General features: G+C 40.7%; 1 pseudogene; it reads left to right on the forward strand.

The window, feature by feature from the left end:
• The first annotated feature begins 5,120 nt into the window (after positions 1–5,120).
• Positions 5,121–114,959, forward strand: LOC127673218 (zinc finger protein 208-like; annotated as a pseudogene).
• The last annotated feature ends 29,220 nt before the right edge of the window (positions 114,960–144,179 follow it).

Consider the following 144,179-nt stretch of genomic DNA (forward strand, 5'->3'; position numbering starts at 1 on the left):
TGAAATATTGAAAGCTGCTGATAATGGAATAGAAGGAGCTGTGTTCCAGCCCCAGTGAGCACCAGAACTCCGAGACTTTTATCATGAAGTGGTGTTGAATATTGTCAAAGAATTTTACATTACCTCATGAGATGATCAATTCTTGGTTTTTCTTACACTTTAATCCCATTTTGTTGAACCATCACTGTTTCTAGATTGAAGCCTTCCTCACTGTTAATGGTGGATGATCTTTTGAAGTGTATCATATTTTATTTTATTTGTTTTATCTTTTAAGTATTTTAGAATCTGTGGTTTTAGGGATAATTGGTCTGTAATTCTCTTTAATTGTTCAGTCTTTCCTGACTGGATATATGAGTAATCAGGGGTTCAGAAAATAAATTGACTAATATTTATTTTGTTTCTATATTGTTGAATACACTGAATTCTTGTTAAATCCTCTTTGAAAGTCTGGTAGGACGCTACCTTAAAACTCATAGACGTGGGCTCACATTGGGGACATATTTTTAATGAAGTCTGTTTTCCTTCATGTTTATGTCAGCTTAAGTTGTTTTTCTCTAGTTTAATTTCGGGATGTGGATCTATTGAGGAAGTTAGCTATTTCTTTTAGAATTTCCAAGTTGGTGGAATGCACCCTTTTTAAACTATGTCTTTACTACTCTCTGGATTTCTTCATTACCTGTTAATTAATCCCCCATTTCATTGTAGATTTCATTAATTTGTATATTCTTTATCTTTTAATAGGGGTTTGTTTATCTTGTCTAATAAAAGGATCAAAAGACCAACTCCATGTTTCATTAATTCTTTGAATTGTTCTCTTTCTATTTTATCAATTTCATCCCCCAACTTGAAAATTTCTTGATGTCTCCTCCTCGTTTTCTTTGCTCCCTCACTTCTTTCTGTTGTAGCCTTTAAAGCATGCTGTTAAATTCCCAGCATGGGAGTTCTCCAATTTTTTTTGTAGGCGTTTTGTGCTGTGAACTTTCTCTTAGCTCCACTTTCATTTTCTTTGTGTTCCATGAGATTGTGCATGTTGCACATTCATTTCCATTGAACTCTAGAAAGTCTCTGATTTCTTCCTTTATTTCTGTGTAGACCCATTTTCTCTCAAACATTAGTTTGTAGTCAGTTAGCTGTCCTCCCTCATCTCTTTCAACACTGAGACATCAACGGGTTTTTGGCCCAGATCATACATTTTTTCTCATCAGAGAGTGTGTGGTCTCCTGGGTCTGTTGCAATCAAGGACATGAGGAACCCAATTTCTGGGGGCCACCCCCTGGGATATCTTGTTGCTCTCTGGGATGGAGTTTAGTCCTTGCTCATCAGAAGGTTCCTCTCCTTATAAATGGTCCCATGGAAATGAGAGGTAGCAATGGCACACCAGCCCTCTGTGTCTTGACCATGGGGAAAAGATAACCTTATCCAGTGAGGAAGGCACACCTAAGGCTATGAAACCACAGGAAGTGGACACATCAGAACCGGAAGTGACCATTTGAAGAACAGGAAGTGTCCATGCCACACCAAGAAGTGGTTGTGATGTCACAGGGAGGGACTGGCCCTAACCGAAAGTGAGTATATATTACAGGAATTGTTTCAAGTTTTAGAGAAAGTGCCCATTCTATGACCGGAAGTGAACGTCACTGTCACAGGAAGTGGCAGTGACTTGATATAAAGCGACTGTAACATAACAGGAAGTGTTGTTACACCACAGGGAGTGGCGCTAATGACTTTAATGTGCTTTCTTAGCTCAAATGACATTTTCAGAGCTGCCAATTCAACTTCCTGGGCTGACATTCCTGCCAGGTGTGGTCCTCTACATGTGATCTTGGTATTTGACACCACCGCTGCCCCAGCACACCTCTGTCCATCATGAATGAGGCAGCTGCCATTGGTGAACCCCATTACCCCTACATCTATTTGAGCAGTCATACAGAGGCCCATCCAGTGAGGTCAGGGTCCGACAGCAAGGCATCTGAGTAATTACACTGGTGGGGATTCAAGAAGAGAGGCTGGCAATGAGTCATTCTCCCATCATCTTTAACCAGGAGGTTGATTGGTCATCCATAATCGATCAGTAATTGGAAATGAACACAAGTCAATTGGGAACCAATCATCCATCGATCTGTATTCAGTTAGCGACTGATTAATCCTCCCCCATGAGCCTCAATTTCCAGCAGTGGTTCAGTTACTTGATTGGTGATCGATAAGAGATTGCCAGTCATGATATGCCAATCAATCATTTGATGATCAATAAATAGTAACCAATTGATTTATAATTAGTTAATGATCAATTTTTAACACATGATTAATTGGTCAATAATTAATCAACAATAAATATTATTAAACAACTAACAATTGCTCAACCCGCAGTTCCTGACTGACTATATGTTAATCGATCCCTTGATTGATTGGTGATACATTGGCCATTGTCTAATGCAAGGACCCCTGGTCTAAGTATGCATTCCCCAGGTGTACAATGGTCACCTGAATTTGGCAGAGTAAGGCTTTGTCTTTTAACAAAAGTCGTAAATAGTCTGAATTTTTCAAGGCATCTAAGAGGTCCTGCATTTTGATTTTGTTTCTCTTTCCACTGGGAATTCAAGACAGAATGTTGAACTTTACCAACAAAAACTGGTGGGTTTCCATTTTACTTTTAGGGTAACCCTGGTCTTGTGGTGGGGCAGTTTTGATTCTCAGGGCCCCCTTATCTCCTTTTTAGGCATCACTTAATATTCGTCGGATATGGCCTTGGCTGACAACAGGATCTTTCCCAGGCCTCCAGTCTGTTGCTTCTGTCCTCCCATCTGCGTCTCCTCTGCAGTCTGTCCTCCATTAAACACTCTCTTTGCCACTGTCCTTAAATCTCTTAGACAACTCTGTCCTAACTACTCCACCCTCTGGAGCTTTGTCTTCATAGCTGGTGTTCCCTGATTGACAAAAGATCAAGCCACTGCTGCCTTTGCTTCTGGTGATTCAGAGTCCATGGGTGTGTATTGTCAAAAATGTCTCCATGACACTGTCTAAAAAAGCTGTAGGGCTTTTATTTTCTCTCTGCCTAGTATTATTCACTCTGGCAAAATTTGTGAGCCATCTTGTGGCCACCTCGAGACCTGCCAGCAGAGATGGAAGGTGGACAAAAGGCCTCCTCTTACCTTCTGTGTTGTTGCAATAACAGTTTGGGTGAGTTAGGGTAAAGCAAGCATATTGGGGCCAGTAACCAGCTCATATACCAATCCCAGACACTATTGTGGATGCCAACAAGTGTTTGCTGACAGGAGCCTGATATAGTTGTCTCCTGAGAGTCTCTGCCAGTGCCTGACAAACACAGAGGGGGACGCTCTCAGCTAGGCATTGAACTGAGCACAGGGTCAACAATGGAGGAGCTAGAGAAAGGACCCAAAGAACTGAAGGTGTTTGCAGTCCCATAGAAGAATCAATAATATTAACCAATTAGTAACCCCAGAGTTCCCAGGGACGAAACCACCAACCAAAGAGTGCACATGGAGGGACCCATGTCTGCAGCCACATGGGTAGCAGAGGATGTCCTGGTTGGACATCCATGAGAGGAGAGGCCCTTGGACCCGTGAAGGCTCATTGCCCCAGGGTAGGGAAATACCAGGTCAGGGAAGCAGGAGTGGGTGGGTTAGTGAGCATGGGGAGGGGGCATGGGATAGAGGGTTTTCAGAGGGGAAATGGGGAAATGGGACAACATTTGAAATGTAAATAAAAATATAAATATAAACATATGAATACATAATATAAAATATATAAAAATATAAATAAATATAAAAATTTTAAAAAAGCACTTGGGAAGCAGAGGCAGGTGGATCTCTGAGTTCGAGGCCAGCCTGATCTACAGAGTGAGTTCCAGGACAGCCAGGGCTACACAGAGAAACCCTGTCTCAAAACAACAAAAACAAAAAAAAACAAATTTAAATAACAAAATATCTAATAAAAAATTCTTTAAACAAAACACAACATTACTTCTCATTGTGACCACCTTGAATGGGTAAAAGTCAATTCACCAGTATCTTAATCACTGCTGCTGCTTTGATAAAATACTCTGTCAGGAGAACAGGTTTATTCCGGCTCAAGTTTCACAGTAAAGTCCCTCATGGTGGACAATGCCACTCTGAAGTGTGAAGCAGCTGCACACTCACATCAGGTGTGTAAATAATCAGGATACCAAGAGCAATGAACGCCTGCTGCTGCTCAGCCCCTTTCCACACACTGTCCAGGATCCTAGCCAGGGAATGGTGCCGCCCACAGTGGGTGGGGCTTCCCACACCAGTTAAGATAACCAAGGCCGTCCCTTACAGCCACGCCCCGAGGCACCTCCCCCTTGTTAGGATTCTGTCTAAGCTCCAACCCACAGTTACCTGGCAACAGCCAGCTATGCCCCTCCGCACCGTTACCTGGCAACAGCTAGTTATGCTTTTAACTCAGCTGTTGGGAGTCTGAGGCAGGTGGATCTCTGTGAGCTTCAGGCCAGCCTGGTCTACATAGTGAGTTCTAGGACAGCTGGTGTTCCATAGTGAGACCGAGTCTTAAAAAATGAAAATAAATACGTGAATAAAAATCAAATTGGTCAAACCATAGCAATAAAATGAACATCACCTAACCCATGGCCTTTCCCAGGGCTTTGGAACCTGTGAATCCAAAGTGCACCTTGAAGCCCATGCTTCCAGCCTCTAGGAATGTGATGGAGACACAGAGCAAACTGATGTTACACAACAGCAGCTTAAATACTGTGGTGGTTTAAGTGAATACCAAGACTTGCTTCACATATTTGAAATAAGTCTCTGTATACCAGTTTAATAAATAAAGCAAAAGAGAGTAATGGATATTTTCATTTCAGTTCTTTTTATTTTATTTTATTTTATTATTTTATTTTGTTTCATTTCATTTCATTTCATTTCATTTCATTTTATTTTATTTTATATTGTTTTGTTTTTTGAAACAGTGTTTCTCTGTATGGCCCTGGATGCCCTGCCCTGGAACTCACTCTGTAAACCAGGCTGGTCTCAAACTCAGAAATCTGCCTGCCTCTGCCTCCCAAGTGCTGGAATTAAAGGCATTCACTACAACTGCCCAGAGTCACAGTAGCTGGCAAAACAGCAACCATGCTGCAAACCACACTTCCCAGAAGCCCTCGGGCTCAGAGGAACATGCCTGCGTCTCTCCCGTCCCCACCACCCGCCCAGCCATTAGGGGTTCAAAGACTAAAATTTCTAGCATGGATCAATATAAGGACCACAACACCCATCATGCCCACCGCAGTGACAGGTAAGTAAGGCCTTCCTCTTGTCCCGCCTCTCCCCGCCACTCACAGCCAATGGGAAGGCTCTGTACTATGGGGTGAGGCACTGTGGGCAAGTCGAGAGTCTAGGGAAGCAGATAGCCTTATGTGCAGTATCTGCTGAGGCTGATAGGTTGGCTGCAGTGCACAAGGTTTTTTTTTTAGGCTATGCCCAGTGCAGATAGCCTTATGTAAAACTGTGCCACAGTCTTTGAGTGGTGTGTGTGTGTGTGTGTGTGTGTGTGTGTGTGTGTGTGTGTGTGTGTTTTGCGACAGGTTTTCTCTATATACCTCTGGCTTTCCTGGAACTCACTTTGTAGACCAGGCTGGCCTATAACTCAGTTTATCACTCTCTCTGCCACCCAAGTGCTAGGATTACAGGCATGCACCACCGCTGCCTGGCTAAAACTCTTTTTAGTAAAAATACATCCTTAATGTTAATAGCCTGGGTCATCCACTGGATCATCCATTCCTGGGTCACACTGATACCTCCAATGCACCTTGAGCAGTGGTCTTTGCAAGCTATTCACCATGATTATGGGAAGAAGACAAGTTCTTTGAGGAAAGCTCAGGCAAGGTATGAAATAAGGTCCTGGTAAGTGCAGTGTCCTGGCTCACAGAGAGGAGGAACAGGCAGCTGACCAGCCTGTCTTGGAATGTTGAGTCCTCCACCCCAGGACTGGGTGAGGTGAGATTCATCTTGGAATCTTATTTCAAATGCTAATGGAGTGGAAACCACACCTGAGATCTTGGAAAGGTCTGGCCCTAGACCTGAAGCACACTTTATCCTGAGGATAGCTAAGACTCACTGGCCAATTCAGGGTGCCAGGCAGACCTGCCAGCCAGACAAAGAGATGAGATCTCCCAGATGTGTTTCTGTGTGTTCACTGTAGCATTGCAGCTTGAATTGTTCTCTGTGTCCTGCTCTGAGCTCTGCTGTTGTGTGCTGTGAGGGGACCTCAGGGAATCTCTGAAATCCAGACATGGTGAGCACAGGATCACTGCCCACAATGGTCAGGTTTGCACTCCCATCGCATTTGTGCCTGTCCTCCAATAACCTCTCCATTTGTACTCACACCCAGCACTGGAGAAGGACACACCATTGCAACTGAATCTGTTCAGCTGCTTTCTCCTCCCCTTTGTGGGCAGTGATCCTGCACTCATCATGACCTGACTCCATAGCTTGCTTGAGAATTCCTCACAGAACTTCCCCTTCATCTTCTGAAATCAAGGTGTATAACCTGTTACTTGAATTGCAGTGCAGGTATAAAGCTGACCAATCAGTGGAAGGAGCCCAGGGTCTTAACATTAAAGAGGGATTTTAGGAAGCACATGTTTTGCTTTATGGTGTCATACAATTCCCTTCCACCAGCTGATAGGTATGAAAGAACCCCGGAAGAAAACCAGGAAACAGATGAGAAACACTGTGGAGCACTATAGTTTGTGAGCACTTCTTTCACAATGGCAATGTGGCAGAAAAACCCCACAGTTGTGGTAGCACAGGTTCTCTTGATAAACATATCTCATAGAGAGAGTGAATTTTTCTGTGTATGTAGGAAGATTTATTATAATGTCTCAGAGACTTTTGTCCCCTTCTTCCAATAATGGCTGTCAGCCAAGGGAAACTTCAAAATCGAGGACTTATCTTCTGATGAAAGGAAGCTGCAATTTCTCTCAACCCAGCATGAAGCCAGAAAACAAAACTCCTGTTTCTGAAATTCACTCTTTAAAGTTACTTGCCTGGGCACCCTTCCACTTGTGGGTCAGATTGATACCTCCACTGCACCTGAGGAATGGGCTATGCAAGCCATTTACCTTGATTACAGGAAGAGGAAGGCAAGTGCTGTGAGGAAAGCTCAAGGAAGGTCTGAATTTAGATCCTGTCAAGTGCAGGGTCATTGCTAACAAGGAGAGTAGCAGGCAGCTGAATAGCCTGAGGTGGAATAGTGGGGTCCTTCCATAGGACTGCTTGGTGTGAAAGTCCTCTTGCAAGGCAGGGCACAAATGCTAAGGGAGTGCGAGCCACTCTTAAGGTTTGGGAAAAACTTTGGCCCTGGACTACAAGCACACTTTAACCTTGGGGAGTGGTCAGGCTTACTGGACAATCCAGACCTCCAGACAGACCTGCCATTCACAGAAAAAGGCGTGATCTTCCGGGTACCTTTCTGAAAGTTCCCTGTGGCTGTCCAGGACAGGATAGTTCACTGTTTCCTGCTCTGAGCTCTGCTGTTCCATGCTGTGCTGTGAGGGGACCTCAAGGAAGCTCTGAAATTGAGACATGGTAAGCACAGGATATCTGCCCACAATGGGGAGTATCAGGTGGCTGAGCAGTGGGTGCTGGGGTGGAGGGTCCTATCAGGGGTTGGATGGGAAACATAAGCTAGATGTGACTCTGTGTGAGGTTTCTAGTGGTACTTCTTACTTTCTCAATAAGGCAGTGTCCTCTGAATATATTCACTATCATGGCTAAATCTTCCCAAATCAGTTGGACCATTGGTTTGTTTGTAGAAACATCAAGGCTGCTTTTTTTGATTCTGCAACACATGTCCAAAACATTTTGTGTTTTACACGGCACATTGAGAGGGCAGGTATGAATCTAATAGTCCCATTTTAACGTGACTTTTTTTTTGCAGTTTTTACAATTCTTTACATGTATAGTGTTTTGAATATTGTGTGGCAAGGGGATTTTTTCTTCAATCTATTTGATATTTTGGATGCTTCATATACCTTAATAGGAATCTTTGTCTTTAGTTTAGAAATTGTTCATTTATGACTTCATTACAACTATTTTCTTGACCTTTGAGCTGATATTCTTCTTCTATTACAGTCAATTGTAGTATTTGCTTTTGGTTTGTTGCAGTGTTCCTGGTTATTTATTGCCTGGAATCTTTTAGATTCCAAATATTTTTTGACCAATAAGTACAGTTACACTATTTATCTTCCTTTCCCTGTTGGGTGTGTGAAACATGCCTCTGCAGTATTCCATGTGCTAGCAATTTCAATGGTCTGCACTCAGGAACTTAGCACCTGCTTAAATCATTACCTGCCTCCATTAACTGCTGCAGTTTTGAGGTGTGCTTTATATACATGGAGCACTAACTTCAGCTGCTCTCTATGTTTGTTCCCTGTTTCTGTTCTCTACACACGCCCCTCTATAGTCTTTCTCTACTCTCATCATGTTCTCTCTGCTCCCTATCTGTGTTCCTGTCTGCAGGCCCTCTTGTGTACCTCTATCCCTTCCCCAGGTTCTCACTCCTGTCCTTTCCATAAAACAACGTCTTTTGTACCAGATCTCTTGCATGTTTTAATTTTTGAGGATCTGCCAAGACAGGACAAATTGGATTACTTGGTGGCATATTTCCCTGGCTTATCTTTATTATGTTCCAATGATGATATATAAGTACCTGGTTTTGGGGCAATAATAGGTCTAGAAACTGGTCTCTGGGTTTGTCTGGTTAGGCTGGTAATTTTATTCCTGAGTACATTTTGTTGTCTGTATTTTTACTGGATGTTGGCTGAGTGTAGCCCCTTTTACTGACCTGTTTTGTGGGTATGTTCAAGAGGGAATGCTTGCAAATGTTGAAAGTTGGGAGAAGTGTCAGGCAGGAAGATATGATCTTAGCAATCCACCAGGAGACATAGTCAGGAGAGAGGGTAAGCTATCACTGGCATTTGTTAGGGACAACTGTGTAAGTTGCATGTGGGATAAAAATAGTGTTGTAAATTTTATAGAAACATACTTTGTTTCCTTGCAGGCATGTTATATGTTTGAACAAGAAGTGTATATTCCTGGCTAATGTAAGGCGAAGGTGTATTCTGAACCATTGTACTTAAGAAAGACATGACTTGCTTTTTGATTTTATAAGATTTGACTTTTGAGATATTGCCTTGAGTGTCAGTTGACACTTTAGACATTTGAACTGTGTAGGAGTTCCTGCAAACTATTAGGATCACTGTAGACTCAATGCATTTTCATCAAGGGATGAACATAAGTGTATAGCATCCCAGATCAGAATGGAATTGATTGGGTCCCCTGGGTATCCCCACACCGTGGGGTTTCAAGTTTCTGCCTGGTTAAGTGCATCCTCTCCCACTGAGACCAGATTTTGGAGTACAGTTAAAGGATACACATTGGAGTCCAGTTACCAGATTCCAAAGATATGCAGCAGCTTTAGGGGCAGCCCATGTTCCAGTTGTTGGAGGACCCTCATGAAGACTAACCTGAACTTCTGCAACTTATGTGCTAGGAGCTCTTCATCCAGCTTTTGGGTGCTATTTAGTTGATGTCTCTGTCTCTCTGTGTCCCCAATAATCCAGGTTAGTTGAGATTTTTGGTCTTCTTGTGGAGTTCCTATCTTCTTCAGCGCCTTCATTCCTTCCTCCGACTCCTTCATACGAGTCCCTCCAGTACATTCAATATTTGACTCTGGATCTCGGCATCTGTTTTAGGCCATTGCTGAGTGGATTCTCTCAATGGATAATTATCAAGGCTCATTTGTGTGAGCATAGCAGAGTATCCATAATAATGTCATGGATTGGAGCTTGCTCTTAAGATGGTTTTTCTGTTAGGCAAGTTTCCCTTGGGCATTCCCTCAGTCTCTGCTCCATGTGTCCCCCTGCATTTCTTTTGGACAAGATAATTATTTTCTTTGTGTCTACTGTGTTGTGATAGAAACAGATCCTTCTGCTTTTATTCTCATCCTCCCATGCAGTCACCATTTGGACTCTGTCCCTAAAATACAGTATAAACATTTGCTATTTCAGTCTAAGCTATTTTGCAAGCCTAGTGGCTTAATATTTTTAATTTTATTCCTTTTGTTTTTGTTTTTCAAATTTTTTTCTCTGTGAAGCCCTTCCTGTCCTGATAGTTGGTATAGAAAGTACAAAAGCCAACTAAAATGCTTTTGCACAATAAGCATATGCTTTTGTGCAACTCTTCATCCACACCTTTAATTTTGAAATTTTGTCAATTACATTGTTTATATTATCTTTCTCAAGATAGCATATCTTCATGATACCAGTACTAGCTGAGGCTTCAGAATCATTGTTTCCAGGTGTATACTACTCTGCCTCACTCTTGTTTTTTTTTTTTTTTCTGGAATTTTTTAATAAATTGTAGTATTTACTCTGTGTGCATGGATATGAATATCATGTATGCCTCATCTTTACTTTTGTCAGAAGATAGTCTCAGAACCCTTGATATTAAAGTAATGGGTAGTTAGTTGTTTATTCCTATGTGTGTGGAAGAAATTGAAAACCATTATGTGGAAGACCAGCAAGAACAATCCACTGCTGAGCTCTCTCCCCTGCCCGCTGTTGCTTATTTATGATCAACATTTTCATTATTAGTATTTTCATCCGTCCATTTGGAACTGTTTAAACATGCATTCAATTTTGGTAAAATTGTATTAATGGTGCAGTTTAAACTAGTGCAGTTCACAGTTCTGCAAATACAGAATTCCAGTGAATGTATAATTGTTTGTAGGAACATAAGTAAAGAACAGTAAGTTCTATATCCTTTTTGTTTCCTTGGTTGATTTTATGCAGGGGCTTGAAGGTCTGCATATATAACTTTCTCTGTCCTGTAACACATTACATAGATCATTCTCATATCTAGCTCAATGACATAAACCTCCCTGTACCTCTGTGATTAAAGACATGAGCAAATATATCCAGCTTGCCCATCATGTTTATAGTTAGTAATTGTTCATACAATTTTTCAGATGTGTGCACAGTATTGTGGATCTGTTTCCTCTGCATCTCCCTCTTAGTTGGCATTTCTCTTGTGTGGCTATATGCTATTTAGAGTGTTCAGAAGCAACACAGGTGAATCGTATAACTCAAGTTGCTTCTAAAATGACAGGGTGACTATATTATAAGTTCTGAGTCATCAAATAAGTGAAGGAAGCACTAGAACTAAGTTAATATATTTTCAACGAAGTATACATTTACTTCACAGTAATATCCATATAATTCTTTCTGTTATACACATATATGGGATAATTTAGGATGCAGTAACTTTGGATGATGTGCTTGTGACCTTCACTGTGGAAGAGTGGGATATGCTGGATTCTTCCCAGAAGAGTCTCTACAAAGATGTGATGTTGGAGACGTACCTGAATCTCACTGCTATAGGTAAGACTGTGAGTTCATTTTCCAAATAAGGAAACAAATGTTTCTTGGTTATTGATGATCTTCTGTTATTTCAATTGCTAACAATAAAGATTGAGCTGAATAAATTGGATTTGCTGAGTTTTCACGATAGCTTTCATAGCGCTGTGAAAATTGACAGAACTTTAATTTTACCTTATTTCTAATAATATATCATTCATTTTCTGCTATGGTCTTTTAGGCTACAATTGGGAAGACCATCATATTGAAGAGCATTGTGAAAATTCTAGAAGGCATGAAAGGTAATTTTCATGTGCAAGCTGATACACTTATGCCTCTGCATAAAAGTTAATATGTTCTGGAAGCCTTGAAAAAAGCAAAAATTAAAAAAAAATCAATTGTTTAGGTATAGCTATAAATATACTCTTTTTGCCAAACTATGTAAAAAAGAATAGTGTAGTGGTGAGACATTAAACTAGATACTGCATTTTATGAGAAACAAAAAATCAAATTTGTGAATGCATTGCAGAAACCTTTCATTTGTTATTCTTCTTTTATTAGATATAGCATGTGTCACAATGAATAAATTTCATGTAACCACAGGGATATTGAAAGAAACGAACTCCATTTTTATTCGAAAAGATTACGAAGATATGTAGCCTTCTGCCTTTGATAGATTTTCTGAATTTCTTAGACATTTGCAATTAATTGGCTTTTGAATTTTACTGGGAAACTCCCCATAATCATATCGTAGAAAACCTTTATGAGGACTACGGACTTGGAAATTTTTTCTGTTTGGCCTGGTTCAGAGTCAAACGTGGTGTAATTTACACCAAAGGAAAAAATTATGAATGCAACCAGTGTTATAAAGCTCTGGGTTTTTCCAGTCTTCTTTAGATAGGTGAAATACATCATAGAGAAATTCCATGTAAAAAAGTATGTTATAATAGGAGCCATGTAATAACCATCACACATATCTTGTGCAACCCCAAAAGAGAGAGATCACCATGAACATATGAATAATAAAACCTTAAGATCTAATGCATCTTCACCATTAGACAAAACTATAATCTTAAATAATATTGATAAAATGATTGATCATGTTAATGAATATTGTAAAGATTCAATAGTGTCAAATATCATTGCAGGCATGTAAGAAGTCATATTGGAGAGAAACCATGTGAATGTAATCAATGTGGTAAAGTCTTAGCAAATCTCAGGAATCTACAAAGACATAAAATGTTACATACTGGAGAGAAACCTTATGAATGTCATCAATGCAGTAAAACCTTTGCAAGACTGAGTTATCTCCAATATCATAAAAGAACACATACTGGAGAGAAACCTTATGCATGTAATCAATGTGGTAAAGCCTTTGCAAAACTGAGTAATCTCCAATGTCATAAAAGAACTCATACTGGGGAGAAACCTTATAAATGTAGTCAATGTGGTAAAGCCTTTGCACAGCAGAGTGCTTTCCAATATCATAAAAGGAAACATACTGGAGATAAACTTTACGAATGCAATCAATGTGGTAAAGCCTTTGCAATACGCAGTCATCTCCAAAGACATAAAAGAACACATACTGGAGAGAAACCTTATGAATGTAATCAATGTGATAGAACCTTTGCAACAACCAGTCATCTCCAATATCATAAAAGAACACATACTGGAGAGAAACCTTATGCATGTAATCAATGTGGTAAAGCCTTTTCAGGTCACAGTAGTCTCCAAACACATAAAAGAACACATACTGGGGAGAAACCTTATGAGTGTAATCAATGTGGTAAAACCTTTGCACAGCACAGTACTTTCCAATATCATAAAAGGAAACATACTGGAGAGAAACCTTACGAATGCAATCAATGTGGAAAAGCCTTTGCAAGACCCAGTGATCTCCAAATACATAAAAGAACACATACTGGAGAGAAACCTTATGCATGTAATCAATGTGGTAAAGCCTTTGCACAGATCAGTACTTTCCAATATCATAAAAGAACACATACTGGAGAGAAACCTTATGCATGTAATCAATGTGATCGAACCTTTGCAACAACCAGTCATCTCCAATATCATAAAAGAACACATACTGGAGAGAAACCTTATGCATGTAATCAATGTGGTAAAGCTTTTTCAGGTCACAGTACTCTCCAAACACATAAAAGAACACATACTGGAGAGAAACCTTATGAATGTAATCAATGTGGTAAAGCCTTTTCACATCAGAGTAGTCTCCAAAGACATAAAAGAACACATACTGGAGAGAAACCTTATAAATGTAGTCAATGTGGTAAACCCTTTGCAACATGCAGTCATCTCCAAAGACATGAAAGAACGCAGGCTGGAGAAGAATCTAATGAATGTAATCATGAATTAAGTGGGAGTTAAGAGGCCATTGGATTAGGATTAAGGTAGAGATTGGTGGTTAGGATTATTTCAACTCTAGAGATGGTTTTTATGATGATTTGGCAAAGAATGTTGCCTATTTCCCTTGTTTGAATAGTCTCCTAGAATTTAAGGTAAAGAGGTTTACATTAATTGCATTGACAAAGGAAGTATCAAAAAACAACCCACATAGAATTTGGCCTGACAATTTTGGTCAAACATAGCAAACTTTTAAAGGAAAAATAGATAAAGGTGGTTTCAAACAGCAAAGCATCACCAGGAAGTTAAATTAGTCTAAATCCTGTTATTAAGGATATTCTATGGTATTAAATATATGGTTACATTAGGACAAGTTTCCATGTAGCTAAGCTTATGGATGTGTAATTGTATAAAACACAAGTGTATCATGTTAGGAATTATTATTACCTGGTAATTGTTTTCCTGCGGACATACGAAGATATATGTTTGTGTCAAAGTCAGAAGGGATAGATTATGTTTGCGATTCTGGGTTTTTAATTTCAGATCTAAAAAGATCCAGGCATGGTGTTTCATGATTTTTACCACAGCATTCAGGAAATGGAGTCGTGGACATCTCTCAGTTCAATGTTAATCTACTGAACAAGTTCTAGGACAGCCAAGCTTAGGCAGTGAATTGTTTGAAAAGTAGAAACTGGTAATAATGTAATAGAAGGGGCCATGTTTCAGCACCAGCAAGCAGCAGAACTCAGCAGCTTTGTCTACGTTGCTCTGGATTTAACGGCAAGATATAAGGGACTAGTGAGACAATTATTGATGAATAGCTGTAGATAAAGAATTAGAGGCTATGGAGAATAAATAAATATCACTGGAGTAAAATCTTCTGGGTAGTGTTTTTGGAGTGACAAAGAAGGTGTGTCAGAGGTCAACAAGTTTGGACCTAGTGGATCAGCTAGACTCAGTCATGTGTAAGAGTCACACAGGTGGTACTGGTTTCAAATGCATGATGTTGTCATGCAGAGCAGGTGAGGCTTGGCATCATTGAGTGAGCATAAGGGAGGCTATTGGTCAAGCTTAGTTGCAGCAGAAGAACCCAGCATAGTGAAGATGCATGTACACTGGGATGAGCAGCAAGAACAAAAGGAAAAGGAGAGTGGAGTCAAACAGAGCTTAGAGTGATACAGAGGGCAAAGCTGGAGAAATGACCCAATCTCTTCGAAGGAGTAGAGATGAGCATGTGTGGATCCTGGATATTGAATCAAGCAGACCCCAAAATTATGTGATGTTAGAATTGTGTGTTACCTGCTCAGGAAAACTGCTCTCCAGGAATAAATACTACACAAAAAATTCTGCTGCATTTAACAAAGCAGAAAGGAGTTGAAGATATGAAGAACACTTTGACAACACATATGGAGATGAAGAGTTTGGAGACTGTTGAGATGGCTTGGGTCTTATTTAATTCCACTATTTCTTCATGCTCCCTTTAGGAATGGTGAAGTGTATACTGTGAATGTGGAGGCATATGATGTGCTTTTATGTTTTTAAACATGATTACATGACAGGATTCATATCTGGAGATTCTTTGTCCTTTGGTCTCTTAACATTTTTGAGACTGCTCTAGATAATGGGGACTTTTGAAGCTGTCACTCATGTATTCTCCATGTTTAAGTATGATCCCCAAAGACTCATTCGTTTGAACAATAATATGAGGACAGGCAGTGGAATGGGGTAATTTAAATATGAAACCTATGTGAGTGGCATTATGCTGTCATGTGGCCTTGTTGGAGGTAGTGCATTGCTGTGTGGTTGGGCTTTGGAATTCCTACAGGTGCTGAAGAACTGAAGGTCCCTGGAAGACAGTCTCTTCCTATTTGCCATTGGATCAAGATGCAGAACTCCCAGCTTCCTCTCCAGCATCAATGTCTGCCTTCAATCCTAGCATTCTTCCTGCTATGATGAAATGGACTAAACCTCTGAAACTGTAAACCAGCCCCAATTAGATGATCGCTTTTATAGGAGTTGTCTTGTTCATTGTGACTTTACATAGCAATGGAAATGATAAGACAGGCGCACTGTGAGTGAATTTAATGCGGTCAAGAATTTGCACAGTTCTGTAGTCTTAATTTCCTTGAAAGAATGTGTTAGAGAGAGACCTCATGAATGTGTTTAGTATAATGAAGCCTTTGTACATCTCTATAGTCTTCATCATTATGAAATTATTCATTCTGTACAGAAATACTTTGCATGTTAGCAATGTGGTAAAACCTTTATGTTATGGGATCCCCTGAGTTCCAACATAATTCAAACACAAGGACATGGCAAATAATAAAAATATTTTGTAGTCAAGTAGTTATTGATTAATTTGGACTAGAAAATATATTTAGAAGCTAATCTGAATCACCCGATCCTGTCCCTGCCCTGAGCCAGAAACTGATATAGATTTCAAAATTAAAAACTATGAACATACATGCTGTTACAGGTATATTTCCCACCAATCGTGATTTTCTACTGTTGTTATTCGATGTCAAATGATACCGAATGTAGGATTATGGTTTATCCTATCGCACCGAGTTGTTCTTTTGTAGTTAGTAACAGGCATTTTATTTTTAGGAATAAACCATGAATAACAGAAATTATGGTTAGGAACAGTCATTATGTTTCAAGGAACAAAAGTAAATGATGAAAGCTTGCTGAATATTGTTAAATTATGCAGGTCCCCTATGACCTGGGACTTGAAATTTGTTTCAATTCATGATTAAATGGAGGTTGGCAACAAAATTGCAGTACTTAGAGCAAGTTTCTTTTGCTTGTTTCCAACATTTGTATATCATAGTAATCTTTAAATATATTATAGAACACATATTGAAGAGAAATTTTATAAATATAATCAGTGTGATACAACATTTTAATAACAGCAATCTCTGAATTCATAAAAGAACATATCCTGGAGAGAAATGGTATGAATGTGCAATTTGGTAAAGAAAGCCTTTGTATGTAGCAGTAATCTTAGAAACCATAAGAAAATGTCATAATGCAGAGAAACATCATAAATGTAGTTAATGGGTTAAAGTTTTGTATTTTCTACGATCTTTATACAAGAGTAAACTCTTTAGCATGTAATTAAACTATTAAAGCCTTTGCTTATCACAGTAGGTTTTGAGAACCTTCACAAATCTGTGATTAAAATTATTTTGGTATGTACTTAGCCAACACACCTATATTGAGTTACTCAAGGTTATTTATTATGTAAAAAAATTGAGAAGTGTCAGCAATAAACTCAAATTTTATGATATCTCTCCAATTTATTTGCACTTGCATGCTCATTTTTACATACAAAGGCCACTAATTTGTATTTTCTTTTTTAGTTATTCATGTATCCAACAACTTTGCTGACAGTGTTCATCAGCTCTAGCAATTGCCTTTGTGAAGTTTTGATTCACTTATGGAAACTAACATATCAGCTGCAAAGAAAGATAATTTTACTTCCTCCTTTCTAATTTATATTATCTTCCTCTCCTTCAGTTTTATTACTCTACCTAACTTTTACATAATATATTGAATAGATAGTTATAGAGAGAATGGAACATCATGTCTAGTTTAGGCATTAGTGGAATTAATTTGAATTTCTCTCCAGTTAATTTAAGGTTGGCTCTAGACTTGCTGTAAAGTGACATTTGTATGTTCAGGCATGCCACTTTTATCCTTATTCTCTGCATGAATTTTATCATAAAGTGGTGTTGAATATTGTCAGAGAATTTTACATCATCTCATGAGATGATCAGTTCTTCTTTGTTCTTACATTTTAATTCCGTTATGTTGAATCATCACTGTGTTTCTTGAATGAAGCCTTCCTCATTGATCACAGTGGATGATCTTCTGATGTGATTTGTATTTTATTGTATTTTATTTGTTTTTTCTCTTAAGTATTTTTGCTTCTATTGTTTTATGGAAAATTGGTCTGTAATTCTGTTTTATTGCTCAATCTTTACTGACAGGATATAGGAGTCATCATGGGTTCAGAAAATAAATTGCCTAACATTTCTTTTGCTTTTATTTTGTTAAATACACTGACATGTGTTCTTGTTAAAACCTCTTTGAAAGCCTTGTTGAATTCCACCCTAAAACTCATGTCCTTTGATTGTATTTGTGGCATATTTGTGATGAATTCTATTTTCCTAGTTTATGTCTGTTGAAGTTGGTTCTCTTAGTTTCATTTATTTTTGGTATATGGAATCTATAGAGGAAATTATCCATTTCTTTTAGAATTTCCAATTTGGTGGAGTGCACCCTTTTTAAAACTATGTCATTACCATTCTCTGGATTTCTTAATTTTCTGTTATTTTATCTCCAATTTCATTTTAGATTTCATAAAATCGTATATTCTTTATCTTTTAATAAAGGTTTGCTTATCTTCTCAAATAAAAGACTCAAAAGACTAACTCCATGTTTCATTAATTCTTTGAATTGTTCCTCTTCTATTTTATTGATTTCAGCCCCCAAATTTATAATCTCTTGATGTCTCCTCCTTGTTTTCATTACTGCCTCATTTTCTTCTGTTGTAGTCTTTAAAGTATGCAGTTAATTTATTAGCATGAAAGCTCTGAAATTTTTTTCATGTAGGCATTTTGTTCTGTGAACTTTCTTCTTAGCTCCACTTTCATGTTCTTTATATTCCATGAGACTGTGCATGTTGCATATTCATTTCCATTGAACTCTAGAAAGTCTCTAATTTCTTCCTCTATTTCTGTGTAGACCCATTTTCTCTTACACAATTAGTTATTAGTCAGTTAGCTGTCCTTCCTCACCTCCTACAGCACTGAAACATCAAGGGGTTTTTGGCACAGGTGACGTCTTTTGTCTGATCATATAGTGTGGGGACTCCTGGGTCTGGTGCAGTCAAGGACATGAGGAGCCCAATTTCTAGGAGCCACTCTCGGGGCTGTCTTGTTGCTCTCTGGGATGGAGTTTGTCCTTGCTCATCAGAAGGCTCCTTTCCTCCCCGTGGATATGAGAGGTAGCAATGGCACACCAGCCATCTGTGTCTTGACTGTGGCGAAAAGATAACCTGACCACGATGTGGAGGGCTTGCCTAAGTCTATGAACCCACAGGAAGCAGACGCATCAGAACTGGAAGTGACCATTTGAAGTACGTGACTGTACTACACCTAGAAGTGGCAGTGATGTGACAGGCAGTGCCTGGCCATAATCGGACGTGAGTGTACATCACAGGAAGTGGCTCGCTTTAAGAGGAAGTGCCCATTCAATGGCTGTAAGTGACCACCACTGTCATAGGAAGTGGCTGTGTCTTGACAGAATGTGACTGTGATATAACTGGATGTCATCGTACACCACAGGAAGTGGCTTTAATGTCGTTAATATCCTTTTTGAGCACTAATGTCTTTTTCAGAGCTGCCAGTTCAGCTTTCTGGGCTGACATTCCTGCTGGGTGTGGTTCTGCCCATGTGATCTCGGTATTTGACACCACCATTGTCCCAGCTTACCACTGTCCATTCTGAATGAGGCTGCTGCCTTTCGTGAATCTCGTTACCCCTGCATCTATCTGAGCAGCCATACAGAGGCTCATCCAGTGAGGTCTGGGTGTGGCAGCAGGTCAGTTGGGAAGTTATCCTGGGGGCATTCAAGGAGAGAGGCTGGCAATGAGACGTTCTGCCATGATCTTTAACCAGGAGGTCAATTGGTCATCAGTAATTGGAAATGAACACAAATCATCCATCGATCAGTATTCAGTCAGGGGCCAATCAAATGTCCACCTGCCAATCAGTCACTTGATTGGTGATCAATAACAGACAGGCAGTCGATGACCAGCCAGTAATGAGTTGCCAATCTGTCAAGGAATCAATGATCAATAAATAGTAACCAATTGATTGAATATTAATCAATGATCAATATTTAACATATGATGAATCAATCGATAATTTATCAACAATCAATATAATTTAACAACTGACAATTACCCAATTACTTTGGTCTTCACTGAATCAAAAACTGACTCAATTGATTGCTGATTGATTGTGAACTGCAGGTTCGTGACTGACTCTAGGTTGATTGATTGATTAATTGGTGTCACATTGACCATTGGCTTATGACAGGAGCCCTGGTCTGAGTATGCATTCCCCAGGTCTACAACGATCAGCTAAAGTTGGTAGAGTAAGGCCCTTTTCAGCAGTGTCTTAAATAATCTGAATTTTTCAAGTTCAATAAGAAGTCCTGCATTTTTATTTTGATTCTGTTGCCACTGATAATTCGTTTATAAACTGATGAAGAGACTCTATCTGTAAGTTTTAGTAAGACATAATGTTGAACTTTATCAACAAAAGCTGGTGGGTTTCCATTTTACTTTTAGGGTAACCCTGGTCTTGTGGTGTGGGCACTTTTGATTCTCAGGGCCCCCTTATCTCCTTTTTAGGCATCACTCATGGTCTTCTGATTTGGCCTTGGCTGACAACAGGATCTTTCCCAGGTCTCCAGTTTGTTGCTTCTGTCCTCCCTTCTGTGTCTCCTCTGCAGTCTGTCCTCCATTAAATACTCTCTTTGTCACTCTCCTTAAAACTCTTAGACAACTCTTTCTTAACTACTCCACCCTCTGGGGCTTTGTCTTCATAGCTGGTGTTCCCTGACTGACAAAATCTCAACCGGTCGCTGCCTTTGCTTCTGGTGATTCAGGGTTCATGGGTGTGTATTGTCAAAAATGTCTCCATGACCCTCTCTAAAAAATCTGTAGGGATTTTATTTTCTCTCTTCCTAATATTATTCACTCTGGACAAATTTGTGAGCCATTTTGTGGCCACCTTGAGACCTGCCAGCAGAGATGGATGGTGGACAAAAGGCCTCCTCTTACCATCAATGGTGTTGCAATCCCAGTCTGGGTGAGTTAGGGTAATGCAAGCATATTGGGGGAAGTCTCTGGGGGGCCAGGAACCATCTCTTGGCCTTTTCTGTGCTCAAGGGACCCTGGGAAATATGGTAGACGTAGACTGCCTTACATTAATACGTCCATCAAGTCAAAATCACTCATTCAAGTCATCTCTTCAAAATCTCTAGGAGAGGTTACTCCTTAAATTCACATTTTCAAAGTCATCTTGTTCTGAGAAATGCAAACACAGCAAATAAAACACAAATTAACTTTCCCTGTCTATCACACATACAGGAAACAACCAGAAAGTGGCACTCACTAGAAAGGCCACAGGGTCCCCCATGGAGGAACTAGAAAAAGGACACAAGAAGCTGACGGGTTTTGTAGCCCCATAGGAGAAGCAACAATATGAACCAAGCAGTAACCCCAAAGCTCCCAGGGACAAAACCACCAACCAAAGAATACACATGGAGGGATCCATGGCTCCAGCCACATGGCACCAGTCTCATTGTCACAGGGTAGGGGAATACCAGGTCAGGGAAGCAGGAGTGGGTGGGTTAGTGAGCATGGGGAGGGGGGAGGGATTAGAGGGATTTCAGAGGGAAAATGAGTAAAGGGGAGAACATTTGAAATGTAAATAAAATATACATATAAACATATGAATATATAATATAAAATATATAAAAATATAAATAAATTTAAAAATAAAAAAAAATTAAAAAAAGCACTGGGAAGCAGAGGTAGGTGGATATCTGAGTTTGAGGCCAGCCTGATATACAGAGTGAGTTCCAGGACAGCCAGGACTAAACAGAGAAACCCTGTCTCAAAAAAAAAAAAGAAAGCAAAAAAATAAATGTAAATAAGAAAATATCTAATAAAAAATTCTTTAAACAAAACACACATTACCTCTCATTGTGACCACCTTGAATGGATCAAGGTCAATTCACAAGAATCTTAATCATTGCTGTTGTTTGATAAAACACTGTCAGGAGAACAGGTTTATTCCAGCTCACGGTTCACAGTAAAGTCCCTCATGGTGGGCAATGCCACTCTGAAGTGTGAAGCAGCTGCTCACTCACATCAGGTGTGTAAATAATCAGGACACCAAGAGCAATGAACGCCTGCTGCTGCTCAGCCCCTTTCCACACACTGCCCCGGATTCTAGCCAGGGAATGGTGCCGCCCACAGTGGGTGGGGCTTCCCACACCAGTTAAGATAACAAGGCAGTCCCTTACAGCCACGCCCCGAGGCACCTCCCCCTTGTTAGGATTCTGTCTAAGCTCCACCCCACAGTTACCTGGCAACACGAATCCCCTAAATCAAAATGTATGGAAAAACATAATTCCTGTCTACCAGTAGGGCTTTCTTAAAAGTTAATTAAATGTGAATATTAGATCAACATTTTAGCTCCTGGTTCACAGTCAATGCTGAAAAATATTTGTTAGAGGTATAGAGGTTCCTTTTTTAAATTTAATTTAATTTAAATTTATTATTTTATTTTATTTTTATTTTATTATATTATATTATATTTTATTTTATTTTACTTTATTTTATTTTTGGAGACAGTGTCTATGTGGCTCTGGCTGTCCTGGAACTCATGTAGACCACAGATCTATCTGCCTCTGTCTCCAGAATGCTGAGATTAAAGGCAAGCGCCACCAGGCCTGGCCATAGAGGTTTATTATTCTCTCAGGCATTTCCATGCAGAGCTCAGTTCTTAATTTCAAAAGCTCAGCAGGCCCGATCCCTGGCCTGTCTATTCCTGTTCCAGAACAACCCATCCATTCCTAGACTGTGTGAAGGTCTCCTATGTCGCAGGCGTTGCATCGGAACTGGTGGTGTTTCAGACATGGCTGTCACCATGGCGGCAGCTTGGACTGGTCTCCCACCACTCTCTGCCCTGCTAGGACTTCTGAACACATGTGTGTGTGTATGTGTGTGTGTGTGTGTGTGTATGTGTGTGTGTGTGTGTGTGTGTGTGTGTGTGTGTGTGTGTGTGGTGTTGGAGGTGTTGGCGACGGCCTTGGAACACAGCCTCAGCAGAGCAGCACTTGACTGAGAGACGTCCGACTGATCATGCCGGAGCCGTGAGTTCTGGGATGCACTCTATTCCCACCTTGGAACAGACCAGGCAGTGTTGCTGACTGAACTGTGTTTAAGGTCGGCCAATGGTCAAACCTGTGTGCCAGCAGGGACCTTTCTTCTGCAGGAGGGGAACCTGGTCACAGTGTAACGAGTAAGTCCCATTCCGAGTGTGTATGTGTGTACATTGTGTGTGCAGAATGACTGCCACTCAATGCCACTGTGGGACTTCACACTCAGGAGATTTGTGAATCTTGAGGCTTCTCTGCTGACAAATATTCATCAAGGACACACCTTGTGCCTGTGTTTCCATCGGGGTGTGTACAGAAAGCAGATGCTGTGAGATTTGTTGAGGAGGGCCCCCCTTCCCGCCCCCGAGTGAGGCTGTTTAGAAAGGTGTGAGATCGGGGCCACACAAGATGAAACAATAATTTGTGGTTCAGGGGCAGCCACTGTGTTACCAGATCCGGCCCTCACAACACAATCATCATGGCAAGCTTTCAGTGCATACTTGTGGGAAGTCCACCTGAAAGGACCTTTAGCTAAGGGACTTTCCTGCTCGTGTGTGTGTGTGTGTGTGTGTGTGTGTCTGTGTATGTCTGTGTGTGAGTGTGTTGATTTGTGTGTGTGTTAGTGTGTGTTTGTATGTGTTTGTGTGTGTGGTTTTGTGTGTGTTTGTATGTGTTTGTGTGTGTGGTTTTGTATGTGGTTTTGTGTGTGTTTGTGTGTGTGTGTTTTTATGTGTGTTTGTATGTGTGTACTTGCATTTGTGTCTGCATTTGTGTGTGTGCTTGTGTGTGTGTTTGTGTGTGAGTTTGTGTTTGTGTGTGTACATGTGAGCACGTATGCGTTTGCTGGGAAGAAATCAGAAGAAACACTACCTTCTTTAGCTGACTTTCCTTTTTTCTCTCATTCTCAGGGTTCCCATGGATCACACTCAGCAGAAGTCTGGAAGCAGTGGGTGTGCAGTGAGGTTTTGTGGGTCTGTTATATGGGGCAGATGGCAAAAAGGAAAGAAACTGGAGCAGATGTGGGTACTTGGGACAGTGAATTCAAGATATAAAGATTCATGTTAAGCAACACACTGGGCAACAACTCAGATTGTGTGAGGACAAAGATCCTAAGCAATATAGACCTTCTACAAATAAGTTTGTGGAACACTATATGGAACAAAAAAGGAAATGATAGAAAAGAGAAAGCACTGTGTACCATTATTTTGTGAGAAAACGATGTAGGGAAAGAAGAAAAATTTACCCAAAATAATCTAGGCATCAAAGAGTGTGTTAATGGGTGTGTCAGCACACCTAATCCTCATGAGAACACCGAATGTTGAATTAGACAAAGGGGCACCTGTTCTTAAGTCAAGATTTGAAACAATGAATAGCTATAATCCAATAATCCATCAGTAATAAATACCAGTCAATCTTGCAGGTCATTTCTCTCACTGGGCATCAGGTGAGTGGGCAGACCCTCTGATTTCTTTCCTACTTCTTGATAATAATAGTTGGAGGGAGGAGGTTAGGGGACTACCGCAGCCTCTGTAGGTAGAGGAACACAAGTCCACTGGCAGAGTTAGACGGCATAAGAATGCACAGACAAGGCTGAGGACCAAAAAAGGAGAGAATGCCTTCAATCCACTGAGACATCAAAGATTTTGGCAAATGCTTGAAATTTCTGCTCCCTGGATCTCAGCTCTCCCATTATCTTGTAGAGATTTGGGCATGTAAGCAGCTAGATATTTTGTCTGCCTACCTATACAGGCTTATGGTAACATCAAAGATGGCCTGGCCAGGCTTGTTAACAACTGCACAGGGTACAACGTGGCTTAGGAGCCCCCAATCATGCAGCTACAGAAAACAGGAAAAATGGCACAGTCCCCAAGCACCCATATGCAGTGTTCATAATCAGATGCCCTGTCATGAATTCTAGGCTCATGACTATGGATTACATAGTTGTCTATTGCAAACCATCATCAAAAGATTGAACAATTCATCCAACTGAAAGACTAAAACAATCCTGAGTTGGAAAAAGTACACAGTCCATAATCCTGACAGTTCTTTGGCTGAATTGGAGATATGTCTGACACCCAATCTGCTGATTCAGGAAGCTTACAGTGTGTCATTCTCAGAGACATGGTTCTCAGAGGAGATCTGAGAATGTAAGATGTCAAAATAATATTTTGCTCTGAGTTGCTATAGTCTGATAGCCACTGTACCTAGAACAACAAACTGGCATTGACAGTTGTATATCTTTACAGTTTTGCCTTGAGGATATATTATGCTTGAAGTCCTGTGTCATAACTAAGATAGAAGGGACCTTGATCATATGTGTCTTCCAATAAATAACATATTAATAATCTAAAGTGCACAGTATGTAGAAATTTCCTAGAGAGCAGAAGGTGTCAATCAATTTCAACTCACTGGTAACCAACCCATAAGGGCAGCAGAGGACTGAAAATAAATCCTACTAAAATTTAGTATTCTTCTAATTCAGTACAATTCTTAGGAATCTAGTGGTGTAGGGAACACAGAAACATTATTTACAAGGTGGAAGATAAGACATTGTACTTGGCCAATCCCACTACAAAGAAAGAAGCACAAAAGTTAGTGTGCCTATTAGAACTCTGGAGACACCACAATCCTCACTTGGATTTGTTACCCAGCCAGGATTCCAAGTTGCCAAGAAAGCTGACACTCTGACTGAGAGATGAAAACAAAGGTTATAGTGTATTCTCTGTATTCCATGCTCTGTCAGTCAGGCTGTGAGAGACCCATCACACCAGACACTCCCCAACAATTGTGTGTCCAAATTTGTCAACAGATGTCCAAATTATCCATTTCCTAAACAGCTCTCATCTGTCCCTCAGTCACTTCCAACCAATTCTATAACTGAATTAATCACAGTGTACCACACCCGACTGCCTCTAAGTGTATTCAAATCTAACAACACCCCATTACGCCATGCAGATCCTATTTTCCAGGAGATGAGTGTTTTCTGGAGAGAGATAATGACCACCAAGCCTGAGCATGGATAGTGATCTCTAGCCTGGTCTCTAGAGTCCTTCCTTGCATGGGAAGGATATAGCTGGGAAGCCCTATGTGGCCATATAGTTACAAATTTCATATTCTCATGGAAAAGATAATTTTTTGGCCAGAATGTTAAGAATCCTAATTGCAACCTCAAAATCAATCTAGAATTAGCTCACCAGTGATCCTCATCTGGAGGCTCAGAGATACAAGTTTCTCACCTGGATCTTGGAGAGGAGATTTTGAAGCATGGAGTCTGTGAATTCCAGAAGATTAAGACAAGGAGATCTCTGAGTTCAGGATCATCTGGAATTAAAGTCACAGTAGCACATTGCTTTAGTAGTCTCTGCTGGAGACTGACAGCCTTTAATCTGGGCCAAGTCCCCATCTGGAGACTGACAGCCTTTAATCTGGGCCACACCCCCTTCTGGAGACTGACAGCCTTAAATCTGGGCCACACCCTCTCCTGGAGACCTACATGAGGACATTGGAAGAAGGCAGACACTCTTCTCTGCCTGCTAGCCTCATGGGACTGAGCGACTGCTAGATCCTTGGACGTCCATCCATGGTTGCTGACCATGGTTGGGGAGTTGGACTGCAGACTGTGAGTCCTTGAGAAACTCCCTAAATATATAGAGACCACCCATGTGTTCTGTGACTCAGAAGAACCCTGACTAATAAAAGCATTGTGATGAGAAAGTGGGGAATTGTGATGGGACAGTGGGGCACTGTGATGGGACAGTGGGGCATTGTGATGGACAATGGGGCACTATGATGGACAGTGGGGCACTGTGATGGGGCAGTGGGGTACTGTGATGGACAGTGGGGCACTGTGATGGACAGTGGGGCACTGTGATGGACAGTGGGGCACTGTGATGGACAGTGGGGCACTGTGATGGACAGGGGGGCAGTGTGATGGGACAGTGGGGCACTGTGATGGGACAGTGGGGCACTGTGATGGACAGTGGGGCACTGTGATGGGACAGTGGGGCACTGTGATGGACAATGGGGCACTGTGATGGACAGTGGGGAACTGTGATGGACAGTGGGGCAGTGTGATGGGACAGTGGGGCACTGTGATGGATAGTGGGGCACTGTGATGGACAGTGGGGCACTGTGATGGACAGTGGGGCACTGTGATGGACAGTGGGGCACTGTGATGGACAGTGGGGCAGTGTGATGGGACAGTGGGGCACTGTGATGGATAGTGGGGCACTGTGATGGACAGTGGGGCACTGTGATGGACAGTGGGGCACTGTGATGGACAGTGGGGCACTGTGATGGACAGTGGGGCAGTGTGATGGGACAGTGGGGCACTGTGATGGGACAGTGGGGCACTGTGATGGACAGTGGGGCACTGTGATGGACAGTGGGGCACTGTGATGGACAGTGGGACACTGTGATGGGACAGTGGGACACTGTGATGGACAGTGGGGCACTGTGATGAACAGTGGGGCACTGTGATGGACAGTGGGGCAGTGTGATGGTCAGTGGGACACTGTGATGGACAGTGGGGCACTGTGATGGACAGTGGGGCACTGTGATGGGCAGTGGGGCACTGTGATGGACAGTGGGGCACTGTGATGGACAGTGGGGCACTGTGATGGGACAGTGGGGCAGTGTGATGGACAGTGGGGCATTGTGATGGACAGTGGGGCAGTGTGATGGGACAATAGAGCACTGTGATGGACAGTGGAGCACTGTGATGGACAGTGGGGCACTGTGATGGACAGTGGGGCACTGTGATGGGACAGTGGGGCACTGTGATGGGAGAGTGGGGCACTGTGATGGACAGTGGGGCACTGTGATGTACAGCGGGGCACTGTGATGGGACAGTGGGGCAGTGTGATGGACAGTGGAGCACTGTGATGGACAGTGGGGCACTGTGATAGGACAGTGGGGCACTGTGAGATACAGTGGGGAACTGTGATGGACAGCGGGGCACTGTGATGGACAGCAGGGCATTGTGATGGACAGTGGGGTATTGTGATGGGACAGTGGGGCACTGTAATGGACAATAGAGCACTGTGATGGACAGTTGAGCACTGGGATGGGACAGTGGGGCACTGTGATGGACAGTGGGGCACTGTCATGGACAGTGGGGCACTGTAATGGGACAGTGGGGCACTGTGATGGGATAGTGGGGCACTGTGATGGACAGCGGGGCACTGTGATGGACAGTGGGGCACTGTGATGGACAGCGGGGCACTGTGATGGGACAGTGGGGCAGTGTGATGGAGAGTCGGTCACTGTGATGGGACAGTGGGGCAGTGTGATGGACAGTGGGGCACTATGATGGGAGAGTGGGGCACTGTGATATACAGTGGGGAACTGTGATGGACAGCGGGGCACTGTGATGGACAGTGGGGCATTGTGATGGACAGTGGGGCACTGTGATGGGATAGTGGGGCATTGTGATGGGACAGTGGGGCACTGTGATGGACAGTGGGGCAGTGTGATGGACAGTGGGGCACTGTGATGGGACAGTGGTGCACTGTGATGGGACAGTGGGACACTGTGATGGACAGTGGGGCACTGTGATGGACAGTGGGGCACTATGATGGACAGTTGGGCACTGTGATGGACAGTGGGGCACTGTGATGGGACAGTGGGGCAGTGTGATGGGCAGTGGGGCCCTGTGATGGACAGTAGGGTACTGTGATGGACAGTGGGGCACTGTGATGGACAGTGGGGCACTGTGATGGGACAGTGGGACAGTGTGATGGACAGTGGGGCACTGTGATGGACCGTGGGACACTGTGATGGACAGTGGGGCAGTGTGATGGACAGTGGGGCACTGTGATGGACAGTGGGGCACTGTGATGGACAATGGGGCAGTGTGATGGGACAGTGGGGCACTGTGATGGGACAGTGGGGCAGTGTGATGGACAATGGGGCACTGTGATGGACAGTGGGGCACTGTGATGGACAGTGGGGCAGTGTGATGGACAGTGGGGCAGTGTGATGGACAGTGGGGCATTGTGATGAAGCCATCAGTCACAGGGTGGGGTCGGGTGCTGCTACAGCCATTTTGCCAGGCAGGACCTGCAGCTGCCAGCATGGACAGCGACTGTGCTCAACATGTCTCAAAAATGGAGCTTACTTGAGATTCCCTTACAGCACCTCAAATTTATTAGGATTATTTTCCCTGTAAATCTCCAATTTTATCAAAATTTTCTAATTCTCTCTTTATTTAATTTAGAAATATTTTTATTTCTATCCTTTTAGAAGCATCCCTTTCCTTGTAAATCTTCAACTTTCACACTTTTTTCTATGTATTTCTTCAATTGTATCAGGAATATATTACAGGAAAATCTTCCCTTTCATCCAATTTTTTTTACTATATCCTTGGTCATTTAGTAAATAGAAAATTGTCTAAGTTGTTTTAACATTATTTTCCATAAAATTGAATAAATTCTTCAGTTTTAACACATTTTTCTATATAGTTCTTTAATTTATCAGAAATGTTTTACATGTAAACTCTCAATTTTATCAGAAAATGTTCTACTTCATTTTTCACGCATTTTAGGAATTTTTATGTCTACCATTTATCTGTATTATTTTTCAATTAAAACCTTAAATATTTCAAGTTCTACTTCATTTTTTTCACAAATATTTTCCGTGAATGTTTCTACTACCTTTTTCAATTAGTTTAGAAATATTTTATATGTCTAACATTTATCTGTATTTTTCTGATATCTTTCATTTTAATTCATTTCCTGCATATTAATTCTATTGTATTAGAAATATTTACGACCAAAATCTTCAGTTTTCTCAAAAATTTTCTAGGTTCTTGGACAATGTTCTAGGTATATTTTCTATGTTTACTATTTTACTATTATTATTTTCCAACTAATTCTTCAATTTTAACACATATCTATATAAATTTCTTCAATATTACTTGAATATTAGTTAAGAGAAACTTTATTATTATCAGAAAATATTTCTATTTAATTTTCAATTATTTAGAGATGTTTTTATGTACACAATATTATCTGAATAATTTCCCATGAAAAATCTTCAATTTAACACTACTTTTCTATGCACTGCTTCAATTTTATCAGAAATATTTTCCATGAAAATCATCAATTTAATAAGAAAATGGTTCTAGGTGCTTGATTTAGTAAAGATAATTTATCTTTTTACCATTATTATTTTCCAACAGGTTCTTCAATTTTAACACTTTATTTTTCAATTTTTCCTAAAATTCAGTTTGCCTACACATTTAGTTTTCTTTGTCAACTTTTTATGTGTATTTATTTTCAATGCCAAATCTTAATTTTAAATAAATTTTCTGTATATTTCTTCAATTTTATAAGAAGTATTTTCCATGAAAGCCATCAATTTGATTAGAATTATTTTACATGGTTTGTCAGTCAGTTTTGATGTATTATCTATGTGTACACGTTCATGTGTATTATTTTACATCAAATTCTTCAATTTTAACACACATATTAATATATTTCTTCAAATTCAGTGAAAATGTCACATTGGCATCACTGTCAGTCGCTCAGAGACTGCTGGTCCTGCCCCCGACATCATGCCAACCCCGCCCCTCGCCCATGTAATTCAGCCCCTGGCGGGCGCCATGTTGGCGTCCCTGTCCATCACCTGGCAACCGCTGGCACCACCCCCAACGTCACTGTGGCGCACTACATCCAGCCTCCTGGAATGATGTCATTTCCTGTCTTTAATTTTTATGAATCAAAGTGGGCTGGGAGTTTGAATGTGCGTGTTGGTCAGAGGTCTGGCAGAGTCGGGAAGGAGGTGAGCGCGCGCATTTAGCGACTGCTGCGATTGCTGAGCTTCCTGGGCTCTGAGCAGGCTGGCCTGGAATTGTGGAAAGGGATAGCATTTGCGTGCGCACTCAGATCAAGATAGTGCTCCATGCTGCGGGTGTCTGTGAGCTCTGGAGTAACTCTGGGCTAACCTGCTGTCGTCTCCGCAGACGCAGTCTGTGAGTTTGGAGAAGCCTGGCAAGATGCGGGCTTCCCGCCGTGGAAGGTTTGCAGGGGGACGGAGTGCAAACCCTCTCTGTGCTCCAGGCAGGGACAGTGGACAGGCAAGGCACGGGCTTCCCCCTCTGCTCTGGAAAGTTTGCAGAGGGGCAGAGTGCAAACTCTCTCTGTGCTCCAGGTGTGGACAGTGTAGGGCAAGGCGCAGGCTTCCCGCTCTGGAAAGTTTGCAGCTGGGCGGAGTGAAAACCCTCTCTGTGCTCCTCTGGGCAGGGACAATGGCCTGGCAAGGCGCAGGCTTCCCGCTCTGGAAAGTTTGCAGCAGGGCAGAGTGTAAACCCTCTCTGTGCTTCCAGGATGGGACAGTGACCAGGCAAAGCACAGGCTTCCTGCTCTGGAAAGTTTGCAGTAAGGAGGAGTGCAAACCAGCTCTGTGCTCCTCCAGGCAGGCACAGTGGCCTCCTAGCACGACCCTCCTGTGGGAACAGAAGCCGAGCCTGGCTGCCACGGATCGCTGGGCTGTGCCCGGCCCTGGCTTCTGCCTGTGAGCTGGTGAGACAGGTAGGGAATTCACAGGCCAATAAACTGAATCCTGTTCCTTAATGACACAGGCCGGGCTGTGAAATGACAAAGACCTGGTAGAGTTTACAGAGGTCTGGGCTGGCGCTTTCCCAAGGAACATAAATAATCAGGTTGGAGATGGCTGGGGTCAAGGGCTGTAGGATTGGCAGGGCTAGGTCCCAGGGTAACTTGTTTTGGTTTTTTTTATTCCTTTAGTTTTATTAATTATTTCTGTAGTAGGTTTTTTTTTTTTTTATTTCTTTATATTGCTTTACTTTCGATGTTTAGTGTTTTCCCCAATCTGTTTGGTATTTTGGATGCTTTTACATTAACTCAGGCTATATATTTATAATAGCTCTGGCTATTCTTACACAGGAACCTTCTTTAGATTAGGAAATTTTCATTTAGGATTTTATTGGAAATGTTTTCTAGACAATTATGCTGATTGATCTTCACTCTCACCCTCACCTTCTCCTTCTGAGGTGTTCCCTGTGGGTGTGCAGCTTGAGTGCTTCTCTGTGTCCTGCTCTGAGCTCTGCTCTTGTGTGCTGTGAGGGGACCTCAGGTAAGTGCTGAACTCAAGACATGGTGAGTACAGGATATCTGCCCATGATGGGGAGAAACATGCATGTAGCTGACCTGTATGCACTGGGGTGGTGGGTCCTCTGTGGGGTTGGATCAGAAGCATCAGCCAGATGTGACTTTCTGTGAGGTTTCTAGTGGTGCTACTTACTTCATAGTTCAGGCCATGATCTCTGAATAATTTCAGTATCATGGATGATTGTAATTCTGTCCAAAACATCTGGACCAGTTGCTTTTTTGTAGAAGCATGGGTGGTTTCTATGACTATGCATCACCTGGGTCCAAACCGTTTTGTCTTTTATAATATACATTAAGAAGGCAAGGTTAGGGCTGGAGAGATGGCTCAAAGGTTGACAGCTCTGGTTGTTCTTACACAGGCCATTAGTTTAATTCTTAGCAACCACATGGTGGCTCATAACTATATGGAATGGGGTCTGGTGCCCTCTTCTGGCCTGCAGGAATACATGCAGGGAGAACATTGTATAAGTAATGAATTAATGCCTTAAGAAATAGAAGACAGATATGAATCTAATAGTTCTGATTTCATACATTACTCATTCTATTGTCTACTTTGATTTTTTTGGCTGTAGCTTTTTTTATATTTATTTAATATGTTTAGTGTTGTGATTATTCGTAGCAAAGGGACTTTTTTCCCATTCTTTGGTATTTTTGATGTTTCTTGTACATTAACGGGCACCTTTTTTGCTTTAGAAAAATTTTTCCATTCATTATTTCATTTGAAATATTTTTGAGACCTTTATGCTGATTGATCTTTTTCATCTTCCTCCTCCTTCTCCATCTCCTTCTCCTCTTCCCTGTCTTCTCCTTCTCCTCTTCCTCCTCCTCCTCTTCTTCTTCTTCTTCTTCTTCTTCTTCTTCTTCTTCTTCTTCTTCTTCTTCTTCTTCTTCTTCTTCTTCTTCTTCTTCATCTTCTTCTTCTTTCTCCCTCTCTATCTTGTCCTGAGAAACTAAGCTCAACTGAAACCTGTAAGAGTCAGATGTGAAAAAAGGTTGTTTGAGGGAAAGGAGAGAAGTGAGACCCGGAGGATAGTGACTTATACTCCTGCCTGGTATTGCTTATCTTTCCATGCTCTTGTCTGGGCAGCATCATTTGTAGTCATTATTGGTCTAGGTAAGGTTTCTCAGTTTGTCTTGTTTGTGAGGGTGTTTATTCCTGTGTTACAGTTTTCTGTCTAGATTTTCATTGTGTTGGCTGAGTGTGGCTTCTTTTACTGACATTTTTGTTATGTTCAAGAGAGATTGCTGGTTAATGTTGAAAGCTAGGAGAGGAGGTGGGCAGTAAGAGATGCTCTTCTCAATCCACAAAGAGACATACTCAAGAGACAGGTAAATCTGCCAGCATTTCATTATTTCAGAGCTACAGTCATCTTAAGGAGCCTCAGTGGAGGGTGTGCCCTCATCAGAATGGCTGGTTGCAATGTCTGTGTGAGATAGTGTGGATGATTGAAGTGGGAAGGGTCTTCCACTGAGGGTGACAATATTCATAAGCCAGTGGGCCTGGGCTGGATGAGAGAGCTACCTGAGCATGGGACACTGACCAATGGGGAGGAACATGCAGCTGAGCAATGTGTGCTGGAGTGGTAGGTCCACTGTGGGGTTGGATTGGAAGCATCAACCAGATGTGACTTCGTGTGAGATTTCTACTGGTGCTTCTTACTTGGAAGTTGAGGCCATGACCTATGAATAACTTCAGTATCATGGCTGATTGTAATTCTGTTCAAAACATCTGGACTAGTTGCTTTCTTGTAGAAGCATGGGTGGTGTCTATACACCTGTGTCCAAACTATATTTTCCTTTTATAATATACATTAAGAAGGCAGGGTCAGGCCTGGGGAGATGTCTCAGAGGATAAGCGCTCTGGCTATTCTTACTCAGTCCATGAGTTCAATTCTAGGCAACCACATGGTGGCTCATAATTATATGTAATTGGATCTGGGATCTGGTACACTATTCTGGACTGCAGGAATACATGTAGGGAGAACATTGTATTAGTAATGAATTAATTCCTTATGAAAAGACTAACCCTAACCCTGGCATATTTTCTTTGTATAATAGGAATACTATTGATTCAGTGGGACCATCAAAAATAATGGTGGTCAGCTTAACCTTAAACCTGAGTTTAATCCTGGGACTTATCCTACATTTCTAATGCTATTTTAACCCCTCAATTTCCTAACCCTTACAACCCCTATCCTGATCCTAACCATTACCCTCTAATCCCCTAACTGAAACCCTCATTTCTGTGTGGGATGCTTCGTTTGTTGTATGTAAACTGGCACTGTGATGGACAGTGGGGCACTGTGATGGACAGTGGGGCATTGTGTTGGGACATTGGGGCATTGTGATGGACAGTGAGGCACTGTGATGTACAGTGGGGCATTGTGTTGGGACAGTGGGGCACTGTGATGGACAGTGGGGCACTGTGATGGACAGCGGGGCACTGTGATGGGACAGTGAGGCACTGTGATGGACAGTGGGGCAGTGTGATGGACAGTGGGGCACTGTGATGGGACAGTGGGTCATTGTGATGGGACAGTGGAGCATTGTGATGTGACAATGTTTCATGGTGATGGGAAAATGGGGCATTGTGATGGGATAATGGGGCATTGTGATGGAACAGTGGGTCACTGTGATGGATCAATGGGGCACTGTGATGGGACAATGGGGTATTGTGATGGGACAATGGGGAACTGTTATGAGACAGTGGGTCATTGTGATGGGAGAGTGGGGCATTTTGATGGGATAGTGTGGCACTGTGATGGGACAGTGTGACACAGTGATGGGACAGTGGCGAATTGTGATGGGACAGTGGGGCACTATGATCAGAGAGTGGGACATTTGATGAGACAGTGGGGCATTGTGATGGGACAGTGGGGGCACTGTGATGGGACAGTGGGACATTGTGATAGGACAAAATACCAGTATGCCAACACAGAACACAACAAATGCATTCACAAAGGTGTGATGTTTCCAAGCTATGAAGACCACTTCGGTATGGCTCTTGCCTTAATAGCCTTCTGTTTCTCTGCATTCACAGCTGTGGTACTCTGTGTCTTTGTGAAGCACCATGACACTCCTATTGTGAAGGCCAATAACAGAATCCTCAGCTACCTATTACTCGTGTCGCTTATGTTCTCTTTTCTGTTCTCGTTTTTCTTCATTGGCCATCCTAACAGAGCGAACTGTATCTTGCAGCAAATCACATTTGGAATTGTGTTCACTGTGGTTGTTTCCACAGTTCTGGCCAAAATAATCACTGTGATTCTGACTTTCAAAGTCACAGACACCCTGAAGAAGATTGAGACACATCCTTGTATCTGGGACACCCAACTACATTATCCCCATATGTTTCCTATTCCAATGTAAACTATGTGCAATATGGCTAGCAGTTTCTCCTTCCCTTTGTTGATATTGATGAACATTCTGAGTATGGCCACATCATCATTGTGTGCAACAAGTGCTCAGCTATGCATTCTACTGTGTCCTGGGATACTTGGCCTGCCTGGCCCTTGGAAGCTTCACTGTTGCTTTCTTTGCAAGGAATCTTCCTGACACATTCAACGAAGCCAAGTACTTGACCTTCAGCCTGCTAGTGTTCTGCAGTGTCTGGGTCACCTTCCTCCATGTCTACCATAGCACCAAGCGCAAGGTCATGGTTGCTGTGGAGACCTTCTCAATCTTGGCATCCAGTGCAGGGATGCTTGGATGCATCTTTGTACCCAAGATCTACATCATTTTAATAAGACCTGACAGAAATTCTATCCAAAAGATCAGGGAGAAATCATATTTTTGAATAAATGATTCAGGAACTCTATCAAATGTTGACACAAACCGATCAATTACTGGATCACAGTGCATGTATCTAGTTTTGAAATCACTCTTACTGGCTCCTCTATTGATGACTAGAAGTATCATATCTGACAATCTTCTGTACATTCTTCATAAAATCTTTACCCCTTTACTTGCGTTGTTTCCTCTGGAAGAAATAAAATTCTCAAATCCTTATTACAAATTTATTCGTCATATTGCTTTTGTGGATATTTCTCCCCTGGTATCTTCCAAGAAAATTTGATAAGAGAGTTGTATCTATGACCTTGTATAGAAAGTGAGTAACAGAACAGATATAGCTACAAATAGAAACCACGTATCAAATCAAAAAAACAACCAAACTAATCTACAAAGATGAAATCAGATCACAATTTCTTATTTCCAGTAGGACCACATATATGACAGTGCACTGCCTGTTTTTCACCTATTGTTCAATATATTGGCCATAGTCTGAGGCAGAAAATTTCTTTTTCTGCTCTAAAGTACAAAAATATTATATCCAACGATGTGCAGAAGCTGTGGACCCCAGTGGTTGAATTATGGAATAGCTGGAATAGGCTGATGAATAGGGTGACCCATAGGAAGACCAACAATCTCAACTACCACAGACAACCAAGATCACACTGTGCCACTAACCAGGCAACATAAACCAGCTGACATGAGGCCCTCACATATCTGGTATAGGACGGCCTGGTTTGACCTAAGTGGGAGAAGAAACATTGACCCCCTGAGAATTGGTAGGACCCAGGAATTGGGAAGGTCTGAGAGTTGTGAGGTGTGGATATCCTCTTGGAGATGGGAGAGGAGGTATGTGAAGAAGAAGAGTCATGGGGCAAATGAGGAGGGCGATAACTACATAAGTTTAATTAATAAAGATTAAATAATTAAAAGAACAGAATAAAATAAACATGTAGATATGTGAACATGCTATTATAATGAATGTATGGAAGGGATTGGTAAAACTACTGATATAGGCTTGTAGTTAATTTTTCTCAGAGTCTGCCATTGGTGTGTAGTTCTGAATGAGGTCCTTGACTCAAAAATTCTGGGAGATATAATGGGCGCCAGGTGCTTTGATAATGCTGCTTCCTAGAAAATGATATTTCCAAAAAGACAATTGAGTGTATGTAGATGTGCTAAATTCTTCACATCTGTCAATGCTACTCACAAAATGGGATGCAGAATGGATTTAAAATGCATCAACATTAACAAAACCCCTCAAGTCAAGACTGTGCTTCCATTCCTTGCCAGACCTTTCACATATCTCAGGTCAGTTTTGCACTCCCATAGCATTTGTGCCTGTCCTCCAAGAACCTCATCCATCTGCACTCCCACCCAGCACTGGATGAGGACACACCATTGCAACTGAGGCTGTTCAGCTGCTTTCTCCTCCCCTTTGTGGGCAGTGATCCTGCACTCATCATGACCTGACTTCATAACTTGCTTAAGAATTCCTCACAGCACTTCCCCTTCTTCTTCCTAAAATCAAGGTGAATAACCTGTTACTTGACTTGTATGGTTGACATAAAGCTGACCCATCAGTGGAAGGATTCCCAGGCTTTTAACATTAATGAAGGATTTTAGGAAACACACTTGTTGCTTTGCGACTTCATACAATCCCCTTCCACGAGAAGATAGGCATGAAACAACTCTAGGAGAAAACCAGGAAACAGACGACAAACACTGTGGAGTACTATTATTATTCAGCAAATCTTTCTCAATGGCAAGGTGGGGAAAAAACACAATTGTGTTTGCAAAGGTTCTCTAGATCAACATATCTCATAGAGAGAGTGAATTTTTCTGTGTATGAAGAAAGAAGGTTTAGTATAATGTCCCAGAGACAGTTGTCCTCTTCTTCAAATAATGGCTGTCTGCCAAGGGAAACTTCAAAACCAAGAACTTATCTTCTGGGGAAAAGGAGCAGCAATTTCCCTGAGACCAGCATGAAGCCAGAATACAAAACACTTGTTTCCGAAAGTCATCCATTAAAGTTAATAGCCTGGGAACCCATCCCCTTGTAGTTCAGATTGACTCCCCCACTGCACCTGAGGAATGGGCTATGCAAGCAATTCACCTTGATTACAGGAAGAGGAAGGCAAGTGCTGTGAGGGAAGCTCAGGCAAGGTTTGAATTTAGGTCCTGGTAAGTGCAGGGTCATTGCTTACAAGGAGAGAAGCAGGCAGCTGAGTAGTTCTGGGTAACTCTCTGCAAGTTCACTGTGGCTGCACAGGCCAGAATAGTTCACTATTTCCTGCTCTGAAATCTGCTATTCCATACTTGCTGTGAGGGGACCTCAGGGAAGCTCTGAATTTGAGACATGGTAAGCACAGGATATCTGCCCACAATGGGAAGGAACAGGTGGTTCAGCAGTGAGTGCTGGTGTGGAGGCACCAATCAGGAGTTAGATCAGGGAAACATCAGCTAGATGTGACTATGTGTGAGGTTTCTAGTGGTGTTTCTTACTTGCTAAATCAGGCACTGACCTCTGAATATCTTCCCTATCATGGCTGAATCTTTCTAAATCATTTGGACCACTGAGTTGATTTTAGAAATAGCATGTCTGCTTTTTGTTTTTAATTCTGCAGCATGTTTTCAAAAATATATTTTTGTTTTACACTATTTATTGAGAGGGCTGATATGAATCTAATAGCTTTATATTACATGTGACTGGTTTCTGTTTTCTTTACTTTATTATTTTCTTCTTTTTTGCACTATTCATATTTCTTTAGATGTACAGTGTTTTGAATATTGTGTGGCAAGGGGACTTTTTTTTATTCCAATCTATTTCGTATTTTGGATGCTTCTTATACCTTAATAGGAATCATAGTTTTAGTTTAGAAATTATTCATTTAGGATTTCATTAAAACTACTTCCTTGTCTTTGAGATAATATCCATCTTCTATTACAGTCATTTCTAGTATTTGCTTTTGATATGTTGCAGTGGTCCTGTTTATTTAGTGTCAGGAAAAATTTATACTACAAATATCTTTTGATCAATAAGTCCATTTATTCATTTAATCCTCCTTTCCTGTTTGGTATGTGAACCTTGCCTCTGTAGTAGTCAACGTGCAGGCAATTTCAATGGCCTACTCTCAGGGACTTAGCTCCTGCTTAAATCATTACCTTCCTCCATCAACTGCTGCTGTTGTCAGGTGTGCTTTAGGTACATGGAGCACTAGCTTCAGCTGCTCTCCTTATTTCTTCCCTGTTTCTCTTCTCTACACACGCCCCTTCTATAGTCTTTCTCTACTCTCATCATGTTCTCTTTGCTCCATATAGGAATTCCAGTTTGTAGGTTCTCACTCCTGTCCTTTCCACAAAACAACCTCTTTTGTATCATATCTCTTGCATGTTTTAATTTTTGAGGACCTGCTGTGACAGGACACTTTGAATTTCTTGGTGACATATTTCCCTGGCTGATCATTATAATCCTATTCTGTTGTCTACACATCTGGGTTTGTGGTGATAATAGGTCGAGATTCTGGTCTCTGGGTTCGCCTTATTTGGGTGGTAATTTTATTCCTGCATTACTGTTTGCTGTTTGTATTTTCAGAGAATGTTGGCTGCGTTTTGCCTCTTTTACTGACCTTTTTGGCGGGTATGTTCAAGAGGGAATGCTTGAGAATGTTGAAAGCTGGGAGAAGTTGCAGGCAGTCAGATATAATCTTAGCAGTCCACCCAAAGAATTAGACAGGAGAGAGGGTAAGCTATCTCTGGTGTTTGAACAGTGTTAGGGACAGCTGTGTAAATTGCATGTGGGATAATGAATAGTGTGGTAGATCCACGGAATGCCTACTTTATCTCCTGGCAGGAATGGCATGTGATTGAAAAGGGAGTATATATTCCTTTCTACTGGAAAAGGAAGGAGTATTCTGTATCATTGTATGTCAGAAAGATATGACTTACTTTGAGATTTTAAAAGATTTGAAGTTCAAGATATTGCATTGAGTGTAAGAAGACACATAAGACATTTGAACCATGTAGGAGCTCCAGCAGACTATTAGGATCACTGTATATTGAGTGCAATTTCATCACAGGATAAACATGAGCCTATAGCATCCAGGGTCAGAATGGAGTTGATTGGGTCCCCTGGGTGGGGCTTCAAGTTTCTGTTGGGATAAGTGCCTCCTCTCCCACTGAGTCCAGACTTTGGAGTAGAGTTAAAGGAACAGATACCAAAGAAAGGCAGCAGCTTTAGGGATAGCCCCTGTTCAGGTTGTTGGATGACCCTCATGAACACTAACCTGAACTTCTGCTACTTATGTGCCAGGGGCCTTAGTCCAGCCTGTGTATGCTATTTGGTTGATGGCTCAGTCTCTCAGTATCCCCAAGGTTAAAGGTTCATTGAGTCTGCTAGACTACCTGTGGAGTTCCTACCATCTTCAGGGCATTCAATATTTCCCCAAATCTCCCTTAAGAATCTCCAAGGTCTATCCCCTGTTTCACTGTGGTTCTCTGCATCTGTTTCAGTCAGCTTCTGCGTGAAGCCTCTCATTGGACACTTATGAAAGTCTCCTGTCTGTGAGCATAACATTGTATCCATAATGTTAAGGATTGGAGATTGCCCATAAGGTGTGTCTACAGTTGGGCGAGTTTTCATTGGGCATTCAATCATTCTGTGCTCCAGGTGTGCCCCTGGTTTTATTTTAGATAGGACACATTTTATTCTGTGTGTGTACTGTGCTGTAGTTGAAACTGATCCTTCAGGTTTCCTCTCATGCTCCCATACAGTCAACATTTGTACTCTGTCCATAAATCACATAAAATGCTTTAAACTCATTTGCATTTAATGCTAAGCTATTTTGCAAGCCCAATGGTTTAATATTTTTTAAATATTATTTCTTTGTTTTTGTTTTTCAAGACAAAATCATTCTGTGAAATTCTTACTGTCCTGATAGTCGATATAGGAACCACATAAGCCACCTGACATGGTTTTGCACAATGAGAATATGCTTTTGTGCAACTTTTAATCCTCATGCTTCACTTTGAAATTTGGCCAAATAGATAGGTTATATTCTATTTCTCAAGTTGATATATGTTCATTACGTCAATACTACCTGGGCCTTCAGGGTCCTTGGATTCCAGGTGTGTGATGTTCTTCTGCACACTTGTGACTGTTCTGAAATGTTTGAATAAATAATATTTTGCCTATGTATAGGAATATGTATATCATATGTTTCTTCTTTACACTTGTCATAAGATGGTCTCAGAATTCTTGATGTTGAAGTAATTAGTAGTTGCTAGTCCCCATGTGTATCTGAGAAATTGACAAACACAATGTGGAAGGCCAGCTAGAGCTTTCCACTGCTGAGCTCTTTCTCCTGCCTTAGATTGCTTATTTATGATCAACATTTATATTATTATAGTTTCATCTGTTCATTTGTAACTGTTTAAGCATGAATTGCCTTTTAATAAAATTTTATTAATGCTATAGTTTAAACTGTTGAACTTCATGATTGTACAAGATGAGTACGGATCTGAAGTGAATGTATAGTTCTTGGTGGGAACTTTTAGTAAAGAACTCTGAGTTCTCTATCATTTTTGTTTCCTTGGTTGATTTTTGTAGGGATTAAGGGTCTTAATATATAACTTTTGGTCTCATAGAACATATTACATAGGCCATGCCAGCATCCATCTGTATGACATACACCTGCCTGTACCTCTATGACTAAGGACATGTGCAAATACACACAGTTTACCCATCAGACTTGTAGTTAGTAATTGTTCATACAATTTTTCAGATGTCTGATCAGTATTGTGGATGTTTCCTGTGCATTTCTCTCTCAATTGGCATTCCCCTGTCAGGGCTGTATGTTATTCAAATTGTTCAAAAGCAAGATACATGAATTTTATAATTCAAACTCCTTCTAAAATGATATAGTGATGGTAAATTCTGAGTCAAAATATAAGTGGATTGCCAAAATTATATGAATATGTTTTTGAGGAAACATGTGTTTTCTTTACATTGATGTTAGTATCATGCTTTGTGTTTTACACATGTATGGGACATTTAGGATGCAGTGACTTTGGATGATGTGCATGTGAACTTCACTGAGGAAGAGTGGAATTTACTGGATCCTTCCCAGAAGAATCTCTACAAAGATGTGATGTTGGAAACCTACCTGTACCTCAACGCTATAGGTAAGAGTGTTATTTTTTCTAAAGGAAACAAATGTTTATTGGTTATTGATGATCTAAAATTTTAACTATGAATAGTGAAGATTGATCTGAATAATTCAGTTTCACTAAATTTTCACTGTAACTTTCATGGTGCAGTGAAAATTCACAGTACCTTGATTATTTCCTAATTTCCACTAGTATATCATTAATTTCTGGTACTGTATTTTAGGCTACAATTGGGAAGACCAACATCTTGAAGAACATTTTCAAAGTATTAGAAGACATGAAAGGTAATTTTCATGTGCAAGCTGATACCAATTTGTCTCTGAGGAAATTTTAATATCTTATGGAATCTCCAGCAAAAAACAAGAGTGTAAAATAACAGTCCTTTAACTGTAGCTATGATTATAATATTCTTACAAAACCATGTACCTCAAGGTCTGATACCTGATTTGGGTATCCATTTGATGAGTAGCTTCTTTAGAGCTATGCTGTGGACCTGCCAATCGGTAGTGTCTCATAGTATTTAGAAACTGCATATTGAATAGTGATAAATTTATATCCAAAACATTTTAATAAGAAAATCATCCACAGAAAATTTGGTGATACTCGTATTCTTGTATTAATATGGTTCAGCTTGGTGAGAGGGAATTTTATGAGAATCAAGAATATTGTTGTGGAGAAACATTAGTCCATATTGCACATGTTATGAGAAACAAAAATTCAAACAGTGTGAATGTAATGCGTAAACCTTTCATTTATCATTCTTTTGTTAGGTATATCATATGTCACAATGGATAATAATCATGTGAGCATAGGGATATGTAAAGAAGAAACATAAAATTTTTGTTCTAAAACAAGAAGATATGTAGTATTCTGCCTTTGAAAGAAATTAGGAATATGAAAGACATTTGCAATTAGTTGGTATTTTAGCTTTATGGGGAATATCCCAAAACTCATAGTGTAAAAAATCTTTATGGGTACTAGGAATTTGGAAGTTCTTCTGTGTGTCCTGGTTCCCAGTCGCATGTGTTGTAATTCACACTAGAGGAAAAATATGAATACAATCAGTGTTATACAGATCAGAGTCTAACTTTATTCAGATAGCTAAAATACATCATATAAAAAGAGGGTGTTATAAATAAATATGAGCCATGTAATAACCATCACAGGTGTCTTGAACAACTCATAATGAGAGAGAACAACATGAACATATAAAGAGCTGAAACCTTAAGATCTGATGCTTCTTTACCATTAGACAAATTGTAAACATAATTCATATTGATTGCATGATTGATCAGAGTAATGAATGTGGTAATGATTTCACATGTGCTAATTATCATTGCAGGCATGTAAGAAGTCATAGTGGAGAGAAACCCTATGAGTGTAAAGCCTTTACAAGATGCAGTAATCTCCACTATCATAAAACAACACATACTGGAGAGAAACCTTATGAATGTAATCAATGTGGTAAAGCCTTTACAAGATCCAGTCATCTCCAAAGACATAAAATGACACATACAGGAGAGAAACATTATGAATTCGATCAATTTGGTAAAGCCTTTGCACAGCGCAGTGATTTTCAATATCATAAAAGAACACATACTGGAGAGAAACCTTATGTATGCAATCAATGTGGGAAAGCCTTTGCATGTCACAGTACTTTCCGATATCATAAAGTAACACACACTGGAGAGAAACCTTATGAATGTAATCAATGTGGTAAAGACTTTGCATATCACAGTCATCTCCAAAATCATAAAAGAACACATACTGGAGAGAAACCTTATGAATGTAATCAATGTGGTAAAGCCTTTGCACAGCGCAGTCATCTCCAGTATCATAAAAGAACACACACTGGAGAGAAACCTTATGAATGTAATCAATGTGGTAAAGCCTTTGCACAGCACAGTACTCTCCAATATCATAAAAGAACACATACTGGAGAGAAACCTTATGAATGTAATCAATGTGGTAAAGCCTTTACCAGACCCAGTCATCTCCAGTATCATAAAAGAACACACACCGGACAGAAAACTTATTAATGTAATCAATGTGGTAAAGTGTTTTCACTAGAGACAAGTCTCCAAATTCTGTGTGCTGGAGAGAAACATAATGAATATGATCGTGAATTGAATGGGAATTAGGAGGGTATCATAGTAGGATATGATAGACATGGGTGCTTGGGATTATTTCCACTCTGGAGATTATTTTTTTATTCTTTTGCAAAGAAGTTTGCTCCCCTCGTCTGAAGAGTTTCCTTGAGGTTAAGGTAAAGATGTTTACATTAATTGTATTGACAAAGTAAGTCATGAAAATCCCCGCATAGAATTTGGCCTGAAAGTTTTTAACAAGCACAGAAACTAAGAAAGGAAAATTAAAAAATGAAAGGTTCAAAATATAAGGCATCATCAGGAAGTTGAATGAAGTTTAATGTTGTGATCAAGGATATTCAATGGTATTAAAGGAATGGTTACATTAGGACAAGATTACATTCAGCTAAACATATGGATTTGCAGTTGTATGAAAGTGAACTGTATCATGTTAGAAATTATCATTACCTGGTTATTGTTTTGATGTAGACATATGAACATACAAGTATGTGTCAAATTGCCAAGGGATAGATTTGGATTCTGCGTTCTGAATGTAAAATATAAGCAGAAAGGCTTAGTTCATGTCATGGTGCTACATGCTTTCAACCCACCATTCACAAGACAGAGTCATGCAGATCTTTGAGATCAAGGTAGATCTCTAAGCAAGTTCCAGGAAAGCCAAGATTAGGCAGTGATATATTTGAAATATTGAAAGCTGCTGATAATGGAATAGAAGGAGCCATGTTCCAGCCCCAGTAAGCACCAGAACTCTGAGAATTTTATCATAAAGTGGTGTTGAATATTGTCAGAGAAGTTTATACTACCTCATGAGATGATCAATTCTTGGTTTTTCTTACACTTTAATCCCATTTTGTTGAACCATCACTGTTTCTAGAATGAAGCCTTCCTCATTGTTAATGGTGGATGATCTTTTGATGTGTTTTATATTTTATTTTATTTGTTTTATCTTTAAGTATTTTTGAATCTGTGGTTTTAGGGATAATTGGTCTGTAATTCTCTTTAATTGCTCAGTCTTTCCTGACTGGATATATGAGTAATCAGGGGTAAAGAAAATAAATTGACTAACATTTATTTTGTTTCTATATTGTTGAATAAACTGAATTCTTGTTAAATCCTCTTTGAAATTCTGGTAGGACTCTACCCTAAAACTCATAGACGTGGGCTCATATTGGTGACATAATTTTAATGTATTTGGTTTTCTTTCATGTTTATGTCAGTTTAAGTTGTTTTTCTCTAGTTTAATTTTGGGATGTGGAATCTATTGAGGAAGTTAGCTATTTCTTTTAGAATTTCCAAGTTGGTGGAATGCACCCTTTTTAAACGATGTCTTTACTACTCTCTGGATTTCTTCATTACCTGTTATTTAATCCCCCATTTCATTTTAGATTCATTAATTTGTATATTCTTTATCTTTTAATAGGGGTTTGTTTATCTTGTCTAATAAAAGGATCAAAAGACCAACTCCATGTTTCATTAATTCTTTGAATTGTTCTCTTTCTATTTCATCAATTTCATCCCCCAACTTGAAAATTTCTTGATGTCTCCTCCTCGTTTTCTTTGCTCCCTCACTTCTTTTTGTTGTAGCTTTTAAAACATGCTGTTAAATTGCCAGCATGGGAGTTCTCCAATTTTTTCACGTATGCATTTTGTGCTGTCAGCTTCTTTTAGCTCCACTTTCATTTTCTTTGTGTTCCATGAGATTGTGCATGTTGCATATTCATTTCCAATGGACTCTAGAAAGTCTCTGATATCTTCCTTTTTTCTGTGTAGACCCATTTTCTCTCAAACATTAGTTTGTAGTCAGTTAGCTGTCCTCCCTCATCTCTTACAACACTGAGACATCAACAGGTTTTTGGCCGAGATCACATATTGTGTCTCATCAGAGAGTGTGGCTTCTCCTGGGTCTGGTTCAGTCAAGGACATGAGGAGCCCAATTTCAAGGGGCCACCCACTGGACTTCCTTGTTGCTCTCTAGGATGGAGTTAGTCCTTGCTCATCAGATCGGTCCTCTCCTTATAAATGGCCCCATGAATATGATAGGTAGCAATTGCACACCTGCCATCTGTGTCTTGACCCTGGGGAAAAGATAACCTTACCACAGTGAGAAAGGCACACCTAAGTCTATGAAACCACAGGAAGTGGACACATCAGCATTGGAAGTGACCATTTGAAGAACAGGAAGTGTCCATACCACACCCAGAAGTGGTTGTGATGTCACAGGAAGGGACTGGCCCTAACCGAAAGTGAGTGTATATCACAGGATTTGTCTCAGGTTTTAGAGAAAGTGCCCATTCTATGACCGGAAGTGAACGTCACTGTCACAGGAAGTGGCTGTGGCTTGATACGAAGTGACTGTAACATAAAAGGAAGTGTTCTTACACCACAGGAAGTGGCTTTAATGACTTTAATGTCCTTTCTTATATCTAATGACATTTTCAGAGCTGCCAGTTCGGCTTTCTGGGCTGACATTCCGGCCAGGTGTGGTGCTCCACATGTGATCTCGGTATTTGACACCACCGCTGCCCCAGCGTACCGCTGTCCATCCTGAATGAGGCAGTTGCCATTGATGAACCCCGTTACCCCTACATCTATTTGAGTAGTCATACAGAGGCCCATCCAGCAAGGTCAGGGTCCAGCAGCTGGGCAGCTGAGTAGATACTCTGGGGAGATTCAAGAAGGGTGGCTGGCAATGAGTCCTTCTGGTATCATTTTTACCCAGAAGCCATTGTGACTGAGGTGTAAATAGAGTGGTTGTTAGCTTGTGCCAATTGGTGACACATTGCTCATTGGCTAACGCCAGGACCCCTAGTCTGAGTATGCAGTCCACAGGTCTACAAAGGTCACCTGAAGTTGACAGAGTAAGGCTTTTTTTTTAGCAGAGTCTTAAATACTCTGAATTTTTAAGACATCTAAGAAGTCCTCCATGCTTGTTTTGTTTCTGTAGCCACTGGTAAGTCATTTGTAAACTGGTGAAGAGACTCTGTCTGTATGTTTTAGCAAAATGGACTGTTGAACTGTATCAACAAAAGATGATGGGTTTCCATTTCACTTTTAGGGTAACCCTGGTCTTGTGGTGGGGGCACTTTTGATTCTCAGAGCCCCCTTATCTCCTTTTTAGGCATCACTCATGGTCTTCTGATTTGGCCTTGGCTGACAACAGGGTCTTTCCCAGGTCTCTAGTCTGTTGCTTCTTTCCTCCCATCTGCGTCTCCTCTGCAGTCTGTCCTCCATTAAACACTCTCTTTGCCACTGTCCTTAAATCTCTTAGACAACTCTGTCCTAACTACTCCACCCTCTGGGGCTTTGTCTTCATAGCTGCTGTTCCCTGACTGACAAAAGCTCAAGCCACTGCTGCCTTTGCTTCTGGTGAATCAGGGTCCATGGGTGTGTATTGTCAAAAATGTCTCCATGACTTTGTCTAAAAAAGCTGTAGGGCTTTTATTTTCTCTGTTTTACTTTTTCATACACTCTGGCCAAATTTGTGAGCCGTATTGTGGCCACCTTGAGACCTGCCAGCAGAGATGGACGGTGGACAAAAGGCCTCCTCTTACCTTCAATGTTGTTACAATAACAGTTTGGGTGAGTTAGGGTAATGCAAGCATATTGGGGCCAGTAACCAGCTCATGTACCAAACCCAGACACTATTGTGTATGCCAACAAGTGCTTGCTGACAGGAGCCTGATATAGTTGTCTCCTGAGAGGCTCTGCCAGTGCCTGACACACACAGAGGGGGACACTCTCAGCCAGCCATTGAACTGAGCACAGGGTCAACAATGGAGGAGCTAGAGAAAGACCCAAGGAGCTGAAGGGGTCTGCAGCCCCATAGGAGAATCAATAATATTAACCAATTAGTAACCCCAGAGCTCCCAGGGACCTAACCACCAACCGAAGAGTACACATGGAGGGACCCATGGCTCCAGCCACATGGGTAGCAGAGGATGGCCTTGTCGGACATCCATGAGAGTAGAAGCCCTTGGACCCATGAAGGCTCATTGCCCCAGGGTAGGGGAATACCAGGTCAGGGAAGCAGGAGTGGGTGTGTTAGTGAGCATGGGGAGGGGGAATGGGATAGAGGGATTTCAGAGGGGAAATGGGGAAAGGGGACAACATTTGAAATGTAAATAAAATATAAATATAAGCATATGTATATATAATATAAAAATATATAAATAAATATAATAATAAAAAAATAAAAAAAATAAAAAAAACACTTGGGAAGCAGAGGCAGGTGGATTTCTGAGTTTGAGGTCAGCATGATCTACAGAGTGAGTTCCAGGACAGCCAGGACTACACAGAGAAACCCTGTCTCAAGAAAGAAAAACAAACAAACAAAATAAATGTAAATAAGAAATTATCTAATAAAAAATTCTTTAAACAAAACACAACATTACCTCTCATTGTGACCACCTTGAACGGGTAAAGGTCAATTTACAAGTATCTTAATCACTGCTGTTGCTTTGATAAAACACTCTGTCAGGAGAACAGGTTTATTCCAGCTCACGGTTCACAGTAAAGTCCCTCATGGAGGGCAATGCCACTCTGAAGTGTGAAGCAGCTGCTCACTCACATCAGGTGTGTAAATAATCAGGACGCCAAGAGCAATGAACGCCTGCTGGGCAAATTTTTTTCACTTCTTCTTTTGGGTGAATGTTTTCATTTCTTCTTCTCGTCGAAAGCCCTTTGAAGCCATGCCCAGCATCCTAGGTTCCTGGAAATGTCAGAAGCAGGATCCTGGTCAGTGCAGCCTCCACCATCACAGGTCTCAAATTCCAGGCCTTTCTCCCTGAGCAAACTTGGCGAGTGTTGGTCAGGCTCCTCTATACCTTTGTTTTTGTCGTTGTCCACATCTCTTGAGGACACTTATGGCTCCCTCTGACTCTCAGTCTGGAAGATTTCTGTGCCCTTCATGACACAATTCGATCTGCTGCTCTGTCTCAGGTTGTCCAAGCTCTCAAATATATAATAAAAGGGGTATAGATCCCAATCAACAATCCGGCCATCATCAAAGCTGTGGTTTGTCTCTCCACAGAAAGAAAGATGCTGAGATGTGGAAGATCCTTAAATCATGGCTGGCAAGTCACGTGCACTTGGTAGTCCATGCTATCTGTAATCTGCCGTATTTTTGACAAAACTAAGACAGTACTCCCTCAGAACCTTCAGGTTATCCATGGAATGCTGAGGGTAAGTTCTTGTCCTTCTGATATAGAGAAATCTCCAGTTAGTGAATTATACCCTCCCCAGCATTGCACTCTGGTAAATTGGGTGTTAAATCCACAATACTAACATTAATTTGCATTGCCTAAGGAGACAAGATTCTGCCCAGTCTGGTGGTGTAAAACTTTAATCTCAGCACCTATAGGAATGAAGCAGATTGGGGATAGAAGCAGAGGCAAGTGGATCTCTGATCTCAAGGCCAGCCTGGTAGTCTGACCTACTTTAGGACAGCCAGGGCTATACAGGTTAACCTAGGCTCAAAGAATAAAACATGTAAACACAAAATGAGTGAAGCATCTCAACATAAAATGCTATCACTCTGGATGCTGTAATGGTATTTGATTTAAAAATGAGCCAACACATTCCTCACCCACAATAACTGCAGGAGAAACAGCCAGTCTGCTCAGTGAGGTCCTTGGCAGAGGCAGCAATCTAGCTCTTTGTTAAGGTCAAGCCTGGCTATCAAGAATCTGGTCCATGCCACGGACTCTCTAGAGCAGTCTGGGCCACTTTGGGCCCAGACTTTTTGGCCACTCTTGCATCATATGACACTTACTGTGTCTCCACAGTGTCTCCTTCAGAGGTGCTCTCATTTTTGCCTCTGAGGCAATCTCTTCCAACTACCTTTCTCAGCATCTCAGCTGAGTTCTCTCTCTGCCATATGCAGGGGACCCACATTTCACACATGTCACACTACCTGTGGGACACCAGCTCTGCTATTCCCCAATCAAGGAGCCTCAAATTACCCAGGAGAACAGACTCTCAACACTTAATTAATTAATTTGCCAATTATATTTAAATATATTTTTAAAAAGTTAAAGATGTCAATAAGGTAAAAACAAAGCCATCTATTATAGTAAAAGTTCTATCCCAATAGTCTAACTTTTAGATATGTTTTCCTCTGATTGCATCTTGGCATGCTGTATCTCTACCCTCTCCCACTCATGGCTCCTGCATGCATCTCCCTGTGTCTCTCTCCCTAGCTCCTCCTCCTCACTCCCTTCTAATCACTAGCCTCTCACCACCTCAATGTGAATGGATAGAAAAAAATCTTTCAACATCACACAATTGTCTAGAGTTAAACATTATAGGCAACTGATTAGACCGGCAATGGGGAAAGTGCTCATGGGCCAGGGTGTCTATTTGGGGTGCCTGTTTTCGAGAGCAAAAGATCACATAAAATGATCTGTCACTCACTCCCTCTTTCCTGATAGGGCGATATATTAGATTGACCTCCAGGATGCAGTCTGTCTTATTCCACAAGAACTGGATAGGATGCAAAGTCCAAGAATCCAGAATATCTCAGTCCCCGAAGCTGGATGTCTCAGCTGGTCCTCAGTAGAAGATGGAATCACAGAGAAGCAAGCTCTAATGCCAGCTAAATAATGAGACTTGCTAGCTAGGAGAGAGCAAGCAGACAATGAGAAAACTTGCTTTCTCTGTATCCTTATATAGGCCTCAGGATGAAAGTGTGGTCCAAATTAAAGGTGTGTGTTCCAGATTCAATCTCTGGATTAAAGGTGAGTGTCTTCTGCTGGGTGTGGTGACTCATGCCTTTAATCCAAGCACTAAGGGAGTGAATCAGGTAGCTGGATCTCTGTGCATAGCCTGGTCTACAACGTGCATTCATTTACAACCAGTGGTATTGAAGACAAACCATGGCTCATAGAATCAATACAAATCACAATGACACAGTTATGTGGCTTTCTTGCTCCATATCCAGATTAAAGGCCTGTGTCTTTCAAGGTCACAGAGACATGCATTTAATGATAGTGTTCCTACTTCAAAGACCCTGATTACCTTCTACAAATGAAACAACAAATCCATTGAAGGTGTGTCATTATATTTTGGATTTTGCATAATTCAGATGTAATCAAGTTGACAACACAGAATAGAGACCACAGAGTGTATCTCTCTGTGTAACCATGGCTGTTCTGAAAATCGGTTTGTAGACCAAAGTGACCACCAATCAAAGATCTTCCTGCCTCTGCCTCCCTGGTTCTGAGATTAAAGGCACATGTCAACATGATCTGCCTGGAAGTCCTGTTAAGACTATTTTCTTTTGCTGGCATCATGAGCAGTTGCTAATCCTGTATTCCCAGCAGAGAGGTAGTTGGGGGAACCAGCTAAGTGTAGAGATGAAGCTTCAGGACACAGACTCTCCTCTCCACACCCCACTACCCAGCCTCTCTGTCTGTCTCACATTTTATGTCCTGCCTTTGAAATGAATAAACATAACTTTTACATCCCGGAGTCTCTGTCTGCACAGAAGGCAGGCAGGGATCTCCTGGGATAGCTGAGCTCCAGGCTTCCCTGAACTACAGTGGGTACATGGATGTCTGCTTTCTGTGTTCAGGGGGAACTCTCCCTGCGGGGGTGAGTGACCCCAAGTACATGGAAAAATAAACCTCATGCTCTTGCATCAATCTTTCATCAAGCTGTGTGCTGAGGGGTTGTGCATCTGAGCTCAATCCCTGGGGGGGTCTGTTGAGTTACAACAATCTTTGCACCCTGTTGTGTCTAAATGGTGAAAATTTGTCCACTTTTCTTCCATTGTTGAATACATGGTAAAGCTCTCTTTGACAAAGGCACCCTTTAGGCTCTGCACTTGTACAGAGTCAGCTGCTTCACGGCCTCACTGCCCACCTCTGGAGGTCGACAAAACTGCTCTCTGCCAGAATCTCAACTGGAGCTGCATTTCTTTCCTTGTGAAGAGGATTTTCCAGGACAGCACTGTCCAGGACATCAAAGCTCTGCTCTCTGAGCTGACTTTCTCGAGCTTGGCTTCGCTTCTGCAGTCACTCCATGGCTATCTTCCTGGTGAACACTTGTCCAGTGTGTAACATGACAGAAGATGCTAACTGATGGCTTCTCACTCACACATGGAGGGTTTGGGGCCAGCTTTGTGATCCTTGTTAAGTCCATAATTAATCTTTGCACTCCTTTGTCTGCAGTGCCAGGGAAGGTGTTAGTGATCTCCAAAACACAGACAGGAGCTAATTGATGCGCTTGCATTCAATGCCACTCACAGCAGGGTATTTACTCTAGCTAGCTTACGTTCATCCCTGCCTCACACCACATTCACTCAGGACAGTTTGTGTGTGTATTGGGCGGCTAACCCCATATGTCCATCAGGGCAAGGCTTTATAGAAAGCTGTAAGCAGGGAGTCCATGTGTAAACATCTAATTGGAAAGCTTTTGTGGCCTTTAATAAGTTGCCTGGTGCTGGGAGTCATAAACTTAATTTCTGTTCTCCTCTGAATTGGTGAAGGTTAGGCAAGGGGTTGGCTTGTAACCTGGTGGTGTGTGTTTGTTGGGGGAATGACCTGGAGATGGAGGTCTTTTCGAAGGTGTAACCCAGAAATGCCGGTCTTGTTGGGAATTTGACCCACAGCAAAATTCTGTCTCGAGGCTATGTGGAAACTCATGTTAGGTACCAGCCGGTTACTTTACCTGTGTTCAAACATAGGTCAGATTCTCTAAAATGGAGCTGAACTTAAAAGATTTGGCATCTCAAGGCCACACCTGCAGTAGCTAGAAAAGGAGCCTGGGCAATGAATAAGTCTGGCCAGAAGTATGAATGTTTCTTGGCTCCCAGCTGCAAGCCTGTGATTGCTTCCAGTGGAGGGCGCTCAGGAGCTAACAATGCACTTTGACAGTTCTCCCTGATCAGCCCTATCCCTGAGTGCTTGAGAATTTCTGCTTATGCAATTTCCATTAGGCTGTCAACAACCTCTGTGCTGAAATCTGATAGTGATTTCAGACCTCATACATGATTTTGTGCTTTTATTTTTCCGACGGGATCAGACACTGCCAGACAGGCTACAGTGGGATTGTGTGTGAAGCCAAGATCTAGACACCATGTGCCTAGACACCAACCAAAATGCTTGACATTAGAGTGTGAGTATGCAGGAGATATGATGCTGTGCTGTCAGCAGTCTGATCCTAAATCACACCTTGATTGCAAACAGCATAGTTGATTTTGTTTCTAGGTGCTTTAGTTTTCCAAAGGAACCAGACTTTTCCAGGCTGTACTAGGATCTTTTGCAAAAACCTAGAGTCCAGAAAGAGTGGAGGAAATACTGGACAAAATCCCTGGCACCTATGTGCGATTATATGAGAAATATGATACCGACCCAGTTTCATTTTGTTTTTAGGTCCTCTCAGCTGCCATTGTTACTCAGTATCTCTGGGCCGTGTTGGATCTCTATACTCTAAAAACAGTTGTCATCCACGTTGATTCAGCACAGGAGTTTCTCAAAGTTCTCACGTTTACTCCCGGTGTGCTGGTTATCTTATGGCCCAGGACACATGAGAACCAGGTTTACTAAGATTGCCTGAAAACTTCTTAAAAAACAAAAAACAAACAAACAAAAAAACAAAAACAAAAACAAAACACCATTTATTCCTCTGACCTAGGCTCAAAATAAAAAAAAGCAAGCAGGAAAAAATGGGATGTGACACTTCTCAAAATAAAATCCCCTCACTCTGAATGCAATTGTCTAGAGCTAAGCATAATAGGTGACTCAATAGACAGGCAAATGGAAAGGGATAATGGGCCAACAAATCTATTTGGGGTGCCTGGTTTAGAGAACAGTGTATCCTGATCTGTATCCACTCTACACTTCACCTTTTCCCTAAGTCCATTTCAAGAAGGACACAAATTTCCAGCATTTCAACACTTTTATTAAGAAAGCTGTAAAAAACCAAACATGAAGTAGATGGCTGCAGAAACCTGGCTGCCTTTGTATGTTCTTTTTTGTGATACAGGAGCTGACAGAAGATTTCCTAATTGCAAATCTTAGCAGGCATCAGGGTTCCTGGGCCTCAAACAGAATCCTGGGTGAATTTTTTTTCACTTCTTCTTCTTCTTCTTCTGGTTGAAAGTCCTTTGAAGCCACATGCAGCATCCTAGGTTCCTGGGACTGTAAAAAGCATGATCTTAGTCAGGGCAGTCTCCACAACCACAGGTCTCAAGTTCCAGGCCTTTCTCCCTGAGCAAACTTGGCGAGGGTTGGTCGGGCTCATCTATACTTTTGTTTTTGTCGTTGTCCACATCTCTTGAGGACACTTGTGGCTCCCTCTGACTCTCAGTCTGAAAGACCTCTGAGCCCTTCATGGCACAATTCGATCTGCTGCTGTATCTCAGGTTGTCCAAGCTCTCAAATACATAGTAAAAGGGGTATAGATCCCAATCAACAATCCAGCAATCATCAAAGCTGTGGTTTGTTTCTCCACAGAAAGAAAGATGCTGAGACATGGAAGATCTTGAACTCACAGCTGACAAATCACGTGCACTCAACAGTCTATGTTCTTCGGAATCTGCTGTGTTTTTGACAAAACTGAGAAGGTACTCCCTCGGAACCTTCAGGTTATCCATGGAACACTGAGGGCAAGTCCTTGACCTTTTGATATGGAGAAATCTCCAGTTAGTTAATTATACCCTCCTCTCAAGCATTGCACTCTGGAAAATTGGGTGTTAAACCCACAATACTAGCATTTATTTGCATTGCTTAAAGAGGGAAGGTTCTGCCCAGTCTGGTGGTGCAAGACTTTAATCTCAGTACCTATATGAAAGAAGCAGATTGGGCATAGAAGCAGAAGCAGTTGGATCTCTGATCTCAAGGCCAACCTGGTAGTCAGACCTAGTTTCAAGACAGCTAGGGCTACAGATTAAAACCTAGGCTAAAATATCCAAACAAGCAAACAAGAAAGGAATGAAGCTTCTCAAGCTAAGATCCTATCACTCTGGATGCAATAGTCTTAAGTTAAAATTATAGTGGTCTGATGAAACAGGCAATGGGGGAAGTGCTCATGGGTCTGTAAATCTTCTCGGGGTGCTTGTTTTAAAGAGTAAAAGATCACAGAGAATGATCTCTCACTCTATCTTTCCTGAAAGGAGATTATATTAGAATGACTTACATGATGCTGTCTGCCTTATTCCACAACAGCTGGATGGGAAGCAAAGTCCAAGAATCCAGAAGTTCTCAGTCTCTGAGGCTGGATGTCTCAGCAGGTCTTCAGTAGAAGATGGAATCACAGACAAGTAAGCAATAATGCCAGGGAAGTCCTAAGTCTTGCTATCTAGGAGAGACCAAGCTGAGTTGTTTTTCGAAGGTGATTTTATACCTCATATGTGTTTTTGTTCCTCTGAGCATTCACTGTGCTGACAGGATTGGATTGTGACAGGCAGGCAGAGGTGGAATTACGCAGAGAGCTCTGGTTCTGGAACTTGTGCTCCTAAAGGCTGGCCAAAACGCATGGTGCCCAGGTTCGGAGATGGAGATTCATTGCAGGTGCAGAGATTTTTTTTTCCTGACAGCTCAGCCTCCTGACATTTCAAAAAGCAGACTTTATTCTGTCTACCATAGGTAAATGACCCATTCGGCCCTACAAGTGTGTCAATACTTCTGACACTGTCCCCTTCTCATGCAATGTAATAAACTCCATGCAAACACAAATCTCCTTGCAGCTGCTTTCCTTTCTGTTTGCCTAAGATTTTCCAAATGGCACAGACAAGTGCTCAACTGGTGTTCTGTCTCAGCTGGTCATTTCATCTAGCTGTAGTTTCCCTGTTGCCTTGGGGCCATGGTCAAAGAGTACACTTGACAGACAGGGAAAACACAGGACGACCCCAGTGGACTCACTCATACACCCCGAGTTTTAAGGAGAGTCTTGGAATCCTGGCAGGGCAGGTCCATAGTTAGTCCCCCTGCTGGCTTGTCTACACTTGTAGAGGCCACTGCTGGAGTAGGAACCAAGAAGCCAGTAGCTACAATGATCCTTAGATCCACAGCTCTATCTCTGAGCTCCAGGTACTTCCACTTCTTCACAGCAAGGGTCGCTGTGGGGCTGCTCTTCCTCCAGAGAGGAATGGCAATGGTCTGTGCACATCTTTGGAAGCTCAGGGCTCTATTAACTGTGAATTTCCTACACAAACAAGTTCTTCTTGGCTGTTGGCTTACGTGAGCTGAAATCATTTCCAACAGCATCCGTGATTTAGTCTTTTGGTGCTTTTATTTTGTCAACCAAGTCAGATTATGCCCAGCAAGCTGCAATGGGACTTGATTTGAACCCAAGGTACTCTCCTAAATGCTGACAGAACAGCCTGGTCCCAGGGATGACTCATTCTCTCAATGAATCCAAGATGTATTACCTGAGTCTTCCCACTTCTGTTGAAAGTTCTAGGTAATGTGAATTACAGAAAATATTGAATATTCAAAGGATAACATGCTGGTCATATTTCTGTGCCGTGTTTATTTTACTTACTACATAAAATTCCTGAGAAATGATGTTCAGAGAGTCAACTGTAAGAAATGATAGTTAATTGTCCTCTTGACACTGAGAGCTGTGCAATCATTCTTTAGCCTGGTACACGGCTTAGCCTACTGAGGGATTAAACTGTAAGGAAGACCAACAATAGAAGTAAGGCTTGTAAAACAAGAAGCTCTTCCAAGAGAGGAAGCACATAAAAGACACACTCTCAAGGCCAGAGAGCTGTCTTTTCTGTGTCAGGGTTAGCACTGCCCTGAACTTCCAACTTAGCCAGTCCTGTTTCTGCAGGTGAGTTCCCTTGTGAAACAGAAATTTCCAAAGGAAAATGCTGAAAATAGAAATAATCTTCAATGCAGAAGTGGTGGCCCAGGCCTCTAATCCCCGTACTAGAGAGACAACGCAAAGTAAATCTGAGTTCAGGGCTCGTCTAGTCTACACAGAAGGAAGAAGGGGTAAAATGGAAGTTGCAGGTGGCCCCTAGATTAATTTGTAAAGGAAGCACTGGGTAGATCACTCCTCAACCATGTTGATTAAGCAGAGTGGTTTCCCAAAGTGCTCAACGTTACTCCCTGTGTGCTGGTTCTTTTGTGTCCCTGCAAACATGAAAACCAGGATGTCAAAGTCTCCTAAGGACTTTTTTCAAACAAACCACCAGTTACTCCTGTAACCAAAGGTAGGAAAGAATAAAATATCCTCATCTGGATCTATTCTAGCCCCCATATTTTCCCTTGGGCAATTACAATAAGAACACAGATTTCCAGCTGTTTAACACCTTTATTAAGAAAGATTTAAAGAAACAAGCAAACAAACAGCACATGGCTGCAAAGACACAACTACCTTGTGTGTGCCTTTGCTTTAAAACAGGAGCTGACAGAGAATCCTCTAATTTCAGGTCTTAGCAGGCATCAGGGCTCCTGGACTCCAAACAGAGTTCTGCGTGAGTTATTCACTTCTTTTTCTTCTTTTGTCCAAAAGCCCTTTGAAGCTATGCCCAGCATCCTAGGTTCCTGGGACTGTCAGAAGCAGGGTGCTGGTCAGGGCAGTCTCCACCATCATAGATCTCAAGTTCCAGCCCTTTCTCCCTCAGCAAGCTTGGTGAGGGTTGGTCTACCTCCTTTGCCTTGGTTGTTATTGTTTACAACTACTGAAGCCACATGTGGCTCTCTCTGACTCTCAATATGGGAGACCTCTGTGCTCTTCTTCATGGCACAATTCTGTCTTTGGTCGTATCTCAGGTAGTCCAAACTCACAAATACACAAAAGGAGTATAGATCCCAGTCTGCAAACCAGCCATCCTCAGAGCAGGGGCTTGACTCTCCAGAGAAACAACATGGATCAGACATGGAACACCTTTTACTCAGGCAAGACAGGAGCACTTGTCAGTGCATGTTCTTCAGAATCTGATGTATCTTTGACAAAACTGGGAGAGGACTGCATCATCTCCTTTGTTTTATCTATGGAACTCAGTGGGCAAGTCCTTGACCTTCTGATTCAGAGAAGACTCTAGTTACTGGATTTTACTTTATACTCCACAGCTTCTCCCAACCATTACACGGTCTGAAACTGGGGATTAAACCCACAATCATAGCATCTGTTTGCATTCCCTAAGTAAGCAAGATTCTGCTTAGTCTGAGGGCAAAATCTTGTCATCCCAGAACCTAAGGGAAAGAAGCACATCTGGAACAACAGAATCAGAGGCATATGGATATCTGATCTCAAGGCCAGCCTGGTAGTCAGACCTACTTTCATGACAGCCAGGGCTATATAGGAATGCCTATGCTCAAAGAATAAAACAAAACAAAAAACAAAAAACAAAGGAGTGAAGCTGATCAATATAAGATGATATCTCTCTGGATGTTGTAATGATATTTAATAAAAAAAAATGAGCCAATACATTTCTCACCCACCATAACTAACTACAGGAGAGACAACCAGCCCACTCAGTGAAGGCCTTGGAAGGGGTAGCAATCTAACCCTTTGTTAGGGTCAAGTCAGGCTATCAAGAATCTGGTCACTGCCTCAGACATTCTAGAGCAGTCCGGGCCACTTCTTAACTCACCTGACACTTACCAGGTCTCCACAGCTGCTCCACCTTCAGAGGTGATCTCACTTTTGCCTCTGAGGCAATCCCTTCCAACTAGCTTTCTTAGCATCTCTGCTGAGTTCTCTCTCTGCCATATGCAGGGGACCCATGTTTCACACATGTCACACTGCGTGTGGGACACCAGTTCTGTTGGCTCCCCAGCCAAGGTGTCTCAAATTACCCAGAAGAACTGACTCTCAACACTTAATAAGTTAATTTGCCAATTAGATTTAAATATATTTTTAAAAAGTTCAAGATGCCAATAAGGTAATAACAAAGACATCTCTTATAGTAAAAGTTCTAATCCCAATACTCTATTCTTTAGATATATTTACCTCTGATTCCACCTTGGCACCCTGTATCTCTACCCTCTCGCACTCATGGCTCCTGCATGCATCTCCCTGTGCTTCTCTCCCTAGCTTCTCCTCCTCACTCCCTACTAATCACTAGCCTCTCACCACCTCAAAGTGAATGGATAGGAAATATCTTTCAACATCACACCATTGTCTAGAGTTAAACATTATAGGCAACGGTTTAGACAGGCAATGGGGAAAGTGCTCATGGGCCAGCGAGTCTATTTGGGGTGCCTGTTTTCGAGAGCAAAAGATCACATAAAATGATCTCTCACTCACTCTCTCTTTCCTGATAGGGGGATATATTAAATTGACCTCCAGGATGCAGTCTGTCTTATTCCACAAGAACTGGATAGGATGGAAAGTCCAAGAATCCAGAATATCTCAGTCACCGAAGCTAATACTCTCACAATATATCAATGATGATGAGATATCACTCGTGAAGGAACATACCAGGCACATCATACCCCCATTGTCCAAAAAGGCTTACGATATGGAATAGTCTTATTTATTGTATCTGAAGTATTTTTCTTCGCCAGGTTCTTCTGAGCATTTTACCACTCAAGCTTAGTACCTACACACGACCTGGGAGGATGCTGACCACCAACAGGAATTACCCCTCTTAATCCACTAGAAGTACCACTACTAAACACATCAGTTCTTCTAGCATCAGGAGTTTCAATTACATGAGCCCATCACAGCTTGATAGAAGGAAAACGCAATCACATAAATCAAGCTCTTCTAATTACTATTATACTAGGACTTTACTTCACTATTCTTCAAGCTTTCGAATATTTCGAAACCTCATTCTCCATCTCAGATGGAATTTACGGATCTACATTCTTCACAGCAACAGGATTTCATGGACTTCATGTAATTATTGGATCTACATTCCTAATCGTCTGCCTTCTTCAACAACTAAAATTTCACTTTACATCTAAACACCATTTCGGGTTTGAAGCAGCAGCATGATACTGACACTTCGTAGACGTAGTATGATTATTCCTTTACGTGTCTATTTATTGATGAGGATCTTACTCTTTTAGTATAAATAATACAATTGACTTCCAATTAGTAAATTCTGAAAACCCTCTGAAAAGAGTAATCAATTTATTAATTATTATTTCTATTAACACTATTCTATCTTTTATTCTTATTATAATTGCATTTTGACTTCCTCAAATGAACTTATATACAGAAAAAGCAAACCCATACGAATGCGGATTTGACCCAACTAGCTCTACCCGCCTACCATTTTCAATAAAATTTTTCCTTGTATCTATTACGTTTCTACTTTTCAATCTTGAAATTGCCTTACTCCTTCCCCTTCCATGAGCAATTCAAACAACAAAAACGTTAACAATAATAATCTCAGCTTTAATTTTACTAACCATTCTATCATTAGGATTAGCTTACGAATGAACTCAAAAAGGACTAGAATGAACTGAGTAACTGGTAATTAGTTTAAACAAAATTAATGATTTCGACTCATTAGATTATGAATATACTCATAATTACCAAAATGACATCTGCCTTCCTTAACCTCACACTAGCCTTTACTTTATCACTCTTAGGCACCCTCACATTCCGCTCTCACCTTATATCTACACTTCTATGCTTAGAAGGCCTAATATTATCCCTATTTATCATAACCTCTATAGCTACCTTAAATTCCAACTCAATAGCATCAATGCCAATCCCAATAACAATTCTAGTATTTGCTGCATGCGAAGAAGCAGTAGGATTAGCTCTTCTAGTAAAAGTATCAAACACATATGGAACTGATTACATACAAAACCTCAACTTACTACAATGCTAAAAATTATCATCCCATCATTAATACTTCTCCCATTAACCTAACTCTCTAATCCAAAAAAGTATGAACATATGTAACCTCCTACAGCTTTTTAGTTAGTCTAATTAGCCTATCAATTTTATGACAAACAGATGAAAATTATTTAAATTTCTCACTTACATTTTCCTCAGATCCATTATCCACTCCATTAATTATTTTAACAACCTGATTATTACCACTAATACTTATAGCCAGCCAAAATCACCTAAAAAAAGAAAAAAATATTATATCAAAAACTCTACATTTCTTTACTTACTAGCCTACAAATTTTATTAGTCATAACTTTTTCAGCAACCAAACTAATCATAGTCTAACTTCTATTTGAAGCCACCCTCATCCCCACATTAATCATTATTACACGACGAGGAAACCAAACAGAACGCTTAAATGCAGGACTTTACTTCTTATTTTATACATTAATTGTCTCAATTCCCCTCCTAATTGCTCTAATTCATATTCAAAATTTCACAGGAACACTCAACATTATAATTTTATCATTAACTACTAACTCCCTTAACCCCTCATGATCAAATAATATTATATGACTAGCATGCATAATAGCATTTCTCATTAAAATACCATTATATGGAGTTCACCTATGACTCCCAAAAGCTCACACTGAGGCTCCAATCGCAGGATCTATAATTCTAGCAGCTGTCCTACTTAAATTAGGAAGCTATGGAATAATACAAATTTCCATTATCCTAGACCCTCTAACCAAATATATAGCTTATCCATTTATTCTCCTATCTTTATCAGGTATAATTATAACAAGTTCAATCTGCCTACGTCAAACACACCTAAAATCACTAATTGCATATTCCTCAGTCAGCCATATAGCCCTAGTTATTGCATCTGTTATAATTCAAACCCCATGAAGCTTCATAGGAGCCACAATATTAATAATCGCACACGGATTGACTTCATCATTATTATTCTGTCTAGCAAATTCAAACTACGAACATATCCACAGCCGAACCATAATTATAACCCGAGGCCTGCAAATAATCTTCCCACTTATAGTAATCTCATGACTAATTGCAAGCCTAGATAACCTTGCTCTTCCTCCATCAATTAACCTAATTGGAGAGTTATTTATCACAATATCACTTTTCTCCTGATCAAATTTCTCTATTATCCTCATAGGAATTAATATTATTATTACGGGCATATACTCAATATATATAATTATTACAACCCAACGAGGAAAACTAACCAACCATATAAATAACCTTCAACCATCACATACACGAGAACTTACACTCATAAGTCTCCACATTATCCCCCTAACTCTATTAACTGTCAGCCCAAAACTTATTACAGGACTAACAATATATAAATATAGTTTTAAAAAAAACATTAGACTGTGAATCTAAAAATAAGAACTAACACTCTTTATTTACCAAGAAAGTATGCAAGAACTGCTAATTCATGCTCCCATGCTTAAATTCATGGCTTTCTTACTTTTATAAGACAAAAGTAATCCATTGCTCTTAAGAACTAAAAATCTTAGTGTAAATCTAAATGAAAGTAATAAACACCATAACATCTATTTTATCTATTTTATGACACTACTTATACCAATCATAATATCTATAACTAGCCTATCTAAATATATTAACTTTCCCCTTCATGCAATGCTATCAATTAAATTCTCATTCTTTCTAAGCTTACTTCCACTAATAATACTATTCTACTATAATGCAGAATATATAATTACTTCATGACACTGAACAACAATAAAATCTATCGAACTATCAATGAGCATCAAAATAGATTATTTCTCAATTATATTTATATCCGTTGCATTATTCGTTACATGATCTATTATTCAATTTTCATCATGATATATACACTCAGACCCTAACATCAACCGGTTTATCAAGTACTTATTACTCTTCCTTATTACCATACTAATTTTAACCTCAGCTAACAACCTATTTCAACTATTCATTGGATGAGAAGGAGTGGGAATCATGTCATTTTTACTTATTGGATGATGATTCAGATGAGCAGATGCAAATACAGCAGCCCTACAAGCAATTTTATATAATCGAATTGGAGATATCGGATTCATTTTAGCCATAACATGATTCTGCCTAAATATAAACTCCTGAGAACTACAACAAATTCTGCTTACAGATAATAATAATATAATCCCCCTTCTAGGTCTACTAATCACAGCAACAGGGAAATCAGCCCAATTTGGCCTCCACCCATGACTCCCATCCGCCATAGAAGCACCAACACCAGTATCAGCCCTCCTTCACTCTAGCACTATAGTAGTAGCAGGCATCTTCTTACTAGTTCGATTTCACCCACTGACATCAAACAACCCTTCCATTCTAACAATAATACTATGTCGTAGAGCCCTAACAACTCTATTCACTACCAGCTCTGCCCTCACCCAAAACGACATTAAAAAAATTGTAGCATTTTCCACATCCAGTCAACTAGGACTAATAATAGTAACCTTAGGAATTAACCATCCCTATTTAGCCTTCCTTCACATTTGCACTCATACATTCTTTAAAGCTATACTCTTTATATGCTCAGGATCAGTCATTCATAGCCTAAACGACAAACAAGATATCCAAAAATAGGGAATATAATAAAAACTATACGATTCACATCATCTTGCCTTACAATCGGCAGCCTAGCCTTAACAGGAATACCATTCCTCACAGGCTTCTACTCAAAAGACCTAATTATTGAAGCTATCAACACCTGTAATACCAATGCCTGAGCCCTATTAATTACACTAATCGCTACATCAATAACAGCCATATACAGCATACGAATCATTTACTTTGTAGTAATATCAAAACCATGATTCCCACCAATAATCTCAATTAACGAAAACAATCCAGACCTCATAAACCCAATTAAACGTCTAGCCGGATTTTTTTTATCTCTTATAACATCCCACCAACTCACATCCCAATTCTCATAATAGCATGATATCTAAAAACTACAGCTCTAGCAATCTCCATTTTAGGATTCCTAATAGCCCTAGAACTTAATAACCTCACACTAAACCTCTCTATTAACAAAAAAAAAAAAAAAAAAAAAAAAAAAAAAAAAAAAAAAAAAAAAAAAAAAAAAAAAAAACCCATACTCATCATTCTCTACATTACTAGGATACTTCCCACTAATTATTCACCGAATTATCCCCACTAGTACTCTAATATTAAGTTTTAAAGTATCTCTTAACCTTCTACATTTATCATGACTAGAAAAATCTATCCCAAAATCCACTTCAACAATCCACTCCCATATTTCAAAACTGCTAACCAATCAAAAAGGATTAGTAAAGTTCTATTTTTTATCATTTTTAATTTCCCTACTTCTAGTAATCTTAATTTGCATTACTAGTCTCGAGTAATTTCAATAATGATAAAAATTCCAGCAAATAAAGACCACCCAGCAACTACTATTATTCGAGTAGCACAACTATATATAGCCGCAACACCAATTCCTCCCTCTAACATCACGCCTACATCATCAATCTCGTATATTAATCAATCATTTAAACTATCAAAATTTGCCAACTCCACTTCACTATAATAACTTAACATATACATAATTAACAAATCCATTGATACTGCAACAACCAGAATACTAAAAGCCATTCAATTAGACCCTCAAGTCTCAGGAAATTCCTCAGTGGCTATAGCAGTTGTATACCCAAACACTACCATTATACCACCCAAATAAATTAAAAACACTCTTAACCCTAAAAATGAACCACCAAACCCTAAAACCATTAAGCATCCTACAAACCCACTAACAATTAATCCAAGTCCACCATAAATAGGAGAAGGTTTTAAAGCCAACCCAAGACATCCAGTCAAAAATAATAAACTTAAAACAGAAATATAATTTATCATTATTTCCACACAGCACTTAACTGCGACTAATGACATGAAAAATCATCGTTGTAATTCAACTATAGAAACCTAATGACAAACATTCGAAAAACACACCCACTACTAAAAATTATTAACCACTCTTTCATCGACCTCCCAGCCCCATCTAACATCTCATCATGATGAAACTTTGGTTCTCTACTAGGAATTTGCCTTATAATCCAAATGCTCGCAGGCCTATTTCTAGCAAAACACTACACATCAGACATAATAACAGCATTTTCTTCAGTAACTCATATTTGCCGAGACGTAAAATACGGATGATTGATCCGATATATACATGCAAACGGAGCTTCAATATTCTTCATTTGCCTATTTCTACATGTAGGACAAGTGATATACTACGGATCCTATACTTTCATAGAAACATGAAACATCACTGTAATCCTTTTATTTGCAGTAATATCCACAACATTCATAGGATATGTTCTTCCATGAGGACAAATGTCCTTCTGAGGAGCAACAGTAATTACAAACTTACTATCAGCAATCCCATACATCAGAACTACCCTAGTAGAATGAATCTGAGGAGGGTTCTCAGTAGACAAAGCTACACTAACACGTTTTTTCGCTTTTCACTTTATTCTTCCATTCATCATTACCGCCCTAGTAGTTGTCCACCTTTTATTTCTTCACGAAACTGGGTCAAATAATCCAACAGGCCTTAATTCAGATGCCGATAAAATCGCATTACACCCATACTATACAATTAAAGACATCCTAGGTGTGCTCATAATAGTCTCATTCCTAATAACCTTAATCCTTTCTTTTCCAGATCTACTAGGTGATCCAGACAACTACATGCCTGCCAACCCACTAAATATTCCGCCATACATCAAACCAGAATGATACTTCCTATTCGCCTACACAATCCTACGATCCATCCCTAATAAACTAGGTGGGGTTCTAGCTCTAATCTTATCTATTCAAATCCTAGCCCTATTACCATTTCTTCACACCTCCAAATAATGTAGCCTAATATTTTGCCCAATTAGCCAAACCCTGTACTGAATCCTAGTTGCCAACCTTCTTGTTCTAACCTGAATTGGAGGTCAACCAGTAGAACACCCATTCATTATCATCGGCCAACTAGCCTCAATCAGCTACTTCTCTATTATCCTCATCCTTATACCTATCTCAGGAATCATTGAAGATAAAATATTAAAATGAAACCTATGTCCTGATAGTATAAAAATTACCTTGGTCTTGTAAACCAAAAAATGAAGAACTATCTTTTCAGGGCATCAAGAAGAAAGTCTACCTCCCCACCATCAACACCCAAAGCTGATATTCTTGTTAAACTACTTCTTGAGTACATAAATTTATATAGTACATTATTACATTTATGTATATAGTACATTAAATTACATTCCCCTAGCATATAAGCAAGTGAAGTAAGTTAATGTAATAGCACATAAATCATCTTAATCGTACATAAGACCCTTCATAACATGAATATTATTTAATTACATTTATAATTAATGCTCAATAGACATATCTGCGTTATCATACATACACCATTCTGTCATAAACTCTTCTCTTCCATATGACTATCCCCTTCCCCATTTGGTCTATTAATCTACCATCCTCCGTGAAATCATCAACCCGCCCACCCATGCCCCTCTTCTCGCTCCGGGCCCATAACACTTGGGGGTAGCTAAACTGAAACTTTATCAGACATCTGCTTCTTACATCAGGGCCATTGAAGGCGTTATCGCCCATACGTTCCCCTTAAATAAGACATCTCGATGGTACGGGTCTAATCAGCCAAGACTTCCATAACTGTCTTGGGCAGTTGGTATTTTTTTATTTTTAGGATGCTGTGACTCAGCATAGCCGTCAAGGCATGAAGGGCAACTTATCATGTAGCTGGACATTAAGTGAAGGATCATTAGTCCACATAACCAAATCATCGAAGGCTAATATCTTAAAGCTTTTTAGACATATTACTTTATTTCACTTAATTTCTATAATTAAAATTTTTAATATTAATGGATTTATTCTGCAAACCCCCACCGCCAACTTTAATGCCAAACACCAAAAACATTAAAGAACTTCTAATGTTCGTATTCCCTTAAGATATTTTCTATTCTAGTAGTTCACGAAAAAAGACTTATATTTTAGTATTAGAAAACTTTTTATTAAAATTTTTTCATCCCTACCAAAACTAACTTTACAGAAAATCTCCTGACATCAAGCTTTATCTAAGTTAATGTAGCTTAATAAGAAAGCAAAGCACTGAAAATGCTTAGATGGGTATTTTTATCACATAAACATAAAGGTTTGGTTTAGGTTAATTTACTATTATTATTTTCCAACTAATTCTTCAATTTTAACACATATCTATATATATTTCTTCAATATTACTTGAATATTAGTTATGAGAAACTTTAATTTTATCAGAAAACATTTCTATTTAATTTTTCAATTATTTAGAGATGTTTTTATGTACACAATAGTATCTGAATAATTTCCCATGAAAAATCTTTAACACTACTTTTCTATACACTGCTTCAATTTTATCAGAAATATTTCCATGAATATGATTAATTTAATAAGAAAATGTTTGTAAGTGCTTGATTTAGTAAAGATGACTTATCTTTTACCATTATTATTTTCCAACATATTCTTCAATTTTAACACTTTATTTTTCAATTTTTTCCTAAAATTGAGTTTGCCTACACATTTAGTTTTCTTTGTCAACTTTTTATGTGTATTTATTTTCAATGCCAAATCTTAATTTTAAATAAATTTTCTGTATATTTCCTCAATTTTATAAGAAGTATTTTCCATGAAAGCCATCAATTTGTTTAGAATTTTTTTACATGGTTTGTCAGGCAGTTTTGATGTATTATCTATGTGTACACTTTCATGTGTATTATTGTACATCAAATTCTTCAAATTTAACACACATATTTATATGTTTCTTCAAATTCAGTGAAAATGTCACATTGGCAGCACTGTCAGTCACTCAGAGACTGCTGGCCCTGCGCCTGACATCACGCCAACCCTGCCCCTAGTTCATCTATCTCAGACCCGGGCAGGAGCCATGTTGGATTCCCTGACTTACACCCAGCAACCGCTGGCCACGCCCCCTGATGTTCCCTGTGCCCCGACCCCGCCCCTGACCTTGCACCTCAGCCCATGGTGGGCGCCATGTTAGTGTCCCTGGCTGTCACCCGGCTAGCGCTGGCCCCACCCCTGACGTCACCGCAGCGCCCGCCCTGCTTCCAGCCTCCTGGAATGTCGTCATTTCCTCTCTTTAGTTTTTATGAACGAAAGTGGGCTGGGAGTTTGAATGTGCGTGTTTGTCAGAGGTCTGGCAGAGGCGGGAAGGAGGTGAGTGCGCGCATTTAGCCACTTCTGCAATGCTGAGCTTCCCGGGCTCTGAGCAGCCCGGCCTGGAATTGTGGAAAAGGACCGCATTCGCATGTGCATCCAGATGAAAATAGTGTTCCATGCTGTGGGTGTCTGTGAGCTCTCAAATCACACTGCGCTATCCTCCTGTTGTCTCCACAGAAACAGTCTGTAAGTTTGGAGAGGCCTGGCAAGACGTGGGCTTCCCTCTGTGTAAAGTTTGCAGTGGGGCAGAGTGCAAACCCTCTCTGTGCTCTGGGCAGGGACAGTGGATGGGCAAGGTGTGGGCTTCCCGCTCTGGAAAGTTTGCATTGGGGCAGAGTTCAAACTCTCTCTGTGTTCCAGGCGGGGACAGTGGCTGGGCAAGGCGCGGGCTTCCGGCTCTGCTCTGGAAAGTTTGCAGCGGGGCAGAGTGCAAACTCTCTCTGTGCTCCAGGCGGGGACAGTGGCTGGGCAAGGCACAGGCTTCCCGCTCTGGAAAGTTTGCAGCGGGGCAGAGTGCAAACCCTCTCTGTGCTCCAGGCCGGCACAGTGGCTGGGCAAAGCGCGGGCTTCTGGCTCTGCTCTGGAAAGTTTGCAGCAGGGCAGAGTGCAAACCCTCTCTGTGCTCCGGGCTGGAACAGTGGCCCGGCAAAGCGCAGGTTCCCGCTATGGAAAGTTTGCAGCAGGGAGGAGTGCAAACCCTCTCTGTGCTCCTCCAGGCGGGCACAGTGGCCTCCTGGCACAAACCTCCTGTGGGAACAGAAGCCGAGCCTGGCCGCCATAGATCGCTGGGCTGTGTGCCAGGCCCTGGCTTCTGCCTGTGAGCTGGTGAGACAGGAAGGGAATTCACAGGCCAATAAACTGCATCCTGTTCCTTAATGACACAGGCTAGGCTGTGACATGACAAAGACCTGGTAGAGTTTACAGAGGTCTGGGCTGGTGCTTTCCCAAGGAACATTCATGATCAGGTTGGAGCTGGCTTGGGTGAAAGGCTGTGGGATGGATGGGGATAGGTCCCAGGCTATTTTTTTTCTTTAGTTTTGTTAGTTATTTATGTAGTAGTTATTTATATTGTTTTCCTTTCATGATTGCTGTTTTGATTACTGTGCAGCAAAGACAATTTTCTACAATCTGTTTGATATTTTGGATGCTTCTTTTACATTAACAGGCACCTCCATTAGTTTAAGAAAGTTTTCATTTATGGTTTTATTTGGAAATGTTTTCTAGACATTTATGCTGATTGAGCGTTTTCCATGTGGCTGTGCAGCTTGAGTGGTTCCCTGTGTCCTGCTCTGAGCTCTGCTGTTGTATGTTGTGAGGGGACCTCAGGGAAGCTCTGAAATCAAGACATGGTGAGTACAGGATCACTGCCCACAATGGGGAGGAGCATGTGGTTGAGCAGTGTGTCCTCTATGGGGTTGGATTGGAATGATCAGCCAGATGTGACTTCCTGTGAGGTTTCTAGTGGTTGCTTCTTACTTGATAGTTCCAGGCCATGACCTCTGAATAATTTCAGTATCATGACTGATTGTAATTCTGTCCAAAACATCTGGACCAGTTGCTTTCTTGTAGAAGCATGGGTGGCTTCTGAGACTATGCAGCATCTTTTTGTCTTTTATAATATACAAGAAGAAAGCAGGAATAGACCTGGAGAAATGGCTCAGAGGTTAAGAGCTGTGGCTGTTCCTACACAGTTCATGAGTTCAATTCTTAGCAACCACATGGTGGCTCACAACCATATGTAATGGGGTCTGGTGCCCTCTTCTGGCCTGCAGGAATACATGCAGGGAGAACATTGTGTATGTAATGAATTAATTCTATAAAAATAAGATGGATATGAAGCTAATAGTTGTGATTTCATACATTTCTAGTTTTTGTTTTGTTTAGTGTGTTAAATTTTTCTGCTGCAGTTTTTTTTAATATTTGCTTATCTTATATGTTTAGGGTTTTGATTATTATGTGGCAAAGGGACTTTTTCTCAGTCTGTTTAGTATTGTTGATGGTTCTTGTACATTATCAGACACCTTCTTTAGTTTAGCAAAATTTTCATTTATGATTTTATTGGAAATATTTTCCAGACCTAATCCTCCTCCTGCTTCTTCTCTTCTTCCTCCTCCTTCTCCTCTTCTTTTTCTTCTTCTTCTTCTTCTTCTTCTTCTTCTTCTTCTTCTTCTTCTTCTTCTTCTTCTTCTTCTTCTTCTTCTTCTTCTTCCTTTTCTTCTTCCCCTTCTTCTTCTCCTTCTTCTTATTCCTTTTCTTCCTTTCTCCAATTGTTTGTAACTTTGCTTTTTCATATGTTACAGAACGCTTTGTTGTTTAGTCCCAGTAAAGTTTTATAATCCAGATTTATTTTTGAACATTGTATCCATTTTTTTCTATTCATTTTTTTCTTTTTTATAATATATTCCTTATATACATTTCAAATTTTGTCCCCTGTCCTGGTTCCCCCTCCCCCAAAAATCCATTAAGCCATCTCCCCTCCCCAATCAACCCTAAACTGCTCCTCTTTTCTGATATTCCTCTACACTATGGTATCAAGTTTTTCCAGGGCCAAGGGCCTCTACTCCCTTTGGTGTCTAACAATACCATCCTCTGCTGCCTATGTGTCTGGAGACATGAGTGATTCCATGTGTACTCTTTTGTTGATGATTTTGTCCCTGGGAGCTCTGGGAGCACTGGGTGACTCATTGCTGTTCCTTCTGTGGCGCTGCAAAGCCCTTCAGCTCCTTGGATCCTTTCTCTAGCTCCCCCATTGCAGACAAATATTTCACAGTTATTAACAGGAACTATACAAAATAGTCCATCATACTGTAGTGCTATAAATCTTATTATAAATACCAAGTCTTTTGTGTCTTTTACTTGGAATCCTTATCATTCAATTGTGGTAAAAAAATAATAATAATATTTACCCCAACAAGGTGGCTTTAATTATTCTTTCTGTCCAATGATTGGAATGAAAAATAAGATGGCCAATGATACTCAGTAGTCCTGGCTCTTTTTCTTTCTAGAAAATGTGCTTTCAGAAAGCTTTTTAAGAAGATAAAAGGATGACCTTGAACTCCAACTATATAGGATCAGAGTAGAAGATATAGAAGTCCCTATATATAAATACTTCTTTTTTAAGACCATTAAATGTTAACACCATAAGTTAAAATAGTTTTAACAAATAAATCCACAATTTGTTGTCAGAATATTAATTCAGGAGTGGGGAATAAAATATTTTTATTCCCCATTTCTTTTTTTGTTTGTTTGTTTTGTTTTGTTTTGTTTTTCTCGAGACAGGGTTTCTCTGGATAGCCCTGGCTGTCCTGGAACTCACTCTGTAGACCAGGATGGCCTCGAACTCAGAAATCCACCTGCCTCTGCCTTCCAGAGTGCTGGGATTACAGGCGTGCGCCACCACCACCCGGCTTTATTCCCCATTTCTATGTTTCAATGATACCACGTTTTATAATTATCATAGTTTATCAAAGGATAAAATGTAAAATTATTGTTTTTCCCTAAAGAAAATTGACAAAGCATTTCTTTAAAAAAAGATTTATTTATTTATTTCATGTATGGGAGCATAATATCCCTGTCTTCAGACACAGAGGAAGAGGGCATATGATCCTGTGACATATGGTAGTGATCCACCTTTTGGTTGTTGGGAATTGAACTGAGAACCTCTCGAAGAGCAGTCAGTGCTCTTAAATGCTGAGCCTTCTCTCCAGCCCTGAAGTACATTCTATACATCAAAAACAAGTTACTCAGGATATCTTTAGACAAATTCACATGACCTAATTAGTTATTCCCCCTACAAATTATAGAAATACTGGCCACACATGTCCCCTCATTTCACAGAGTTTTAATAACATTTAAAAAGGCATTCTGTGATTATATTAATTCCAGGGAGTTGAAGATATGAAAATGGTTGTTGTTTAATTTAGACAATAAGTCAGAAGCCCTATGCTGATCTTTCTGTCTTAGTATATTTATTGGTTTTTAATGAGGCCTTTTGAGATATAAATATTGTTTGAATTATTAGAGTGTTTATGTCTATATAAACATTTACACATGTATATTTCATTTTCAAGGCACACAAGTATCTTTCTTACATTGAGTGAAGACAATGTCCAATATGAATATCAAATCCAGATCTAGGAAAACAAAAATCTTTACAACTAATTTAGAACCCTAAGGGAGAGTGACATTATGATATACTAGAATTGGGATAGGGTTGATAGAGACATCACTGTGACCGGATCTGTATGTTTACATATATAATGTCCTTAAAAGTAGACATTACAATTTAAATATATATCCTCGTTTTACCTATTCCAAATACAGATTCAGAGACATAATATCATTTCATATTTATTTTATCTGTGGAGATTTATTGATTAAATATACCTTTGTCTATTCATATTAATTTTAAAGTTTATTTATTAAGAATAAAATTAACTTAGTCAAAGTTAACCAGTTTACTTTACTTGTAATATATTTGGTATTAAGAAAAAAAATGTGAAGAATAAACAATGATTTCATGTGGATATTCTATACATAAGTAATAATAGACAAATTTTATTAAGCCATGAATTTATGTTTATTGATTGTCTGGGATTCTTTTTCCATAATTTTGATTGATTATCTTGCGAAAACTTCATATAGAGATCTTTAGTGAACATATTTTTAGTTTGGACAGAAAGTAAACCATACATATCTAGAGCAGAATAGTATTGAAGGGCATTTTATCTCAGAGGAAAGTTAGCTGACAAAAAAATAACTAACAGTAAGACCCAGCATAGGGTTGCACAATTATTCTTTGCTGGCAACAATCTGTCTGGCCCTTGGAAACTTATCCCTTGATTATCTGCTTGATTTTGTGAATATAAAAGTCATCACTTCCTTTGTTAGTATGCCAGTGTGGAACTAGTATGGATAAACTTTTAGGTTTTTAGAGAAACAATTAAATGAATAAGGTAGAAGATATCAAAATAAGAACAAAACAAAACATTAAGATATAAAATAAATAACTTAGAGGTCTTATATTTTGTGAAATAGGGATCCTATTGATTCTGTGAATCCACTAAGAATAATGATGGAGACCATTTTGTCTTGTACCATTTGGTTATATTTACCAAAGTTGTGGTGAAGACAAATGGCCCATGCAATATTTATGATATCATGACCAAAGGGGGCACTGAGTCCCATGATTTTGTCCATCTTATGAAACTGAGAACAAAAAAAGCTCAATTTTTTTCTTTTGTATGTAAGCTGGGCCCCAAAATAATGTAAAGAGATTTCCCTTCTGGGAATTCTAGGTTCCTGGATAACTCATTTTCCACATTCATTGGGGCAGGAAAGATTTTGATCTTATGAAAAAGAGGTCTAGGAAGGCAGATGAGCAAAAAGATAGAAACTGAGTTCACAGAGCACAACAAACGAATTCTTTGGCCTAATCCTGAGAATGACCCTAACCCTAACCCTGACATTTCTTCTTTAGGTAGTAGGGATACTATTGATTCAGTGGCATCATCAAGAATAATGGTGACCACATTAACTCTACCCCTGAGCCTAACCCTGAGACTTACCCTAAATCTCTAATCCTATCTTAACCTATTATTTTCCTAAGCATCCTAACCCTAATAACCCTTATCCTGATCCTAACCATAATCCTCTAATCCCCTAACGCTATCTCTAATCTTGCTTATTCTGGGCGATGTTTCTTAATTATACATTTTCAACTGAGAATCCCTTTCTTAATCTTGATCTTTTGAGAGGTTGTGATCCACCTTTGACCTAGGCTATATGTGCTTTTTGCAACATACCTATAGAAGTGTCATGAAAAGGAAGTTCTTTTGTTTTGGTACTTGTACTATTTTATTTTATAAAACAAAGATGATTTATTTGTTTTTTAAACTAGCATTAGGTAGTACTTATTGCTTCATTATTTTGGTATACAACTCCAGTTGTAATATCCTGCAACATGAAATCAAAAAGTCCTGATGTTTCTAATTTTCATTGGCTGACAGCCTTTATTGGGACATTCTGTTAACTACCCTTTCTTTATACATAGATTCATTTTCCCTATGATTTGAGATAGGCTAATCTAGATAATCTATTCTAATCCAACTGTGCTTTTTCTCTACTTTGCCACTGATGAAAATGTGCTGACTAGTAATAAAGCTCAACAGTGATTCCCTTATGTTTCTGGCTTTTCTCCTGGGGTTGTTTCATATCTATCATCTGTTGTAGCGAGCTTAAGTTTTCCTGAGCCAAGCATTTATCCATAAACAAAACTCTTGGTTTATTTCTGTCTGTTGAGTTTTGTTGACAGGGATTTCTCTGTATAGCACTGGCTCTTCTGGAAATCATTCTGTATATCAGGCTGGACTCAAACTCAGAAATCCACCTGCCTCTGCCTCCCCAGGACTGGGATTACAGGCGTGCACCACCACTGCCTGGCTAAAGTATTTGTTAGCAAAAATCCATCTTTAATGTTAATAGAGGAGTTTAGAAGGGAGATAATTTCAGCAGCCAACCCTTTTGCTCATGTGGTCCAAGTTTTTTTGTTTTTTTGTTTTTTTGTTTTTTTTGACAGTGTTTGCTGTTATCATTGAAGAGCTGTAAGGTCAGCCAGTGTTGTTTAATATTCTGAGAAAGGAGTTCAATCCCTGTGTCCAGAGGTTGTTGAGATAACTACAGCATTGCTAAATCTACCATGGAGAGATGTGTACAAGGAGAAGAAGTAACCAAACTGTTACAAGATGTGACTTTCCCGTGTGTGTCAGAAGAGACTTTAGACGTTTGAACAGAGTAGGAGTACCTACAGACTGTTAGGATCCCTAAAGAAAGATTGAATGAATTTACATCACAGGATGAATATTTGCCTATAATGTCAAGGGTCAGGATGTAGTTAATTGAATCAAAAAACTTCTAGATAGGATGATTTCTTTGGGGGCTTGTCTTTCCTGTCTGGCATTATTTACAGAGCTTGTGGAAGATCATGAAGGCGGAGCCTTTACAGATATCGTCCAGGATAGTGTTTATAGAATGAAAAATTTTATTTTTTCTCTCTTTTTTTGCTTTTCCAATAATTTATATATTCATTGTCACCCTTATCACTATCCCCATTATATGTCCCTTGCTATGGCACAGTCCCTCCCCCAGTCTCCTCTGTTTTTCTTTGAGAGGTTGTGGGGCCCCCAGGTATCCCCAAAATTGGTCCATCAATTCTCTTGTGAGGTAATTACATTCTCTCTCACTGAGACCAGACATGGCAGCCCAGTTAAGGAAACAGATTCAAAACATATCCCCCCCCCACACACACACACACAGCTATAGGGAAAGCCCATGCTACAGTTGTTAGATGACCTTCTGAGTCTCTGCACTGCACATCTGCTATATATGTGCCAGGGGACTTAGTCCATCCTGTGTATGCTATTTGGTTGGTGGCTTAATCTCTGAGTGTCCCCAAGGGTGCTTGTTACTTGAGTCTCTTGGTCTTCTTGTGGAGTTCCTATCCTCCTCAGGGGTTTCAATCTTCCTGCCAACTCATCCATGAGATTCCCCAAGGTCCATGCAAGGTTTGACTCTAGATCTGTGCAGCTTTTTCAGTCAGCTGGTGGGTGGATCCTCTCACTAAACAATTAATCAAGGCTTCGGTGTGGGAGCATAACAGAGTGTCATTAATAATGTCATGGATTGGTGCCTGTCCATAGGATGGCACTCTCAAGTTGGGCAAATTTTCATTGGCCATATCCTCAGTCTCTGCTCCAGATTTTACCCAGCATTTCTTTTAGAGGGGAAACATTGTGTCCTTGGTGTGTTCTGTGTTGTGGTTGAAACTGACCCTTCAACTTTCTTCACATGCTCCCATGTATTCACTATAATCTCTTTCCTTAAATCATATAAAATACAATATATACATTTGGTATTCAGTGATAATCTATTTTACAAGTCTATTTGTTTTATATTTTTATATTTATTTTATTTTTTGCTTTTCTTTTCCAAACCAAATTTTGCTGTGTATCTTTGTCTGTCCTTAAAGTAGTAGAGAAACCACAAAAAACTCATGTCTTATATTTGTAATATAAGCATATTTTTGTGTGGTTTTTCATCCATATCTTTAGTATTGAAATTTGACCAAATGTTATAGATTAAACTTCATATTTCTGCCAGGTGAATACAGATTTACTGTGAATTTATAATTCTTTGTAAGAACTTTCATAAAAACTTTGAGTTCAGTATCATTTTTTCCCATGGTTGTTTTTTGTAGGGATTGAGGGTCTTAAAATATACATTTTAGTCTCCTAGAACACATTACAAAGGCCATTCCAGTGTCTAGGTAAATGACATATACCTGCCTGTGCCTCTGTGATTAAAGACATGAGAAAATATACCCAGCTTGCCCATGATGTTTGTAGTTAGTAATTGTTCATGCAATTTTTCAGATGCGTGCTCGGTATTGTGGATCTGTTTCCTCTGCATCTCCCTCCCAATTCGCATTTCTCTGGCAAAGCTGTATCCTATTCAAAGTGTTCAAAAGTGACAGAGGTGTAACTTATAATTCAAGCCCCTTCTAAAATGACACAGTGATTATAAATTTTGAGTCAGAAAATAAGCAGAGCAAGCACAAGAATTATGTGAGTATATATTTGAGAAAGCATATATTTATTTTCTGGTGATGTTAGTATCATGCTTTGTGTTGTACATGTATGGAATATTTAGGATGCAGTTACTTTTGATGATGTGCTGGTGTTACATTGGGTCATCAATTCCTGGTTCTACATCCAATGAACCTTCAGTAATGGTCTAGGCAAACTTTTCATCATTATTATGGAAAGAAGACAAGTGCTTTGAGGAAAGTTCAGGCACAGGTACTGGTAAATGCAGGGTCCTGGCATCAGAGGGGGAGAAGCAGGAAGCTGACCAGCCTAAGCTGGAATGTTGTTCCTCCCTCAGGGCTGTGTGGGGTGTGATGCCTCTTGATATCTTATTTCAAATGTTAATGGAATGCAAACCACTCCTGAGATCTTGAGTAGGTGTGGTCCTGGATAGTAAGCACACTTTAACCTGAAGAGTGCTAAGACTCACTGGCCAATCAAAGGACACCAGGCAGACCTGCCAGGCAGACAAAGAGGTGGGATCTTCAGGGTGCCTTTTGGTGTGTTCCCTGTGGCTATGCAGTTTGAATGATTCTCTGTGTCCTGCTCTGAGCTCTGCTGTTGTTTGATGTGAGGGGGACCTCAGGGAAACGCTGAAATCAAGACATGGTGAGCACAAGATATCTGCCCACAATGGGGAAGAACATGCGGCTGAGCTGTATGCACTGGGGTTGTGGGTCCTCTATGGGGTTGGATCAGAATCATCAGCCAGATGTGACCACCTGTGAGGTTTGTAGTTGTGCTTCTAACCTGCTAGTTCAGGCAATGACCGCTTAATAACTTCAGTATCACGGCTGATTGTAATTCTGTCCAAAACATCTGGACTAGTTGCTTTCTTGTAGAATCTTGGGTGGGTTCTGTGACTATGCAGCAACTGTGTCCAAAGCTTTTTTCTTTTACAATATACATTAAGAAGGCAGGATTAGGCCTGGAGAGATGGCTCAGAGGTTAAGAGCTCTGGCTGTTCTTACACAGGCCATGAGTTCAATTCAGAGCAGCCACATGGTGTTCTATGATCATATGTAATGGGACCTGTTGCCCTCTTCTGACCTGCAGTAATACATGCAGGGAGAACATTGCATAAGGAATGAATTTATTCCTTAAAAAAAAGAACACAGATATGAATCTAATATTTCTGATTTCAAACATTACTAGTTTTTCTTTTCCTTGGTTTGTTAATTTTTTTCTGCTGTAATTTTTTTGTTTCTTTAACTAAAATATTTATTGTTTTGATTATGATGTGGCTAACGTCTCTTTCCCAATCTGGTATTTTTGATGCTTCTTGTACATTAGTAGACACCTTCCTTTAGTCAATGAAAGCTTTCATTTGTGGTTTTCTTGGAAATATTTTCTTTATGCTGATTTTCTTCTTCTTCTTCTTCTTCTTCTTCTTCTTCTTCTTCTTCTTCTTCTTCTTCTTCTTCTTCTTCTTCTTCTTCTTCTTCTTCTCCTTCTCCTTCTCCTTCTCCTTCTCCTTCTCCTTCTCCTTCTCCTTCTCCTTCTCCTTCTCCTTCTCCTTCTCCTTCTCCTTCTCCTTCTCCTTCTCCTTCTCCTTCTCCTTCTCCTTCTCCTTCTCCTTCTCCTTCTCCTTCTCCTCTCCTTCTCCTTCTCCTTCTCCTTCTCCTTCTCCTTCTCCTTCTCCTTCTCCTTCTCCTTCTCCTTCTCCTTCTCCTTCTCCTTCTCCTCCTCCTCCTCCTCCTCCTCCTCCTCCTCCTCCTCCTCCTCCTCCTCCTCCTCCTCCTCCTTTTCTCCATCCTCTTCCTCCTCTTTCTCCTCTTTCTCTAACATATATTGATAAAGCAAAACACAAAGGAGCTCTGATACAAAAGAGGTTGTTTGTGGGAAAGGAGAGGAGTGAGAGCCTGAGGATGGTGACTTATTTTCCTGGCTGATATTACACATCTTTCTATGCTGGTCCTAGGTATTTGCATTTTTGGTGATTATTGGTCTAGGTACTAGTTTCTCAGTTTGTCTTGTTTTTGTGGGAGTGTTATTCCTGTGTTACAGTTTTCTTTGTAGATTTTTAGAGTGTTGGCTGAGTGCTGGCTCTTTTTCTGACCTGTTTGTTATGTTCAAGAGAGATTGCTTGTTGATGTTGGAAGCTAGGAGAGGAGGTGGGCAGGGTAAGAAAATCCTAGCAATCCATAAGGAAACATAATCAGGAGAGAGGTGAAGTTGATAGCATTTCAACCTTTCAGAGCTACAGTCATCTGAAGGATGGCTGGTGGCTCAGTCTCTGAGAGTTTCCTAGTGCCCAGGTTGGTTGACACTGAGGGACTTCTTATGGGTTTCTTTTTCTTTGGAGACCCTCATTTCTTTCCCCAACTCTTCCAAAGATCCCCTGTGTTCTGTGCAATATTAGGCTGTGGGCTCAGCATCTGTTTCAGTCAGGTGCTGGATGGAGACTCTCAGAGAACAATTATGCTAAGCTACTCTCTGGAAGTATAACAAAGTATATCCTCAGTATAGTCAGGGATTGGTGATTGCCCATGGGATGAGTCTCAACTTGAGCAGGGTATAATTTGGTGAGTCCCTCATTCTCTACTCCATATTTTTGTCTGAATTTCTTGTAGACAAGATAAATTTTGGTTGGAAAGCTTTTTGGTTTGGTTGGTGTAGTTAACTTTCCACCGTCTTTAACTTTGTCTGTCTTTAGGGTGTGGCCCTCTTCAGTGTCCATATCTCACTGCTATGTATTTCAGCTATGATCACCCCTCATAGACTGTCTGTTGCCCTCCCTTTCATGGTCTGTAGCAGATCCTAAAGATGCCTAAACTTTTAGATCCCTGTTAGCTGGAGATTTCAATTCATTTCCTTGTCCTATAGCCCTTCCTTTTCTCTCACCACAGCTTTTCCTTACCTCCCCTTCCCCTTTCTTAACTACTGGCCCTTCCAGTTCTCTCTCTCTTTCATCTGCCTCCTCTGACTGTTTTATTTCCACTTCAGAGTGTGATTCAACCATGCTCATTTTAGCCTTCTTTTTTTAAAAAATATATTTATTTTTTATATGTAAGTACCCTGTATTTGTTTTCAGACATACCAGAGGAGGGCATCAGATCTCATTACTGGTGTTTGTGAGCCACCATGCCGGTGCTGGGATATGAACTCAGGACCTTCACAAGAGCAATCAGTGCTTTTGCCAACTGAGCCATCTATCTAGCCCCTGAGCATTCCTTCTTGTTTAGCTTCTTCCGGACTAAGAAATGTCATGCAGTTATCCTGTACTTTATGGTTATTATACATTTGTAAGTGAGTAAAAACAAGCATGCCCCTATGGTCTGGGTTAGTTCACTTAGGATGATAGTATTTAGATGTATCCATTTGCTTGCAAGATTCATAATATTTTTGTTTTTACTAGCTGAATAGAATTCCATTTTGTAAATGAACCACATAATTTTTATCCAAATTTTGGTTGAGGGACATCTTGATTTTTTTCACTTTCTAGCTGTTATAAGTGGACCACGTGAGACAGAGTCCATCATCTTAGAAGCCAAACTTAAGAGGGTCTTTCATATGGTGTGGCTTCTGAAAACTGATAGATGATAAATTCGAGATCCCGGATTCTTCCAGTATGGTTTCAATTTGGCATGATTCCAGCCATCTTTTGGCAGAGTCAGAGCCATGGGAAGACTCCATGAGAGTTCATTGCAGTGAAATTATGAGGATGATTCTTGAGTTGCATTTTGCGACCACAGCTTGTTGAGATAACTAAAGCATTGGTAAATCTGCCATGGAGAGATGTATACAAGGAGAGGATGTACCCAAACTGTTACAAGAGTCGACCTTCAAGATTTTGCCTTGTGTGTCAGAAGAGACTTTAGATGTTTGAACAGTGTAGGAGTTCCTGCAGACTGTTAGGATACCTGAAGAAAGACTGAATGCATTTACATCACAGGATGAACATTTGCCTATAGTGTCAAGGGTCAGGATGCAGTTGATTGAAACAAAAAGCTTCGCTGGGCGGTGATGGCACATGCCTGCCATCCCAGCACTCTGGGAGGCAGAGGCAGGCAGATTTCTGAGCTCAAGGCCAGCCTTGTCTACAGAGTGAGTTCCCGGACAGAACGGACTATACAAAGAAACCCTGTCTCAAAAAAAAAAAAATCCAAGAAAATAAACAAAAAAACAAACAAAAACCCCACAAAAAACAATAAGCTTCTAGATGGGATGAGGACTTTTGCAGATTGTTTGTCCTGTCTGGCTTTCTTTATGGAGCTTGGGGAAGATCATGTAGGAGGAGCCTTTCCAGATACCTTAGAGGATAGTGTTTATAGAATGAAAAAATTTATTTTTTTTCTTTTTTTGTTTTTCCAGTTATTTATATATTCATTGTCACACTTCTCAGTATGCCTCTTATATGTCTCTTGCTATGGCAGAGCCTCTCTACTAGTCTCCTCTGTTTTTATTTCAGAGGTTTTGGGGCCCCCATGTAACCCTCAAATCGGTACATCAAGTCCCTTGTGAGTTAAGTACATACTGTTTCCCTGAGGTCAGACATGGCAGCCCAGTTAAGGAAATAGATAGCCCCCCACAGGTATAGGGAAATCCACTGCTACAGTTGTTAGATGACCTTCTGAACCTCTGAGCTGCACATCTGCTATACATGTGCCAGGGGCCTTAATTCATCCTGTGTATGCTATTTGGTTGGTGGCTTAGTCTCTGAGTGTCTCCAAGGGTGCTTGTTACTTGAGTCTCTTCCTGTGGAGTTCCTATCCTCCTCAGGGATTTCAATCATTCCACAACTCTTCCATAATAGTCCCCAAGGTCCATGCAAGGTTTGACTCTGGATCTTTGCAGCTTTTTCACTCAGCTGGGGAGTGGATCCACTCAGTGGACAATTACTCAAGGCTTTGGTGTGGGAGCATAACAGATTGTCATTAATAATGTCATGGATTGGTGCTTGTCCATAGGATGTTACTCTCAAGTGGGACAAATTTTCATTGGCCATGCCCTCAGTCTCTGCTCGAGATTTTCCCCCGCATTTCTTTTAGTGGGAAAACATTGTGTCCTTGGTGTGTTCTGTGTTGTGGTTGAAACTGACCCTTCAGCTTTCTTCTCATGCTCCCATATATTCACGATAATCTCTTTCCTTAAAGTATATAAAATACAATAGATACATTTGCTAATCAGTGATAATCTATTTTACAAGTCTAGTTGTTTTATATTTTTATATTTATTTTATTTTTTGCTTTTCTTTTCTAAAACATATTTCTCTGTGAACCTTGTCTGTCCTTAATGTAGGAAGAGAAACCGCAAAAGACACATGTCTTGTGCTTGTAATATAAGCATATTTTTGTGCGGTTTTTCCTCCACATTTTTAGTGTTGAAATTTGGCCAAATATATTGACTATATTCTATTTCTCAGAAACGCATATATTCATGACATCAATATTATCTGAGGATTCAGGTTCGTTAGGTTTCACATGAATGCTGTTCTTTCTCAGTCTTGTGTTTGTTCTCAAATGTTTGAATAAATGGAAATATTTTGCCTGTGTGCATATATGTGAATACCATCTTTGTCTCATCTTTAGTGTTGTCACAGGATAGCCTCAGAACTCCTGATCTTGAAGTAATGAGTAGCTGTTGGTCCCCCATGTGTTTACCAGGAATTTTCCACCATTATGTGGAAGACCAGCAGGTGCTTTTCAATGCTGAGCTCTCTCTCCTACCCTAAGATTTTTGTATGGATTGAGGGTTTTAAAATATAACTTTTAGTCTCCTAGAACACATTACAAAGGTCATGCCAGTGTCAAGTTATTAGACATACACCAGCCTGTGTCTCTGTGATTAAAGACATGAGCAAATACAACCAGCTTGCCCATCATGTTTGTAGTTAGTAATTGTTCATACAATTTTTCAGGTGTGTTCTCAGTAATGTGGATCTGTTTCCCCTGCATGTCCCTCTCAGTTGGCATTTCTCTAGCAAGGCTGTGTCCTATTCAAAGTGTTCAAAAGTGACACAGGTGTAACTTATAATTAAAGATCCTTCTAAAATGACAGAGTGATTATAAATTCTGAGTCAGAAAATAAGCAGAGCAAGCACGAGAATTATGTGAATATATATTTGAGAAAGTATATATTTATTTTCTGGTGATGTTAGTATCATGCTTTGTGTTGTACATGTATGGGATATTTAGGATGCCGTGACTTTTGATGATGTGCCTGTGAAATTCACTGAGGAGGAGTGGAATTTGCTGAATCCTTCCCAGAAGAGTCTCTACAAAAATGTGATGTTGGAAACCTACCTGAACCTCAAAGCTATAAGTAAGACTGTTATTTTTTTTTTTCTGAAGGAACCAAATGTTTCTTGGTTATTGACGATCTTCTATTATTTTAATTGTATAAAAATTGAGCTGAATAATTCAGTTTCACTGAATTTTCACTGTAACTATCACGGTGCAGTTAAAATTCACAGTACCTTTAATTTTGCCTATTTTCCAATACTATATCATTCATTTTCTATTACTGTGTTTTAGGCTATAATTGCGAAGAGCATCATCTTGAAGAACATTTTCAAAATAATAAAAGTCATGAAAGGTAATTTTCATGTGCAAGCTCTTACAAATTTGTCTCTGGGGAAATTTTAATATCTTATGGAATCTCCAGCAAAAAGCAAAAGTGTAAAATAACAGTCCTTTAAGTGTAGATATGATTATAATATTCTTACAAAACCATGTACTTCAAGATCCAATATCTGATTTGTGTATCCATTTGACAAGTAGATCCATTAGACCTGTGCTGTGGATCTGCCAATCTGTATAGTCTCATAGTATTTAGAAATTGCACATTGAATAGTGATAAATTTATATCCAAAACATTCTAATAAGCAAATAGTCTATAGAAAATTTGGTGATACTCATATTCTTGTAGAAATATGGTTCAGTTTGGTGAGAGGGAATTTTATGAGAATCAAGGATATTGTTGTGGAGAAAAATTAGTCCATATTGCACATGTTATGAGAAACAAAAATTCAAACACTGTGAATACAATACATAAACCTTTCATTTATCATTCCTTTTATTAGGTATATCATGTGTCACAATGGATAATAATCATGTGAGCATAGGGATATGGAAAGAAGAAACATAAAAATTTTGATCTAAAACAAGAAAATATGTAGTATTCTACCTTTGAAAGAAATTAGGAATATGAAATACATTTGCAATTAGTTGGTTTTTTAGCTTTACAGGGACTATACCAAAACTCATTGTGTAAAAAAACCTTTATGGGTACTAGGAATTTGGAAATTCTTCTGTGTGTCCTGATTCCCAGTCACATGTGTTGTAATTCACACTAGAGGAAAAATATGAATACAATCAGTGTTATACAGATCAGAGTTTTTCTAACTTTATTCAGATAGCTAAAATACATCATATAAAAAGAGGGTATTATAAATATGAGCCATGTAATAACCATCACAGGTGTCTTGAACAACTCATGATGAGGGAGAACAACATGAATATATAAGGTGCTAAAACCTTAAGATCTGATTCTTCTTTACCATTAGACAAATTGTAAACATAATTCATATTGATTATATGATTGATCAGAGTAATGAATGTGGTAAAGATTTCACATGTGCTAATTATCATTGCAGGCATGTAAGAAGATATACTGGAGTGAAACCCTATGAGTGTAATATATGTGGTAAAGCCTTTACAAGATCAGGTCATCTCCAATATCATAAAACAGCACATTCTGGAGAGAAACCTGATGAATGTAATCAATGTGGTAAGGTCTTTGCAGCTCACAGTTATCTACAAAGACATAAAAGAACACATACTGGAGAGAAACCTTATGAGTGCCATCAATGTGGTAAAGCCTTTGCACAGCGCAGTCATCTCCAATATCATAAAAGAACACATACTGGAGAGAAACCATATGAATGTAATCAATGTGGTAAAGCCTTTTCAGGTCACAGTAATCTACAAACACATAAAAGAACACATACTGGAGAGAAACCTTATGAATGTAATCAATGTGGTAAAGCCTTTGCACAGCAACGTGATCTCCAAAGACATAAAAAAACACATACAGGAGAGAAACCTTATGAATGTAATCAATGTGGTAAAGCCTTTGCACAGCACAGTGATCTCCAAAGACATAAAAGAACACATACTGGAGAGAAACCTTATGAGTGCCATCAATGTGGTAAAGCCTTTGCATGGCACAGTCATCTCCAATATCATAAAAGAACACATACTGGAGAGAAACCATATGAATGTAATCAATGTGGTAAAGCCTTTGCACAGCGCAGTAATCTCCAATCTCATAAAAGAACACATACTGGAGAGAAACCTTATGAATGTAAACAATGTGGTAAAGCCTTTGCAAGACCCAGTCATCTCCAATATCATAAAAGAACACATACTGGAGAGAAACCTTATGAATGTAATCAATGTGGTAAAGCCTTTACAAGACCCAGTTATCTCCAGTATCATAAAAGAACACACAGTGGACAGAAAACTTACTAATGTAATCAATGTGGTAAAGTGTTTTCACTAGGGATAAGTCTCCAAATTCTGTGTGCTGGAGAGAAACATAATGAATATGATCATGAATTAAGTGGGAATTAGGAGCGTATCATAGTAGAATATGATAGACATGGGTGCTTGGGATTATTTTCACTCTGGAGATTTTTTTTTTTTTTTTTATGTTTTTGTGAAGAAGTTTGCTGCCCTCGTCTGAAGAGTTTCTTTGAGGTTTAGGTAAAGATGTTTACATTAATTGTATTGACAAAATAAGTCACAAAAATCACTGCATAGAATTTGACCTGAAAGTTTTTAACAAGCATAGAAACTAAGAAAGGAAAAATAAAAAAAGAAAGGTTCAAAATACTAGGCTTTATCAGGAAGTTGAATGACGTTTAATCTTGTGGTGAAGGTTATTCAATGGCATTAAAGGAATGGTTACATTAGCACAAGATTACATTCAGCTAAACATATGGATTTGCAGTTGTATGAAAGAGAACTGTATCATGTTAGGAATTATTATTACCTGGATACTCTTTTGATGTAGACACATGAAGATACAATTATGTGTCAAATTGCCAAGAGATATATTTGGATTCTGGGTTCTGAGTTTAAAATATAAGCAGAAAGGCTTAGTTCCAGGCATGCTGTTACATGCTTTTTAAACCACCATTCACGAGACAGAGTCATGCAGATCTTTGAGATCAAGGTAGATCTCTAAGCAAGTTCCAGGAAAGCCGAGATTACACAGTGATATATTTGAAATATTGAAAGCTGCTGATAATGGAATAGAAGGAGCCATGTTCCAGCCCCATTAAACAGCAGAACTCAGAGAATTTTATCATAAAGTGGTGTTGAATATTGTCAGAGAATTTTACATTACCTCATGAGATGATCAATTCTTGGTTTTTCTTACACTTTAATCCCATTTTGTTGAACCATCTATTTTTCTAGAATGAAGCCTTTTTCGTTGTTAATGGTGGACAAACTTTTGATGTGTTTTATATTTTATTTTATTTGTTTTATCTTTTAATTATTTTTGAATCTGTGGTATTAGGGATAATTGGTTTGTAATTCTCTTTTTATCACTCAGTCTTTCCTGACTGGATATATGAGTAATCAGGGGTTCAGAAAATAAATTGACTAATATTTATTTTGTTTGTATATTGTTGAATACACTGAATTCTTGTTAAATCCTCTTTGAAAGTCTGGTAGGACTCTACCCTAAAACTCATAGATGTGGGCTCATATTGGAGACATATTTTTAATGAATTCTGCTGGTTTGGTGCTATGTGCTTGTGTGAAGCAGCAGCCTCGGCGTTGGCGATCATTAAATCAAAATATGGATCAACTCTGAGAAACAGTGAAGACGCTCTGTGTCTTGCTGCATCAAATACTCCACCAAGACCTAATTATTTCTGTGAAAACTTACAAGCTTGTCCACCCCATTAGTATGCAAATTTGCTGCTGTCTTTAATAAATGATAAAATATGTATATTAAAAAATCATCTTTAAACAAATTTATCATTCACTGTTAGGAAATGGTTGATTTATATACTATATGCCCAGGACCATGTAAAAATTTCCCTGATGGAAAGAAGTTATAAGTGGGAAAGCTTAAAAATCCATGATAGCACTCTAACCACAATCAAAAGAAGCAAGATACATGGAGTATGTGCCACATGTATGCATTACACATGCAGCAGGATGCATAATGTATGTATACATATGTATGCTACATGCAACTGCAGACATGCTACCAGGCTACAAGAGCTTGGGAACTTTGGAAGTGAGCAGAGCTGGCAGGGGTGGGGCGGGGTCAGGAAGTGGGGAGAGAGAGGGAAAATGTTCCTTCTTTTCTGCTTCAGGCAGCTCACTGAGGCACAGATCCGATTTTCACACAAGGATTACTAGATTACATTTTTCAGCACAGGCAGCTGTCCCTGTCAAATAAATAATCATCATCTTACATTTATATATAACCTTTCATCCCACAGCCCCTTTCCTAGAGCTAGGACCAGCCTGGGAACAGCCTCATGCCCTCTCAGGAAAGGGAGGGGCAAGAAGGCTGGAGCGGCCTGCACAGAGGGAGGCAGCTGGGTCGGCCCCTTTGGGTTCCATGAAAGCAAGGCTGGAGCCCAGCAGAGAGATGAACCCCGACACCAGGAGAGCAGCCTGCCTGCCGTGTAGTGTGCCACGGTGCTGTGAAAGGTGCAGGCAAGGGAGCATACAGAAGCAGTTAGGGCTGGACTGTAGCCAGGGCTGGACCCCTGCAGCCAGGACTGAGACCCTACAGCCAGCGCTGGGCCCCTGCAGCCAGGGCTGGGCCCTACAGCCAGGGCTGGGCCCCTGCAGCCAGGGCTGAGACCCTACAGCCAGGGCTGGGCCCCTGCAGCCAGGGCTGTACCTCTGCAGCTAGAGCTGGGCCCCTGCAGCCAGGGCTGAGACCCTACAGCCAGGGCTGGGCCACTGCAGCCAGGGCTGGACCCCTGCAGCCAGGGCTGGGCCCCTGCAGCCAGGGCTGGGCTCTGATAGCAAGGACTACCCCATGCCCAGAAGCCAGGGCTGCACCAAGCCAGCAACAGCAGGCAGATGATGGCTCTCAGGCTCTGCTCAGTGAGATTGGACAGGCCGCACCTCTGTGCAATTGCCGTAATTCAAAGACATGTACGTCAGAGGGAATCCTGGGAACTCCCCTAGAAGAAAGCCTTGAGCACCAAACCCTGTCATTCACCTGCTAGCCAAGTAGGCCATGGGGAAGCCATGAGCTCTACTAGTGGCTGTCACAGGTCCCCTTATGTGCGGGGTGACCCACCCTGTATCAGCCTCAGGCAGCTGCCTCTTCAAAGCAGTGGCTTCCAGTGAGGCACTGTCACCACAAAAGGACACAGTGGAGCCAGGCTGGAGCTACAAATGAGGGCCCTGACCCAGAGGATGCATCCAGACCACTAGCCCTGAGCTGCATAAGCACTCAGACACCAGGCCAAATCCCACAGGCAGGCCGATCTCTGCTCACAACACAGGGGCGGGCCCGCACCACCATCCTGAAAGCCAGACAGGAATGAGGGGCAGGGTCAGTGGGGCAGCAGGAGCAACAGGAAGGGAGGCTGCGGGGGATGGGGGCCACACCCGGATTCCTCAGACACAAAGGGGTCCTGGTGGAAGAGGGCGCTGGGGCAACGGAGTGGCACCCAGACACACAGCATCCCGAAAGCACAGAGGGGAGCAGAGCGTCCACCACGGCCGCTCTGGAAAAGCCACTGAGGTGCTCAGAGGAGCCGGCTCACATTCAGACGCCCCCTGCGGGAACCCACAGTCTGGAGGGCTAGCGAGGTCTAGGCACCGAGAAGCGACTTTTCAGCGAATGGGGGTCACCTTGGTTCAAACAAAATTCAGCCCATCCCTCTGCCCAGGACTCCAAAGACCCTGGGTAAGTGTCCACTGAGTCCTGTGGCACCCTCTGGGCCTCTGGTTCAGGTTCCTGTGTCCCCTTTGCTCTCCACTCACCTCCCACACGCATGCATCCCGTCACTTCCTCCTGGCGTATCCCAGCATTCACAGCGCCAGGCCTTTATGCCACACCCCCCACTTCCCTGAGCCTTCCAAATACCCCACCCCTCGCCCCAGGCTTCTTTCGTTTGACATTGGTCCACATTTCCAGTGTCCTTTGCCAGGGACCCTCACACACGAAACTCCAAAACCACACCCACCCGCCTGACATAAAGACTTGTACTTGGTCCTCCTGCACCTCACCCCCAAACCTCCATGGGGTCTCACAACACAAGGTCCAGAATACCCTTCTCATTTGCAAGCCAGTTCTCTCTCTCTCTCTCTCTCTCTCTCTCTCTCTCTCTCTCTCTCTCTCTCTCTCTCTCACACACACACACACACACACACACACACAATCTACAAATAGTCCAAAACTGACTGTGACTCTTTACTGTGTAACTCCCCCAATCTCCTCAATATCCTACACCAGATCTAAAGTCCAGCACTGTCTCCCCAGGAAGCCCTGCCTACTTTCAGGGATTGTTTCTGTGACTTAGGACGCCAGGGGCAGCATTTTCTTAGCCCATCTGGGCAACGGACAGGCTTGCCCCGCCCCTGGGTTGACCCACAGCCCAAAGCCTAGGATGAACACACTTCTTACCACTTGTGATTCTGAAGATGTTTTACAACACCCGCACTGCCTGGTATCCTGCTCCATAAGACAAGGCCTCTGTTTTCAACAGCTTCCCCAGGGGGGTCCCTTGATACATGATACCCGAGAAAACACCAACCTGATGCAGCCATCGACACCGCCCCCCCCCGGCGGGGCGTGGCCATGGCCACTTGATGACTTCCACTCCCAGGCAGTGCTGGTGGCTGCCCTGAGATGTCTACCTTTCTGTGATCCAAACAATCAGACTTTCCCCATGAAGGGCGAATAGAGAGTCACAGCAATGCAAGGCCAGGTCGGCAGCTAGGGCCTGGCCAGCCAACTAGCTGCCATCTACAGAGACAGGGCGTGGCCCGTCACCTGCAGAAGCCAGAGATTCATCTGTTTTGAGGGTGAGAAAAGCCACCTGAAGGGTGCAGGGAGTCACGATGATGCCTGTGGTTAAACATTAGATTGAGGGGCAGGGCGAGAAGGAGTGGGGGTGGGGAACAGAGGTGGGGAAAACAACAGCATCGGCAAGTCACGTCACCACAAGCCAGAGGAAGGCTGCAGACAACAGAAGACCCTCCTGAGGCCTAGAGAGACACTGTACAGTAAGGCTGGTCTCTTGGGGGAAGAACTTGGGAAGGAGGATTCTAACTCAAACAGGTTGCTGATCGACTACCTGATTCAAAAAAATAAATAAAAATAATAATAATAATAATTCACCCAACACCTGGGTAAAGACTTCTCCCCTTAACCTCAGACTTGCAGAGGGAGAGACCAGCATAGCTGAGCCTGCCTTCCCTAGACACTCCCGCACCCCCACAAAAAGAAAAAGGACCATGAAGCTGAAAGCTGAGAAGATGCCAAGGGGCAGTGGGAGGCAATTTACAGCTGGGGAAACTGAGCCTTTGGCCAGATGTGGGACCTGGGCAGGAGGGGGTAGGCTAACCCCTGTGCATAAGTGCCTAGAGGGGCTCGCTCTCAGGTCTCTGGGCACTGGGCCTGGTTCTGAGCGGAAAGCCTGGTGAGTGTAGAGCAAAGTAGGACAGGGCAGTGCCCAGGACTCAAAGCCATCAGCCAGGGCAGGGCATGGGGTGCAGCGCAGGGGGAAGGGAGACAAAGAGAAGGAACAGGGCGGAGAGGCCAGGAGGAGGTTTGCTGACTGCAACAGAGGTAGAAGGGCTTCTTCACACTCAGGGATCCCTGACATGGCCAGGAGGAACAAGCCAAGACCTGCTCCCTTTTGCCCAGGCCCTAGACTCCACTGCATACTGAGCACAGAGGGTGACTGTCTGGGATCCGTCACAGGTGTGCACGCCTCTAGGGCCCCTTGCAGCACTAGAGTCACCCCGGAACAAGAGCCAATCTGATACAATCACAATATCAAAGCCAGAGGCCAGAGAACTAGCAAGCATGGCCCCTCCCCACCAACACGGGACAAATGAAGGACGGAGAGGCCCAGAGAGGGTCAGTGCTATCCTGAAGGTCACACAGCATGGGGACAGGACAGTTAGGACCCAGATACCTAATGCTGGGCTCAGGAACCCAAACTACACTCCTCACCAGCCCAGACCAGCACAGCTCAGCTAAGGAAACAAAGCTTCCCACTTCAAGAGCATCTAAGAGGCTGGGAAAGAAACGGGGGAGTCAGCCCCCCAAAATGCAAAAATCCCTCTGACAAGTGGTGGAATTATTTCCATTGGAAAAAATAATTAATGAAAAAGCCTCCCTTACCAGACCCCAGGTTTATTTGGCTGTATGCTGGTGTAATGGGAGAAGAGAGGCCAAGGGGAAGGAGCCCCGCCCCCCACAGCCCCCAGCATGCCTTCTGCCAGAAGCACAACAGGGAAGCTGCAGCTGGAGTGGGGGACAGGAGCCAAGCAGGATGTCGGAGCTTTGGAAGGAGGCCTAACACAGCCAGGCTGGTGGGCTGCGAGGGAAGCAGAAGCCTTTGAAACAGCAAGCTCATGGTGGGGGGCTCCACGGAGCCCCTCGCGGGTAGCTCTGGGGTGGACACAGACACCAACACAAAGCCTGCGGAGGGCAGCGGAGGGTGTCTATGACAAAGCCTGCTGCAGGCAGAGCCAAGAAGCAGAAAGAGGGGGCTGTGACCCAGGCCATCAGGAGGTCAGGGCCTGACTTGGGGTCTGGGGTCCTTCATCTACTGGTGATGCGGAGTAGAACTGCACAGGGAACTTCTTACTGACCCCGCCCCACAGACGGAGGACTTCTGATAAAGTAGGAGTGCGTACACAAGGACCTAGGACCCCAGCCTGGAGCCTCAAAAAATACCCAGTGTGCAGAGGGCACTGACTTGAACAGCCAAAGTCATGCCACCGTGCCCCTCACCCCCACCCCCGGTGTGGACAGTGCTCCCAACACGGGGAGGCCACCCAGAAAGGGGTCCCGGAGAGAGCAGCTGCCAAGGGTAGGCCTGAGCAGCAACACTACCTCAATAGGCCTGTTAGATCCGCAAGGCACGGCACCAACACTGTCTTCCCCCACCAAATACCTGCACAGCATCACAGTAGAAAGCCCTGGAAGCTGGGGGTCCCTGGTAGCTGCGCAGAGCAACTAAGGTCCCATCCCTGCCTGCAGTTTGGGGTACAGACTAGTAGGGTACTTAGAGGTAGTAGGCGGGGGTAGTGACAGTTTGTGTCCCCATTTTTGGTATCATATATTCATATATTCATATTTCCCTGGGGAGTGTCATACTGGTACGCAGGTGACCTGAGTCATCATAATGTTTTTTGGAACTATTTTACTAAAATTCTGAAGATACAACTGTCTTAGAATTAATATAATTTCACATGGAAAAATCACTATATATAAAATTTAATATTACTTAAAAATGTCTTTAACGACAGCATGAATTTGGCTCTTGCAAATGCCATTTAAATTTTAGGACCCATGTTATACTTCAGAAAATTGAAAATGGATAGAAGATTGCAAGTGTAGTCAATTAGGAAGACAGAATATTCACACAGAAAAGATATTCCAGAAATTATTTCCAAATTACACGAGTACCCTAATACAAATGGTCATTCTTCAGTAACAGTGTCATAAGTCAGAGGTTTCAGATGATGGAAAAGAGAAAAATTATAAGGTAAGATATATAAATGTGGTGGGAAGGTCTTAGAGAAACGATGCCTTATGGTAAGTAAAGCTCTTAAGAATAGCATCTTGTGAACTACTTACAGAGTGAAATTGGAAAGAAATTGGAGATTTCTATGAAGCCAGCAGAAACTATCATACAATAGGACAAACTTGGGGGGGTCTCATAAACAATGCTGCAGAAACATATTACACCATATCTCAAAAACTTAACTGCCCAAGCCTACAGTGGCCTTAGGACTGATAACTACAGCCCCATATGGTGGACAGCGTTGGGTTCTGAGGATAAAATATGTCCTGAAGGCCCTGGCCCCAGACCACTACCAGCTCTCCTAGCATATTCCTGGCTTTAGAAAAGGAGCTCTATTTTATTATCAGTACATTGTGGCCTCAGGAAAAGATCCCAAGGCCTAGGCCCCAGGCTGCCATTGTCTCTGCCAAGCATGTTCCTGGGTTTGAAAAGAACTATTTCATACTACATACATGAAGACCTTATGGAAAGACATGCAGGATAAGGCTAGCCCTCCATACAATAGCCTCTCTCTCTCTCTCTCTCTCTCTCTCTCTCTCTCTCTCTCTCTCTCTCTCTCTCTCTCTCTCTCTCTCTCTCTCTCTTTCTCTCTTGTCTCTCTCTCTCTCCAAAACCCCTCTCAATTGTTTTTTACTTGCATTATAAATGTTGCCCAACTCTCCTGTTCCACCTCCCAACATTCTTTACCCCATTCCCCTCCCCTTTTACTTTGAGAGGTGCTCCATCACCCCACCTCCACTCCTGCTATCCACACCCCCAGAACCACCTCACATCTGCTGTTCTCCTTGATGGCATCAAGTCTCTATATACTGAGTACAGACAATACAGTCCTCTGCTATATATGTTCCTGGGGCTTAGCGCACTACTCATCTGTGGGGTGTTTTTGAGGCAGTCCTCTATCAAGTAAATGCTACTTACTGTCACTATTTCCTAAGCTTGGTAAGTCCTTTACATTATAAATTCTACTCTTCTCCATCACAGGTTAATATGCCAGTGCTCCCCAATATTTGAGATGCCTTTTAACAGCTCTACACAATTAACTGCAGGTGGATCTTATACATAAGTGGCAAATGCTGAGGGCAGAACTTGTATAAGAATCAAGAGAAACTGGGGCTGTCCATGTTTGGCATCCTGCCCATGACATTTCTACAAGCGAGCCCCTGGTCCAAATGTTTTGAGCAGATTCAGCCCTGGTAGTGAAGTTATTCAGAGGTCACCACCTGATGTACCAAATGAGGAGCACCACAAGGACCTCAAAGATGGCCACATCTGGCTACATGTGACTGATGCTTCCCATCCAGCACCAGGGAGGACCCACCACCCCAGCTCCAGTGCTCACCCACTTTCTCCTCTTCATGGAGATAGACCCTGTGCTCAACATGTGTCAAAAATCGAACTTTCTTGAGGTCACCACACAGCAGCCAAGAACATCATTCAAAGCAGGACACAGAGAGTCATTCAAGCCATAGAGGTTTATTATACACTCAGGCCTTTCCACCCAGAGCTCAGTTCTTAATTTCAAAATCTCAGCAGGACGGATCCCTGGCCTGTCTGTTCCTGTTCCAGAACAACCCATCCATTCCTAGACTGTGTGAACATCTCCTATGTCCCAGGAGTTGCATCAGAACTGGTGGTGTTTCAGACATGGCTGTCACCATGACGGCAGATTGGATGGGTCTCCCACCACTCTCTGCCCTGCTAGGACTTCTCAACACGTGTGGGTGGTGGTGTTGGAGTTTTTGATGACGGCCTTGGAACACAGCCTCAGCAGAATAGCACTTGACTGAGAGCCGTCCGACTGATCATGCCGGAGCCATGAGTTCTGGGATGCACTCTATTCCCACCTTGGAACAGACCAGGCAGTGTCGCTGACTGAACTGTGCTTTAAGGTCAGCCAATGGTAACGCCTGTGTGGCCGCAGGGACCTTTCTTCTGCAGGAGGGGAACGTGGTCACAGTGTAACGAGTAAGTCCCATTCCGAGTGTGTATGTGTGTACACTGTGCATGCAGAATGGCTGTCACTCAAAGCATTCTGACCAAAGTCTTGCTGTGGGACTTCACACTCACAAAATGCGTGAATCTTGAGGCCTCTCTACTGACAAATATTCATCAAGAACAGGTGCGTTTGCATCGTAGTATGATCAGAAAGCAGATGCTGTGAGAAGATTTGTTGAAGAGGGTTCTCCCTCTCCACCCCATGAGGCAGTTTAGAAAGGTGTGGGGTGGGGGCCACACAGGATGAAACAGTAACTTGTGGCTCAGGGGCAGCCACTGTGTTACCAGATCCAACCGTAACACCACAATCATCATGGTGTGCTCTCACTGAATACTTGTGGGAAGCTCAGCTGAAGGGAACTTTAGGGGCTTCCCTGTTCGTGTGTGTGTGTGTGTGTGTGTGTGTGTTTGCTGGGAATAAATCAGATGAAACACCACCTTCTTTAGCTGGTATTAAGTAATTAACAAGTTCCTTGTTACCCTGAAGGTACTGAACTGATGTAAAAATAGAATGACGTTTAGAAGTCACTTGACACACCCAATTATGGCAGAGTCACCTGGAGAGCTGGGCAGGTTCCTGGGCGGTTTATATTTTGAATCAGCGTCCAGTATTTGGTGTGGTTTCTCTCATAGCCAAGATCCATGATTTCAGGAATCAAGGTTTTGGGCCTCTTTGAATATTGCGGGCCCCAAGTCTGAGTGGAACTCCGCTCAAAATGGAGGACGGTCTTTATCAGCACGGCTTCCATTTCTCTTTCTGAGTTCATCTGGACAATGTCACAGAATGCAGGTGCCTGTCCTTATCTAAACAGTGTCCTTGTATACATTATTTCTAGGACAATGAAGTAGAATCGACTCACTGTGATGACATCAGGAGAATAATCATTCGATAATACTTACAGCCATTACAATCCAGATTGCCCTGGCTGCTCCCTCTGTCCTCGCTGTTCGGTGAGAAACACCCACCCATGGGGAAAGAAGACCGGCATAAAACCTATCACACTTAGTGGCCCACTTGGAAAAAAATTGCTTCCTTTTCCTGTGATCTTAAGTTCTGTTGGCCTGCGAGTTTTAGTTATAGAGATGTGAGCTCTACTTCCAAGAACTACGACAAAACTTTATTCTTCCCGGTGGCCAATTTGGGAGTCTAAGGCCCTTAAACCAACAGAATAAGAAAGGAATAACAGTGTTTGAAAGGTTGAGTAATTGCCACGGGAAAATTAAATTGCTTCTTCAAATGGAGTTTCAAGGCTTATGTCTAGACTGCAGATCCTCTTGCAGTGGTCTCAACTTTCCCAATGCTGGGACACTTGAGTATAGTTCTTCATGTTGTGGTGAGCTCTAGAGCATAAAATTAATTTGGTTACTACTTCCTAAATGTAAAACTACAAATATGATTGATTGTAAAGTGAATATTTGATATGCAGATGGTCTTAGTCAACACTGGTGAAAGGGTTCCTAGATCCCACAGCGATTGCGACTCACAGGTTGAGAACTAGTGGATTATGGTATCTCATTATAATACTACATCTTGTGCTTAAAGACAATGGAAACCTACAATAAACTTATCCAGACAGGATAACAAAACACACAGACCCATCAGAAATGAAGGTATGAATCAGTTGTCCAGGAACAGATCTAGATCTACTGAGGTTAATATCAAGGTTGGTGAAAATACAGAATGGGTACTAGGGGAAGGTAGTCATAAATATAAGCAACGGCCTCATGGCTAATTGCAGAAATGACAATTACAAGTGACATGCGTGTTCTTGTCATATTTTGTTAAGGTTGTATTTCTACACATACTTGTTTTTTCTTTCCTTAATTTCAGTAAATCAATGAAGAGAAGTGGTTATCATATTTGAAATATGTTCCCAAGATGCATTACAAGAGTTTTATGTGTCTGTCCTTGTACAATTGGTAGTTCAATCAATTTAGTCATAATTATCACCTGGTCCAGTATATACTGCTTTGCCTTATTGTGGACTAGTAAGATCTAGGCATTATCATGACAGTTGTTTTTTTCACTCTGGAAATCAACCATGACATAAGAAGGTATGAACATGTGTGAACTTGACATCAGTTGGGGACTGATTGTCCATTGATCAGCATTCAATCAGGGACCAATCAATCATTCCCCGTGAGTCCCATTGCCGAGCAGCCAATCAGACACTTGATTGGTGATTGATAACAGACTGCCAGTCGACGACCAGCCAGTCATGATCTGACAATCTGTCAATCAGTTCATGATCAATAAATAGCAACCAATTGGTTGAAAATTAATCAGTGATCAATATTCAACACATAATTAGTCAGAAGAACAGGTTTATTCCAGCTCACGGTTCACAGTAAAGTCCCTCATGGTGGGCAATGCCACTCTGAAGTGTGAAGCAGCTGCTCACTCACATCAGGTGTGTAAATAATCAGGACGCCAAGAGTAATGAACGCCTGCTGCTGCTCAGTCCCTTTCCACACACTGCCCGGGATCCTAGCCAGGGAATGGTGCCGCCCACAGTGGGTGGGGCTTCCCAAACCAGTTAAGACAACCAAGGCAGTCCCTTACAGCCACACCCCGAGGAACCTCCCCCTTGTTAGGATTCTGTCTAAGCACCACCCACAGTTACCAGGCAACAGCCAGATATGCCCTGCCCCACCATTACCTGGCAAAAGCCAGGTAGGTCTGGTGCACTATAAAAAGGGCTGCCTGCCCCTCCCTCTCTCTTATCCTCTCACTCTCAGCTTCTCTCTTGCCCCTTCTTGGGCTCCCCTCCCTTCCTCTCCCCTCCCCCCTCTCTCCACATGGTCATGGCCGCCTCTGCTTCTCTCCTCTCTCCCTCTCTCTGCCTTTCTCTGCCTCTACTTCCCTCTTGACTCCCCTCTCCATGCCCTGAATAAACTCTATTCTGTACTATACCGTCTTGTGTCTGGTAACCTCAGGAGGAAGCGATGCCTTGGCATGGGCCCACTGAGGCACGCCCTTCCCCCACACTGCCATTAGAACATAGTCTCTCACCTCTTTCTCTTTTTATGATCACAACACCCCTGGCCACTCTGGAACTCATCCAGTAGACAATGGAGGTTAACCATCATGGTGGCTGTGATACACGGTCTATTTATCTAGACACTGGGGTCCTCTGTCTTGCCTTGTAAGAGTATATGAAATCATTTTCTCAGATTAATTATAATATATAATAATATATAAGTATATATATAATATATTATAATACATAATATATATATAATTAATAATATAAAATAATAGATTTTTTTATTAAAATATTTTATATTTCTAAAACCTATTTATTGGAATTTGTGCATGCACTAGCTTTCCCAACAGATCTTAAATGTATTGTGTGACTGTGCCTGACCAAATAGACATTCAAAAGTTAAGGGGCTGGGTGGGTGCAAACCAGGCCTAGAGACTCCTACATATTCTGTTCCGTGCTCCCCTCTCATTTCCCTCCTTACCAGGGGTACTATTTTCCTTCATTACTGTAATTAATATGGCTGCCCAGTGGCTTTTATCCACAGAGATCAAAGCTCTTCATAAGCTTTACCTCAGTTTCTCCCCTTGGCCTGGGAGGGGCAAATTGCTAGTTAGCCTAGGATGAGCCCTCCCACTCCACAGATGAGAACAAGGACAAGGACTCAAAAACTGACTCGTGGGTGGAGGAAGCACCTGGTGGCAGCCCTGCCAGGGAAACATGGCTCCCTAAGGACTGTGTGGGTGACTTGGGTTTCCCAGATGGCATTGCCACCATGAGCAAAAATGGTCTCACCCTCCACTCTTTCCCCCAAAGTGACTCCCACTGTTGAATTCTTCACATCTCTGCGTAAGGTTGTCAGTGTTGTGTGTTGTAAAAGGAAGTCAAGGGTGTGTTTGGTGGAGGTGCGGTATGGGGTGGGGGAAGGGGACGTGGTCCACACTGTGGGCGTGTCTCTGAGAGGCCGAGTCACGATGGGGGCAGGGCTTCCTGTTTAGGGGCGGGTCCTCTGGTAGCTTCCTGCACACAGTGAACCAAGTTAGTCATGGAAACCGTTGGGAGAAGAGGGGCCTGCAGAGGGGCGTGGCCCACACTGTGGGCATGTCTCTCAGAGGCTGAGTCAGCCCCTTTTAGACTGAGTTGCCACACCAGACTGTTGTCAGGTCAGTGTGGGGCAGGGCGTAGACAAAATGACAACAGCCAGGACTACAGGGCCTCTGAGAACTGAAGAAGGGCAGCCTGGGGCCTGGCTGTGTGGCAGCCAATGCAGAGTCTACACAGCACAGTGTAGTGAGTCTTCCTTGATGAAAACTTGTGGTTCACACTGCCTGACCTTCCTGCCAGTCACCTGCTTGATCCTTGATGGCCTCTGAACTAGGAATCTTATGACCTCTGACCCTGCTCTGTCCACACCTCGGTCACTGCACTGAAAGGGTTTCATGGAAGGAATGGCGTCTGTGGTTTGAGGCTGTGTATAAAGTATCCTCGAGAACAGAATCCAAAATCGGGTTCAGGGAAAATGAATCCTCTAAATCAAAATGTATGGAAAAACATAATTCCTGTCTACAAGTAGTGCTTTCATAAAAATTAATATAACGGGAATAATAAGCCTTAACATTAAAATGTCAAATCATTTTTCAATAAAATCACAGGTAGACAGGCAGCGTGCTAGGGAAGAAGATTGTGGACTGAAGGAAGATAAGGTTCAGTGCCATAAACAACTTGGTAAGTAATCAAGTCCTGTAAATACAGTCCCAAGGGTTCTGATGTTCCTTGGCCTTGCAGGTATTGCACAGAGATGTACGCAAGCATCACAACCATGCACATAAAAATGAAACTATAAAAGAATTGACTATAGTGCTGACTTAGCCCTGAGACAGAGCACAGTCAGGGCGAGTTAAAATCAATTCCTTCTGGTGTGGATTTAGGTGCAGCTGTGGACATCCTTGGAACCATCCTCCTTAGAGTCAAAACCGGCCATTTGCTAAGGATAGAATAGCACAGCACAGCACAGCTGTTCATCTGAGATCTGCAACCACGGTGCTATTAGAACACTTTTCCTTGATGTTATTTGTATTCTTTGTCCTTGAAAGGTCAGAAAAAAATGTTAAATCTCTATATCTTTGAACATGGGAGATCTTTCAGTCTTGTTTTTTTACCTTTTAACTCTTTTATTACTTTCATATTTTTGTCTAGTTCTTAACTCTCTCATGGTACACAATCTCAAAAATGTCCATCCCATTCCTCTATCCCTCTCTCTCTAATAGCATGTTTCAGTCTCTCAACACCCAGTTCAAACTACTAGAAAAAAAATCTTCAATAAAATCATTTAAATAAAAACCTTCTCAAACCTAAATAAGAGGATGGCCATAAATATCCAAGAAGCCTAAAGCACCCCAAATAATTTAGAACAAAAATAAAATTCTCTTGTCACATATAATCAAAACTCTAAATGTGAGAGCTAAATCTGCGCCACAGTTCTCCATCCCCCAATACTGCAGTCTGAGAGAGGGTCTTCTAAGAGTGACAGGAATCCTGTGAGTACAGGTAAGACTACCACACCTGCTCAAAAGGACCCCCACAGAGAACTCAGGTCAAAAAACCGAGGAGCAGCCTGGGACATGGCCCTTCCACTATTCTCCTGCACCCAGAGCTGATCCTGTGCCACAGTGCTCCATATACAATTACTGTGGGGAGGGAGCTGATCTCCCAGGAGTAACACCACACCTGCAAACATAGGTAAGACTCCACTTCTTCTTAAAATCCAAGGCCCAAGAGGGATCCACCCAGAGCCATCAGGACACAGAAACCAAGTAACAGCTGGGGACAGGATCCTTCTGGAGCTCCACCTAGGAGCAGGCTGACTATGTGAAAATTATCCCCATACCAAAATTCCTCCTGGAGAGAACTGTTCTCAGAAGTACTGACACACAGGCTTGCTGGAGAGAGAAACCTCAGTCACAGACACATCAACTAACACCAGAGACAACCAGAGAGCAAGACACAAGGGCAAAAACAAAAGCAACAGAACCCAAGGCAAATTGGTATCATCAAAATCTAGTTCTCCCACCACAGCAAGCCCTGGATACCCCAACACACCAGAAAAGCAATGATGTTGTGAGTCATGTTTATTCTTCTGTTGTATGTGAACTGGGCCCATAATAATGTAAAGATAGTTCCCATCTGGGAATTCTAGGTTCATGGATAACTCACTGACCTATTTCATTCGGGGTAAGAAAGAAGATTTTGATATCATGAAAAAGAGCATTCAGAAGGCATATGAGAGAAAAGATAGAAGCTGAGTTAACAAAAAAAACCACACAAATTCTTTAACCTAATCCTGAGACTTACCCAACCCTGACATTTCTTTGTTTAATAGGGATACTAATGATAAATATATATATGTGTGTGTGTGTGTGTGTGTGTGTGTGTGTGTGTGTGTGTATATATGTTGATTGAATGTTGAATGTTTATTATTTTACCATTAATATTTTCCAATAAATTCTGCAAGTTTAACTCTTTTTTCCATTTTTTCAAATATATCTTTACTAATGGACCAAACACATAGGAAACATTTCTAATATATTGAAGAATTTGATGGTAAATATTTCTGATAAATTTGAAGAATTATAGAAAATGTATTAAAAGCAAAGTTTTTCATGGAAAATAATACAGAAAAAAATGGTAGACACAGAAAACATTTCTAAAACTATTTCAAGACTTAAATAGAAATATTTTCTCATAAAATAGAAAACTTACATGGAATATAAATGGTGAGAAACTTGAAACAATCCCAGTGAAATCAGGGACCAGACAAGGCTGCCCGCTCTCTCTATATCTGTTCAATATAGTGCTCAAAATCCTAGCCAGAGCAAATCTCCCAAGGGCGAGGCCCCAGGCTGTTATTGTCTCTGCCAAATATGTTCCTGGGTTTGAAGAGGAGCTATGTCATTCTCCATCTATGAGGGTCTCATGGAAAGACTTGTTGGATAAGGCTAGCCCTCCATACAATAGTCTCTCTCTCTCTCTCTCTCTCTCTCTCTCTCTCTCTCTGTCTCTGTCTCTGTCTCTCTGTCTCTCTGTCTCTCTGTCTCTCACACACACATTCTCTCTCTGCCTCTATGTCTGTCTGTCTGTCTCTTTAATTGTTTTATTTACTTATATTCCATATGTAGCCTCAGTATCCAGTACCCCCTCCCAGGGTTGTTTACTCTATTGCCCCTCCCTTTTGCCTTTGAGAGTGTGCTCCATCACCCCCACCTCCACTCCTCTCATCCCCCCATCCACCACCATCTCACCTCCCCCATTTTCCTGCCCTGGGACGGCCTATCTATTCAAGATTAGAAAAATAGTGTGTTATTTAGTACAGATAATGTCTTCCTCTGCTATGTCTGTCATGGCCAGCCCATGCTTTTAGGTTGATGGCTTAGTCTCTGAGCTCCCAGGGGTCTGGGGTACTTGATACTGTTGGCCTTCTTAAGGGATTCACATCCCATCCAATCACTCAATCGGAAATGGTGGAATTTCAGACATGGCTGTCACTATGATGGCAGCTTGGACTGGTCTCCGCCCCTCTCTACCCTGCTAGGACTTCTCAACAGGTGTGGTTGGTGTGGAGGTGTTGGCGATGGCCTTGGAACACAGCCTCAGAAAAGTAGCTCTGGACTGAGAGCCGTCCGACTGATCATGCCGGAGCCATGAGTTCTGGGATGCACTCTATTCTCACCTTGGAACAGACCAGGCAGTGTTGCTGACTGAACTGTGCTTTAATGTCGGCCAATGGTCAAGCCTGTGTGGCCGCAGGGACCTTTCTTCTGCAGGAGGGGAACCTGGTCACAATGTAAGGAGTAAGTCCCATTGTGTGTTCATTGTGTATCCAGAATGGCTTTCACTCAAAGCATTCTGACCACAGAGTCTTTCTGTGGGACTTCACACTCACGAGATGTGTGAATCTTGAGGCCTCTCTGCTGACAAATATTCAAGAGCTCACCTTGTGTTTCCATCGGGGTGTGTACAGAAAGCAGATGCCGTGAGAAGATTTGTTGAGGAGGGTTCTCCTGACCCTGTGAGACTGTTTAGAAAGGTGTGGGATCAGGGCCACACAGGAAGACACAGCTACTTGTGAGTAGCCTGTTCTACAAAGTGAGTTCCATCGAGATGAGAAGAGATTTGTGGTGCTAGGGAAATGCTAGTGATCTACAAAATAACAGACAGGAGCCGAACTGGTGTAGCTTATATTTTGGTTATTATTTTATTTTATTTTATTTTACTTTATTTCATTTCATTTCATTTCACTTCATTTCATTTCATTTTATTTTATTTTATTCGAGTTATCTTGGTCCCTTCCAAGGAACCACTCGCATGCAGGATGGTTGTGGTGGTTGAAGGCAATGCAGGAACCAGAGGCAAGGAATGAGGCCTGGCAAGAAGGCTAAAGTCTCCATGTGCAGACACTCAGTCCTCCTACAGAGCTGCAGTCCAGAAAGTTCTTCACCACAGGGGGTGCTGCGGCACTGGAGTTCCAGGTGATGGGGACCTCAGTGCTCCTCCTGTGAACCCGCTTCTCTAATAGCTATGACTTGTCCATCAAGCCATCTTCCTTAGGCTGTCAGCAGGCCTACGTTGTTTTCCAAAGGTGATTTGAAACCGCATGTGTGTTTTTGTGACTCCGAACATTCGCTGTGCTGACAGGATTATGCTCTGCCAGGAGAACAGAGGTGCAATTCTGCAGGAGCTCTGGTTCTGGAAGGTGTGCTCCAAAAGGCTCACAAAAACCCCTGACACGTTTGATCAAGAATGGTGATGCATTGCAGGTGTCACGCGTTCAGATTGTTTTCTGCCCTGCTCAACCTCCTGACATTTCGAAAAGCAGACTTCATACTGTCTACCTTAGGTAAAGACCCATTTGGCCCTACAAGTGTGCTAAGACTTGTGACACACACCCATCATGCAATGCAACACACTCAGTGCAAACATAAATCTCCTGACAGCTGGTTTCCTTTCTGCTCTTCTAAGATTTTCCAAATGGCACAGACAAGTACTCAACTGGTATCCTTCTCAGCTGGACTTTCCATCAAGCTGTAGTTTCCCTGTTGCCTTGGGGCCATGGCCCAAGAGTCCACTTGACAGGGAAAACACAGGACAGCCACGATTGACTCACTCAAAAACCCTGAGTTTTGTGTGAGTCTTGCAATCCTGGCAGGACAGGACCATAGTTAGTCACCCTGTTGGCTTGTCTACACTTATAGATTCCACAGCTGGAGCAGGAACCAAGGAAGGAGCCAGAAGATCCTAAGCTCCCTAGATCCGCAGCTCTGACTCTGAGATCCAGGTGCTGCTACTTCTTCACAGCAGGGGTCGCTGTGGGGCTGCTCTTCCTCCATAGAGGAATGCCAATGTGCACATCTTTGGAAGCTCAGGGCTCTGCTAACTGTGAATTTCCCACAAAGCCAAGTTTTTCTTGGCTCTTGGCTTGTGTGAGCTGAAATCATTTCCAACTGTGTGGGTGATTTTGTTTCTTGGTGCTTTTGTTTTACCAACCTAATCGGATTATGCCCAGCACACTGCAATGGGACTTGATTCGAACCCAGGGTGAGCTTCTAAATGCTGACAGAACAGCCTGGTGCCCAAGGATGAGTCATTCTCTCAGTGAATCAAGGATGAATTACCCAAGACTTCCCACCTCTGTTGAAAATTTCAGGTGGTGTGAATTACAGAAAATGTTGAATATTCAAGGAAAAACATGCTGGTCAGTATTTCTGTGCAGTGTTTATTTCCTACACACACTTCCTGAAAAATGAGGGTCAGAGAGCAAACTGTAAGAAATGATATTTAATTGTCGTCTTCACACTGAGAGCTTTGTGACCACGCTCTAGTCTGGTGCATGACTTAGCCTACTGAGGGGTTAAACTTTAAGAAAGACCAACAGTGGTAAGGCTTATAAAACATGAAGCCACACCCACCTCCCTTGTCAGTGATGCCCACAGTAACACTCAGTCTCACTGAGTTCCGCCCACCTCCCGTGTCAGTGACACCCACAGTAACAGTCTTACTGAGCTCAGCCCACCTCCCGTGTCTGTGACGCCCACAGTAACAGTCAGTCTCGCTGAGCTGCGCCCTCCTCCCGTGTCAGTGACGCCCACAATCTCGCCAAGACACGCTGACACCGCCAACCACCCCTGTCAGTGACGTCCACAATCATGGTGGTTCTACCATTTTGTGAGAAAGCCTTGAGCTGTCCACACCCATAAATGGTTGTGTGTGGTGATGGCATTGTGTGAACATGGGTGATATGTCCCCATGCGTCCGATGCACACACTGAATACTTGTGGTGTGGTTTTACCTAAAGTGTCACCAGGTGAGGCAGCCTTAATGATATATAGTGGATATCTGCGGAGACTCGCAACGTCTCCTGTCAGATTTTATTCTGTATGCTAATAAAATATATCAATGAAATAGGCACAATTTAAATAGGGAAAGGAGACTGTCCCTATTATATATATATATATGTTTGTATATACATATATATTTATATGTTTGTATATACATATATATTTATATATATGAATATATATGTATATATATGTACATATATGTACAAATATATGTGTGTATATATATATATATATGTGTATATAAAATAAATCTTTAAAAAGAAAAAAAGAATCAAAGTTGTGGGGTGGAGGTCTTACAGAAGCCACGCCTTATCCTAAATAAAGCTCATAAGAATAGCATATATATTTATATATTTATTTTATATTTTAAGTAAAAATAAAAATATAAAAATATAATTATAAAATAGAAATATATATTTATATAAATATAAACTATATTTTTATAAAAATATGAATATATAAATATTTAAGCTTTTAAAATAAATGTTTAAAATGATAAAAGTATGTATAAATATTGTGATGAGGAGATCTTGCAGAAGCCATGTCTTATACTAAGTAAAGCTCCTAAGTAAACCATCTTGTGACTTACCTATAGAGGGAAAATGGAAATAAACAGGAAGCCAGCAGAAGCTATCATAAAATTCTGCACTTGGAGAAAAGACCTTATCTCAAGAACATTACTGACCAAGCCTACAGTGGCCTTGGGACTGACAACCGCAGCCCCATATGGTGGACAGAGGATATAAAATGTCCTGAAGGCCCTGGCCCCAGACCATTACCAGCTCTCCTAGCATATTCCTGGCTTTAGAAAAGGAGCTCTATTTTATTCTCAATCCACTGTAGCCTTAGGAAAAGATCCCGTGGAGTAGGCCCCAGGCTGTTAAGATCTCTGTCACGTATGTTCCTGGGATTGAGAAGGAGCTATGTCATTCTCCATGCATGAGGGCCTCATGGAAAGACTTGCTGGATAAGGATAGCCCTCCATACAACAGTCTCTCTCTCTCTCTCTCTCTCTCTCTCTCTCTCTCTTAATTACTTTTTAATTAGTTTACTTATTAACATTCCAATTGTTGCCCCACTCTCTGGTCTCCACTCCCAGGGCTCTTTAAACCATTCCTCCTCCCATTTGCTTTGAGAGGGTGCTTCATCACACTCACCTCTACTCCTCTCATCCACCCACACACCACCAACTCACTCCCCCATTATCCTTCCCTGGGGCATCAAGTCTCCTGGAGTAGTAGGTATACAGTCTCCCACTGGGTACAGACAATGCAGTCGTCTGCTACACATATTCCTGGGGCCATGGAACAGCCCTTACTCATTGGTTGATGGCTTAGAATATGCGAGCTACCAGAGGTCTGGGGTACTTGATACTGTTGGTCTTCTTAAGGGATTGGCGTCCCCTACAGCTCCTTCCATCCTCCCCTAACTCTCCATAGGGATCCATGACCTGGGTCCCATGGTTGGCTGTGAGTATCTGCCTCTGTCTCAGTCAGTCGCTGGTGTTGCCTCTCAGAGGACAGCTGTGCTCAGCTCCTGTCTGCAAGTACAAAGGTGTTTTTCCATCTCACATGGCTGTCACCCAGTGTAGTCTGTCCCATGTGGCAGAACTATGCTTTCCTCAAGTAGAAAATGGGGCATCAGGTCTTAATGTTGGTTGTGATTCTGTAATGACTGTGTGAGCAGCTTGTCATAGACGTTTATTTTATTTATTATTATTATTATTATTATTATTACTACAATTTTATTATTGTTATTATTATTATTATTATTATTATTAACTTGCTATCAGCATATTCACTTTCGCTGGTTGTACACTACAGTTGTCTCCTTTGTTATGGTTTGGAGATTGATTTCTAGAAAAACCTGGTGAACAAACACATAACCCCCCAGCATCCTAGTCTCTCACCAGCCTGCTTAATATACTATCAGTGGGGTGATTTTAAGGTCGTCCTCAATCAGCTTAGTGCTACTTACTGTCACTCTTTCCTAAGCTTGGTGAATCCTTTATATCATCCGTTCTACGCTTCTGTATCTCAATTTAATATTGGAGTTCCACCCAGAACATGAGATGCTTTTCAAAAGCTCCAAAAAATAAACTGCAAATGGATCTTATACATAAGTAGTAAATGCTAAGAGCAGAGCTTGTGGATTTAAGAGGAAATAGAGCTCTCCACGTTAAGCATCCTACCTGTATTATTACTTTAAGCAAGTCCTTGGCTCACATGTTTTGAGCAGATTCAGCCTTGCTGGTGAAGTTTCTCAGAGTTGACAGCCTGATATAGGTAGTGAGGAGCACCACAAAGGAACTCAGAGGTGTCCACATCTGGCTACATCTGGCAACATCTGACTGATGCTTCCTATCCAGCCACAGGGAGGACCCACCCCCACCAGCCCCACTGCACATCCACGTTCTCCCCATTATAGGCAGAGACCCTGTGTTCAACATGTCTCAAAAACAGAACTAACTGAGGTCACCACACAGCACCCAAGAGCAGCACTCAAAGCAAGACACAGAGACCTGTTCAAGCTTGTTAAGCCAAAACAAATTTCAACAAGGCACCAGGAAGAACCCTCCTCTTAGTCTGACTGGCAGGTCTGCCTGGTGTCCTTGATTGGCCAGTGAGTTTTACGCCTCCTCAAGGTTAGAGTGTGCTTCCAGTCCTGGGCCAGACCTTTCACATATCTCAGGTCAGGTTTCCAGTCCCATAGCATTTGTGCCTGTCCTCCAAGAACCTCATCCATCTGCACTCCCACCCAGCACTGGAGGAGGACACACCATTGCAACTGAGGCTGTTCAGCTGCTTTCTCCTCCCCTTTGTTGGCAGTGATCCTGCACTCATCATGACCTGACTTCTAGCTTGCTTGAGAATTCCTCACAGCACTTCCCCTTCTTCTTCCTAAAATCAAGGAGGATAACCTGTTACTTGACTTGCATGGGCGATATAAAGCTGGCCCATCAATAGAAGGATGCCCAGGCAGTTAACATTAAAGAGGGATTTTAGGAAATACGTGTTTTGCTTTGTGGCTTCATACAATTCCCTTCTACCAGATGATAGGTGTAAAATAACCTTGGGAGAAAATCAGGAAACAGATGACAAACACTGTGGAGCACTATAGATTGTCAGCACTTTTTTCTCAATGTCAAGGTGCAGAAAAAAACAACAGTTGTGTTAGCACAAGTTCTCTAAATCAACATATCTCATAGAGAGAGTGAATTTTTCTGTGTATGTAGAATGAATTATTAAAATATCCCAGAGACAGTTGTACTCTTCTTCCAATAATGTGTGTCTGACAAGGGAAACATGAAAAATCAAAGAATTATCTTCAGTTGGAAGGGAGGTGCAATTTCCCTGAGCCCATCATGAAGCCAGAAAACAAAACTCTTGTTTCCTAAAATCACTCTTCAACGTTAGTAGCCTGGGCACGCTTCCTCTTGTGGGTCAGATTGATACCTCCACTGCACCTGAGGAATGGGCTATGCAAGATATTTATCTTGATTACAGGAAGAGGAAGGCAAGTGCTGTGAGGAAAGCTCAGGCAACGTTTGAATTTAGGTCCGGGTGAGTGCAGGGTCATTGCTTATAAGGAGAGGAGCAGGCAGCTTAGTAGCCTGTGCTGGAATTGGGGGTTGTCCCCTAGGGCTGGATGGTGTGAGAGTCCTCTTGCAAGGCAGGCAGAGCAAATGCTAAGGGAGTGCAAACCACTCTTAAGATCAAGAAAAAGTTTGGCCCTGGACTAAAAGCACACTTTAATTTTGAGGATTTGTAAGGGATATTGGCTAATTCAGACCTCCAAGCTGTGAACCTTTCTGCAAGTTCACTGTGACTGTGCAGGTCAGAATAGTTCACTGTTTCCTGCTCTGAAATCTGCAGTTCCGTGCTGTGCTGTGAGGGGACCTCAGGGAAGCTCTGAAATCGAGACATGGTAAGCCCAGGATATCTGCCCACAGTGGGGAGGAACAGGTGGCTGAGCACAGAGTGCTGGGGTGGAGGCTCCTATCAGGGGTTGGATGGGAAACTTTAGCTAGATATGACTATGAGTGAGGTTTCTAGTGTTGCTTCTAACTTGCTAAATCAGGCGGGTGACGTCTGAATATCTTCCCTATCATGGCTGAATCTTCCCAAATCATTTGGACCATTGGTTTGATTTTAGAAATATAATGGCTGCTGCTTTTTTATTCTGCAGAAAGTTTAGAAAATATTTTGTGTTTTACACTACACACTGAAAGGACTGATATAAATCTAATAGGTCTATTTTAACATGTGACTGGTATTTGGTTTGGTTTGCTTTTTTTGTATTTTTGTTTTTTTGCACTTTTCCTATTTCTTTACAAGTATAGTGTTTTGAATATTGTGTTGCAAGGGGAATTTTTTTTTGTTCCAATCTATTTGGTATTTTGGGTGCTTCTTGTACCTTAATAGGAATCATAGTTTTAGTTTAGATATTATTCATTTAGGATTTAATTAAAACTACTTCCTCGTCTTTTAAGCTAATATTCGTCTTCTATTACCATCAGTTGTAGTATCTGCTTTTGATATGCTGCAGTGTTCTTGGTTATTTCGTGCCAAGAAAATTTTAGACTCCAAAAATTTTTTGACTAATAAGTCCATTTATTCTATTTATCTTGCTTTCCTGTTTGGTATGCGAACCTTGCCTCTGTAGTGGTCAACGTGCAGGCAATTTCAATTGCATGCTCTCAGGGACTTAGCACCTGCTTAAATCATTATCTGCCTCCATTAACTGCTGCTGTTGTCAGGTGTGCTTTAGATACATGGAGCACTAGCTTCAGCTGCTCTCTGTATTTGTTCCCTGTTTCTGTTCTCTACACAAGCCCCCTCTATAGTCTTTCTCTACTCTCATCATGTTCTCTCTGCTCCATATATGTATTCCAGTCTGCAAGTTCTCTTGTGCGCCTCTATCCTTTCCCGAGGTACTCACTTCTGTCCTTTCCACAAAACAACCTCTTTTGTATTAGATCTCTTGCATGTTTTAATTTTTGAGAACCTGATGTGACAGGACACCTTGGATTTTTTGGTGACATGTTTCCCTGGCTTATCTTCATTATATTCCTATTCTGCTGTGTACACATATGGGTTTGTGGTGATAATACGTCTAGATTCTGGTCTCTGGGTTTGTCTTGTTTGGGTGGCAATTTTATTCCCAAGTTACTGTTTTCTGTCTGTATTTTCAGAGAATGTTGGCTGAGTGTTGTCCCTTTTCCTTACCTGTTTGGTGGGTATGTTCAAGAGGGAATGGTTGCTAATGTCAAAAGCTGGCAGAAGTGGCAGGCAGGTAGATATGATCTTAGCAATCCACCAGTAGACATAGTCAGGAGAGAGGTTAAGCTGCCTCTGGTGTTTGTACAGTGTTAGAGACAGCTGTGTAAATTGGATGTTGGAAACAAATAGTGTGGTAAATCTAATGGAAAAACTTACTTTGTCCCTGGTAAGCATGGCATGTGGTTGAAAAAGGAGTGTACATTCCTGTCTACTGGAAGAGGAAAGTGTATTCTGTACCATTGTATGTTGGAATGATAGGACTTCCTTTCTTATTTTAAAAGATTTGACTTTCCAGATATTGCCTTGAGTGTCAGAAGACACTTTAGACACTTGAACCATGTAGGAGATTCTGCAGACTATTAGGATCACTGTAGACTGAATGCATTTTCATTACAGGATAATCATGAGCCTATAGCATCCAGGGTCAGAATGGAGTTGATTGGATCCCCTGGGAATCCTGACACTGTGGGGCTTCAAGTTTCTGCTGGGTTAAGTGTATCCTCTCCCTGGGAGTGCAGACATTGGAGTCCAATTAAAGGAACAGTTACCAAAGATAGGCAGAAGCTTTAGGGACAGCACCTTTTCCAGTTGTTGGAGGACCCTCATGGAGAATAACCTGAATTTCTTCTACTTATGTACCTGGGGCCTTAGTCCAGCCAGTGTATGCTATTTGGTTGATGTTTCAGTCTCTCAATGTCCCAAATATTAAAGATTCATTGAGTTTGTTAGACTACCTATGGAGTTCCTACCATCTTCAGGATATTCAATACATCCCCAAATCTTCATTAGGAGTCTTCAAGGTCCATCCCATGTTTCACTGTGGTTCTCTGCATCCCTTTCAGTAAGCTGCTTGGTGAAAACTCTCACTGCACATTTATGCAAGGCTTCTGTATGAGAGCATAACCGAATATCCATAATAATGTCATGGATTGGAACTTGCCCGTAAACAGTGTCTCCAGTTGGGCCAGATTCATTGGGCATTCTATCAATCTCTACTCCAGGTGTGTCCCTGCTTTTTTAGGACAGAACAGAACTGTGTGTCGACTTCCATTTGTTCTGTGTGTCGACTTCCATTCGTTCTGTGTGTCGACTGTGTTGTGGTTGAAACTGATAATTCTGGTTTCTTCTCGTGCTCTCATACAGTCACCATTTGGACTCTGTCCCTAAATCACATAAGATGATGTAGACACATTTGTTATTCAATGTTAAACTATTTTGCAATCCTGGTGGTTTAACATTTGTATTTGTATTCCTTCTGTTTTCATTTTCAAGACAATTTTTCTCTGTGAAGCTCTTTCTGTCTTGAGAGTCAAGGTAGAAACCACATAATCCAGGTGGCTTGCACAATAAACATATGCATTTGTGCAGCTCTTCATCCACACCTTTAATTTTGAAATGTTGCCAAATATATGTTATAGTCTGTTTCTCAAGATGGTCTATGTTCATGACATCGGTACTACCTGAGGCTTCAGTGTCACAGGATTCCAGAGATGGGCATCAGTTTTAGGGACAGTCCCTGCTCCAGTTGTTGGAGAACCCCCATGAAGACTCCCCTTAAATTCTGCTACTTATGTGCCCGGGGGCCTTAATACAACCGATGTATGCTATTTGCATTTGTATGTATGTATAATGTTCTTCCTCACTCTTGTGGTTGTTCTGGAAATTTTGAATGAATAGGAGTGTGCATGAATGCGAGTATCATGAATTCCTCATCTTTACTGTTGTCAGAAGATGTCCACAGAACTCCTGATCTTGAAGTAATGGGTAGTTGTTGATACCCATGCATGTGGTAGAAATTAACCCCCATTATGTAGAAGACCAACAAAAGCTTTCCACTGCTGAGCTCTCTCTCCTGCCCTACATTGCTTATTTATGATCAACATTTACACTGCTAGTATTTTCATCTGTCTATTTGTAACTGTTTAAACATGCATACACTTTTAGTAAAATTTTATTACTGTTGCAGTTTAAACTGTTGTACTTCAGGTTGCTGCAAGATGAATAAAGAACATGTTATATAGACATGCTGGCATCCAACTTAATGACATACACCATTTTGTATGTCTTTAATTAAAGACATGAGCAAATAAACCCAACTTGCCCATCATGTTTGTAGTTAGTAATTGTTCCTACAATTTTTGCAAATGTGTGCTCAGTATTGTGGATCTGTTTCTCCTGCCTCTCCCTCTCAATTGGCATTTCTCTGGCAAGGTTGTATCCTATTCAACAAGTTCAAAAGTGATAAGGTAAATCTTATAATTCAAGGTCCTTCTAAAATGACACCGTGATGATAACTTCTGAGACAGCAAATAAGTGGATCAAGAGCAAAAATTATATGAATGTTTTTGAGGAATCATATATTTCCTTTACAGTGATGTTAGTATCATGCTTTGTGTTGTACACATGTATGGGTTATTTAGGATGCAGTGACTTTTGATGATGTGCATGTCACCTTCACTGAGGATGAGTGGAATTTGCTGGATCCTTCCCAGAAGAGTCTCTACAAAGATGTGATGATGGAAACCTACCAGAACCTCAATGCTATAGGTAAGACTGTTACTTTTTTTTCTAAAGAAAACAAATGTTTCTAGGTTATTGATGATCTTTAATTATTTTAATTGCAAATAATGTAGATTTACCTGAATAATTCACTTTCACTGAATTTTCATTGTAACTTTCATAGTGCAGTGAAAATTCACAGAAACATCCATTTTCTTGTATTGTGTTTTAGGATATAATTGGGAAGACCATCATCTTGAAGAACATTGTCAAAGTAGAAGAAGACATGAAAGGTAATTTTCTTATGAAAACTAATACAAATTTGCATCTGAGGAAATTTTAATATCTTCTGGAATCTCAACCAAAATGCAAGAGTATAAAATAACAGTCCTTTAAGTGTAGGTATGATTATAATATTTTTATAAAACCATGTACCTCAAGAGCTGTTATGTGATATGTGTATCCATTTGATAAGTAGCTCCATTAGAGATATTCTTTGGAACTACAAATCTGTATATTAGTACTTAGATATTGCACATTGAATACTGATAAATTTATATCCAAAATATTCAAAGAACTAGGCCAGATAGACCATAGTAAATTTGAGATACACATATTCTTGCAGTAATATGGTTAAGTTTCGTGAGAGGGCATTTTATGAGAATCAAGAAGGTTGTCTTGGAGAATCATTAATCTATATTGCACATATTATGAGAAACAAAATTTAAACAGTGTGAATGCAATTTGTAAACATTTCATTTGTCATTCTTTTTTATTAGGTATATTATATGTCATGTTTCACAATGGATAAAAATCATGGGGGGTATAGCGTTATTGAAAGAAGAAACATAAAGTATTTGTTCTAAAATAATGAGAAGATATGTAGTATTCTGCTTTTGAGTGAAATTAGGAATATGATAGACATTTGCAATTAATTGGTTTTCTAGTTTTACAGGGAACACCCCCAAACTCACAAGGTAGAAAATCTTTATGGGTACCAGGAATTTAAATTTTTTTCTATGTGTCCTGGTTCACAGTCAAATGTGTTGTAATTCACACTACCGGAAAATTATGAATACAATCACTGTTATAAACATCAGAGTTGTTCAACTTTCTTCAGATAGCTAAAAATATATTATATAAAAATCCCATATAAAATGAGGGTGTTATAAATATGAGCCATGTAATAACCAACATAGGTGTCTTGAACAAATCATGATGAGGGAGAACACCATGAACATGCAAAGTGCAATAAACCTTAAGATCTGATGATTCTTTACCATTAGACCAAATTGTAAACATAATCCATATTGATTACATGATTGGTCAGAGTAATGAATATGGTAAAGTTTCTCACATGCTAATTATCATTGTAGGCATGTAAGAAGTCACAGTGGAGAGAAACCATATGAATGTAATCAACGTGGTAATACCTTTGCAAGACTGAGTAATCTTCAATGTCATAAAAGAACACATAGTGGAGAGAAACCTTATAAATGTAGTCAATGCGGTAAAGCCTTTGCAAGACTGAGTTATCTCCAGTCTCATAAAATAATACATACCGGAGAGAAACCTTACAAATGTAGTCAATGTGGAAAATCCTTTCCACAGCACAGTACTTTACAATACCATAAAAGGACACATACTGGAGAGAAACCTTATGAATGCGATGAATGTGGTAAAGCTTTTGGAAGACCCAGTCATCTCCAAAGACATAAAATGACACATAATGGCGAGAAACCTTTTGAATGTAATCAATGTGGTAAAACCTTTGCAATACTGAGTAATCTCCAATGTCATAAAAGAATACATACTGGAGAGAAACCTTATAAATGTAGTCAATGTGGTAAAGCCTTTACACAGCAGAGTGCTTTCCAATATCATAAAAGAACACATACTGGAGAGAAACCTTATGAATGCAATCAATGTGGTAAAGCTTTTGCACAGCACAGTCATCTCCAATATCATAAAAGAACACATACTGGAGAGAAACCTTATGAATGTAATCAATGTGGTAAAGCCTTTGCACAGTGCAGTGCTCTCCAAAGACATAAAAGAACACATACTGGAGAGAAACCTTATAAATGTAATCAATGTGGTAAAGCCTTTGCAAGATCCAGTAATCTCAAGTATCATAAAAGAACACATACTGCAGAGAAACCTTATGAATGTAATCAATGTGGTAAAGCCTTTGCAAGACCCAATCATCTCCAGTATCATAAAAGAACACATACTGGAGAGAAACCTTATGAATGTAATCAATGTGGTAAAGCCTTTGCAAGACCCATTTATCTCCAAAAACGTAAAATGACACACACTAAAGAGAAACCTTATGAATGTAATCAATGTGGTAAAGCCTTTTCATTTCAGAGTAATCTCCAAAGACATAAAAGAACACATAACAGACAGACACCTTATTAATATAATCAATGTGGAAAAGTATATTCACAAGTGAGAAGTCTCCTAATTCTCTGTTCTAGAGATAAACCTAATGAATACAATCATGAATTAAGTGGGAGGTTCAAAACATAAGGCTTCATCAGGAAGTTGAATGAAGTTAAATCCTGTGATCAAGGATATTCATTGGTATTAAAGGACTGGTTACATTATGGCAAGATTCCATTCAGGTAAACAAATGGATTTGCAGTTGTATGAAAGTAAACTTTATCATGTTAGGAATCATTATTACTTGGTTATTGTTTTCATGTTCAAGTATGAAGATTCAAGTATGTGTCAATCTGACAAGGGATGGATATTGATTGCTATTCTGGGTTTTCAAATTAAGGTCTAAAAGGAAAAGCTTCTGTCTAGGTTGGGTGTTGAATGCTTTTTATCCCAGCATTCATGAGACAGAGCCCTGCAGATCTCTGAGATCAAGGTAGATTTCTGAGTATGTTCCAGGACATCAAAGCTTATGGTTATGGATCAAGCCTCGTTGCAACAAAAGACCACAACACACTAAACATGCAAGTACCATGGGTTGATAAGCTAGAATAGACAGAGCAGTAGATTGTAGTCAATTACAACATAGGGTTATAAAGAGGAAAGATCTGGAGAAGAGACCCAATCTCTTTGGAGGATCAGAGATGATCATTTGTGTATCCTGGACATTGAAAGAAGAAGCTATGATATTGAAGTTATTTTTGGTACCTCAAGTTTTTGAGATGTTAGAACTGTGTGATAACTGCCCAGGAATGGAATAAGACCAGTCTAAGAGAAAGAATTGTGCTTCAGTGAACAAAACAGAAAGGAGTTGTAGATCTGAAGAACACGTTGACACTAGACATGGAAGATGCAGAGTTTTGAGATTGCTCAGCTGGCTTTGGTCTTCCTTAGGTCCAATATTTCCTCATTATTACCTTTAGGAATGACATAGTATATCCTTTGAATTTTAAGGTATATAATGTTCTTTTTGTTTTTGAAAGTATAGGGGATTACTCTTGCATGATACATTTAATCACAGAAGAATCTTTGGTCATTGGATTTTTATCATTTTTGAGACTTTGATCAATGATGGTGCCTTTTGAAGTTGGAGCTCTATGGACACCTAAATTATAAATAAATTTATTATCCCTTTATTACTTACATTATTCCTTTATTCCCGTCAGTATTCACAGCACAAAGAAATACGGATTTCTTGGAATGTGTTTGAACTTGCTGGAGTTAGGCTTTCTAGGTGTAGATGTGGCCTCGTCGGAATGGGCATGGCACTTTTGGATTAGATGTGGTCCTGTTGGAGTGGGCATGGCCTTGTTGGAGTGGGCATGTCCCTGTTGCTTTGGGTGTGGATTTCTTGGAGTGGGCGTGGCCCTGTTTGAGTGGGAGTGTCCTTGTTGAATTAGGTGTGGCCCTATTAGAGTGGATGTGCCCTTGTTGGAGAAGGTGCGGCTTTGCTGGAGTAGCTGTGTCAGTGTGGGTGTGGGTTAAGACCCTCCCCCTAGCTGCCTGGAAGTCAGTCCTCCATCATGAGCATTCAGATGAAGATGTAGAACTCTCACCTCCTCTTGCTCCATGCCTGCCTGGAGGCCGCCAAGCTCCAGCATTGAATATAATGGACTGACCTCTGACCTGTGAGCCGCCCTGATTAAATGCTGTCCTTATAGGAGTTGCCTCGGTCACGGTGTCTGTGAACAACAGTGAAACACAACTAAGACACGTGCCATTCTTTTTCTTTGAGAAAATGCTTTTATTAATAACAAAAATGTTTTTACTAATAAACGAGATGGCCCTCTGAATGTGAATAAACATTTTTTAAAAATTATTTTTATTTTATGTGCATTGATGTTCTGCCTGCATGTATATGTGAGGGAATCAAAATTGTCAGAAATGACTAGTATTTCATATATGTACATATATGAATTACTATATGAATATATAAATATATATACACATATATGTACACATATCATATATACATATGTCACGCATATATCATTACATATATAATATTATTACACATATATACATATATAATATATATTGCCTATAATTCATAATATGTAATATATTCTATATTATATTTATATAAACATTTATATTATTATATACATGATATATAATATATAATATATAAGTATTTATAATATAATGTACATTATATATAATAATATGTAATTATATATGCATATATAATAATTATATGTAGCATATAATATATAATATATGAAATTATATATATGGAATTATGTATGTGTATATATATATATATATATATATATATATAGAGAGAGAGAGAGAGAGAGAGAGAGAGAGAGAGAGAGAGTTTGTTTATTTTGTTTTCGTTTTTTAATACATAGTATAGCCCTGGAACTTATTCTATACACCAGGCTGACATAATACTTAGGAGACACAATTGCTTCTGATCTCCAAGTGTGCGTGTCAATGGCATGCGCATCCCCTCCCTTGCTTATTTATAAGCTTTTAGTAAAATCAAACACAATGAGATGGAAACCACCCCACGGAAGTCAGGCAGGACGACCCCAAAGAAGGAAAGGAGCCCGGGAACACGAGCGTGAGTGGCCTTTCTGTGCACACACTCTGGAATCCCATGAACACACTACACTACACAACTGTCACATGAGCATAGCAGACCTGCTGTGGAAGTGTGCGAGGCCCGTGCTCACATGCACTGTGCGTATGTCTCTGAGACACAAGAACATCACTCAGTGGGTGTGGAGGGCCTGCATGTCACTCTCAGTGGCCCTTGGTCCCCACCCTGTCTCGTGTCTCCCACTAGTCGTCCCCCTCCCCCCACTCAGCCGTCTGCCATATTTGCTCTCATGTCACGTGTGCTCCGTGACCAACTCTATGTTCCCGTGGTGGTGTCACGAGAGTCCCGCCCTGCCCTGCCCCATTCATGATGTGTCTTTATTAGCCTGGCTTATGTCATGTAACATAATGTCACACAATGTCCTCCGTGTCTTATGGCTGAGTGAGGCTCTGTTGTCTCTGTGCTACTCCCTCTTTACCCATCCATCTGCCGGTGAACTTCTAGCACGGGGCCATTTTTTTTTTTTTTTTTTTTTTTTTTTTTTTTTTTTTTTTTTAGCTTTTGGGAGAAGGGCAACAGTAAGCATAGAGGTGCAAGTGTGCGTGTGGTAGGGCCCAGAGTCCTGTGATTGTGTGCTGGAAGAGAAAAGTTTTATGTGAAATCTTCATGCTGATGGTCATAGTAACTACATTAGTTTTTGTGTGTGTGTGTGTGTGTGTGTGTGTGTGAGAGAGACTCTGTAATGACAGTGTGAGCAGCTTTGTGTAGACCAGTTTCTTGCTATTATCATGTTCATACTGGCTGGTTGTATATTACAGTTATCCCCATCATGGTTTGGAGACAGATTTCTACACAAAGCTGGTGAGCAAACGCATGAACCCCAGCATCCTAGTCTCTAACCGACCTGCTTAGCACACTATTCATCCGTGGGGCGTATTTAAGGCTCTTCTCCATCAGCTAAATGCTACATACTGTCACTACTTCCTAAGCTTGGTAAATCCTTTACATCTTCAATTCTACTCTAGTGTATCTCAATTTCATATTGGAGCTCTACCCAACACATGAGATGCTTTTTAATAGCTCCAAAAAATAAACAACAAATGGATCCTATACATAGGTGGTGAATGCTAAGAGCAGAAATTGTAGAATTAAGAGGAAATAGAGCTCTCTACATTAGCATCTTCCCTGTATTATTATTATAAGCAAGTCTCTGGCTCAACTGCTTTGAGCAGATTCAGTCTTGCTGGTGAAGTTTTTCAGAGGTCACAGCCTGATGCAGGTAGTGAGGAGCAGCACAAGGGACCTCACAGGTGGCCATATCTGGCTACATCTGACTGATGCTTCCCATCCAGCACCAGGAATGAACCGTCACCCCAGCTCATCCATGTTCTCCTCATCATGGGCAGAGACCCTGTGCTCAACATGTCTCAAAAACATAACTTACTGAGGTCGTCACACAGCACCCAAGAGCAGCATAGAAAGCAGGACACAGAGAACCATTCAAGCCTGTTAAGCCAAAACAAACTTCAACAAGGCAGCAGGAAGAACCCTCCTCTTAGTCTTACTGGCATGTTTGCCTGGTGTCCTTGATTGGGCAGTGAGTCTTACCCCTCCTCAAGGTTAGAGTGTGCTTCCAGTCCTGGGCCAGATCTTTCACATCTCAGGTCAGGTTTGCACTCACATAGCATTTGTGCCTGTCCTCTAAAAACCTCATCCATCTGCACTCCCACCCAGCACTGGAGGAGGACACACCATTGCAACTGAGGCTGTGAGGGGTGGTTCAGCTGCTTTCTCCTCCCTTTGAGGGCAGTGATCCTGCACTCATCATGACCTGACTACATAGCTTGCTTGAGAATTCTTCACAGCACGTCCCCTTCTTCTTCCTGAAATCAAGGAGGCTAACCTGTTACTTGACTTGCATGGGTGATATAAAGCTGGCCCATCAGTGGAACGATGGCCAAGCTTTTAACATTAAAGAGGGATTTTAGGAAACATGTTTTTTGCTTTGCAGCTTCATACAATTCCCTTTCACCAGATGATATGTATGAAACAACCCTGGGAGAAAACAAGGAAACAGATGACAAACACTATGGAGCACTGTTATTAGTCAACAAATCTTTTTCAATGGTAAGGTATGGAAACACCCACAGTTGTGTTAGCACATACTTTCTATATCAATATATTTCAATTAGAGAGTGAATTTTTCTGTGTATGTAGAAAGAAGATTTATTATAATGTCTCAGAGACAGTTGTACTATTCACCCAATAATGGCTGTCTGCCAAGGGAATCTTCAAATTCAAGGACTTATGAAAAGGAATTGTAATTTCTCTGAACCTAGCATGAAGTCTGAAAACAAAACTCCTGTTTCGAAAATTCACTCATTATCTCGTTACAAAAGGTTCTCCGCCCCTCAAAAACACCTTCCTACTCTGTCCTTTTTAGTTTCAAGTTGTAAACATGTAATCCCCACTTCTGACCATCACCAGATGTAATGTGGCATGAAGTCAAACAGTAGTCCCTAAATCATGTGTCTGTATCTGAGATGTTTGCAGAAGTAAAGTTGCAGCAGCTTCAAACCGATTTTGGTGTGTGGTGTCTGTCTGTCACTCACCAACTCCTTACCTACCTGAGTACCTGGACCCTTCTTCTCCCACAGGAGTCCCGATTCTGTCTGTCTGTGGCAAGAGAATGGTCTGTCAAATCCTGGAAAATTAAAGGGACAGTTAAAGAGAACCTTTTGCCATGGAAGTTCTCAGAGTATATCGCTGAAAACTGACTACTTACAAGGAGAGCTGTTGGGGTTTGACTGGCAGCTCTGTTACAGAAAAAAATGACATGGTTCCTGCCTGTGGGATAAAACCAGCAGACATGGGCCTCCAGGAGTGTTGATAGCTGTGTGACTATAAATCTTCTTTATATAATAATGCACATATTGTATATTCTTCATTTGAGAAATATCCTTCTTGTAAATGTTAAGGACTCCCTGATAATCAGAGCTAGCTGGAATACAGAAGCAAGAGGTGGCAAATTGCTCAGCAAATGGTATAGCCTGGGACTTTCTAGACAGCCATTAGGGTATGGAAAATTCTTTAAAATATGACTTGGAATACTGCTAGTTTCTCAACTACCTGAAAATATAACGATGCAATATGGATTGTTAAAGGGGCTTCACAAAACTAAAGTAGCAAATGCAGTTGAACTGTGTGCCAAAGTCTCTGAATCATAGTAAGAAAAGAGATCTATTTTTTTAAAGGCAGTCAGACTACTGAGTTCAAGAGCAGCCAGGCATAGAGCAAGGTTAGTCACAGGTGCTGTAGAAGTTGTAATTTCTAGAAAGGGTACCCACAGCATGCTTATCATTTGTGCTTAACAGTGGCAAGCAGCTCTCTAAATTATTTTGCTAAGTTTAAGGGAAATATATGATTGTTGTCTCCTAAGTAGCAAGGGGCTACTTTCACAGGATTCTGATTTGTAGGATAATCAAAAAGAGAGCAGAAGTTATTTACTGCATTTATATATAATATAAGTGACTGGACCTATGAGCTGCAAGAAAAAAACCTATCAAGGTAAAGTTTTCAGATTAGCAAGAGAGAATTGCTTGGAGAACTATCACAGGCAGCACATAGAGAGGAAGAGAGCTGCCTGGAGATCTTCAGCGAAAACTGATCAAAAATAAAGATGATTGAACAAAGAGAAATCTGGTTGTAAGTTTTCTTGAGGAGAAAATAGGACACCAGCTTGCCCCACAATTCTAGTCATTTGTTTTTCTACTATCAGACACCTCTTCCTTAAAATCTATCTCCAAGCTAAGTCTTCTCCTACAACTGATTCATAATTTATGGATCATCACTGACTTACTGAGACTGGATGTATGTCAGAGAGTAAAAAGTGGAGGAAGTGATCTAATGGGACCCCAAACAGTTCCAGACAAACCAGGGCGTTTCAAAGATCAACATCCAGAGAATCTGGGCAGAAGATTTTGTAACTCTCTGCCTTTTGTCACCTCATCTTTTTTGAGCTGACACTGACAAAGAAAGGATACACTAGAAAAAGAAAAGAAAACACAAAAAAAAGAAAACACAAATCAAACAGGTATGTTTATGCATTACTGGAAAGCCTGGCTAAAGTGTGCCTAATCCCAGAATTTTTCACATCACTGTTCCATGACTCCCTGTGACTTTCCCAGGACCACATTTTCCTTGCTGGTTTACAGTGAGATGGGAAGCCAGCTTACTTTGGCCTCACTTTCTCATTTCTCTAAGCTCCCGATTCTCACTCTCAAGTACACACCTCCTCCATCTTGCAGACATAAATATGGGTGAACTCTCTAAGGACTAATTGAAAGCCCTGAGAGCAGTGGGTGTTGTGACATCACTAGAGACATCACAGGAGATGCCCAGAGCTCTCCCGGATTCACTAGAATGTTCAGACAAGGGATTGTTTATGTCATGGGGAACAGGCTTTTTCTTCCTGTTAATGCTCTTCCTCTACTGAACAGAAGCTGAGGTGCCCATCCCGGGAGACTCTCCTGGGACACAAATGTTGATCACCTCCCTTTCAAAAGCCAGAGGTCTCAGCCACTGAGATTTGTCAGTGTCAGAACAATGGGAAAGTGCTGTGCTTTATTTCCAAATGTGTTAGCTGTGGAGACCTGGGTCAGGATGGAGAGAAGAGCCAGCCCATCACGTTGGCAGCAGAAGACTTGAGATGTCCACTTTCTTCCTAGGCTTTGGCCACATGAACTTGTTAGAAGGCAGTTCCAGGGTCACCTTCACCATGTGGAGAGTCAGGACAGGAGGGCTGTTCTCAGGACGGTCTTGCTTGGAGATGATGCCTGTGGACAGGGTTCACGAAAACAAGATTATTCTGTTTTGTTCTCTTTGGTCAGTGTGTCAGATCTGAGTAATCTTGTATATATTATATAGTATATATATATTTTTTCTGTGTTTACCATTTTACTATTATTATTTTCCAGCTAATTCTTCAATTTTAACACATATTTGTATATATTTCTTCAATATTACTTGAATATTAGTTAAGAGAAACTTTAATTTCCCACTCTGCTCTAGAAAGTTTGCAGCGGGGCAGAGTGCAAACTCTCTCTGTGCTCCAGGTGTGGACGGTGTACGGGCAAGGCTCAGGCTTCCCGCTCTGGAAAGTTTGCAGCGGGGCAGAGTGCTAACCCTCTCTGTGTTGTGGGCAGGGACAGTGGACTGGCAAGGCGTGGGCTTCCCGCTCTGGAAAGTTTGCACCGGGGCAGAGTGAAAACCCTCTCTGTGCTCCTCCAGGCAGGGACATTGGCCGGGCAAGGCGCGGGCTTCCAGCTCTGCTCTGGAAAGTTTGCAGTGGGGCAGAGTGCAAACCCTCTCTGTGTTCCTCCAGGCCAGGACAGTGGCCGGGCAAGGCGCAGGATTCCCACTCTGGAAAGTTTGCAGCAGGGCAGAGAGCAAACTCTCTCTGTGCTCCTCCAGGCAGGGACAGTGGCTGGGAAAGATGCAGGTTTCCCGCTCTGGAAAGTTTGCAGTGGGGCAGAGTGCAAACCCGCTCTGTGCTCCTCCAGGCGGGCACAGTGGACTCCTAGCACAACCCTCCTGTGGGAACAGAAGCCGAGCCTGTCCGCCATGGATCGCTGGGCTGTTCCCAGCCCTGGCTTCTGTCTGTGAGCTGATGAGACAGGAAGGGAATTCACAGGCCAATAAACTGCATTCTGATCCTTAATGACACAGGCTGGGCTGTGAAACGACAAAGATCTGGTAGAGTTTACAGAGGTCTGGGCTGGCGCTTTCCCAAGGAACATTAATGATCAAGTTGCAGCTGGCCCTGGTGAAGGGCCGTGGGATGGGCGGGGCTAGGACCTAGGGTAACTTGATTTTTGTTTGTTTGTTTGTTTTTTTGTTTGTTAGTTTTGTTAATTCTGTAGTAGTTTTTTTTTTTTTATTGCTTTACTTTAGATGCTTAGTGTTTCAATTATTGTGCAGTAAAGGGACTTTTCCCCAATCTCTTTGGTATTTTGCATGCTTTTACATTAACTCTGGCTATATATTTATAATAACTCTGGCTATTCTTACACAGCACCTTCTTTAGTTAGGAAATTTTCATTTAGGATTTTATTGGAAATGTTTTCTAGACATTTATGCTGATTGATCTTCACTCTCACCCTCATCTTCTCCTTCTGAGGGTGAGAAGCTTGAATGCTTCTCCCTGTGGGTGTGCAGCTTGAATGCTTCTCTGCGTCCTGCTCTGAGCTCTGCTGTTGTGTGCTGTGAGGGGACCTCAGGGAAACTCTGAAATCAAGACATGGTGAGCACACAATATCTGCCCACAATGGGGAGGAACATGAGGCTGAGCTGTATGCACTGGGGTGGTGGGTCCTCTATGGGGTTGGATCAGAAGCATCAGCCAGATGTGACTTCCTGTGAGGTTTCTAGTGGTTCTTGTTACTTGCCATTTCAGGCCATGACCTCTGAATAACTTAAGTATCATGGCTGATTGTAATTCTGTCCAGAACATCTGGACCAGTTGCTTTCTAGTAGAAGCATGGGTGGTTTCTGTGACTATGAAGCACCTGTGTCAAACACTTTTTGTATTTTACACTAAAAAGGCAGGAATAGGACTGGAGAGATGGCTCAGAGGTTAAGAGCTCTGGCTATACTTACCCAGGCCATGAGTTCAATTCTTAGCAACCACCTAGTGGCTCATAACTATATGTAATGGGACCTGGTGCCCTCTCCTGGCCTGGAGTAATACATTCAGGGAGAACATTGTAGAAGTAAGGAATTAATTCCTTAAAAAATGAAGATGGATATGAATCTAATAGTTCTGATTTCATACATTACAAGTTTTTATTTTCTTTAGTTTCTTATTTTTTCTGCTGTAGTTTTTTTATATTTCTTTAACTTGTATGTTTAGTGTTTTCATTCTTATGCGGCAAATGAAGGACCTCTTTCTCATTTTTTTTTCTACTTTTGATGCTTCCAATTCATTAACAGGCATCTTCTTTAGTTTAAGAGAGTTTTCATTCATGATTTCATTTGAAATATTAAATATTTTCTAGACCTTTATGTTGATTGATTCTTCTTCTTCTTCTTCTTCTTCTTCTTCTTCTTCTTCTTCTTCTTCTTCTTCTTCTTCTTCTTCTTCTTCTTCTTCTTCTTCTTCCTTGTTATTCACCTTCTCTTTCTTCTTTTCATCTGCTCCTCCTCCTTCTCCTTTTCATTCTCTGACATGTCCTGAGTAAATAAACTAAATAAAACATGGAAGAGATCTGCTACAAAAGAGGATGTATGGGGCAAGGGAAGAGAGTGAGAACCTGAGGTTGGTGATTTATTTTCCTGGCCAGTATTCATTATTATCCTATGCTGGTGTTTGGGCAGCTGCATTCATGGTGATTATGGCTCTAGGTACTGGTTTCTCAGGGTGTCTTTTTTGGGTGGGAGTTTACTCCTGGCTTATGGTTTGCTGTCTAGATTTTCAGAAAATGTTGGGTGACTGTTGCCCCTTTTTCTGACCTGTTTGGTTGGGATGTTGAAGAGGAAATGCTGACTAATGTTAAAAGCTTCGAGAGGAAGTGGGCAGTAAGAGATACGCTTAGCAATCCACAAGGATCCATAGTCAGGAGAGAGGTGAAGCTGCCATCATTTCTACATTTCAGAGCTACAGTCATCTGAAGGAGCCTCAGTTGTGGATGTGTCCTCATCAAAATGGCAGTTGCTATGTCTGTGAGTGATAGTGTTGATGATTATGAGTGTGACAATATTCAGAAGCAAGTGGGCCTAGGATGGATAAGATGACTTCCTGAGCATGCCACATAGACCGATCTGAAGAACAAGCCAAGAGATGATGTTTGTCCGTGCTTTTGTCTACTGTTTGTAGCTTCTGTTCTATTCTATGCTCCCAAAGTAGTGAACTGATATCTGCCAGAACGATTTATTATTGTTTTTATGAGATGTTTTTGGCTCAGGATTCTACCACAGCAAGATAGTAGCAAGTTAGAACACCACCACCAACAACAAAAAAAAATGGTATCAATAGATGATTTTGCTGCTGGAGAGAGTCTAGGTTTTGTTTTGAGGGATATGGAAATTATTAGAAATTGAGATGGCAAAAGTCATAGAAAGCTGTTCATGGAGTTTAATCAGTTGTTCTTATAGGATTGTGAGTTTGGAGTGTTGACAATATGCAACCAGAAGAAATCGAGATCATAATATTTGAGTGGAAAATAGACTCTGAAATTTTTAGAGAGAGGTCATTCGTGTGATATTTTTCCAAGAATCTTTTCTCCTTGGCTTACACCCTGAAATATTGAGTGGGGGAAAATTTGAAATGAATGTGCTGGTTTCTATATTTTCATTCTAATGTGTATGTTTGTTCATTTTCCCACTTATTTATTTATTATTTATTTATTTTATTTAAATTCAAATTGCTACCATCTCTTCACTCCACTTTACACAGTCCTTCATTCCTAACTCCTTTTATCTCTCTAAGGAGCTCGGGGACCACGGGAGTATCTACCAACCTTGGCATTTCACATTTCTGGATGATTAGGATTATCTCTCTTACTGAGGTCAGACAAGGCAACCAAGTTTGGAGAACAGTTTGGACAGACATTCAAGAGCATAAGGGACATCGCCTATACTTGATTTGAGTCAAAAGGCCAAGAAGCCATTAGATATATCTCCTGCTCCATTTGTTGGTGGAAACACATGAAGACTGAGTAGCTCATGAACTACATATATTATGGGGACCTTAGTCCATTCTGTGTATGTTTATTGGTTGGTGGCTCAGTCTCTGAGTGCCTCCTAGTGTCTGGGTTAGTTGACATTGAGGTTCTTCCTATGAACTTCCTATTCCTTTGGAGACCCTCAATCCTTTCCCCCAAAAGACCCCCTGGACTCTGTCAAATGTTAGGCTGTGGGTGTCTACATCTGATTCTGTCAGGTGCTGGATGGACACTCTCAGAGGACAAGTATGCTAAACTACTCTCTTTAAGTGTAAGAAAGTATTTCCTCAGTAATGTCAGGGATTGTTGCTTAACCATGGGATAGGTCTCAATTTGGACAGGCTATTGTTAGGACATTCCTTCATTCTGTGCTCCATCTTTTTGCCTGCATTTCCTGTAGACAGGACAAGTTTTGGGTGGAAAGGTTTATGGTTTGGTTGGTATAATTAACTGCATTGGGGGCACAGCCTGGCTGCAGAATCTGGCCCTCTTCAGTGTCCATAACACACTGCTATCTCAGCTACAATCAACCCCGTAGATTCCCTGTTGCCCTCCCTTTCATGGTCTGTGGCACATTCTAAAGATGCTTAAACTCTTAGACCCCTAACAGCTGCAGAGTTCAATTAATTTTCCTCACCCTATGGCCCTTCTTTTCTCCTCACCACAACTTTTTGTTACTTCTCCATCCCCTTTCTTAACTACATGCCTTTCCAGTTCTTTCTCTTTCATCTGTCTCCTATGACTATTTTATTTCTACTTCTGAGTGAGATTCAACCATGCTCATTTTAGACTTCCTTCTTTTTAAAGATTTATTTATTATATATATGAACACTCCTAGCTGTCTTCAGACGCACCAGAAGAGGGTGTGAGATCTCATTACTTGTGGTTGTTAGCCATCATGTGCTTGCTGGTATTTGACCTAAAGTCTTTCCAAAGGGCAGTCAGTACTCTTAGCTGCTGAGTCATCAATCCAGCCCCTTAGGCTTCCTTCTTGTTTAGTTTCTTCAGGGCCAAGAAAGGCAGCAGGGATATCCAGTACATTATGGCTATTATTCATTTGTATGTGAGTACATATATGCATGTCCTTTGGGGTCTGGGATACCTCATTTAGAATGATGGTATCTAGACGTATTGATGTGCCTGCAAAATTCATGTTGTCATAGTTTTTACAGGCTAAATATAATTCCATTTTGTAAATGATCATTATATTCTGTATCCATATTTTGGTTGAGGTACATCTTAATTTTTTTCTTACTTTCAAGCTGTTATAAATGAAACAGATATGAACTTAGTGGAGCACATACCCTTGTGGATAGATGGCTAAGAACATATCCTAAGTGTAACACTTCCTCCAGCTAAGTCTTAAATTCATAAAAGGAGTAGGCAATGTGTTTCCTAATTGCAAGAAGGAACTTTTAATAAAACCTGCTGCAAATGTTGTTTAAGTGACGCAAAGTCCATCAACGTAGAAGTCAAACTTGAGAGGATTATACATATGGTATGTCTTCTGAAAACTGATAGATAATAAATTTCAAGATTAAGGATTATTCCTGTATGGTTTCAGTTTGGCACTATTACACCATTCTTTTGTACAGTCAGCACCCCAGGGAAGTTCATTGCAGTGAAATTATGAGGATGATGCTTGAGTTGCATTTTGTGACTACAACTTGTTGAGATAACTAAGGTATTGGTAAATCTACCATAGAAAGATGTATACAGGGAAAGGAAGTAGCCAAAATGTTAAAAGATGTGACTTTCAAGATTTAGCCTTGTGTGTCAGAAGAGACTTTAGACATTTGAACAGTTTAGGAGCTCCTGCAGACTGTTAGGATCCCTGAAGAAAGACTGAATGCATTTTCATCACAGGATGAATATTTACCCATAGTGTCAAGGGTCAGGATGCAGTTGATTGAAACAAAAAGCTTCTAGATAGGATGATGTCTTTGGCTGCTTGTCTGTCCTGTCTGTCTTTCTTTGTGAAGCTTGTGGAAGAACTTCTGGTAGGAGCCATTCCAGATACCTTCCAGGATAGTGTTTGTGGAATGAAAATTTTATTTTTTCTCTCTTTTTTTGCTTTTCCAATAATTTATATATTCAATATCACCCTTATCACTATCCCCATTGTATGTCCCTTGCTATGGCAGATTCCCTCCCCCAGTCTCCTCTGTTTTACTTTGAGAGGTTTAGGGACCCCCAGGTATCCCGAAAATTGGTGCATCAATTCTCTTGTGAGTTAAGTGCATCCTCTCACACTGAGGCCAGGCATGGCAGCCCAGTTAAGGAAACAGATTCAAAAGATATCCCACCCCCCCACACACAGCTATAGGGAAATCCACTGCTACAGTAGTTATTAGAAGACCTTCTGAGCCTGTGAGTTGCACATCTGCTATATATGTGCCAGGGGACTTAGTCCATCCTGTGTATGCTCTTTGGTTGGTGGCTTAGTCTCTGAGTGCCCCCAGGGGTGCTTGTTACTTGATTCTCTTGGTCTTCCTGTGGAGTTCCTATCCTTAGGGATTTCAATCATTCCACAAACTCTTCCACAAGAGTCCCCAAGGTCCATGCAAGGTTTGACTCTGGATCTTTGCAGCTTTTTCATTCAGCTGGGGGGTGGATCCACTCAGTGGACAATTACTCAAGGCTTTGGTGTGGGAGCATAACATAGTGTCATTAATAATGTCATGGATTGGTGCCTGTCCATAGGATGGTACTCTCAATTGGGGTAAATTTTCTTTGGCCATGACCTCATTCTCTGCTCCAGATTTTACCCCGCATTTCTTTTAGAGGGAAAACATTGTGTCCTTGGTGTGTTCCATGTTGTGGTTGAAACTGACCCTTCAACTTTCTTCTCATGCTCCCAAACCACTATAATCTCTTTCTTTAAATCATATAAAATACAATAGATACATTTGCTAATCAGTGATAATCTATTTTACAAGTCTAGTTGTTTTATATTTTTATATTAATTTTTTTTTTGCTTTTCTTTCCCTAAACAAATTTTGCTGTGTAACTTTGTCTGTCCTTAAAGTGGTAGAGAAACCACAAAAGACACATGTCTTGTATTTATAATATAAGCATATTTTTGTGTGGGTTTTCTTTTTTGTTGTTGTTTTGTTTTGTTTTGTTTTTGGATTTTGTTTTTTTCGGGACAGGGTTTCTCTGTATAGCCCTGGCTGTCCTGGAACTCACGTTGTAGACCAGGCTGGCCTCGAACTCAGAAATCCGCCTGCCTCTGCCTCCCAGAGTGCTGGGATTACAGGTGTGCACCACCACCGCCCGGCTCCGTGGTTTTTCATCCATATCTTTAGTATTGAAATTTGACCAAATGTTATAGATTAAACTTCATATTTCTGCCAGGTGAGTACAGATGTTCTGTGAATTTATAATTCTTTGTAGGAACTTTCATAAAGAACTTTGAGTTCAGTATCATTTTTTCCCATGGTTGTTTTTTGTAGGGATTGAGGGTCTTAAAATATATATTTTATTCTCCTAGAACACATTACAAAAGTCATTCCGGTGTCTAGGTATATGGCATACACCTGACTGTGCCTCTGTGATTAAAGATATGAGAAAATACACCCAGCTTGCCCATCATGTTTGTAGTTAGCAATTGTTCATAAAATTTTTCAGATGTGTGATCGCTATTGTGGATCTGTTTCCTCTGCATCTCCCTCTCAATTTGCAATTCTCTGGCAAAGCTGTATCCTATTCAAAGTGTTCAAAAGTGACACAGGTGTAACTTATAATTCAAGGTCCTTCTAAAATGAAACATTGATTATAACTTCTGAGTCAGAGAACAAGTGAAGCAAGTGCCAAAATTATATGAATATGTTTTTGAGGAAGCATATATTTCCTTTACAGTGATGATAGTTTCATGTTTTGTGTTATACACATGTATGGAATATTTAGGATACAGTGACATTTGATGATGTGTATGTGAACTTCACCGAGGAAGAGTGGAATTTGCTGGATCCTTCCCAGAAGATTCTCTACAAAAATGTGATGTCGGAAACCTACCTGAACCTCAAAGCTATAGGTAAGACTGTTATTTTTCTTTCAGAAGGAAACAAATATTTCTTGGTTATTGATGATCTTCTATTATTTCAATTGTATAATAATTGAGCTGAATAATTCAGTTTCACTGAATTTTCACTGTAACTATCACGGTGCAGTTAAAATTCACAGTACCTTTAATTTTGGCTATTTTCAAATACTATATCATTCATTTTCTGGTACTGTGTTTTAGGCTATAATTGGGAAGAGCATCATCTTGAAGAACATTATCGAAATAATAGAAGTCATGAAAGGTAATTTTCATGTTCAAGCTGATACAAATTTGTCTCTGAGAAAATTTTAATATTTTATAGAATCTCCAACAAAAAGCAAGAGTGTAAAAAAGCAGTCATTTAAGTGTAGATATGATTATAATATTCTTACAAAACCATGTACCTCAAGATCCGGTATCTTATTTGGGTATCCATTTGAAAGGTAGCTCCATTAGACCTGTGCTGTGGATTTGCCAATCTGTATTGTCTCATAGTATTTAGAAATTGCACATTTAATAGTGATAAATTTATTTCCAAAACATTCTAATAAGCAAATAGTTCATAGAAAATTTGGTGATACTAATATTCTTGTAGTAATATCGTTCAGTTTGGTGAGAAGGAATTTTATGAGAATCAAGAATATTGTTGTGGAGAAACATTAGTCCATATTGCACATGTTACAATTAATGTAAACAGTTTTAATTGTATTGACAAAGTAACTCACGAAAATTACTGCATAGAATTTGGCCTGAAAGGTTTTAACAAGCATAGAAACTAAGAAAGGAAAAATAAAAAAAAGAAAGGTTCAAAATAAAAGGCATCATCAGGAAGTTGAATGAAATTTAATCTTGTGATCAAGGATATTCAATGGCATTAAAGGAATGGTTACATTAGGACAAGATTACATTCAGCTAAACATATGGATTTGCAGTTGTATGAAAGTGAACTGTATCATGTTAGGAATTATTATTACCTGGTTATTGTTTTGATGTAGACATATGAACATACAAGTATGTCAAATTGCCAAGGGATAGATTTGGATTATGGGTTCTGATTTTAAAACATAAACAGAAAATCTTAGTTCATGTCTTGGTGTTACATGCTTTTTAACCCACCATTCACGAGACAGAGTCATGCAGATCTTTGAGGTCAAGGTAGATCTCTAAGCAAGTTCCAGGAAAGCCAAGATTAGGCAGTGATGTATTTGAAATATTGAAAGCTGCTGATAATGGAATGGAAGGAGCCACGTTCCAGGCCTAGTAGCAGCAGAACTCAGCAGCTCGGTATTAAATGGTAATAATACTGAGACAATTGATGCTGGCTAGCGAGTAATTAGAGGTGATGAAGAAGAAATCAGCATCACTGTGGTGAAAACTGACTGGTATTTTCTGAGTGACAAAAAGGTGTGTTCTAGAGATCACCAAGGTTGGACATAATGGTGCAACTGGGCTTTGAATAACCCAGGTGGTATTAAATTTGAGTTCATGAAGTTGTCATGCAGAACAGCTGAGGCTTGGCACCATTGAGCAAGCATAAGGGAGGCTATGGGTCAGGACTAGTTCTAGCAGAAGAACCCAGCATCTTGAACATGGAAGTACCAGGGGATGAACAGCACGAACAACAGGAGCAGGAGAATGGAGTCAACCAGAGCTTAAAGTGATACAGAGGGCAGAGCTGGAAAAGTGACCCAATCTCTTTGGAGGAGCAGCGAAGATCATGTGTGGATCCAGGACATTGAAACAAGAACCTGTGAAATTGAAGTTATCTTAGAGACCCCAAGTTTTTGAGATGTGAGAACTGTATGATACCTGATCAGGAATTGAATAAAACCAGTCAAAGGGAACGAATTTTGCTTCAGTGAACATAGCAGAAAGGAGTTGGAGACCTGAAGAACACTTTGACATCAGACATGGAGATGCAGAGTTTGGTGAATGTTCTGCTGGCTTTAGTCTTCTTTAGGTCCAGTATTTCCTCATGATTACCTTTATCTGTTTCTTAGGATGTTATGGTAAAGAATGTTGCTGCCTATTACCCTTGTCTGAACAGTCTTCTTGAGGTTATGGTTTACACTGATTGCATTGACAAAGGAAGTCTCAAAAATCCCCGCATAGAATTTGGCCTGACTGTTTTGATCAAGCATAGCAATCTCCCAACACAGTAATACAAAATTTAAGGTTCAAAAAGCAAAGCATCACCAGGAAGTTGAATGATGGTAAACCTTGTATTCAAGGATATTCAAAGATACTAAAGGAATGGTTATATTAGGGCCTTATTCCATCCGTCTAATCTTACAGATTTGCAGTTGTATGAAAGTGAAATGTGTCATGTTAGGAATTATTATTACCTGGTTATCGTTTTCATGTCGACATATGTTGATTCAAATTTGTGTCAAAGTGAAAAGGGATGGGTTTGATTGCTATTCTGTGTTTTCAATTTAAGTTCTAAAAGGAAAAGCTTAGGTTCAGGCATTTTGTTACATGCTTTTTAGTCCAGCATTCATGAGACAGCCATACAGATCTCTGAGATCAAGTTAGATTTCTGAGCAAGTTTCAAGACACCCAAGCTTAGGCAGTGAAGTTTTGGGGGAAAAAAGCTGATGATAATGTAATAGAAGGGGCCATCCATATTCCAGCCTCAGGAAGTAGCAGAACTCAGAAGCTTTGTCCATGTGGCTTTGTCTTAGTTGTAAGAATAGAAGGAACTAGTGGAACAATACATACAAGTTAGCTACAGCTAAGTAATTAGAGGTGATGATGAAGAAATCAGCATTTCTGAGGTTAAATCTTCTGGGTAGTGTTTTCTTAGTGGCAAAGACCATGTGTTCCAGAAATTGCCAATATTTGACCTAGGTAATGTGTAAAGATTGCTTTTTTATTTGTTTTGTTTTATTAAGTATTTTTGCATTTGTGAATTTAAAGAAAATTGCTCTGTAATTCTCTTTTGTTGCTTAGTCTTTTTTGACTGGCTACTTGAGCAACCATGGGTTCACAAAATAAATCAGTTAATGTTTGTTCTGTGTTTATATTGTTAAATACTTTAAGGAGTATTCTCATTAACTCTTCTTTGGAAGTCTGGTAGAATTCTACCCTGAAACTCACTGTCCGGGGTTCCTTTTGGTGGCAGATTTGTAGTACCTTCTCTTTTTCTAGATGTTTACGTCTAAGTTGTTTATCCTAGGGCTGGAGAGATAGTTCAGTGGGTAAGAGCACTGACTGCTCTTCCAAAGGTCTTGTGTTATATGCCCAGATAACACATGATCACTAGCAACCATCCATAATTGGATTTAATGCCCTCTTCTGGTGTGTCTGAAGTCTGTGATAGTGTACTTATATACATTAAATAGATAGATGGATAGATAGATAAATAGATAGATAAAGAAATATATCTTTTTAAAAATTGTTTGTCATAGTTTGATTTAAATATGGTAAGTGGATGCTATCCAGGACATTTCTCATTTCTTTTACAATATCCAACTCAGAGGAAGACAGGTTTTGTTTCAAGTCTAGGTTTTTATCATTCTCTCAATTTCTTTATTGTCTTTTATTTTTTTCACCATTTTTATTTTAGATTACAGTAATTTTGATATTCACTATCTGTCAATAAGGGATTGCCTGTCTTTTCTAATAAAATGTTCAAAGGATCAACTCCATGTTTCATTGTTTCCTTGTTTTCTTCTCTTTCTATTTTATTGATTTCAGCCTCCCCCCAGTTGAATAATTTCTTGATGTGTACTCCATTTTTATAATAGCTCATTCACTTCTTTCTGTTCTAGACTTAAATTTGTGGTCTTAAATTGCCAATATGTGTGAGTTCTCCTATTTTTTAATGTAGGCATTTGTGCAATGAACTTTCTTCTAAGCACCATTTTTATTTTTGTTTTAAATAGGATTGTGCATGTTGCATATTCACATTCATTGAATTGCTGAAAATCTCTTATTTCTTCCTCTATTTCTGCTTTAACCTATTTTTCATTCAGTTGTGTGGTGTGCAGTTCCCATGAGTTTGTAAACCTTGTGTTCTCTCTTGTTTTGTTGATATGCAGCTGTAATTCTTGGTGGTTTGATGAGACACACAGTGTTGTTTCAATTTCCTTGTATGTATAAAGACTTTCAATGTGTCTGAATATGTGGTCAGTTTATGAGTTAGTTTTGTGAGGTGGTGAACAGAAGGTTTATTATCTTATATTTCAGTACAATGTTTTCAAAATATCAGCTGGATTCATGTCCTTGCTCTCAGTTAGCTGGAATATTTCTCTGTTTAGTTTTGGTCTGGAGAATGTGTCCCTTGGTCAGAGAGGGGTATTGAAATCAATTATTCTAAGTGTATGAGGTTTAATACATCATTTTGGCCTTAAAATGTTTCTTTTGCATAGGTTGGTGACCATATATTTAAGGCAAATATTAAAAAAATTACGATGCCATCTATAGTAATATTTATTCCTTTGAGGAATATGTAGTCTACTTGAATTATTTTGATTATACTTTGATCAAAATCTATTTCGCTAATTTTTAAAATGCCTACACCAGCCTGGTTCTTTGTCCATTTGATTAGAATATATATTTACTCACCTTTATCTTGAAGCAATGCCTATTGTTGCTGTTGAGCTTTAATTCGTGTATGTAATAGAAGGATAGGTTTGTGTTAATATCCATTCTATTAGCCTGTGTCTTTTCATTGGTGCACTGAGATTATGGATATTGGAATGGTTCATGAATAGGGATACTTAACCCCTGGAATAATGTTGTTGTTGTTGTTGTTGTAGTTGTTGTAGTTGTTGTTGTTGTTGTTGTTGTTGTTGTTCTTCTTCTTCTTCTTCTTCTTCTTCTTCTTCTTCTTCTTCTTCTTCTTCTTCTTCTTCTTCTTCTTCTTCTTCCTCTTCTTCTTATTGTTCCTCTTCTTCTTCTTCTTCTTCTTCTTCTTCTTCTTCTTCTTCTTCTTCTTCTTCTTCTTCTTCTTCTTCCTCTTCCTCTTCCTCTTCCTCTTCCTCTTCCTCTTCCTCTTCCTCTTCCTCTTCCTCTTCCTCTTCCTCTTCCTCTTCTTCTTCTTCTTCTTCTTCTTCTTCTTCTTCTTCTTCTTCTTCTTCTTCTTCTTCTTCTTCTTCTTCTTCTTCTTCTTCTTCTTCTTCTTCTTCTTCTTCTTCTTCTTCTTCTTCTTCTTCTTCTTCTTCTTCTTCTTCTTCTTCTTCTTCTTGATACTGCAGGGTGTTTTGGTATTGGTGTGTGTGTGTGTGTGTGTGTGTATGTGTGTGTGTGTGCTTTCCCTTCTTTTGTAGATAATGCAAGACTTTTGACTACCTGTGTATCATTAACTTCTTTAGGATAGATTCTTCTTCGATTACTTTGTGAAGGTCTGTATTTGTAGACAGATATTATTAAAATTTAACTTTATCATAGACTATCTTATTTTTCATTTGTGGTAATTAAATATTTTCTACATATAATAATCTGGGCATGTGTACATTCTGCAACACCTGTGTGCAAGCCCTTTTGGCATTAACAGACTCCAATGAGAAGTCATCTGTGATTTCAACAGATCTTCCTTTATATGTTTTTTTGGATTTTATATCATTGCATCATTTAGTATTTGTTCTTTGTATTGTATATTTTGATTATTATTCAGGGAAGAGACTTCATTTTATGGTCCATTCTTTGTGTTTTTTTGATGATTCGTGTACTTTGTTAGGTACCTCACTCTTTAGGTTAGGAAATTTTTCTTGTATGATTTTGTTGTCAGTACTTTCTGAGACTTTGATCTAGTGTTCTTCCTCTATTGCTAGTCTTCTCATGCTTTGATCTTACACAATGTCCTGGATTTTGTGGATATTATGTCAGGAAGTATTAGATACAACAATTATTTCCTGATGTGACCATCCCTTCTATTTTATTTTCAGTGCTTGAGATTTGTCTTCCATCTCTGTATTCTCTCACTGAACCTTGCCTGTAGTTCCAGTGCGCACTCCTAAACTTTTATTTCCAGTATTCCCTCAGTTTGTGTTTGCTTCATTTTTTTGTATTTCTTGGTCTCTAATAGTTTGTTTCCTTCAACACTTGGTTTATGATTTCTTTATTTATAGAATTTATTGGTTTCATCCGCTTTTTTGTTTCTGTTTTCCTGGGTGACTTTGAGGTATTTATTGATTCCCTCCAATTGTTTGTGTTTCCTGGATTTCTGTAAGTGACTTAGCCATTTCCTCTTTAAGGACCTCCAGGAACTTCTTATAGTTGGCTTCAAAGCCTTTGTCTTATAATGCAGCAATGTTGGGATATTTAAGACCTTCTTTGGTAATATAAATGGACTCACAGACATTAACCAGAGAGGGATCAATGTTGGTCCTTATTACATCATCTTTTGCCAACACCGTGGAATGGAATGGTGTTATCACTTCTCTAAATGAAAATTCCTTTTCTTGTGGATGAACTTGATATTCTGTTTTTTTTTTCTATACAAAAAAATTTATTGTGGGGACCACCTAAGAAACCATGATAGAAACAGAATGAATACTACCTAATCCATTCTATCTTTATTTGTTTAGTAAGTCAATAATTAATTTCAAATGCATCACTGCTGTAATCTCTTGCTCAAGATTATTCCTCTAAAATTCCAGATAATTAAGAATTCTTTCATGGTTTTTTTTTCAAGTCTCCTTTTGCAGATCCTCAGTTCTCCTACAGAGCTGCAGCCCAGCGACTTCTTCACCACAGAGGGCGCAGAGGCACCGGTGCTCCAGGTGGTGATTATCTCAGTGCTCACAATTTGGATCCCCTTCTCTAGTAGCTATGACTTGTCCCCCAAGCCAAGTTCTGCTAGGCTGTCAGCAGGCCTGAGTTGTTTTTCTAAGGTGATTTGAAACCTCATATGTGTTTTTGCTCCTCTGAGCATTTGCTGTGCTGACAGGATTGGATTGTGACAGGCAGGCAGAGGTGGAATTCTGCAGGAGCTCAGGGTCTGGAAGGTGTGCTCCTAAAGGCTGACCACGCCCATGGCATCCATCACACCGCGTGGGCTGTTTTATGCTATTATTTCTTCGTGCTGCAGATTTAGTATTTTTATTACTATTTTATTATTCCCTAAGAGACGCTGCCTCACGCACAAATGAGCGGACAACTTCAGAACTGCGTCAGGTCTCGCAATGCCTGGAACAGTCAGAGACGTATGGACAACAACACTTACGGCTCGGGATTATTATTATTATTATTATTATCATTATTACTGTTATTATCTATATTATTATGATCATTATCATTATTATAATTATCATAATTATCTACATTATTATTAACGATGTTATCATAATTAACTATATTATTATTAACTATACAATTATTATTATTATTATTATTAACTATATCCACCAAAATTCTGTCATGAAACACACATGCAAATAAGACTTGAAATTCATTGACTCCAGTATATTATTAACTATTGTTATTTTTAACTACATTAATAGCATTGTTATATTGACTTTATTATTATTAATTTACTATATCCACCAAAATTCTGCCATAAACAGACAAGGAAATGAACTTTGAAACCAATTATGTCCACTATGTTCTAACTTCAGTATTATTATTATCATCATCATTATTATTACTGTTATTATTACTATTATTAATTGTATTATTAAAAATATTCCTATCATTATCAACTATAGTATTATTTTTATTAGTTATTATTATACAGAATTATGTTACCATTATTATCACTAAGTATATTATTAACTATATTGTTTATAATATTAACTACATTATTATTATGAAGTTCGTTATTATTATTAAGTATACTATCATTAACTGTATTGTTACAATTATAAACTATATTATAATATTTATTTATTTTTGATAATTATCATTATTTTTATCCACAAGTGCATTATAGTTATTATTATTGACTATATTATTAAGTGTATTTGTATTAATATTAAGTACATTTTTATTATTATTAAGTATATTATTAAGTACATTGTCATTATTAACTATATTATTATTATTATTATTATTATTATTATTATTAAGTATATCCACCAATATTCTGTCATGAAACAGAATAGAAAATAAAACTTGAAACTGATTAAGTCCCTTATGTTATTTAATATGTTACTATCATTATTATCATCATTATCGTAATCATTATTATTATTATCATTGTCATTATTATTATTTCTATCTGGCAAAATTGTACCATGAAACCAACAGGGAAACAGGAACTTTTCCATCTAAACACAAAGTGAGGATCCCCATGACCACCTTAAGAGCTTCCCATGAGGTGGATGCTTATACTTTGAAAAAAAAAGAATAATAAATAATAATAATAATAATAATAATAATAATAATAATAATAATAATGTGAGTGAAACAATGTTCATGGTGGTTCAGATGTTGTCACATTGTTTTTAGTCACAGGTCACTCCTGGTCTTTTTTGGTTGTTTAATAAATAGCACAACCTCACATGGACCCTGCACGCCCAGAAATATGCAATCAAACATCCCAGGCTCCTGTTTTCTCAGGTCTGTGATTCCCAAAGAAAAGATATCATTGAATCAATATGGTTATTTAGGAACTGGCCACAGATAATAAAGTGATCTACTGACCGTTCAGGTCTCAGGTAAACCCATAACCCATCATTGTGGGAGTGAACAATGCAGGTGGATCTCTGTGAATAGCCTGGCCTACAAAGTGAGTTCCAGGAGAGCCAGTGGTATTTACAGACAAATACTGGCTCATAGTAATAACAAGAACAACAACAAAAACAACAACAGTAATCGTAATAACAAAAATTTGTGGCTTTGTTGCTCTATATCCAGATTAAAGTGTCTTTTAAGCTCAAAAAGATCTGTATTAAGTAGGTGAAGAAAAATGTTAAAATTGAAGAATTTATTGGAAAATAATAATGGTAAAATAGTAAAAATACAAAATAAATTTATTTATTTTATAAATATGTCCTGTCTACCATTTTATCTTTATTATTTTTCCAAGATAATCTTCAACTTTGACACTTTTTCTATTTAAATAACACTATCATCTTTACAAGGTTGGATTGCAGTCATTTTCCTATATTTCTTGCTATCCCGGGCTTGCTGTATTGTTGTAGGCCTTCTTTGGAGGTATTATGTATTATGTATGCATGACTTTTGCTGACTGTGTTGTTTCAAGGGTTTCCTGAAAATGTTGGTCCATAAAAATTCTTATTGTAGTGGGTATTGGGAGGGCATGCACCTTGTTGATCCTGGTGTGGCCATCATCTGATGGGAATCCTTAGTCTGTCTTTTTCCAGACCTCCAGTTCTTTATGTTTCAGATGAAGGTATGCGGAGAGGTGGCAGGAGAAGGGAGGTCTTCCTGGGATATCAGGCTGCTGAGTGAAACTTGGCTTGGTGCAGAGGGCTCAGAGATCAGGGATCTGTTTTCCAAGGACATGGATGATTTCTCTGTGGAAAACAACATGGACTATCAGCTCTCAATCTTGGCAAAATCAAATTCAAGCTCATTGAAGGACGTTTATATTTGAACTGTATTCTGCCTGTAATGAGTATGGTATGGATCCAAGTCCAGTGCTCATGTGCACCAAATGAATTCCAAAAGACTGCCACAGCCCAAGAAAGAATTTCCATAGGGGTCACAATGGAGTGCAGAGTCAGCCTCAACACACATTCCCAATGCATTAGACATGATACTACCACACAATATACAACAAGGATAGAATATCACAGTATCAAGGCACTCAATCTTCCCAATATACGGGTCTGCAGAAGTACTGAAAAATATTCAAATTGTCAAAGCATAATTCAACAAAAGTATGAAGTCAATTTTTTTTCATATTATCTAAGATAGTGCAGTAAACTCCACAGCCAGATTTTATTTTAAGCCAGTGACTTAGCAACCATTCCAAAAGTGGAGTTAAATATTCTATTTAAATCAGTGTGAATGTTATGGGCCAAAAATAATGTAGTTCAAACAAATATAAATCAAATGTAATGCTCCATCGGTGGCACTGGTTGGAATCTAACCAAGTTACATAAATTGGCATCATAGACATACATTTGTGTTGTTGCAATATAATGAAACACAGAACTGTTTCAAAACAAATACCAACTAGCCATGGATGAAAAATATATGGTACATAATAACATTAGCAATTCAATTCTCTCTCAGAAATGCCATGTGGAATCTTTCATGTCCTTTAGAAAAAATGTATGAAATTGTTCTCAAACTTCGCAATGAGGTGTGAACAAACATCAACAGAGAAATGTTTCATCAAATGGCGCTGACTGCCAGGGACTGATTATCAGACAAGACATCAGCATGATAACTCAGTGAATGTCTGCACAGGTACTGATATTGGACAGGACGGGGGTTGGATCTTTATAATCCAGGCATTTTGGATTTAGCATAATGGCGTGTTCCCCAGATGACAGGAGTCACGGGAAGTTTGGAGATATTTTTTAACCATGACTAGCACACAATAGCATATGAACAACAGAGAGAATGTTCAACTCCTGGCTCAGTGTGTTCTGGGAGACTGCGCTTCCCTACACTACACAGTGGAAGACACAATGTCCCATGATTCTTCTCAGAGTGTGAATGAGAGGGAACTTTTATAACCTTCTAAACTCTGCTCTATGGAAGCTGGGGGCGGGGCACGGGCTGAGAGTGACAGGTGGGGGCGTGGCTCCCAGAGCTGCTATGGGGCGGGGCGGGGTGAGAGTGACAGGAAGGTTCAGGTGTGGCCTGAGTCAGCCTGTGACCCTGTGCAGATGCCCTGAGCCTGCTCCATCTCTGACACTGCAGTCCCCCGCCTTTCCCCTCACCCCGTGACCCCACGGCCTTTCCCTCCTACCAGGACATCGGTACCCTGCCCCCACAGGTTCACGCCCACAGGGAGGAGCCCCAACTGATGGCCACGCCCCCGACCACAGCATCCCTGCATCTATTTCCCCTGGGAGCTCAGCTCTGCTGAGGTGGGCGGGGCCCAGGGCCAGAGGGCGGGGCGTCGCCTGTGTGAGGGCGGGCCAAGGCATGAATACTGAACAAGCTCACTGCCCTGTTTGTCTGTCCGTCACCGGCCCCGCCCCCTCGCGAGGCCCTGCTCCCAGCCCTCTGTAGAGGGAAGCCCTGGGTCTCTACCCTGCGCCCACAGCAGGAGACAGGCAGGCGATGGGCAGGCAGGAGAGCGGTCCCACAGTGATGACATCATAGCCCCGCCCCCAAGGCCCTGAATCACCAGGAAGTTCCCGCAGCTGCTGAGCAGCACAGGGAGAAGCCGCTCGTGCAGGAGGACTTCCTGCCCTTCCTGCGGTTGGGGAAATTCATCCTTGCTGTGCAGCTTGAATGATTCTCTGTGTCCTGCTCTGAGCTCTGCTGTTGTGTGCTGTGAGGGGACCTCAGGGAAGCTGTGACATCGCGAAATGGTGAGCACAGGATCACTGCCCACAATGGGTAGGGACAGGCGGCTGAGCAGTATGTGTTGGGGTGGGGGGTCCTCTCTGTGGCTGGATGGGAAACATCAGCCAGATGTGCACATCTGTGAGGTCCCTTGTGCTGCTCCTCACTTGTCACATCAGCCAGTGGTCTCTGAGTGACCTCACTGTCATGGCTGATTCTGAATCTGCCCAAAACATTCAAACCCTTGGCTTTCTTGTAGGAACGTGTGTGGTTTCTGTGACTCTGCAGCACGTGTGCAAACCCTTTTGTGTTTTATAACATTCATTAAAAAGACAGGTATAAATCGAACAGCTCTGCTTGCACATGTGACTTGTTTTTGTTCTCTAGTTTTGTTACTTTTTTTCTATTGTAGTTTGTTTATTGTTTTACTTTACAAGTTCAGTGTTTTTATTATTATGTGGCAAAGGGACTTTTTCCCAAAGTATTTTGTATTTTGGATGCTTCTTTTAAATTAACAGGCACCTTCTTTAGTTTGGGAATGTTTTCATTTAGTGTTAATTGGAAATATTTTCTTGTCCTTTTTACTGATTGATCGCCATCACCTGCACCCTCACCCTCACCCTTGCCCTTGCCCTCTTTTTCTTCTTGTTTTCTTGTCGTCGTCGTCGTTGTCGTTGTCGTTGTCGTTGTTGTTGTTGTTGTTCTTCTTCTTCTTCTTCTTCTTCTTCTTCTTCTTCTTCTTCTTCTTCTTCTTCTTCTTCTTCTTCTTCTTCTTCTTCTTCTTCCTCCTCCTCCTCCTCCTCCTTCTCTACCTCTTCCTCCTCCTCCTCTTACTTACTCCTCTCCCTTCTTCTCCTTCTTCTCCTTTTTAATTTTTTCTATTCCTCCAATCATTTGTGGTTTTGCCTTATCATATGTTGCAGAACTTTTGTATTTAGTGCCTGGAAAGTTTTAGAATTCAATTTTTGTTTTTACCAATTTATCCCTTTTTTTGTGATTCATATTTTGGTTGTTGTTGTTGTTGTTGTTGTTGTTGTTGTTGTTTTGGATTTGTTGGCTTTTTTTCTTTCAAGATAGGGTTTCTCTGTATAGCCCTGGCTGTCCTGGAACTCACTCTGTAGACCAGGCTGGACTCTAACTCAGCAATCTGCTTGCCTCTGCCTCCCAGAGTTCTGGAATTACAGATGTGCACCACCACTGCATGCTTGCTATTCATTTTTAATTCTTGTGATTCTCTCTTCCATTTGTTGTTCTTTGGATGATCCTTGCCTCAATTTTTGTCAGTGGACAGGCAATTTCAATGTCCTGCTCTTAGTGACTTAGGAAATGCTTAGGCCATTAGCTACCTCAATCAACTGCTGCTGTTTCCAGTCTGTGCATTATATACCTGTAAAACCTTCTATATTTGTACTCTGTCTCTATTTTCTGCACATGCACTCTCTCTATTCTATTTCTCTACCTGCATTGCTCGTTCCCTGCTCCCCATCTGTCTGCCTGACTTCAGGTTTTCTTGTGCACCTCTATCCCATCCTCAGGTTCTCATTCCTCTCCCTTCCCCCATAGAACCTCTTTTGCATTAGATCTCTTGCATGTTTTACTTTCTCAGGACCTGCTGTGAAATCATAGCTTGGCTTTCTTGGTGAAATATTTTCCTGGTTGTTATTCATTATATTCCTATGTTCGTGTCTAGACATCTGGGTTTGTGGTGATCACAGGTCTAGGAATTAGTTTCTGGGTTTGTCTTTTTTGGGTGTGAGCTTTATTCCTGGTTTAGAGTTTGCCCTATGGATTTTCATAGAATGTTGTTTAAATGTTGTCTCTTGACTGACCTGTTTGGAGGGTGTGCTCAAGAGGGAATGCAGGCTAATTTTGAGAGCTAGGAGAGGAGGTGGGCAGGAAGAGAAAATCTTCACAATTCACAAGGACACATAGGAGAGAAGTGAAGCTGCCAACATTTCAACATTTCAGAGCTACAGTTATCTGGAGATGCCTCAGTTGAGGGTGTGCCCTCATCAGAATTTCTGGTTGCTATGTGTGTGAGATAGTGTTGATGATTGATGAGGGAAGGCTCTTCTACTGAGGGTGACAATATTCATAAGCAAGTGGGCCTGGGCTGGATGAGAGAGCTACCTGAGCATGGGACACTGACCAAGCAGGACAGCAAGCCAGGAGACAATGTTTGTCCATGCTTTTACCTTCAGTTTGTAGCTTCAGTTTCTACTCTAAACTCCCAAAGTGATGAATTGTGCTCTGACAGAACCATTCACAACAACAGTTCATTAAAAGAGATGCTTTTGCTCAAAAGATTCCATCACGGCAGCAGAGTAGCAAGCTAGAACAACAACGATAACAAAAACAAATGGTATCGATAGTTGATTTTGCGGCCGGACAGAATTTATCCTTTTTGGCAGGAATGGGGAATATATCAGGAATTGAGATGATGAAAGTCATAGAAAGCTGTCCATGGAGCTTAATCAGTTGTTCTCATAGCACTTGAAAGATTGGAG

This window comes from Apodemus sylvaticus, chromosome 22, assembly GCF_947179515.1.
Source record: "Apodemus sylvaticus chromosome 22, mApoSyl1.1, whole genome shotgun sequence".
Taxonomy (NCBI): Eukaryota; Metazoa; Chordata; class Mammalia; order Rodentia; family Muridae; genus Apodemus; species Apodemus sylvaticus.